Source organism: Neovison vison, chromosome 6 (assembly GCF_020171115.1).
Source record: "Neovison vison isolate M4711 chromosome 6, ASM_NN_V1, whole genome shotgun sequence".
NCBI classification, from domain to species: Eukaryota; Metazoa; Chordata; class Mammalia; order Carnivora; family Mustelidae; genus Neogale; species Neogale vison.
In genome coordinates this window covers 220,759,807-220,881,702 of record NC_058096.1, presented here as the reverse complement: position 1 = coordinate 220,881,702, position 121,896 = coordinate 220,759,807, and the positions used below count along the sequence as shown (strand labels likewise).

At 58.3% G+C, this 121,896-nt stretch overlaps 1 protein-coding gene across 5 annotated transcripts; it reads right to left on the bottom strand.

Moving 5' to 3' along the window:
* Positions 1–1,122: 1,122 nt before the first annotated feature.
* PTPRS (protein tyrosine phosphatase receptor type S) lies at positions 1,123–95,855 on the bottom strand. Of its 5 annotated transcripts, XM_044254476.1 has the most exons (35): positions 95,746–95,855; positions 59,176–59,375; positions 53,599–53,744; positions 52,902–53,043; positions 47,496–47,684; positions 41,610–41,720; positions 39,718–39,729; positions 30,326–30,595; positions 28,853–29,434; positions 27,835–27,968; positions 27,357–27,501; positions 22,643–22,948; positions 21,149–21,342; positions 18,681–18,798; positions 16,616–17,221; positions 16,065–16,162; positions 15,226–15,479; positions 14,506–14,599; positions 14,187–14,402; positions 13,532–13,689; positions 13,095–13,106; positions 12,717–12,829; positions 11,071–11,118; positions 9,993–10,090; positions 9,785–9,908; positions 9,058–9,233; positions 8,859–8,978; positions 7,050–7,204; positions 6,690–6,975; positions 6,343–6,521; positions 5,498–5,624; positions 5,146–5,271; positions 3,292–3,446; positions 2,989–3,124; positions 1,123–2,445 (listed from the first exon to the last, which is right to left on the bottom strand). In XM_044254476.1, the coding sequence occupies exons 2-35, from the start codon at positions 59,264–59,266 to the stop codon at positions 2,377–2,379; spliced, it is 5,790 nt and encodes a 1,929-aa protein (XP_044110411.1). In that variant the 5' UTR covers positions 59,267–59,375; positions 95,746–95,855; the 3' UTR covers positions 1,123–2,376. The 5 variants fall into 5 exon arrangements, with proteins under 5 accessions (XP_044110411.1, XP_044110413.1, XP_044110414.1 ...); XM_044254478.1 differs by lacking the exons at positions 39,718–39,729; positions 95,746–95,855 and adding an exon at positions 66,266–66,338; XM_044254479.1 differs by lacking the exons at positions 11,071–11,118; positions 39,718–39,729; positions 95,746–95,855 and adding an exon at positions 66,266–66,337.
* Between the last annotated feature and the right edge of the window lie 26,041 nt (positions 95,856–121,896).

The following is a 121,896-nucleotide window of genomic DNA, read 5'->3' as shown; positions in this document are numbered from 1 at the left end:
ACTTTTAACTTTCTTTTCTATTTAGATCGATTCTGTTCTTTTCCAGTTATGGGCATTGAAAGCGGCTTCATTTATTTCTTAAGCTCCCTTCATTTTTCAGAATTCCTTGTTGCCCGCGTGTCCGAGGCGGCACGTGTTCCTCTGGGGAGCCCTTTGCGTCGCCCCGATTTCACGGAGTGCGGTACTCACGGAACCAGCTGCTCAGTTTCAAACGCTTTGCGCTTTCTACGCTGATTCCTTCTCTCCACTTACGCCTTATTTAGAAATGCGCTTCCCAGGTGGGGCTAACTTTGTCACGGCATCACCGACTCCTTGGAGCCAAGGTCTGGTTCCCTGACCTGTTTGTTTCTTGGGATCTGTGGGGATCTCCACTGCTGATCTGCATAAATGTTCCGTGCGTGTTCGAGGATCACGGGGACCGGAGACTGACGACCGGATCAATCTGTTTCAAGAAGCTTATTCATGGCACTGGCCTTAGTGACACCTTTTATATATTCTTTCTAACCGCTGATCTGATGGTTTCTCCAATGGCGCGACCTCCCCTTCCCACGCCGAGTCCCCGCCCTCACAAAGACGTCCCTGTCTTGTCCCCGGAGCTTCTCTGTGACCTCTGGATCCACTCACCGGGTGACCGCCAGCGTGGGAAGACTAGGGGCTCCAACCCCAGGCTCCCCTCCAGGGACCCCACTCCGTCACTGACCCCCAGCCAAGGAGGAGACTGACCAGGGCCCGACTCCCAGCCCTGCTTCAGACCCACTGTGTGACTGTGGGTTGGCGCCTGTCCCTCTCTGAGCTCATTTCCTTATCTGTAAATCAGGCTGATGACTCCCCCAGTGGACCTCAGAGAGCCTAGCCATGGTCACGATGATCACTGAGGACATGAAGCGGCCGCGGAGGACCAGAGCCTGGGTGCTGGGCTCCAGACCCACGATGGCCCCTCAGGCCCTGTGTGATCTCGGCCAAGCAGCGCTACCTCTCGGGGCCGCCTTCCTTACCAGACCGTTCACGCAACAGGATGAGGACACATGAGGCCTGCAGGCACCCGACCGCCCCAGGGATGGGACGGGACGGGACAGGACAGGACGGCCGGGGGCATGACAAACACTCCACTACCGGCCGGGGTCAGACGATCTTCCTTTAATACAAAGTCGATATATCTACATACGCAGAGGTGGGAAAACCACCCAGCTGCTTCCGTTTGAATAAACAGTGTTGAAAGCAACGGCAGATCCGCTCTTGTACAAAGAGAAAAACTCATTTGCTCAGGGGTGGGGGTGGGGAATCCCATCCTGCTTCTGCCCCATAGTCCCCGGGGGGAAAGGGTCCCCGATCCAGGCAGAACATGGCCTCTCTCTCCCGGAAGAAGCGGGACCCCCCCCCCCATTTTGTTCAGTCCTCCTCCTCAGGGGCAGTAGACGGGGGAGGGGGCTCAGGCGGCAGGGGTGGGGGTCCCTGCCCTCTCCTCCGTGGCAGCACCCACCCCGGTGGGTTTCTGAACCTGACGATGGTGGACCAGAGCCCCCTATTCCCCCCACCCCCCCCATCAGACCGGTCTTTGATATGTTTCAGAATTAAAAAAGAAAAAAAGAAGAAAAATGCAAAAAAAAAAAAGAAAAAAAGAAAAAAAAGGAAGAAACCAGGAGCACAAGGGCCCCCTGTCCTTGAGCGAGGCACACCTTCCGGAGGGCAGCGGCCGTGGGAGGAGGAAGCCAGGTGCCCCGGGGGTGGGTCTTGGGGGGGTCCCCCTCCCCCGCACCTACGAATGGGGTCATCACACAGAAACGTTCTCTACGGTGAAAAAATAGACTAGTCTGTGAATGGAACAGGAATAAGCAAAGTTCTTTTTAAATCTGTTGACTGGCGAGTCTTTTTTTTTCCTTTTTCTGTTTGTTTCTTCTTTAAAAAAAAAAAAAATGAAAAAAATACACTATTTAAAAAAAGAAATGTCACTGGATACGGTTACACAGAGTCTGAAAAGAAAGATGAATTTTGCACCCCCCGGCCCGGCGGCGCCCCCAAGCTGCAGGGCAGGAGGGCTCCCCCCGCAGACCGGGGCTCCGGCGCACGGCCCCGCCCGCCTCTGGGTCCGGGGAGAGCCCCTGCTTGCTCCCTGCCCCCCACCCCCCCAGGAATCTCTCGTTCGGAATCGGAAGGAAATGAGGAATGTGCCAAGTATCGGAAGGCGGCGGCCGGTGCCGGGGGGGGGCTGCTGGGCACCGCGCGGGGGGCTGGGGCGCCGCGGCGCTCCTGGACCGCGCAGACACGTGGCCGCTGCCTCCTCCCGCCCTGGCCGCCGGGGGTCCAGGCCTCGGGGGCCCACCCGTCGGGGGCGGAGGCATCCGGGCCGTTGGAGTCTGGCCGGCGGCAGCCATGGCTTTAGGTTGCATAGTGGTCGAAGCTCCCGAGGTACTCCAGCGCCGCCTGGTAACAGAACTGGTACTCGTCCTGCGGGGTGGGGGGGACGGTGGGCTCGGTCAGGGCCCCCAGCTGTCCTGCGGCCCCCCCGCCCTTGGGGCTCCCATTGCTCCCTCGGGAGCCAGCCTCCTGCAGGGTAGTGCCCCACGGGGCTGGGCTCTGACCCTAGAAGGGCCTCCCTCTACCTGCCTGGAGCCCCTCCCCCTGCAGCAGGGTGCTCAGGGCTGGGGGTCTGACCCTGGCTTTGCCTCCCCAGTGCCGGCAAGGGCCATGGGGCTTCCAGACCTCCGGCCCGTCTCGGGGTCCCAGCTGAGCCCTGAACCTGCTGTGACTTTGGAACCGGGACGGACGCTTCTCTGCCCACTCTGGGGGCTGCTTCTCGGGTCTGGATTTCAGTCTACTCTTGTGTCAAAAGGCCAGATTCCTCCCCTGCGGGGCCCCTGCGGCTGTCGAGGAACTTGTGCCCACAACAACCCAGAGTGAAGGCTGACTGTGCGCACCCATCTCGCGGAAGAGGACACCGAGGCAGGGGGGAGGGGCGCTGGCCGCAGGGGCCCCGCCCGCGGCGCTCACCTCCGTCTGCACCATGGCCGGCCTCTGGGTCCGCAGCATCTTCACGGTCTGGAAGATGTCCACGACGCCCTCGTACCGCATGCGTTCCAGCACGATGCTGAGCGTGATGAACACGCCCGTCCTGCCCACGCCGGCACTGGTCGGGGCAAGCACAGCCGTTCAGGGCCGGGTGCCCCGCGGGCCCGCACGCTGCTGCCCGATTCACGGGGCCCGGAGAGAGCCCCAACCCGCAAGCCTGGGCGAGGCTCGAGGCGGTGCCTGCTGGGCCTCAGTTTCCCTGGCGGGGTGCGCGGGACGGCTCACCTGCAGTGGACGGAGATGGGACCGTCCTGGCCGAACTGTTCCTTGGTCTTGTGCACTTGGCCGATGAAGTCAATGAAGCCCTCCCCCGACTTTGGCACGCCCTGCTCCGGCCAGTCCGTGAACTGGAACTGCCGGACCGTCCGGGACTGGCCGTCCTGGAATGAGGTCAGCGACGGTCGTGGCTGGCTTCCCGCCGGGCGGGCCTCCCGTGCCCTCTGCAGCCAACGCCACCCTCACCCCGTCCCGCCGCCTGCGCTGGGGGCTCGCTGTCCGACAGCATCTAAGGATGCCGATGCCGACGCCGCGCTCCTCGCCCTCCGCCGACCCCCGCATGTGGTGACGATGTCCTCTCGGATGGCACCGCCCGCCAATCCACAGCTCCGGTGCCATCCGCCCGGCCAAAGTGGCATCCAAGGCCACCGTTGGCTGCCGCCCCGTGGTGCACCCGACACCTGCCTCCCCCAGTCCCGGCCGCCGCCTCCGGGCTCCACGCGGCATCTCCGCCCTTCGCCACCCAGCACGGCGCCACTGTCCGCCCAACACTCCGTCTGTCTGTCCCTTAAAAAGCACCACCCGGCACGATCACCCCACCTCTCACGACCCACGGCTGCTAACTCCTCATCCGTGGCCGCCACCCCCCCTTCCCTGCCCTTTCTCTGCCCGCCCCTCCCCCCAACCCTCCAGCAGGGCCAGCCAACACCGTCCCTCTCCGCTGGCCTCCAGCCACGGTGACCCAGTGGCCCTTTTCCCGCAGGTCACCATCCGCGGGCGCCGTCTTCCGCGGACCTCGTCCGCCTCTCCCTCGCCCTCTGCGCTCCCGATCACGTGCTCTCCCCCAAAGGGTGCCATCCAGCGAGACCCCGACCCTGACGGCCTCCGTTCCCACCTTCCCCGGTCTTGTACCGTCAGTGGCAGAGGTAGCGTTGGTCAGCGAGCGTTCGTTCTTCGCGACCCAACGTCGTTTTCCACGGATTTCCTCCACCCCCGCGGGCCAAAGGCTTGCCCTTCTCCCAGCTTCTCTCCCTACCCGGTGGCTGAGAACAGCTCCCCCTCGGCCCACTGGGGGGACCCCTTTCCGGGACCTGCGCTCACTCTCCAACCCGCCTGCCTCCCACCCAACCCCGTCCGAGCTTGCCTCCGTCCGCCACGTCCCCCGGCAGCACCCACGGGTTCTCCAGTCCCACGTCCCACCGATCCCACCGCACCGGCTCGCACCACCCAAGTGCCATGGGCCGACCACACCGGTCGCTCCCTGGGCTTTACCACCCACTGGCAAGGTCGGGACCGACCTGCACCATCATCCCAACCCCCTCTCCCACCGCGGAGGAATCCTCCGTCTCCCCACAGGGCTCCCTGCCTCTGCCAGTCTCTACGGGCTGCCGGCAACCCCCGCTTCCCCACAGACTCCTTACCCACAAACAGCACCGACCCGCTGCTCTCCCCCGCCCCGCGCGGTGCTGAGACCCAGGTCGTGACCCTCTTCCGGTCTGGGGCTCCCCGGCCCACCGCCCTGCACCGTGTCACGTCTCTCCCACCCCGCTTGGAGCGCTGCCACGCCGTGGTCCACGGGGAACAGCCCGCTCTTGCCCTCCTACACCATCCCCTTGGGCCTTGCTCCCTGGTGAGCGGCGCTGCGCATGCTCCCAGGGGGACACTGTGGGGTCGGCACCGCAACTCGGCGCTCTCCCCTACCTGTTTGGTGCTGGGAGCGATCGGTCTTCTCAGTAGCCCAACCCCCAGGGCCTGGTTCTACCCCCGGGCCTTTGCTTCTACCCTCAACTAGGGAAGCCCCCTCCAGACCTGCGCAGCAAGACGGGATTCCAGCGTCTGCCAGCTATCCCTCCCCACACTCACCCGGGCATCCGTGACCTTGAACTCCCGCAGGATATACTGAGGCATGTTGTATTCAGCCATCGGGTCCACTACGAAGTACTGATAGCGGGCGGAGCGCTCGGCTGGCCAGTACTGGTGACATTTTTCCTGTGGAGGGGACGGCAGCTGTGGTCAGCCCGGCCGGAGGCCTGCCCCCAGTCCGTGGTCACCCCCCTCCCCACTCCGGTCCGTGGCTCACCCCCGGCCCCCGCCCCGCCCGCGGCTCACCCGGCCCCGCCCGCGGCTCACCCGGCCCCGCCCGCGGCTCACCCCCGCCCCGCCCGCGGCTCACCCGGCCCCGCCCGCGGCTCACCCCGCCCTGCCCGCGGCTCACCCGGCCCATCTCCCGCAGCTTGGTCAGCATCACCACGATGGTGGAGTTGTTCTCCCAGAGCATGCGCCAGAAGTCTTCCGTGGTTTCTGCCAGCGGCCCCTGCGTCGCGATGTAGGCCTTCTGCTGCCTGCAGTGTGGGGCGTGTGAGACCAGGGCCAGCGGTGAGGTGCAGGCCCAGGCCGGGGCCCGGCCCGATGCCCATGCCAGCGGGTCCCACCTGCCACGCCCCTGCCTCCCGAGGAGCTGTCGGCCAGCGCCCCACCCCCCACCCCACCTCACCAAGCCTCCCCATAACCCTGTTTTGCACCTGGGAAGCCCTCAGCCTCAGGGTAAGTTCTAGTGCCTCACAGAGGCAGCAGGACGCCTGCTAACTTCTCCTGCCTCCCCTTCCACCCCCTGGAGGACCAGCCAACTCCTTCCAGGAGTCTGAATGTGCAGGATTTCGGTCACCCTGCAGCCTCCGTGCCAGCAGGACCTTCTCCAACACCGTCCCTTAGCCAGGAATTCTCAACCTTGGCACCGACATTCAGGATCATTCTCTGGGACGGGCACTGTGGGGTGCTGAGTAGCACCCCGGCCTGCCCCCCCGCACCCCTCCTGTTATGACTAACAAAATGTCACCAGACACAGCCCCATTTCCCTTGGGCGGCAGAACTGCCCAGACCGAGAACCACTGCTGTACAAAGGACAGACGGAACCACATCACAGACAGCGGCCATCCCTTAAATACACAGCTCCAGGCTCCGTCCTCCTCAGCCACGACCCCCGGAGGCCAGCGGGGTGTCCAGCTCCGTCTCCCACGTGAGGCTGGAGACCCCTGGGCGGAGGGGGCAGAGCGCAGGTACCTGTAGCCGTCGATGAAGCTGGCGTTGATGTAGTCGGAGCCCTCCACCCCGCGGATGGGCTGCAGACAGACCCGCGTGCTCTCGTAGGGCATGATGTTCACCAGGCGGTTCTTGAACTTGTTACAAGGCAGATTGGCACTGATGAAGCGGGACGTGTGGGCTTTGGAGTTGGCCAGGCGCTGTGGGGACGGCGGAGGGCGGGGTCACCAGCAGCACCGGATGGCCCTCTGGCGGGCGCTGGGGCTGCGTGTTTTCCCAGCAGAAGCGCTAGGGTGGAGTGTGGGGCGGGGACGAGACCGCCCCGCCCCCGCCGAGGCCCCGCCCCCGCCCCGCGCCGCCCCTCCCACCTTGAACTCGAGCTCCATGCCCGTGACGTGCTCGCCGGGCTCCACCTGCGCCAGCTTCTGGATGTAGGCGTAGAGGCTGCGGGCCGGCACCTCCGTGTTGCCGCAGCCCACGGCCTCCAGCAGGGCCTCGTGGATGAAGCTGTACTGGTCCTCCGTCTGCACCATGTAGTTGCGCTGCGAGCGCATGAGCGTCACGTGGCCGTACACGTCCACCGTCTTCTCGGGCTTGATCCGCTCCAGCATGGCGTCGATGACGATGAAGCAGCCGGTGCGGCCCACGCCGGCACTGCGGAGACGGGCACGGCGGTCAGGGCCCCCGCGGGAGGCCCCGGGGCGGGCGCGGGGGGCGGCCAGCGGTACCTGCAGTGCACGACCACGGGGCCCGCGTCCGGCGGGTTACAGGTCTTCACCCTCCGCAGGAAAGCCAGGAACGGCGTCGGGTACTCGGGCACCCCGTGGTCGGGCCATGCCGTGAACTGGAACTGGCGGACCTCCCGTTTCTCGCTGGAGCCGTTCTGGGGGGCCACAGGGACACCGCGGTCACAGCAGCCCTCCGTGCGCGGACAGAGGACGCCAAATTCACACCCGGGGGGCCCAGATGCCTCATGTACTGGTGGGGGGGGAGGACCCCACCGATGTGTCCCAGCATAGCCAACATCATGCCGGACTTTCTCCCCAAATCTGCCCCTATCAGCTGGGGGTGGCTCCATCGCACCCGGTGTTCTGGCCAGAACCCAGGAGTCCCCCTTGACTCACTGGCCCTCCCACATCCAACTGGCTAGGCCTGAGTCTGTCCCAAACCCGCCTGCTTCTCACGCACTCCGTGGCGCCCTTCCTGGTCCAGTGCCCTCTGCCCTGGACCCCCTCCTCCAGCTCTTGCCCCAACAGTCCGCCCTCCCCCACAGTGGCCACCAGAGGGCGCCAGTGAGCACCTGAAGTCACGTTTGCCCCACCCCCGCAACAGAGCTCCCATCCACCTGAGAACCCCACCCTGAGTTTACCCATCTACCGGAGGGTTAAAGCCCAAGTCCTCAGAGACCCTCCCCTCCTCCTCTCTGCCCCTCACGCATTCTGCTACAACCATAACACAGGCTTCCTCATTGTTTCTCCATCATGCCAGGCATGGTCCTGTCCCAGGACCTTTGTACAGGCTGAGCCTCTGCCAGGAATATTCTTTCCCCGGATCTCATGGCTCCTTTCCTCATCATCTCCAGGTCCCCTGACATAGACTTTTCTCCCCCCTTTCTACATATAAGATTTGTCTTTTTTTTCTTTTTATCAGAGAGAGAGGGGGAGAGAGCGAGCACAGGCAGACAGAATGGCAGGCAGAGGCAGAGGGAGAAGCAGGCTCCCTGCTGAGCAAGGAGCCTGATGTGGGACTTGATCCCAGGACGCTGGGATCATGACCTGAGCTGAAGGCAGCTGCTTAACCAACTGAGCCACCCAGGCGTCCCTATAAGATTTGTCATTTTACATGTTACTGTCAATGCCTTGTCAACCAGACTAAGCTCTAAAAGGGCAAGACATTTTGTCTGTCTTGGTCTTTGCTGTGTGCCCAAATCAGGGCCTGACGCACAGTGAGTGCTTACTGTTGACAGAGGACCTGGCTGGAGTCTGGGGAACATTGTGGTGTCAGCTGTCCTCTCTGCCCCATAATAACAAAGAAAAAATGTCCTCCAGACAGCAAACAGCCTCACAGTTGAGAACCAGTGAAGTAGAAGACACATGGAACCATGTAACTGACAGGAGCCATCAGTTAAATACATGTCTAAAGTTCCCTCTGCCCCAGGCCTGACTGCCCAGGCTAGGAGGGACTCTCTAGCTTTGTCTCCTACCCACCATGGGCCTTGGCTCGGTGAGGCCAGAGGGCAAGCAGGGAGGGAGGGCCTGGGGACGTAACTGATGGCAAGGGGACGACAGGCTCACTGCCATGTTGGGTTCTGCTGGTTTTGTCCTCCTACTGTGGCTTGGCACAGCAAGTCCCTCCTCTGAGTCTCTCACCTTCCCCATCTACGCTACAGGCTTCGAAAGAATGTGGTCAGCCTGGGTCCACACGCTTGCTTTTCTCTGTCTGATGGGAGCTTCCGGGACAGAAGCCGGAGCCTTCTGACTATCTCTTCCCCACCTCCATCACCCCCTCCCAGGCACCAGGCCTAGCCTGGGCCCTACCTTGTGCAAAGAGAATGTCCGGACACAGAACGTGGCCAGCTCGATGGTGTCCAGCAGCGTGACCTGGATGAAACCGTAGGTCTCTGTGCCCCTGTTGGGCCAGTACTGATCGCACTTGATCTGCAGAAGGCGAGAGAATGGAGGTGAGCGCGGGCTAGCGCTGGCCGGGGGCACTGGGGCTGCAGGGTCCGGGCCCCACCCGTGATTTCTCCTCTAGCCGTGTCATCATGACGATAGTAGCTGAACGCTGTTCCCACACCATACGCCAGAAGTCGCCGAAGGTCTCCGGCAGCGGTCCCTGCGTGGCGATGTACGCATTCTGCCGTCGGTAGCCGTCTACATAGTTGGCGTTGATGTAATCGCTGCCCACGATGCCTACGGCCGGGGCAGAAGCCAGAGATCAGAGGGGGATCCTGCAGTCTCCTACATGGATTCTGTATGGCCTACCACCTCCTGGGGGCCCTCCTGGACTGCCCCAAGGTGTCCCCCAAGGAACCGTGGAGCCCGAATGTGGAGGTTTCTCCACCTCCACACTACTGTCCTGGGGGCCAGACTGTTCTCTGGGGGGGGCTGTCCCGCGCACGGCACGGTCTGAGCCGCCTCTCAGACCTTTAGATGCCACTAGCTTCCTCTCCCCCGGAACGTGAACACAGAAATGTCCTCGGACCTTCCAAATGTTCCCTGGGCACTGAGAACCGCTGATGCAGAGGGACAGATGGAAACAGCTTACAGACAGCAGCCATCAGTTAACCACATTCCAAAAACTCCCCGGAGCTTCTGGCTGGAGTTGGACCAGGCCTGCGGCCAGCATCAGGCCTCAGTTTCCCTACTCTGTGCCCGCGCTCGTCCACGTGGCCACGTGGAGGCCCGGTGTCCGCGTGCTCTCCCTGACACGGGCAAGGGCGGGAGGGGGCCAGGGCTGCTACCTTCGATGGGCTGGAGGATGACGCGGGAATGGTCGTACGCGATGACGTTGGCGTAACGGTTCTTGGGCTTGTTCACTTCCAGGTTGGAATGCTCCCACGTGAACTGCTGGCCGGGGTCGATGGACTGCAGGGGGAGGTGAGGGGGGGAGGCGTCGGGGTGCGGCACTGGGGGGCCGGGTGGGGGCGGGAGGCGGGGGCGCCGGCTTACCTCGTACTCCTGGGAGAGTTTGAGGCTGTCGTTGGCCTTGAGGCGCTCCGTGTGCTCGGCCATGTCTGCGATGGGGATCGGGGGGTGGCTGAGCATGCCTGGGAGGGGGAAAAGCAGACCCCGCGGTGCGGGCCGGTCACTCGGCGGCCGGCCTCAGGGTCGGGGGGCGGGGACACTCTACAGTGTGAGTCTGTGATGGACGCGCTGTGGTTAGAGCGAGTGGTGGGGGTGGGGAGGGTTCAGGACGGCCCACGCTGGGGCCGGGAGCCCAGGCCTGCGGGGCTGTCTGCCTGCGGCTGGGGCGTTCAAGGAGCAGCTCCCAGCTGAGCCCGACAACCCAGCTGCAGATGCAGGGGAAGGGTCGCCCCAGAAGATTCCAAGCTCCTTGTGCCTCGTGGCAAGAACCAGGCAAGTGACAGAGAAATGGAGAAGCAGACGCAGCTGGCTGGGCCTCTGGAAACCTCACTCCCCAGGGCACGGGCTGGAGATGGACACCCCTGTCTGCCTCTCTGGGATCAGAGTGACCGTGAGGTCTGCTGCCAGGGAGCGCTAAGGCACTGGGGAGGGGAGACGGTGTGCACTGGGCGGGGGGTCCCCATCTCTCTGTGTGCCTGCATGGGGCAGGTGCAGGGAGCCCCTGACCTCTGAGGGCTCCTTTCCCCGTCTGATGCATGGGATGGTAGGGGGATGGGCTTGGCTCTTTCTCCCCAGTGTCTGGGTCTGCAAAACTGGCCTCCGCTCCTGGGGTCTGGCGGGCTGAGCTACGTGCCGGCCCAGAGGTACAACCCAGCCAGGCCGGCTGGTAAACACCAGAATCCCCAGCCCCCCCCGGGTGCTCCCCAAAAGCCCTTTGCTGAGGAGTAAAGCTGGGGTCCTGCCGCACACCCCCACCTACACGCAGTCACGACCAGCGACCTAAGGGCCCAACAGACCAGACCCCCGACTCCCTGGAGAAGCCAGTGCGGGACAGGTGGACAGAGATCAGGAGGCGGGATGGAGAACCAAAGATGGAAACAAACGGGGAGCGTGGGGATGGGGCGCGAAAGGAAGCCGAGAACAGAGAGACACAGGAACTAACTTTCAAAGTGAAACCCCGGATCCCTGAGGGGGCTGCTGAGGCCCGAATCTGCAGAAACAGCAAACAATAAATAAATGAAAACACACGGGGGCCCCCGCCTCCCCCATCCCCCGCTGGATGCACGCACAATGGCCGGGCGACAGACGCAAAGGGCAGAGCGACTTCAACAGGGGACACACGCTGCCCGGCGCCGCCCCCCTCCCCGGCACCCAGGACCTGCGGGAGCTGCTGCGAGTCCCTCCGACCAGACTGCAGCCAGTCCTGGTTCTCAGCAGGCACTTCGGAAAGATCCCAAAGCTCTCGGCCTTTTGTCAACATGTCTGCCCCCAACCCCCCTGACCAACCTGGCCTTGGGTGCCCTGCTGGGGTCAGCTGAGGAGATTTCAGATAAGGTGCAGGATGGTGAGGGTGAAACTTGGGGGCGGGGGAAGGGCCTATGGGCCCATGCCATGAGCTTTAAGAAGGACAGCAACTATCAGTTAAATATGGGTGTTAAAAATCCTCACTTGGATGGAAATAGAACTGACATGACCTAGTCCAGAGACAGAAGAGAAAAAGGAGTACATGAGGGGTGCCACATGGGACCTTTTGTGATCCTTTATGGCAGACTGCAGCCATCAGTTACACTTGATCTTAGGCGGAAGGCAGAGAAGCGACAGTAGCCATCAGTTATATGTATATAAGTGATCAAAATCCTCATTTGAATAACAACAGAACTGATGTGAGACAGTTTAGCAGCAGAAAAGAGAAAAGAGTATATTAAGAACAGCACGTGAGGTCATGCATGAGCCCTTAAGGAGGGCAGACTGCAGCCATCAGTAACACAAATGTTTAAAATCTCTGGTTTGAACCAGTTATGAGACAGGAAATAGACAGGAAGCTCAGAGACAAGAAGTAGAGACTGGGTGCAGGGGGAGGGACAGGTGTAACCATGCTGTGACCTCATAAGGAGAACAGCAGCCATCAGTTAAATGGAAATCTCCTTATTTGGTTAGAAGCAGTTGGCATGAGCCCTTTAAGAGGAAAAGGATGAGAATGTGTGTGGATCACAGTACAGAGGATGACCAAGGACAAGACCCTGGTTCCTTCAGTTCTCCCTCCAGGCATGGCAGGTGACCTGAGCAGACCCGTGTGACTCCACAGGGAACTGTGGAGAGCCAGGAGAGCATGAGCATCTGTGGGCGACAGACGTGCAGGGCACACGGGAGGCACAATCTCTGTACCTCGCCAGGGGGACATCCCACAGGAGCGTGGGCAGAGGCCAAGGAAAAACCCAAACGCCCACCCGAGTGTCCCTAAGACCAGAATTGGGAGCCAGAAGCAAAGCTCTTTCCGTCAGAAGAAAGGACGGTTCTTGAGCCCATTTAGTTTTTGAGGGGTCCTTTCTGCTCCCAGAAACAACCCCAACCACCAGTGGAATGCAGCTTTGCAAAAGCCACACTTGGTCATAACCGGACCCCGTCCCTGAAACCCCCAAGCCCGGATCCACTCAGGATTTGGGAACCAGGCATTTCGCTGCACGAAACCGCTCGGCCGGGGGCCGAGGGGGCTCCACGGAAGGGGCTCCGCCGAGGGGCCCACTCCCTCGTCTGTCACGCTACCTCCCCCCGGCAGTATGCATCCTGGCACCGAGCCTATGCACGTACCTGGCGTCTGGAAGTTAATGCGTCTCATTTCCACAGGGTCCTTGGGGTGGTGGGGGGCCAGGTCGGCGTTGTTCAGGAGGCATTTGGTGCGGGGCTCTGAGTCCTTGCGTTTACTTTGTGGGAGCAAGCAGAAGACTCCCTGAACACCGGCACATGCCCCCAAACGCACACGAATTCGTGGGAACGTCCGGTACCAGGAGCGCGCGACCCGGCCAGCAGGCAGGGGGCCACGAACATGCACAGCTGGGGTCCCCAGGACGGCACGTGCACGCGCCTGCAGCCTGCTGGCACCCCCTTGCCCCACGGGCACAGCACCACCCGGATCCCCCTCCTTGGTCTCTCGCCCAAGGCCTCCCAAGGACGGGGCTCGGTCCTTACCTGTCGGGTTTGCTGCTCCCGAAAGCAGACACGGATTGGAAGGAGGGAAAAGAAGACAGGTGAGGGCTACCAAGCACCTGTTCTGTGACAGTGGGCGGCTTTCCTAACCCCCCAGAGCCTTGGGCTCCTCTGAACACAGGGCACATCCTTCCTGCTTGGGGCCCCACCATGACAAGGGACATCTCTGCCTTCCCTTTCTAAGGCGAGACATGTCCCGCGAGGCCTGGCAGGAATCAAGTCACTGGCCTGGGTCTGAACCCAGGCTGTGTGACTTTCATCCAGTGCCTTAACCTCTCTGAGCCAGGGTTTTCTAGCCGTACGGCGGAGGACCTCTGTGATCACCCTGTGTGACTGGCCTTCCCCGGACCTTCCAGATTCTCCTTCCTCTTCCAGGGAGCCCTCCCTCCTGTCCAGTGGGGCAGCGCAAAAGGGCTCACTTCTTGTAGAGCAGGATGGCAATGACGATGCAGATGATGAAGACCACGGCTAGCACGGGCCCGATCACCCAGATGAGCCCCTCCTCGCCGTCCACGATGGGCTGCGGGTCCGGGTTATCCAGCTGGAAGGGATCTGAGAAGGGGCTGGCCGCAAACGTCTGTGGGACCAGGGCGGGAGGGGCCTCCATCAGGGTCTGTCTTACTCGGTGGTCAGAGTGGTCTTCTTCCAACAAACCTACGTCCCTCCCCGACTCCAAACCCTCCTCCGATGGTTCCTAAGAACCCTGAGCCCTGGCCTGGCCCTTTGCCAATCTCTGCTCTCCCCATCGCCTCCCTCGGCCTCAGCCACTCCCAAGTCCCTTTCATTGCTTTCGCCCCTCCAGACCTCCTTCCAGACCTCCCTCCAACGTGTGCAAATCCTGACGTCTTGTCTTGGTGGAACTCCTACACAGCCACCAAAGGCCTAGGTCCCAAGTCCCTTCCTCTAAAAAGCCTTCCCCTTGGAGTACCCCCACCTCAAGTCCTTCCCTCCGCCCAGCCCTGGCTATGGGAAGCTGGAAGGGCCTGTGGTCGGGGCCCTGGGGGCTGAGGCCACGTCGGGGCCTGTGCACTCGGAGGCCGGGGCTGGAGTGGGCGGACACCGTCTGCGACTCACAGGCTCGCTCTTCTGCAGCACTGCAAGCACAAAGAGGACGTATCGGTGGCCGGGCTCCAAGCCCCTGTTGTCGAAGCCACCGTACTGCTTCTGGTCCCCGGGGTGGAAGGTGGGTGGCAACATCGAGAAACGAGCGGCAATGTAGGGGCGGGGCGCCTCCAGCTGGCGCGAGTGCCTCAGGCTGCGCCTCTGCAGCCGCGAGATGTCCTGGATGAGCTGTGGGAACAGGGGCGTGGGGTGCTCAGAGGCCGGCCGGCAGCAACAGGGCTTCCAGAGGTCAGGACAGGCCTGGGCCTGGCAGGTCCGGGCCCCACCTCACCTCCTCCAGATCCATGTCTTCTGGGCTCCCCAGAGGGGTCAGGAACTGGCCACCACGAGACTTGCGCAGCGGCACCATCACAATGAAGTAGTTCCTGTAAGGAGACGAAGGGTCGGGGGCCAAGTCCGATGAATGCCTTCTGGAGGTGGGGGGCCGGGGTGGGGGGAGCCCCTGTGCACTGAATCTTCCCTTCTGCTTCTATGCCCCTAGAACCCCAGCCACACAGGACTATAGTTCCTGATTCAAGCCTCCAGGTTTTTGAGTATGTGGTTCCTTCTGCTTCAGGGAGCCTACCCCAATTCTAGCTCTTGAACTCCTACACATCCTTCAAAGCCCCAGCTTCCATACCCACATCTCCTCATAATCCTTAATTCTTCTCTGCTCCTCAGGGAGAGTCCTCGTCTCTCCACTGGAGACTCTCAACCCTGGTGCCTCTAACACACCATGGGTCTGAAAGTGTCTGCTTCGCAGTTTTGTCTCCCTAGCAGTCTGGGAAACCAGAAGCCGAAGGTCAGGCACAAAGGACTATCAGGAATGATGGAGGAGAAGACATAGGCCACACGTAGCGACAGTGCTCATGAAATGCCTCTGGGCAACCACACAGGCTGGGCTGACACGACCCACGTCTTACAGGCGAGGGCAGATGGCTCGGCCCAGTCACAAAGCTGGCTAATGAGGGGGTGAGGAATCCTTGGGGGTAGTGGGCAGTTGTGATCATACTGGACAGGCACGGGGCTCTGGCCGTCGGGCAGGTACACCATGATGAAGCCGTCGGAGTCGGGCTTGGGGGCCACGCTGGGCTTGGCACTGAGCAGGTTAAAGGCGGTCCAGGCCGTGACGGTCTGCTGAAGGCCACCCAGGCTGCTGCCGCGGTTGGTCAACACAAAGTTGTAGAAGGTGTTGGGCTTGAGGTGCGTGATGAGCTTTTTGGTGGTGCGGCCGTCCACGTCCAGTGTGAGCCCATTGTACTGGATCTGTGGGCCAGGGCTGGCTCAGCGGGGGGATCTGTGCTGAGCCCCCCGGCCCTGACTGAGCCTTGATCCCAGGCTCTGCCTCAACCCCGCTGAACTGTGATCCCCAAAGGAGCCCCAGCCCCGGCTCTAAGCCCAGTGTTGACTAAAACGTAATTCCAGAATAAGCCTCAACCCTAGGCTAACTCGTGACCCTAAGCAGATCCTCAATCCTGGCTGAGTCCCAACTCTGACTGAGCCCTCATCACAGACTGAGTCCCAACCCGGACTGAGCTCTGACCTCAGACTGAGCCTGGATCCTAGGCTATGTCGCCTGCAAGGCGGATCCTCAATCCCAGTAGAGCCCGCCCCCGACTGCCAACCAACCTCGACTGAGTCCCAATCCTCATTCAGCCCTGATCGCAGACTGAGCCCTGACCCAAACGGAGCCTCAATCCCAGGTTAAGTCTCGACCACAGACGGAGCCTCAGTCTCAGCTGAGCCCTGATCCCACTCAGCCCCAGTCCAGCTGAGTCCCAACCCTGGCCAAGCCCCAGCCCTTAACCTGGCCCGCCCGCTCCAGGGGCTGGGGGCGCGGGCGGTCTGCACCTTGTAGGGTGTGGGCGAGTTGTAGTTGTCGGGAAACTCCCAGCTGAGCAGAACGGACGTCTTCATGATCATCTTCACCTTGAAGTTCTTGGGTGAGACTGTGCCGGGCAGCGGCCGAGCGGGAGAGAGCAGAAGAGAGGCCCCGTGAGGGCCGGCGGGAGGGCGGGGCGGGCCGGTGGGGTGGGGGTGGGGCGGCCCAGGCGCTCCCTGTCATCCGCTGTGCCTGTGCCCACGGCCTTACTGCCTGGCCCTGCCTGGCCCTGTCCCAAGTCCCTGCCGGGGAGGGGGGAGACGGCGCTGCTGCAGAGAGAAGACGGAGCAGGAGGGGGAGAGGGAGGGTGCGGGGGGGGGGGGTCGGTGGGGGCGGCGGTGCCACCTAGGCACGTCCCACCTTTGCCAACGCCGGAGCCTCGGGGTCCGGACTCGCCTCGAGTGTCCACAAGGAAGCAGAAAAGTGATCACTTACCTGGGTGGGGGAGAGGGAGGGGGCTGGGGTGGGGGTGGGCACGAGGCCCGGTCCGGCTCTGGTGCGGGGATCGCCGCGCGCCTACCTTGGTCCCGCAGGAACGTCCGGTAGCGGACGGGGGGGCTGTAGGGGCCGGGGCCCTGGCGCGTGTGGGCCCGCACTTGGAGGTCATACGCCGTGTCGGGCTTGAGGCCCCGCAGCGTGAGCACGTTCTCGGCGCCCGGCTCGGCCGCGGCCGGCAGCTCAGTCTCTTGGGCGGGGCCCAAGGCTCCGGCCTCCCGCACGGCCACCGTGTACTTGACTATGGCCCCGTTGCGCTCGGCGGGCACGGGTGGCAGCCAGCGGAGCAAGACAGTGCCCGTGGAGGCGTTCCCAGCTGCCTCGAGGATCTGTGGGTGGCCGCGGGGAGTGTCCTCGGGGATGCTCAGGACCTCGGCCGCCTCCTCGCCCAGGCCTCCTCGGCTCCGGGCCGCCAGCCGAAACACATACGTGGCCCCCTTATGCACACCCAACGCCGTATAGTGGTCCTCAGTGGGTGGGAACTCCAGCGTGGCCAGGGGCGAGTCCTCACGGCCGAACTGCAGGCGGTAGCCCAGCACCTGGTCCTCGGCGGTGCCGGCTGGGGGCTCCCAGTGTGCCAGCAGGCTGCCCTCAGGGGTCTGCTGCACCGACAGGGTGGGGCGGCCCAGCACTGCAGGGAGGGGTAGACAGGGGGCATGTCAGGGCCATGTGGCCTGTCAGAGTCAGGAAGTCTAGAAGTCATGAAGCAAGGGGCAGGGCTGCAAGTTTTAGTATATGTGCTGCCGAAGCGAGCACAGGGCTGCAAGTTTTAAGAGGGGTCTCAGGGAGGCCCCACTGTTCCAGGCAAGGGAACAGCCTATGCAAAGGCCCTGCGGTGGCACTGAGCTGGGTGAGTGGAAAGAACAGTGAGGCGGCCGGGGACTCAGAGCCCAACAAAGGAAAACGTCTCCAGATGCCAGAGCAGGCCCGCAGAGGTTTACCTCTTCTCGTTCAAAAGTCACTCAGCTCCTGCCTCAATGATGTGCCCCTGCCTCCTGCCAGCATATGATTAAATACTCATGGGACACAGGAACGTTTCAAAACCTTGCCCTTGCCCCATGGTTCTCACGGTCTCGGTAGTAATCAATGTGTCAAGGTTCTTGTAAGTCTGGCAGGAGAGAAGGTCTACAAATAAAACCAGTCTTCTCCTCCTGCAGGACTTATCAGGACCTTTCAGAGCTGTGCTCTGAGCAGTCACAGAACATGCAGTGGGTCTGCTTGACAAACACAGCTGTAATGCAAGATCCCTGAGAGAAGAAGAACAATCAGGGGAGGCTTCTTGAAGGAGGTAATGCGTATGCTGGATACCGAAGGATAGAGACTAGGCAGATAGAGGGAACAGCATGGACACCAGCGGCGGCATGGGGATGGGCTGGCCAGGAATGCTGGGCTCTTTGGGCTGAGGGAGGGGCCCTGGCAAAGGGGTGGGTGCAGGATGTGAGGTGGAGGGCCCGGAGCCTAGCATTCCTGAAACACAACAAACTGTTGCCTGTGCCACACCTTGGCCTGGGCTGTGCCATCTGCCCACAACCTCCTCCCCTTACATTTTCACAGCAACCTTGCCTCCTCCTCAATGTTGGCTGGAGTAAAAAAAAATAGTCCCTTGGGACTGATGGTCGGGGGCCTGGTGGGGCCAGAAAGGGAAACTGAGGCAGGGCCGCTAAGAGAAGAGGTTTCACGGTGCAGTGTGGGCGAAGGGCACACGACCTCCGAACAACCTACCCAGGGTGATCAGAGTTGTGACGAGGGAAGGTGGGGGAGAGGGGGGTGCCGGGGCTGCCCAGAGGGAGCACTGGACCGAGACTGTGGGCAGGTGGCAGGCCAGGGAAGGGTATCCAGGCAGAAGGAACAGCCCTGGTGAAGCCGGGATGGGACACGGGCCTGGCTGTGGTTTCCACCTGGCTGCAGCGAAGCAGGCGGGGAAGCCAGTGAGGAGGAGAAGGCGGGGCTGGCCGGCCTCCTGAGTTGCCCCCGAGTCTCTGCTCTCGCCGGCCCCGCTGCCCAGTGCTCTCTCCCTGCGTGAGCTCAAGAACTCCATGGGGTGCTCTGGGGGCAACAGGGCCATGGTGGGGGCTGGGGGGCTCTCTCACCTGCTCCCTTGGTCACGACCACCTTGGGTTTGCTGCGAGCACCGTCGCCTTTCATGGTGTAGGCGGCTACGGTGATGGAGTAGGCGGTCTCAGGCTGCAGGTTTGTGATGACCATCTCCTGCGGGCAGGGATGGCGGTCAGCCGCGCCACCGGGCTGGAGACCGGCCCTGCCCACCCCCCTCCCTGGGCTGGGGTCAAGCAAGGCGGATGTGGGGCCTAGTCTGCGGGTAGAGGCGTGCATCCGAGCTCATGCACAGACCCCAACACACAGCACGTCCATGCGAAGATGGGCACATGCAGCCCGATACCCCAACATCTTCCACGGGGCCACCTTTGCCCCCAGGCTGTCCTTCCTGCACCGGCCACAAGAGGGCACCACAGTCACGACCTGCCCTCCTAGGCCCACAGACCTCCAGGGCTCCCACCTCCTATAGGGGTTAAAGCCCAAATCCTTCACCGCCTGTCCCTGCCTCCTCCCACTCCCCCCTGCTCCCTCTGCTCCAGCCACTGGGCGACCTCACTGCTCCGGGATGCCAGGCTTGCGCCCACCCTAGGGCCTTTGCCTGGGCTGTGCCCGCTGCCTCCACGACACCCACTCGTGCGCTGGAGATGCACCATCAGGCCATGAGAGCCAAGTGTTAAATTCTCAGGAATTTTGTAAGCCCGAATTAAACACAGCCATTATCTGAAAGTAACTTACGTACCCGTACTGATTAGAACAAAGGTAGTGAATACTCAAAACCCACCCTCTCCTCCTGGTCTTACTACATTTCGCTACGATCAAGGCCCTCGGGGTGATTCTGTCTCGTGTCTGCAGCAGGAAGCTACAGGTGATAAGCTACAGATCGGGACTGCCCACCCCCCAAGCTCAGAGAGCGCCATCAGTAAATCTTTGCAGCCCCTCTAGACCCTGCCCCAACCGGAGCCGTCACTAGACACGGACAGTTGACCTTGGACAACGTGGGGATAGGGGTGCTGACCCCCGTGCAGTATAAAATCTGCTCGGCACTTCTGACTGCCCCCCCCCCAATTCAACTACTATTAGCTTCCTGTTGTGCAGAAGCCTTACGGATAAACGTAACTGACAAAACATCATTTGCGCGTTATACGTATCAGATACCGTATTCTTACGCTAAAGCAGCTAAAGGAGAAAGAGGAGGTCACAAGGAAGCACAGTACTGTGTTTCTCAAAAACAAACTGGCCGATAAGTGGACCTCCGCAGCTCAAACCCGTTGTGTCCAAGGGCCAAGTGTATTTGTGTCTTGTTGCAGTGAGCCTTCCTCTCCCACACTGGACTGGGACCCCCAGGAGGGCAGGCTCAGGTCTGTCCTGGTCACCGCTCGGGAAATTGTGGCTTGTCCTGCAAACGTTCGAGCTGCCGCCTGACCTTGCACACATACCCGTGTCGGCCCTCACAGTCACACGTGTGTCCACGTCCCCACGCATGCACACCCACAAACACGGTCCAGCATGCCTGGGCGTAGGGGGCGGGTGGCCCCAGTTCGGGTGCATGTGGAGGGGGATGGGGATGGACGAAGAGAGGGTCTCCCGCCCCTGGGCCTCACATTCATCCCTCCCAGGGTCTTGGTGGATGGGAGGGGCTGCGGTGGAGGCCTTGGAGGGAACTCACCCCTCGGCCTGGGGGCAGGGAAGAGGCAAAGCCTCTGGGTGTGGGTGCGGGGTCTGGTGTCAATTTAACATGAGACCTGGGGCTTTCAGAAGACTGTGTCCTGAGGGCCTCTCCCCTCCCCACCGAGCTGGGGCCCACTGACCCTCTCACCACCCAAGGGCCACAAAGAAGCAGATGCTTTGGCCAGAGAGAGAAACTCTGAGGTCAGAGAAGGCTGAGCCAGGTGACAAGAGTCTGGCTGGGTTGGAAACTGGCCCCCACTTTGGATCTGCCAGCCCTAGGTCCAGCAGGGGAGGCGGTGGGGTGCAGGGGTGAGTCAGGGCTGCAGAAAAAGCTTAAGCAAAGGTGTGGCGGTGAAAACCAAGGCTGGGCGCTGCGCAGGAGGGGCACCGTGTGAGTCCGGTGGGTCTAGGGGCCATCCAGGTAAGAGGGCTAACGTATACCCCCTGAGTCCAGGACCCCAGTAGGGCTCCTAGGGCCATCTGCCTGATTGAAAATTGAGGCTACACACTCCACATTACCAGTAGGCATCTGGGGCCCAGGGGAGAAGATCCTCTTACAAAAGACGTGCAGGGGGAGTGTGGGGGGTGGTGGGGTGTCACATCACTGCACGGCCCGCGGGAGAACACTGCAATGGCCGGGCAGGGGTGCTACTTACATATTCGGCTGTGTCGTCCGTCTCCCACTGAGCGTGGGAGGAGGCGGCAGGGGAGAGAGGAGGAGGTGAGCAGGTGGCCAAAGAGAGAGAAGCAGGGAGAAGGCAGGAGCGCAGGGTCTGGGGGCCGCCCCGCCCACCCAGGCCCCGCCCACCGAGCCCCGCCCCAGAGCCCCGCCCACCTGGGCGTCAGCCAGCATGATGTCCTTGATGCGCGGTGGCCCGCGGGCCTCGGCGCCCTCCATGCGTACGTAGTGGACCTGGTAGCCGCGGATCTGGCCGTGCTGCCGGCCGGGCGCGGGCGAGCGCCACAGCACGCGGATGGCCGTGGCGTTGAGCGCCTCCGCCTCCACCTTCCGCGGCGGCGCGCTGGGCACTGGCAGGGGCAGGGGAGGGGCGGGCAGGGCCGTTACTGGGGCGCCTGGCCCTGCCCCGGGGGCAGCACCGCTGCCGGATGCCAGGGTGCCAAGTGGCTGCTGGTTAACTTGGTCTGAGCGCTCACCACCAGCTGGGAGGGCATCCCTCCTTCACGGCTCCCACAGCCCGGAGGTGGGGTGGGGAGGGGGCCTGATGGTGTGCCCCACTTACAGATGGGCCACTGAGGTCCCCCAGAGCCTAAGACATCTGCCCAGGGCCACATGACACGAGTGAGCCCTGCACGCCCCGTTCCTCGGTCGTTACCCACCTGCCTCCATCCTAACAGCATCCCTTCCGGGCAGGGGTTCTTACTCCAATTTTATAGATGGGGAGACTGGGGCTCGTAAGTCGGGCCCTTGACCGCAGGGTTAGTAAGAAGCCAAGCCCGGGTCGGAACCCAGGCTGTCCAGCTGCAGGCTCCCATGCACCCCAGTACGCAGCCAGCCCCAAGGATCACGGCCCTTCCTATCCAGCCACACCCCGTGGTGCGGCAGAAACAACCAACCTGTCCAGCTCTTCCCTGCTCTTCCCACCTAACGCACGGCTGCCGACCGGACCTTTCCGGCCATGGCTCGGAAGCCCGGCCGGGTTCCCAACGCCAAGGACCTGCAGCTTTATTGGAGAAGCTGCCTGCTTGCCCTTCTCCCCACGCCTCAGCTTCTACCAGTGGACCCCAGGCCAGAACCTCCTCTCACTTGCAGTCAAAACGTTCTGGCTGGAAAAACAGCCACGGCACTCGCGAGCCTCACACCGCAGAAAACCGGCCATTGCTAGAAATCAGGCTCTGTGCCCCAGAAACTGTTAACCATCCGCACCCCTAGAAGCTGTTCACCAGCCTACCTACTTGCCAGATAGGACGGCTCGGACCGAGGACGCTCCGGATCCCGGCTTATCCCAGGAGTCTAAAAGCTAGGTTTCTGGGGTTACGGACGCTAAGTCTGTCGCAAGTGCTGCTGGCTGTTCCCCACACTGTTTCTGTAACTTTCCACCATCGGACCAAAAAAACAATACAGGTCTGTCCGCTTAACCGCTCAGGCACAAGGCTCGGGAGAAAATACCCCCCGGAGGGTCCAGAACGGAGCCTTCCAGGATCAAGGAGCCCAGATTCCGTGGGGAGGCTGCTTGCTTCGGGTCTCGCCCTCAAGACTGTGCCTTCTACCTTTGGACCACCAGCCAGCCCCGTTCTGCAGAGCCCGAAGGTGCCGAGGTGCGGGACGGGCTGGGGCCTGCGGGGGTCCCCGGCCGGGCCCGGTGCTTACCGTCCTCGTCGGTGCGGATGACCACGGGCGAGCTCTCGGGCCCTGGTCCCACCTCTGTGTGAGCGACAGTCGTGATGCGGTACTCGGTCCACTTGTCCAGCGCCTCCAGCAGGATCTGAGTGGTGGTCGGGGGGATGCCGTTCACCTCCTTGGGTTGTGGATCCTCGGAGCCCAGCGGTCGGTAGTGGACGCTATAGCTCACCAGGGCCCCGTTGTGCGTTTCCGGCGGCGGTGGGCGCCAACTTACCAAAATGGCCGTGGAGCGTGTGCTGACACATTTAACGTCTTGAGGGGGGGCTGACGGTTCTATTGGAGGGGGGGAGAACGTGGGGGCGGGGAGGGGAGGCGGGATGGGCGGGGAGGGGGCGGGGAAACAAAAGATGGGAAAGAGAAAATAAAACAGAAGATGATAACAAACAAAACAGAACCAAACCAAAGAGAAGTCGAACCCAAAAGAAGCGGGTGTCAACCAAAGGTGAGATGGACAGGTGGGGATGGGGGCCGGGAGGGCTGGCCAAGAACACGGGCTCAGCGCCGGGGGCTGCACCTGCCCGGCACGCAGGGGGTCCTGGGGAACAGCGGGAACATCCCCCTTCAGGAGAGCTATCGTGGGCTCGGCAAGGTGCCGGGGGCATCCCGGACTAACAGTAGAAGCATCCGTTTGCTGAACCCTTACTACGTGCCAAGCACCACGCCAGGTAATTACATGAAAAGCCCCATCTATCAGGCACCTACTGTGTGCTAGGCATGGCACTGAGCTTTATAGGATAACAGTAAATGCATTTATTTGCTGAACACCTACTGTGTGCCAGGGGAGTAGGGCTGCCAGGGTAAAAGCAGCAAAAGTCCCATTTACTGGGCACGTACTGTGTGCCAGACACAGTGTCAGAGCTTTACAGGTTGACAGCAAAAGCATCTGTGTACTGAACACCTGTTCTCTCAGGGGTCCTGAGGCTACCCCGTGGCTTACTTCGGCTAGGACCACCCTCTCAGGCTCACCTGGGAGAAAAAACAATGTCCATGTCTTGAGCACCTACTGTGTGCCAAGGTCTTTACAGATCATTGTTCTTCCAGCACCACACCATGGCCATTGCAGATTAATGGCCAAGTCTTATTTATTGAGGACCTACTATGGGCTGGGCATCGCTAGCCCTTCGAAGATAAAAACACCAGTTGCCATTTACACAGAACCTTTCCACACTAGGCACTTTATCAGCTAACAGCAGTAGTCCCCACGGAATGAGGACCTACTATGTGCCAGGCCTTACTGAAAAAAGCCCCTACCTACCAAACACCTACCATGTGCTAGGCCCTGTGCTAAGGGCCTTGTAGCACATTAATAGTCCTCGCTTCTTAAGCACCTACTGTGTGCCGAGGACTGTGCTAAGGGCCTTCTATGTAAACGGTAACAGTTTTCACTTCTGGGGCACCTACTATTTGCACACGCAGGGCCAAAGGCTTTGTACCTGAAACCACGCTAGGCCCCCTCAGACGGACGACGGCTCTTATCTGAGCACCTACTATGTGCCTAAAGCCAGGCCAACCTCCTTCAAGAAAGCACCACCTACAGAGCACTTACTGTATACCAGCTGTTCTGTCAAGGGCTTCGCAGAACAGCCGCAGCCCCCGTGTTCCGGGCACCAGGGAAGCTTGTTATAAACAACTGATGGCTTCCGTTCATCGCGTGCCAATTACGTGCTCAGCACCATGCCAATCCGTGCTTAGAATTAAAAGAGCATTTATGAAGCACCTACTGTGTGCCAGGCAGTGTGCTAAGGGCTTTGTTAAATAGCAGCGGTAGTTCACACACATTAAGCACCTACTGTGCGTGTTCGGGGCTTTATGAAAATAACATTAAGCCCCCATCTGCTCTGCACCTACTAGGAGACTGTATTAAGGCCATTCACCCCGTGCACACCCCATAACCTAGCTCTTTACACTCAGCATGTGTCCCCTCATGGTACGTCATTTAATTCTTAAGATGCATAAATGGCCCGAACTAGCACCCCTCCAGCCTCACTCCACGTGACCCGCGGGGAAATCAATTTCAAAGCCCAGCTGCCTGGTCTTCTATGATCACCGCTTGTAGACCTACTGGGTGCCAAACCCCACCTACCCTGGGTGCTTTTCGCACATCACCTCCCACTTCGCAGAGGAAGAAAACGGAGGCCAGAAACAGCAAAGCTGCCTTGCCAAGGGCATGCGGCTAGAGCCAGGATTTGAACCCAGGCTCAGCTGTTGTCCAGGGGCCGTCTTGATTTGAGAATGGGGACTGAGACCTCAGCCTCGGTCCAGCTGAGAACGGCTGGAGCCATGTGACTTCAACTGCCCGTGGCTCTGGAATTTTTCTTGCCTACAGGGAGGCCCGGGGAGGCCACTGGCTTTGCTTCAAGGCAAGCCATACAGAACACATGTGGCCTGTGTCACACATAATGCCTATGTCGATGCACACAGAACCCCGACTACCATGGAAGCCCATTTGTTCAGTGAGCACATGTCTAGAGAGTACTTGTACGTGCATACTGCCTGCCAGGGCCACCAGAGGAGAAACAGAGGGTCCTATCCTATCAAAGAGATCAGACTACCAGACACCTCAGAGGCCTCTCCAATGGCTTACTTCAACTAGAATGACCCTCCGGCTTCACTTAAAGTGAAATGCCGACATCCCCTCCTCTGATACCAGGCAAGCGGGGCCCTCTCTCCCATTTCTTGACCAGCCACCCCAACCAAAAGTGCCTGGGGCAATCAGGCAGGAGTGGGAAAACCAACCAAAGAATGTGCCGGAAGGAATGGATTCGCTGAGAAAGGGGGAGGAAAAATAAAATCAAAACCATAATAAAATAGGAAACAACGGTGATGGTGATGATGATGAGAAAAACCATAATAAAAGAAAGAAAGACGCCTTCCAGAAAACTCCCAGTCTGGTTACCTACCTTCCACTCTTCAACTGCTAACTTAAAAGACTTTCTTACGAGGGAGGGAATGGCTGAGTGTTGAGCTATAAGGCCAGACCGAGCTCTGGGTGGGTCTCTGGACGCAAGCGGGCCCAAGCCCTGCTCCGGCCCCCAGCGTGGGCACGCTGCAGTTCCAGACTGGCGCCGACGAGGCGGGAAGGTGAGACGGTGTGGGGAGACCCACGGCTGAGTGGTCTGGCCTCCACCTACCCTTGAGTTCAGCCTAAGAAGCCCGCCGTCCCCAGGGGGATACGCCTGGCCCTGAGTCTTGCTGCCAGTTCTCTCGGGCCCCACCCGTCCTGGGATGAGAAGTGGGGAGTACCTTCTCCCCCACTCCCTGTCCTGGGCCGCCCCGGAGGTTCACGTGGCTGGGCCAAAGCCGCTTTCTTGGCGACCGTGGAGGCCGCCTCCTTCACAATCCGGCCCAACCTGCGTGACATCTTGGGGAGGTGGGGGAGGATGACAGACCCATGGACAGGCACTGGGGGCACACCGTGCCAGCTTCCCCACTTCTGGGCAGGCGTGGCTCTTGGCCATGGTGTAGAAAGCTTGCGGGGGACGGGCGGGGGGGGGGTGTCCCGATTTGGGCTCTGGAGTCCGTGTGGCCTAGAGCTACTAGGGCACAGGCTGGTGGGTGGGGGGCACGCAGGGTGAGCCGTTTTTGTGAACCTGCTTGAGACCAGCGTGTACTCACCTTCGCGGCATTCGTGCCCATCTCTCTCACGTGGCCGCCCGAGCCACAGGACACCCTCACTGATCGCCTCACGCACAAACACGCCCAGACGCCGGGGAGCTGCAGAGCGCTCCGCTTGGCACGGGGGAGTAGGGAGGAGGGAAGGGGGCTGGGGGTGGCAGGGGTGCTGTGTCTCCGAGGCCCCTGATCCCAGCGGCTCAGACCCCCAGGCCCAAGCTGCCGTCACTCGCGACTGACCCGTGCCCCACCGTGTGCACACACCCGGGGGGGATGTGAAGGTCTGAACACCAAGGCTGCTTCCGGAACAAGGCCTGCGCTGTGACTGACTGAGAAGGGGGAGGGGAGGGGGAGAGGGCCGCGGCAGTGGAGGCCACACTGGGCTAGGCTGAGCGCAGAAGAGGGGCAGAGGGAGGAGGGGAGGCAGGGAGACAGCGGGATCAGCCTGCCTCGGCCATGAGCTCAGAGGAGGCCAGCAGGGCGGCGTCAGGGGCTACCATGCGGCCCGGAGCCAGCTGCCCGCTGCAGTGTTCTGGCCAAAAGGTGACTCATCTGTGACAGGGAGGCAGGGTGGGCACAGCAAAGAGCTCCAGGGACTCGAGAGCCTGTCCTGGGACCTGCACCCCCTCCCCTCCTGTCCCTGCGCCTGGCAATGGCGGACCACGGGGCAGAGCCACCTGGGGAGGCCGCGGGTCTCTGTACACCCATGAGGTCTGGGAATGACCGCCTGTGAGCCGGGACAGCCCCGAGGAGCCCTCCCGAGGCCTAGGAGTGGGCACAGCGTGGCTGTTCCGTGAGTCCCAGATACAGGGCAGTGGGGGGGTGGGGGCGGGGAGGAGAGAGAAGGTGCCGTCCACACCTGGCCCCGACGTAGGGGGCGCACCTCGGTCCCCCCAGGGCTCTACGCCCTGGGAGCCGGGGTGGGGGGAGGCGGGGCCTGCGGGAACCCCCAGCGCAGCGTGGGCGGGCACGTCGGAGGCCGGGCGCCCCCCACCCGCGGCGGCGCGGCCAGGGTCAGCGTGCGCCGGGGCCCCCCCGCAGGGAAGGGCGGGGTCGGCGAGACACCTACTGGACTGCAGTGTGCGCTGCCGCACCACCGAGGTGAAGGCGCCCAGGCCCTGCACAGAGCGGGCCGCCAGGCGGAAGGCGTACTCCGTGTTGGGCTTGAGGTCGTCCACCACGAAGGCCGTGGCCGGGTCGAAGGTCCTCCCCACCTGGGGGCGGGGCAGGCAGAGGCAGAGACAGACCCACAGACAGAGACACAGTGATGGTGAAAGAGACACCACAAGAGCAGAAGAGACAAACGGAGACACGGAGACAGAGACAGCGAGACAAACGGAGACACGGAGACAGAGACAGCGAGGGAAAGGGCCAGAGACACGCGAGGGATGGAGAGATGCGCAGTCCGCCGCAGGCCGGGCAGGGGGAAGAGAGACATCCGGGCACCGAGTCAGCAAGTCCAGAGGGCTCGCCGTCCCGCCCCCTCCCGCCCCACCTCCCCACCCACACCCCTGTACGGCGTTCTCCCCCTGCGCCCAGCCCCCTACCTCTCTGCCGTGGTCGCCCTCCCGGAACAGGAGCTCGTACTTAATGATGCTCTCCTGCCGCGGGGGGCTCCACGAGAGCCCGATGCTCGTCTCCGACTTGGCCTCGGCCCTGAAGTTCATGGGCTGGCCTGGCACTGTGGGGGAGGGGAGAGGAGGAGAAATGGGGAATCGCCGGGGAGAGGTCCCCTCCTGGGGCGCCCAACGTGCCAGGGGTCCCCAGAGCCCCAGGAAGCTCAGCAACTGCCGTGAAGGCGAGGCTGCTCGTTCCCGAATGTTCTCCACTGTGCTTCTCTTTGCCCCGGGGACCCACCGCAACTCCCCCATGCTCTCTGCTTCCCCCAAACTGAACGACAGAGAGACTGCAGGGGTGATGTCTCAAAACACGGAGTCCCCGTCCTGCGTGTCCTCTAGCAGCACAATTCTGACCCTTTCGCCCTTTACTTTGAGCAGCTGCTGTGCCTTCTCGGCTTTGAGGTTCTGAAGCCTGAGCCGGACCAGAAAAGAAGGGAAACCCACAGAGAGCTGGGGCCCCACGCACCTAAATACCCAACCCCCCAACCCTGCCTCTCAAACTGATCGGCCAGGAGGCCAGCCCACCGCCTTTGGACGGACACCGTTTCCCTTTATAATTTCGCAGCAGGTGGCATCCGTCTCTCGGATGGGAACAGAGAGCAGGGGCTCTGAACCTCAGACACAGCCGCCAGGACCCGTCTGCACGTCCCACCGTAGCCCTGTGGCCTTGCCAAAACCAGTTTCCCAAGAGAAGACAGAAATGGGAGACTTCTGGGACAACTTCCTCCGTCCGAAACGCTAGCACGAAAGTATTTCAAAGCATCCATGCAGGATGAAAAACCCACCTTGGGGCTTGTAGGCAAGATGAGCCCGCTGGAGGCTCGGAGGTACCTGACTGCACACCCCACCCCACCTCGCCTCGCCCCCGCCCCGCCCCTGCCGCCTCCTCTCTGTTTCCACCACTGGATTCCTGCTGTCCGCCCCTCTCACGGGCGGGGCACCTCACCTCCCTGCTGTGTCTTGACCTGGATGGGGTCCGAGAGGGGCCCGTCGCCCACAGAGGTAAAGGCCAGCACGCGCACGGTGTACGTCTCGTCCTCCAGCAGGCTGCCCACGGTGGTCAGCAGGCTGTCGTCCACGTTGTGCTTCTGCCAGTTGCCGACGGGGTGCTCGGGCTCCATGGTGTAGTAGATGCGATAACCCCGGATCAGGCCATTGGGCTCCACGGGCTCTTCCCACTGGATGATCATGGTGGTGGCGCTGAGCATGCGGGCCTGCACGTTCCGGGGGGCGCTCGCTGGGGCCTGTTCGCCCGTGCGGGTGACCACCGACTCACTGGGGGGCCCCTGGCCGATGGAGTTGACAGCGGACACCCAGATCTCGTACTCCGAGTTGGGGCTCAGGCCACCGATGCTGTAACGCGTCGTGGTGATGTCCTCCTTGATCTGGTAGGGCCCGTCTTGGCTCTTGGATTTATATTCGATGACGTAGTAGGACACCGGGTCTGGGTTGCCGGAATCCCATGTGATGGTGATGCTGGTGGCTGTGTTCTCGGTCACCACGGGAGTCCCTGGGGCCTTGGGGAGAGCTGCGGGTGGGAGGCACGGTCACACGTCAGGGACGCGGGCTGCAGACCCGGAAGGCCGGATGACTTTTAGCCAAACAACCGACCTCGCTGCACCTCGACTTCCTCGGCAGTGACCACAGGCCTCATGACCCGCCCATCCCATCACCCATAGTGGGGTTCGGTGAACTCTGGCCCGAGGACAGGGCTTGGCAAACTCTACCACAAAGGGCCCCACAGTAACTATTTTCAGCTTTGGAGACCAGGGAGTCTTTTGTTGAGACTATTCAGCTCTGCCCCTGTGGCCCGAAAGCTGCCATAGACAAGACACAGGTGAATGGGTATGACTGTGTGCCAATAAAACTTTATTTATAAAAACAAGTGAAGGGCCAGATGCAGTCTGCAGGCTATCTGTTTGCTGCCCCTGTTCTAAAGCTAGAAGAATATTTGGGGCACCTTCCTCTGAATTTCACCATGAACCCGAGACGCCAGGAGAACCTACAGTCCTCCAGCCCAGCCCCACCTCTCTGAGTCAGCACAGTCCATTTCCTTCCCTTAGAAGCATTCTCCATCTTCTCTGGCTCGTTCCTACTCAACTCTAGATCTTTCTCTGACCAACTTTCCTGGGAGATGAGACCTTTACTCTAGGGGTCTGAACAGTGCCACGGGATCCCCATCACAAACCCAGGGAAGCTCCATCACAGCTGCCTGGCTACGTGGCCGTCTCCCACGCTGGACTCTACGCTCGGCAGAACAAGACCGTGCCTCGCTCCAAAGGGCCGGGCCCAGAATAACACCCAACCAACAAATATCTGTTCAGGAGACAACTGTCCCCTCCACAGCCACAAATGACCACGAATGGGAACTCCAAGAGCTTTTCCACTTGTTCTGCCCAACCCCACGGGCCCCACTTACATTTCACTGTGATCTGAGCCACGGCCTCAATGACGCCCAGGCTGGACATGGCCACGCACGTGTAGTTGGCGGAGTCCTTGACGTCTGTGAGCTCCAGCACATTCCGACCCACGGGCATGTCGTCCTCGGGCGTCAGGTCTTCGGCCCCCTGCATCCACTTGACGTACGGCATGGGTGAGCCCACGGCCACGCAGGTGATGTTCACGTTGCCACCTGGCATGATCTCGTGGCTCATGGGCAAGATGGAGAATCGTGGAGCCACGCGACGGACTGGGGGTGGGCGGCGGCGGGTAGGGGGGAGGGGTGGGGGGGGGGGGGAGACGGGATGCAGAGGGGACAAAGAAAGAAAAGCAGGAAGGAAGAAAGAAAGAAAGAAAGGAAGGAAAGAAAGAAAAAAAAGGAAAAAAAAAAGTGGAAAACAATTTAAATATAAACAGGGCTGTTTCCTTCCCCCCAGCTGAAATTTTTTTTCTTCCAAATGAAAAGGAAACAAAAAAACCAAATTAAAAAATCAAATTCCAACACAAAGAAACCAAAACTTCAAAGGAAGGTACTTCACAAACAATATATAGAGAGATATATCGATATATAATAAAAAGAGACATGAAGCATTATTTCATAGCAACAGGGTTTCAGAGACCAGAGTGGCTGGTCACAGCACAGTTACGAACACAAAAATTTATCAGCTGTTTCTCATCTTTGCTGACAGACGTGGCCTCGGGGAGCAGCCCCTCCGCCCGCTCTCCCAAGTGGGGAGCTTCGGAAGATTCTGGCTGCCAGTGTCTGGGGTGGGGGGCGCTGGGGGCGGGTGCTCTGGGGAAGCTGGACGGGGAGCGTCCCGGAATCCGACGGCGCCAGGAGGCAGAAGGGGGCCGGGACCTCAGCCCCCCAACCTTGTCCCCTCCGGGGACTCAGGGGGCCCTGCCCACTTCCCAGGGGCCCTCGAGGAAAAGATGAGAAACTCTAATGAAATTTTTGTGGTTTTTGGGTTTAGAAACCCTTCTAAAAGCTTCTGTCGGATCTGACAAGTTTCCATTGATAGATGCAGCTCTCAGAAACACAAACAGCATGCAAGAGAGGTTGGTTGAGAGAAAGAGAGCGAGGCAGAAGGAGGGAGAGGGGGAGAGAGAGAGAGGGAGAGAGAGAGTGGGGGAATGCAAGGGAAGAGGCCTGGGTTTCAGGAGCCTTCAGTGCACCCTCGTGGGAGCCAGAGAAGAGAGAGAGAAGCCACAGGAGAGACAGAACAGGAAGACAGGCCCAGAGAGAGGAGGGGGCAGAGACAGAGAAGGAGGGAGGAGGGGGCCCACTTCAATGCTGCATATTAATTCTAGCGGATGTGACCCAATGTGACACATCACATTGTCACATCACAGCCCTGGCATAATCATAAATAGGATATCAATTAATAATAACAATAATAATAATAATAATAATAATAAAACGAGGGAATGAGCTTGAACGTTGAGAAAACAGGGACATGTTCTGTGCGTTTCTCAGCGGGGAAGCGGGTGCAGCCTTCTGTCCCAATCTCGCAGACCGTGAAGGCGGCAGGAGGCATTTCGGGGGCTCCCTTTTCGGAAGCTGGACGGGTTTCGGGGTCGGGGGGAGGGGCGGACGCTAACGGCACCTGAACTCCCACAAGGCACAGCTGCCCACTGACGTTTAACTGCAGCAGGAGGGAATTGGGGGGACCTAGTAGATCCTTTGAGCCCGAAAGAGGGTGTCCCTGGCTAAAACCTTGGGGGCCACGAGAAGTCACGTGGGTGGGTCCCCAGCTTTGGGTGGGTCGGGGAGTCTTGTCTCGAACTACAGAGATGAGACTGGAGATTGAACAAGGCTCAAGAGGGCCACAAAATGGGTTGTGGCACCCTGACCTGCCTCGGATTCCGCACGCTATGGGTTGGGGGGGCGTGGCTGTCGGGGGTCTGGCTTGCCTTACAGAGGGGGGGCTCCAGGGGACAAAGGGAAGCAGCCTGGCTCCTGAGCTGGAAATCCCAACCCCTGCTCCCTGAATTCGGATGGCTGGAGGCAAAGAGGAGGGGGGCAGCACCGTGGGGGTGGGGGGCAGGGCAAAGCAGCGGCAGCCCTTCGGAAAAGGAAGCCCCACGAAAAGTCCAGTGTCACGTTGGAGACGGGGATGGAGGAAGTGGAAGGTATTGCTGAAGGGGAGGAGTGGGGGTGCGGGGTGGGGGAGACAGAGGGGCCATGCAAACAGACTGGGGGTGAGGGGCGGGGCAGGGCCCCGGGATGGGGGGCGGCTTTCTGGCAGGGCTGGGTGGAGGGTGGGGGGAGTTGGGGGAGAATGGGGTCTGGCCAGCCAGCGGACACGGTCCAGGCCAGCCGCCGGCATCCACAGCGAGGCATGAGTGGGATGCCCGACGCTGCGTTGTCATGGAAACAGAACACGATGGGGGATGAGCGTGGGGGAGCTAATTAATCAAGGACAGAAAACGGCATCGACGTCCAAAACAAAACCAGGAGAAACAAATGAAAAAACAAAGTGGAAAAAAAGAGGAAAAATCCGAAAAAAAAAAAAAAAAAAACCCCAACCAAACAAAAATCCCCTCTGTAATTAAACACCCAAAAGCAAAAAAGGGGAAAAAAACAAAAAACAAAACAAAAACGAAAAAAACAAAACAAAACAAGAAGACATGGAATGTGTGGGGCTGAAAATCGGGGTCTGAAAGGGAGGAGGGCTGTGACTTCCCCAGGGAGGTGCCCCCCCGCCCGCGGCAGAACACAGGGTCCAGCCTCCTTGCCCAGCACTCCAGAACCCAGGCTGCGGGTTCGAGGTGGCCACGGAGGTGAGATCCTCAAAGAAGAACCTTCGGGACAAACCAGCCCAGCCCTCGTCTCAGACAAGCTGAGCACACAGCAAGGCAATTCTTCCCAACCTCAGAGTCTCACAGAAAACCTCTCCAGGCAGAGGTGGGCAAGCTGATGTAGTTGAATAAGCCCGATAGGCCTTGGGGAGGTCCTTTGGGTGCCTCGATTTCTTCATCTGTGAAATGGAGCTAACTGGAGACATGCTCAGAAGGCCATTAAGTCGACCGAGGAAAAGCCCAGCACATAGAAGGTACTCAGCCTGGGCATGGGGTCAGCAGAATTTCCTTCTGGCCTTCCAGGGTTGGGCAGAGGGGGAAGATCAGCTAGATTCTCTACCTTAAGGGAGTCTGGGATGAATTCGTTAAAAAGGAAGCAGAATTTCTGTAGACTCCCCATGTCCCTTTATCCCTTCCAACGTGGTATGGCAGGTATCTCTAGTGCCCATTTTGTGGATGAGGCAGGGGAGGCTCAGAGAAGTGATAGAGCCGGCTGGCAGACACCAAGAAACTGGTGGGGCCAGAGCTCAAAGCCAGGACTGCCCGGTCCCTGAGTCTTCTCTCGCCATGGCAAGTAGCAAGAATTACAGCCAAGTGTCTCTTCTTGGCACCTGGCTCTTGCAAATTCATGTGTCTTTACCTTCTGGGGACAGCAAAGAGTGCAAAAGTACCCCATCATCTATATATAACTATCAACTGAATAATAACCAGGGACCACCAGTTGAATACTATCCAGCAGTCATTACAACAAATGTCCAGAAGCCATTAGTAAGATACTCAGACAGAAAGGGATTATTGGAATATCAAAAAGAGTAAGTGCTAGCTTTAGGATTTGAAGGTTAACGATGAGCCAAATTTATCCCCGTGTAATAAGGCTCAACATCTTGGCCCACAGATCCCAGTCACATCTGAACTCATCTTAAAAATATCTGGAATATACCTCTAGCTTTTTTCAGAAGCAGGGACAAGCATCTATCTTGAACACATAAAAGACCTGGGGTATAGGATTGCTAATTCTAAGTCTACTAAATGTGGAAGGGCATTTATCAACAACGGTTATTTTAGTGCTCACAATCCTGAACATGGCCAGCAGCCACCAGTTAAATGGATCTGTCAATAGGATGTAAAAGCTGACAAACTCTGCCTATGGCTTTCTCATTCACCTTGTCTGCTTTGAAGGGTGGACTGTAGGAGGAGGGCTGGTTTGCCACAAGTTTGGGGGGGATCACGTCCATCGGCACTAGGTGGCTCAGAACCCCCTCGGGGGTTGCATTAAGCCTCCAGGCAACCTTCCAGGCAGCAAGGGCGGGTGGCTGACCGCTGTGTTCTGCCCAGTTTGGTGCTGACACCCACCCACGACATCTTTCCACCCCTGGCTGCAAGCTTGAGGTGCGGGTTAGAAAGTAAGGTGGGCACAGAGCCCACAGGACGGAGTGGCCCCACGGGACCCCCGCCCCCAATTACCGACCTGAATGGAGGGTCCAGGCAGGTTATAAGGGGACCACACCAGCCTTGGTCCTCAGCACGCTCCAGCTGGCTCTCGTTTCCAGCTCTTCTCGTCACCGAGTAGCCGGGGGTCCCAGCGGGGAGGACCCGCATGGGTGAGGGGGTCAGGAGGGTGGGCGGTGGGGGGGTGGCAGGTTGGGGGGGGTGGGTCGCTTCAAACCCCGATTCACATGGAAAAACAACTCAAAAACCGTCAAAGCAACCGGGAGACGACCCCTCCCCCAGGCAGGAAGAGGCAGAAACTCAAAAACCAAAGGGGGTGGGGTTCGGGGGAGAAAGGTTGGGGAGGGGTGAGGGAAAACTCAAAAGTGAGGTGGTCTGGTGGAAGCACTAGGTAGGGAACTCGACAGTGTCAGACATCTCAACGATCGGCAAGCCGCAGCTCCAAGGGAGGGAGGGGGAGCTCTGCCTGGCATTTTGGGGTGAGGGGAGTTGCGGGTACCCCTCCAAACCCCAAAATGAGGATGCGGGTTGGGGGGGAGAGATGCCAAGAAGTTCCGCAGCCCCCACAGGCTCACCGAAGCTTAGATTACACCGGTCCTGGGAAGGGAGGGGGTCCAGGCCTGATTCCAAAGCCCGGTTCTCAGCCCCTCCGTTGAACCCCAGCCTGTGGCCCGGGGGGGCGGGGCTGGGGGGCGAGTACAGCCCCGTGGCCTGCCTTGGGCATCTTCCTGCTCCTGCCCCCTTTCCACCATCCTGCCCCCTCCCTCCCACCGCCAGCTCCCTCCGCCATCAAGATAGCGTGCAAGGCCTGGAGGGACCTGGCTGGAGCCGGGCCCACGGGCTGACCAGCAGCCTCGGCAAGCTGTTAGCATTTTTAGCTGGACGTTTTGCTGCCACTGTCGACACTGATTTTATTTTCCTTTTTTTGGTACCCTCTCCCTTGCCCCACTTTTTGGGGGGGGAGGGTTCTAGCAGAAAATGGGATTGACATCTTGCCAATTGAATGACTTCCTCACCCCCCCTCCCCTTCACTGCGGCCGCCAGAGACGTGGGGCTTTCCAAATGACAAGGTGTAATCTAATGTTCCCCTCACTGCCCCCCAGAACACAGGAAAGAGCAACGCAAAGGGTGTGAGGCAGGCAGCAGGCAAGAGGGTCTAGAGCTCAGTGTTCCTGCAGAACGCCCCTCCCTGCCGCCCCTCCCTGGAGCCCCCTCTCCCCTTGGGATGACGGTGGGATGAGAAGGGCTGGGTCCTATCAGGGTCCTGTCGGGGGTCTTGGGGATGGGCAGGGGCAGGTGCGGCCAGGCGTGGTCAGCGGGAACTGGGGAGCTCACCAACATATCCCAGTGCAAGTCTTTCTGGAGCTACGGGAGGCGGGGGGGGGGCAGGGGCGTGGCTGGAAGTCAGGAAAACACCTAGAGGTCCTACCCACCAGTCTGACATGGCTCGGGGGCCAGAGGTTTAATTTTCAAAACCACCTGTCCTGGGGTGCCTGGGTGGCTCAGTTGTTAAGCGTCTGCCTTCGGCTCAGGTCATGATCCCAAGGTCCCGGGATCGAGCCCCGACATTGGGCTCCCTGCTCAGCGGGGAGCCTGTTTCTCCCTGTCTCTCTGCCTGCTGCTCTGCCTACTTGTACTCTCTCTCTCTCTCTCTGTGTGTGTAAAATAAATAAATAAGTAAATAAAATCTTAAAAAAAGGGACGGGTCACAGAGAGAGCTCCGGGGACTACCCGGAAATTGGGGCAGGATAAACCCACTGGGCATTCAGTCTGGTTCCTGGGCTCAGAAGTCAAGACCTGTCACTGAAATGTCCCAGCCCCAGCTGACCTCCTCCCAAATCCTAAAGGTATCCTGAGTCCCTGGAAGGCGGGAGAACTCGCTGCGAGTTCTCCCGGCCGGCCCTCACGCCGTCAGGCTCACCAGTTCACTGGGTCCCGCGCGCCATGGTTCAACGACGCTACGTCGCTAGACCAAGGGGTTAAGACACCACCTTTGGCCACTAAAGTGAGACCCTAAAGCTTTACAATGTTGAAGGGACAAACAAGAAAATTAACAGCCAGGGAGAATGAAAGTGCACCCCCTTCCCACCTTGTCAAAAGCCTGAGCTGCACCTACCCCAGGGGAGTTCTGGAAGTGGAATGAAAAACTGGGCTCGGTTTGGACATCGTGGTGGGCCTTTGCATCACAGAGATCCGTTTCCAGAGGGGAAGGGCCCGGTCTGAACATCCCGCCCCTGGAACCAGGCAGCAGGATCAGCAGAAGTGAAGCTGGGTGACGGGGAGTCAGAGTTCAGCTTGGGGCAGGGACTCCCGGCAGCGGGGAGTCAGAGTTCAGCTTGGGGCAGGGACTCCCGGCAGCCCCCCGCTTGTGGCTCAGGCTGCCCTAGCAACTATGCAAACGCTTGTAGCTTTCAGGGCGGAACAGGGCAGGTGGCCCCCCTCTTCCGGCAGGGCTGGTGCTTCTTAGCAAGGTAGCTCAGCACCTGACCTGGGCCTGTTTTTTGTTTGTTTGTTTGTTTGTTTTGCCTCTCGGACTCTCTGGCCACCGAACTCTCTGGCAGAGTAATAGGGGAATAGGGGGCTCTTGGACGGCCACTGATCTCATAGAAATTGGGTTGGAACCAGGAGAAAAGGAAGTCACAGGATGGGTTCAGAAAAAAGCACCAGCAAAAAATGAGATCTGAGCACATGAATTCGCTTCGGCCCTACAATTCTTTTCAGAGCGGTTTGCCGTAGCTGACTTACTCCAACAGCGGATCTGCCAGGTACAGCATGGGCCAGATGAAGTCCCCAAAGGAGGGAAGGGACTGCTTGACCTCTTCCCTTCTCTGCTCTCCAGTAATCCCACCAGCGATGTGTTAGGCGCCGTGTACTACACAGGGCACTTGAGCATTAATTAGCTCAACAGAATCCTCCCAACTCCCCTATGAGCTAGTGCAGGGATGACCCTTCTTGAGCAGATGAGAAAATGGGACCCCGAGGTATCTGGTGTCTAGCCCAAGGTCACACGGTCCAGGGAGGGGCAGAGGTGGGGTCTGAATCCAGGCAGGCCAGAGCCCAAGACCCTCGGTAAGCTCTCAGCTCTAATTCTCTGGGACCAAGCTTTGCTGGAGGAGCTCAGAGACCCTCTCCTCTATTTTTTGGAGCTCTTCTGTGGGCTGACCTGGCAGCTCTCATCCTGGGTTCAAAAGGAGACAGGAGAAGTCAATCTCTTCTTACTGCATCTAAGTCCTCTTGCCCTGGACTTCCCAGTAAGTGGGAGATTAGGGAAGGAAGGTAAGCGACAAGAGGGTCCCGGGAAACGGTGGCCCCAGTAGCCCGGCCTCGTCTCTCAACTCTCACCTATGTTGGTTAGTCAGCTGAGGGGTCAGGAGCTAGAAATTTAATTTTTTTTTCTTTTTTTAATTTGGGGTTGGAGTGGTTCTTCTTGAGGGCTTGCCTTTCTTCAGGGAGGGAGAAGATGGGAGTCAGCATCTCCGAATCTCCAAAGGTTTGCAGGACAGAGATGCTCTGGTAGGGGTGGGGAAGGGAGGGTGGAGACAGAGAGAGACAGAGACAGAGAGAGGGAGAGAAAGAGAGAGTGAAAGCGAGGGAGAGGCAGGCAGTTGGAGAGCTGGGGAGGCAGAGAGAGAAGGGGGAGAGGCTAGGTCCAAAGTTCCCCTGGGTTTTCTCCAGAATTCCACAGTTCTGATGCTCGGGTACTCAGAAAGTGACCGTGCTGTGTTGCTGGACAAGACTCCCGTGACTGGGGCCAAAGCCCGTGAGGAAGTGGAGGGAGCGGCCAACGTCGCCTGCGAGGCGAAGGCATAGCACTGACGGCGGGATAACAGCCTGTGCCTTTCTCCTGAAGTCGGTCATGCTACATTTCCTGACAGGCAGTTCTGGATTTGTGCCCACGCCAGCTGTCATCTTGAGTGCGGCCGATGAGCCAAGCATGCATTGTTACGAGAGGATGACCCAATGTCAGGCAGCCACTTCCCACGTCTGGACTGCCGCTCTGGTGAACAGGGACTCGAAACGCTGGTTGCCCACTTAGCTGCGCTTCAAATGCCTGCTTTCTGGGTCATTTGGGAGAGAGGGAGGCCGTCTCAAGCCGAGGCGGAAAGGCGGGAACATGCCTGCTTAAGCCCCCTTCCAACATGGCTACCCTGGGAGGCTGAGGTGTCAGCTCTGGGGCCAAGGGGCCTGGCCAGCGAGGCCAGGCAAATGGGGCTGCTCTCCCCACACACCCCACCATCTGTCTACGTCACCTCCCTTGTGCCCTTGAGCCCGGGCGGTCACTTTCTGCCCCAGCATCCCAGCTGTGGGACCCCTACCGCCCTCCTGGATGGTAGCTGGGACAGGAACACTGGCTTTTAAGTCACAATGCGTTTGGAGAACAACCACAGAACAGCTCAGCCCAAGGAACTGAAACCAAATAGCACGTAAACACGAGACAGAACCAAAGACGAAACGCTCTGGGGGAGAAGGTGACCAGGGTGAACGGGGATGGGAGGGGGAAAAAAAAACGAACTGATCGGTTTTTTCCCCCCCAAAAAAACAAAACAAAACAAAAATCCAAAAAGAATCATAATAATAATTAAATGAAAGAAAGAAAGAAATACGAAGGAAACCAAAGGAGAAAAACGGAACAGGAGACGAGAAAACACTCCAACAGAAGGCGCTGGGAATTCACCAAACCAAACCGACAAGAGTGGCATGCAGAGAAATTGTTACATTCTCCCGGCATGCATCAGGCCCAAGTTACCATGACGACGAGGAGTGCAAAAAACTTAGCAACAACATTACCAACGGATGCATAGAGGCGACCACAATGCAAGCATCGCATGTGTGCGGCCGGCCCTAGGCCGGGCTGGGCGCGGCTGAAATTTTCGTGTCTTTCTGGGTTTTTGCTCTCGCTTGGCGGTTTTTTTGTTTTGTTTTGTTTTTGTTCGCTTCGTGCTTACTACTCGTATTCCGTCATTTATTGACTTGTTAGCTCTCTGGCTCTCATTTTCCGTGTGCGTGTCTGTGTGTGTGTGCGCGCGTGTGCGTGTCTGTGTGCGTGTCGTGTGAGTGCGTGTCACTTTCGGAATGTAAAAATGTGGGTAAAGAAAGTAAAAAAGAAAAAAACACACCAACCTTCTCGAAGCTCTGAGGGATGTAAAGGGGGTTTGATGCAGAACACAATGACATGGGGAGAAGAGAAAAAATAGGGGAGATACAGAGAGTAAAAAGAGGACTTCCCAAGGCTAAAAGCTGCAATAGTTTGTTGTTTTTTCTTTAAACCAAAAAAAAAAATTAAAATTAAAAAATAAAAAAGAACAGCAATGACCTTTTTTTCTTTTCTTGACATATTACATTTGTCTTCCACGATTTTTTTTTTTTTTTTTCAATTCATTTCTGGAGCGTCTGAGACCCAGGCAAAGATTGGGAGGCTGGACCCCCAAAAGATCAGGGGCTCATGCTGGGGGACCCCACCTCCAGGGGAATGAGGACATGGGAGGGTCCCCCTCCCTCGGTGCACCCTCGCTAGAGGCCTCCCCCCACCCCATGCCTGCTGTCCACGCTCTCTCCTCGAACCCTGCCAGACTTACACACCCCCATCCCAGGTGTTTGCAGAGAAATAAGCAGGTTAGACGAAGACCAGTCAGCGGGAGCCGTGGACGCGCTAAAACTCACCAGCGGTGCCACAGCAGTGGGTCGGTGTCTGCCCCCTGCCCACCCCTGCGCCCACGTCCCCATCCCTCCCCCCATGAGGCCTCCTCCTCAGAGACAGATGTCAAACCCAAGGTGCAGAACCAAGGAGCTGCTTTGGGGGGGCCTGGTGGGGCTATGCTCGGTGGGGACCAAGCGGGGAGAGTCTGTAGTGGGGGATGGGGAGGAGCTTCCCGCCTCCCAGCTGGAGGATGGCGGGGGCTTGGTGCCTCGTGTGGGGGAAACTGAGGCCCGGAGAAGTGTGGGTGCGGTCAAGGACACAGGGCCCATCAGGGCCATCCCGGGGCTCGAAGGGGGGGCCCTGTTCCTGGCAGCAGAAGCTGTTTCTACCACGGATCTGATCAGAAACAGCCACGGGGAGGCGGGAGAGGGAGGAAAGCAAAGGGAGGAGGAGGAGGCAGGTTACAATTTCTGGAAGACCTGAAGAGAACCAACACAGGGATAAGAGGGGTTGACCCAGGCCTCTGGGGACAAGGGGAGGCTCCCCCCGCCTCCGGCGCCTCTGAAGGGACACCAAGGGACTGAGAAGGAAGTCCGTGTAGACGCTCCCCAGGGCCGCCTTGGGGGATGGGGGTGGGGCGCTGGGACCAGGACCCGGTCTCCCGGGCATGACGAGAGCGACCAGCCTTGCTGGCGTGCCGTGCCGGCCGCGGCCTGCCGGGGTGCCGAGCCCCAGGCCCGCATGCCTGCCGTGGCCCCGGCCTCGCTCGGGCCGACACGAGTCCTTTCCTGAGGGCGACCAGGAGACAAAGAGCACCGGGCTCTGGGACAGCCGAAGGTGCAGGGGCCGGCGGGGGGCGGCCTCAGAGACCCCCCCCCAGCTCCCGGATCGAGGGCGCTGGGAGGGGGTGAAGCGGGGAGCTACGAGAGGCCACGGAGTCTGGAGAAGCGAAGCAAGCACACAGCAAAGGGGGGGGCACGGCACGACACACCACAGAAGCCGACTCGGATGGGCGGGCGGGGGCGGGGTGGGGCGGAGGCCTGCAGGCTCCCCCAGCCCTGTGGGCCCCAGACTGACCCCCTTGGCCCTGCCCCGTTCCCTCCTGCCTCCCCGCCAAGTCCTACAGCCCCTGGGGTGTCCGTCCCAGGCACCGGGGTGGTGGGGGTAAGCAGCCCCCATTGTAGAGGTCAAGAAACTGAGGCCCAGAGACGGACGCCGCCTCACCCAAGGTCCTGCTGGGACCAGGGGGTGGGGGGGGGCCCTCCTGCTCGGGTCTGCAGGGAACAGGGGAGCCCGGAGGCTGTGAGCCCAAGGAGGGAGGGGGGAACGGGACAGGACGGGTCCCTGCCTTCGACCTGGATACGGCGTTCCCTACCTCGCACGTAGAGGTTGGCGGGGGAGGAGTAGCGCACGCCCGCGCTGTTGGTCGCCACGCACTCGTATTTGCCTTGGTCCGTCTCCTCGCTGCTCTCGATCTGCAGGGCCCCTGGGGGGAGAGGGGAGAAAGCCCGGCCAGTCAGGGAGGGCCTGGGCCTGGGCCGGGCAGGCTGCCCCGGAGCCCCGCGCCCCCTGTCTCTTGTTCGGTCTGGGCCAGAGAGAGGCAGATGAAAGAGAAGAGTCCGCCTGGAGCTCCCGGCCGGGCTGCGGGTCCCCTGGCTCGTCTCCCCACCTCCCCGCTCTCCAGGCCTCGCCCTGCACCAGCCTAAACGCACTAAACGCACTGCGGCGTCCCGCCAAGCCGTCCGTGCTCACTGGGAAACCAGGCGGAGCTCCCGGCTGGTGTTTTAGAAATGACCGCCGGGTTTGACTGCGGAGCTGGAGAGGCCCGTGTGCCCTCCAGGCAGAGGGGACTGAGTTGGCCTTCGTAAGCCTCAGCAGGCATCCTCGAGACCCTGGGGCCTCGGGGCGGCCCCAAGAGATGTGCGAGTTCAGGAAGCTGGTGGTTGTCCCCCTGGTTTCAGCCGGTGCCCACGTGTAAATGAACACGGTCTGGGCTCCTCCAGTGTGTGTGGAATGACAGATCTCAAAGCCGGCAGCGCCCGTAAAGAGAGACGAGGTTGCCTTTCTTTAAGACTAACTGAAACGTCAGGACTGGGCGCCCTCTCACGTTAGCTAAGATGAAGGATGTTGAGATGACACACATCAGGTGTGTTTGAAATAAAAAACTTGGATTAAAGCCTCCGGCCTCTGAAACGGATTGAAGAGGAACTTAAATTTCCCCCTGGATTCCCCCAATGTCATCTAAGCAAGTCCGAATTCCCCCACCTGCTCTAGAACCACGGGCCTGGATTCAGGATCCTGGTGCTGAGGAGTAATCAAACGGACTTCCTCGAGAGTGTTTGCAACTACGGTCCTACACCCAGGGCCATGGCACTCCCGGGTTAATGGGGGAAACTCTGCGCGTGTTTGAAATCAGCGATCTGAATGAAAACCTCGAATACCCACAAGCCAGGATCAAAGAATCCGTTGGTCGTGAGCAAATAAAACTTTAAAGAAGAGGCCAACTGCCTCAAGGATCCTTAAAGTCAAGGGCCCCAATCAAAGGTCTTAATGCCTCTGAGTATATGAAATTAGGGCTGATTTCCCCCTCTCTGTTTGAAACCACAGGCCCAGATCAAATAGGTTCCTTCCCACGGACATAGAAAAAGGAACGAACCTTCTCCAGACTGTGTGAAGGCACGGGCCTTGAGCAAACATCGCAGTGCCCATGAGTAAATGAGAAGGAGGCTAGCATTTCCCCAGGGATTTCGGAGACCACACGTCGGGAACAAATACTCATTTTCACAAGTAAATGAAGCGTACTGAACCTCCTTAAGGATGTTTAAAATCACAGACCTCAGAAAAGACTTGAACACCCACGAGTAAGTAAAAAATGAGGCAAATGCTTCCACAAGTATGTTTGAAATCAAAGGCCTGGGTCACGGTTCTCATTTTCATAACCAAATAAAACGGAATCTGAATCCCAGGTATCAGAGTTCCCGGCACCAGGAGTCCGAAAATCCAGTCCAGGCTCCCAAGAAGTCCCCCTTCCCAGCTGTTCGTGGCTGTCCCACGGCAATGACGTGGACCCACAAACGAGGATCCTGGATCAGTTTCTTCGGGGACTATGGAGGCAGGCTCTTCCCCCATTTCACATACTTCTTCCTTTCCCCCAACCTCAAGGCTCGGAGGAGCAGCAGGCAGCCATTACTGTGATGGCCCAGAGAGGGCCGGGAGCCTGCTCTAGGTCACACAGCATTCCATGGCAAAGCCAGGACTAGACACGGACTCTTTCCTAGGGCTCCCACCCAGGCCTACGCCAGTCTATTTTTCAGCACAGGTGGGGCTGGCCTTTGAGACTGCCTGTCTCTGCTCCATCGGGCTGGACCCTCAGATCTGAAGCATGGGAAGACTCAGGCTGGAGAGAAACAAGGCTGTGCACAGAGCAGCAATCAACATCTGGCCCCCAGAGCTCTGGGGGCACATGGGACGTATAGCCCCTCCCCTGAGGCCAGGTGGCCTGCAGGGCAGCCATGGTCACACTCGGCCCCTCGGCCACACACAGCGACAGAGACACAGAACTAGACAGACACTGGGCAGGGTGGCAAGGGGGAAATACGTGGAAGGGGCCTGGGTGCAGCCCCCCATGGAGCCTGGGGGGACCGGGGGGCGGCGAGAGAGAGCGTGAGTGGGCAGGAGGGTGAGGAGAGAGCCTCTTACCTCGGATCGGAGTGCTTTCTGTAAGGGAAGCAGAGAGAGTCAGGTGAATTTCAGAAGGCAGTCCTGGGGGGCCGGGGGGCCCCAGGGAGGCCAGGCTGGGCCACAAGCCAGGCCCGTCCACTCTGCCCCCAGGGGTGGGGGCCTGAGCCAGCCCTGAGGGCTTGTCAGTCAGGAAGACTTCCCACAGGAGGCGGCAGTCTCCTGGGGAAGGAGGGACTGAGTCCAGAAGGCCGTCTAGGCTGGTCTTAGGGCTGTCCCTACGGCCCAGGGAGGTCGATGGCCTGGTCTGGCCCAGCTGGCTGCCTTCCTTCTGGGCTGAGAGAAGGAGGTCACGGACCTCCCTTTTTTCTTTCCTTCTTGGAAGGGACAGGGAGCGAGGAAGGTCTTGGGAGTCTTGTTAGAGACAGGGGGAGAGGGGTTAGTGCCCTAGGGCTGGGCATTAATAAAGCAGCGGGAAGGCGTTACAGACAGGCCAAGTAAGAGGGGCAGGGGAGAGCAGCGAGAGGGGGGCGAGGGCGGAGGGAGGACCCTCCCGTCTCCTGAACCTCCAAAAGGAAAAGAGGAAAGGGCAGTCTGCAGGTTAACCTGGGCACTGGGGCAGGGGACACCTCCAGACACACAAAGAAGGCGGTCCTGGCTTGGAGATCATACGCCCAGCTCATCGTCCTGGGAGAGATCCGGCCCCTCTCTCTCTGCTGATGGACAGCGGAGAACCCCGCCCAGAACAAGTGGAGCCCAGGGACCCAGAGGCCAGGGCGGAGCGAGAGAGAACACAGCTCCTTCCGCCTGGTGCAGGCAAACTGACGGGCAAACGGGTGCCCGGAGGGGCCAGCAAACTGTCACACTGTGAGTCAGAGGCAGGGGTGGGCTGTGAGCCCAGCTCTCCAGCCTCCCATACTTCTGTATTACCTCTTCGGGAATCCGCAACCCAACAACCCAACGAGACCCCTTTCTCCTCTTTACTTGGGAGGAAATGGGAATTTGCCTAAGGCGGCAAAGACTAGGTGGGGCAGGAATCCAGAGGCCACAGAACAGGACCTCCCAAGATGGCCAAACAGCCCAAGGCCACCATACTGAGGAGAGGATATACCTCTGGGGTATTAAAGGTGGTTCTGCTGCTTAACCTGCGGAAGAGAAGGAACTTTCATGGGACTAGAGCAGTCACTCTCACTCTAGTAAGAATTAGCCCAGCAGTCAGTTTCAGGGCATTCAGGCTGGATGTTGACAAAAGAGGAAGTGTCCCATGCCAGCCCAGCTGGGAAGTCCTCTCTCCCCCTCAGACCCAGCTCCCAAACTTCTGTAAGTTCCCCATTTTCCAGCAGTGTCAAGGCTGGGGGATTGTTAGGTGCAAAACTTCACTAGCCCTAGGATTCCACTCATTTTTCCTTAGTCCCCATTCTGGGGTCTGACTGGCCTCTTGTGGCCTTGTGTTTTTTCCTCTTTTCCCTTTGGTCTCTTCTCTCTGCAGCCCCCTGATGCCTAACGGGGGAGGGCTGGGTGGCTGGTGGGGGAGGGGGTCGTTAGTAAACATGCCACGTGGAGTGGGTCACCGTTACTGTCACAGTGGCTGTTAGTCTGGGGGGAGGGGGCGGGGGAGGAAGGGAACAAAGAGGGGAACGTTAGTTGTTGACGTGGTGAACAAATGAGACTTACCAAAGGTTTCTGAACGTTTACAACAGAGGGACAAGAAAAGAGAACAGGATCGTTAATGGGCGTTGTGCAAAAGCCTGTATCCTCACCGGGACGGGGGCAGGGAGAGGAGGGGAGAGTAATCATCAAATGTTTTATGATCAATAAAGCAGCGGACGTTTGTTGAGCACCTAGTCTGTGCCAGGCATCCGGTCACCAGCCCCAGCGAAGAGGCGCATTTCATGGCCACGAGACCCAGAGAATGAGACCTGCTCTAGGACACAGCGGATGCTGGCTCAGGTGCTGGGCCCCGGGTCCGCTCTCTTCTCTCTACTGGGGGCCGTGAGGGCAGAAGCCAGCAGCGAAACAACCGGATCCTCAGGCTGCCATCAGCCCGCAGCTGAACGCCTCAAGCTGCAAGTATCCTCAGACACATGGGAGGGGGGAGGGCTGTCTACCCCTGCCCCCCTGCACCCAGGGCAAGGCCCAGGTCTCTCCAGGGAAGAAATCCTACGCTTAACGTCTCCCCCTTCTCAGAGCTTGGGGAGAAGCAGAAAGCAGAGGATGGGCAGATGGACCCTCGGCTGATGCTGATAGGACCTGGCAATAAACGGGGGTGTGAAGAACCACCAGGAGGCCTTCAGGCAGGGCTGGCTCCAGGGCAAGGGGCTGTCCTCAGAGGAAGGGTGGGGAGGAGAAAGCAGAGTGGTATACCCCAACATGTGTAATCGCAGTGGACGGAAACACCCAGGAGGGCATGCGGGCATGTCCCTATCACGTGTCTGCACACGTGGGGACTGGGGCATGGCTGGGAGGGACAGTAACGTGGGTGCGTGTGCAGGAGGGAGAAGGCGAACCCACAGGCAGGGGGCAGGGCCTGCATGGGCCTCCCGCGGGAAGGTCTGGGAGCCCAGACACAGACACGTGGATTCGTCACGAGGTAGTGTGACAACTGACACACTCAGCACTGCCCCCCCCCCCACAGACGGACGGACGGACAGACTCACAGAAGGGGCATGCGGGCATCACACTGAGACACAACCACGAAAGCACCCATCCCAAAAGTGACCAAGGCCTCGTGCTCTTCCGACCCGACCGGGTCCTGGACACACAAGCTGGACTGCCTCCCTGTGCCCGACAGTCCCAGACACACGCTCGCCCCCCAGCTCTCGATGGCTCCCCGCTACCTTACCTAAGGCCTCCCGCCGCCTCTGGAGATTCTCACTGCATCAGCACTGGAAATTCTCTCTTGCCTTTGCCTTAGACATCTCTCCTCTCCCCTGGCCTGTCAGGGCCCCACCATATCCTCACTGGACAGGCCCACGGCTCAGGAGAGAAGACACTCTCCCTCCGCCACCCTCCATGCCTCCCCACTATCTTGCCTGTCTGTGTCCCATCACATACCCAGTGGTTAGGCTCCCTCGCCACTCTCCACGGCCCCCCTCACCTCTGCCTGTCCGGACCACACCGTGTCCCCACTGCTGGGGCTTTCCATCACTTGGAACATCTGCGCCTCCTTAGGACTGTGCTGCTTGGGGACTGAAGACACTCTGCCCCTGTGGTGTCTGTAGCTCCCTATCACTGTGCACACTGGGGTCCGTTATCACCCCACTCGGGCACGGACACACTCCCCTTCTACCATCTGCTGTAGCTCCCCATTACCCCTGCCTGTCCATGCTCCATTATATCCCTGCTGGCTCCGCTCTGAAAACAATCTCCCCACCCTAATCCCCTCCCCATGGCTAAGCTTCTCCTCTGCGCTTCTCCTCTGCCTTTCGGTCCTCTGCCTTTCGGTCTCTCGGTCTCTCGTTAGCCCCGGTCTCTCGTTAGCCCCCAGGACTTGGGCGCTGGAGACGCTGCCCTCCCCCCGCCGCCCTCCCCCGCCCTCCCCCTGCTACCCCAAGGCCGCACCCTCCCAGCCCCCTGCGCTCACCTGATCGCAGCTGCTTTATGCGCCCGTTGCTGGCACTGGGGTCCACAGGCAGGAAGTCCTTGAACCAGGTGATCTCGGGGTCGGGGTTGCCGCTGGCGGCACAGAGCATGGTAGCTGTGCGCGTCCGCTCCACCACCTTCAGCTGGGGGCCCATGTCGATGTTGGGGAATCCAGGGGGCAGCTGGTCCTCTGAGGGTGGAGACGGGGGAAGAACAGGGCAGGGGGCCGGTTGCCACGTGGCCGACACTGCCGGGGGGGCAGGGGACCCAAGTTCAGCCCCTGCCTCGATGGGGCAGCTTCTGTGGCCCAGTGCCACGTGGGGGATGGGTCCCATGGGAGGGAGTGCCAGGGGCAATGGGGGAGGCGGGCAGGGGACAGAGTGCACAGGGCCAGACTGCAGCTTCTGGCTCGGGGCCACTCTGCCACCTAGGGGATGACTGGAGAGGTCTGGGGTGCGGGGGATTCTGAAGGTCACACTTGGGGTGGGGCCCTAGGATGTCACTCAACACCCCATAATGTCCAGGACACCCCCCTACCCAAGAGTGATCCAGCCCGTGTCAGCAGTGACACAGGAAAGACTTTCCCAGCGGGGAAGATGGGTCCTTTAGAGCACCCAGAGCTCGTTTTAAAAACGTAAACTCGGGGGGCGCCTGGGTGGCTCAGTGGGTGAAGCCGCTGCCTTCGGCTCAGGTCATGATCTCAGGGTCCTGGGATCGAGTCCCGCATCGGGCTCTCTGCTCAGCAGGGAGCCTGCTTCCCTCTCTCTCTCTCTCTCTCTGCCTGCCTCTCCATCTACTTGTGATTTCTCTCTGTCAAATAAATAAATAAAATCTTTAAAAAAAAAAACATAAACTCGGGCGCCGGGGAGGGGGGGCAGGGCCGAGTCAGTGAAGAGTCCACCTCCTCTTTTCGGCTCAAGTCATGATCTCAGGGCCATGGGATCAAGCCCCTTGTGGGGTGTCTGCTTGAGACTCTCGCTCTCCCGCTCCCTCTGCCCCTCACCCCATTTTTAAAAAACAAGAAGTAAATACAGACGTCCGTAAGCAGAAGCCCACTACGCTTGTGCCATACGCCCTTCCAGTGCGGTCCTCACCTCCGGGGGGACCCAGATCCTGGCCCACACTGCCCCACCAGCCTCGGCGGCCCCTTTCCGAGCCACCTTCACACTCTCTCTGTCCAGCCACACACACCTCACTGCTCCTCAGAGAGGTCAAGCTCCTTCCTGCATCCCCCTCGGCCTCTGCACCCAGGTGCCCTCAGGCTGGCATATAGCGGAGCCACACACCTCCTGGACTCCAGCATATCTGAGGCCAACTCTATCCTGTTGTGCCTGTGTCGCCCCCACACCCCCACGGCCCAATGCCGGGCCTGGCATACAGTAGGCGCTCAATAAATGCATGAAAACCTCAGTTCCAGTTGCTGTTAACCCACCAGAGTCCCCACGCCTCCAGGCCTCAGTGCCCCCAGGGTCTGGCCAGGGTCTGGCTTCCCTCCATGGTAAAGGTGATGGGAGAGCCACCAGAAGGAGAAAATGCCCCTTATGTCTGGTGCCCGGCAGGAACGTGGTCACTGGCGTGCCTGAGAACCTCACCAGACTCCATGACCTAATTGAGCTGGCGTCACGCCAGGGAAGGGAAGCAGCTCAGGGGGCCACCTGCTCCCCCACCCCCACTCTCCCCCTCCAGCACCTGACTCTGGGTGCCTTTTGCTCTGATCCAGAACACCCCCAGGTCCACTGTGGCCCTGCCATCCGCAATGGACAAAGGATTCCCCAGGGCCAGGGACGAGGCTCCTTGGTGCAAATTTAAACACGCACTCTCTCCATCACAGGCCAAAAGGAGTCCCCCCTCCCCCAGCAAATTCACACTGAAGCCTGAACCCCAGGACCTCACGGACTTTAAAGGGGGTGATTAAATTACAATGAGGCCACTGGGGTGGGTCCTAATCCAATCTGACGGGTGTCCTTGCAAGGAGGGGAGACCGGGACACAGACATGCCAAGGGACCAGCACATGACGACAGGGGGAGAAGACAGCTGCCTGCATGCCTAGGAGAGAGGCCCCAGGAGGGACTGGCCCGGCCAACACCCCAGTCTCAGACTTCCAGCCCCCCAGGACCAGGAGAGAATATGTCATTTAAGCTGCCAGATGGCTGCACTCGGTTACAGCAGCCCTGGCCAACCCATGTGATTCCCACCCTGATCCTGATGGCCAAGTGACAGCAAAACTGATCACGGGTGCGGGCTGGTGAAACTGAAGGTGAACACGCAGGAACGCGGGGGGTACAAAGCCTATGAGGCGGGGTGCCCCGTGGCCACCCTCCGGAGACCCCTGACCCTCAGCTCCGCATCTACCGTTTCCACGCGCCGTGCCCTAGAGGAGGAATGTGGAGTGGCTCGGAGCAGCATGGGCTGGTGCTAGCTTAACCAGCTATCCGCGGGGCCACATTATCTACACGCTGGGCCACCCACGGGAACCAAAACAAAGTCCAGACACACTGCTACGTGGACAGGTTGAGAGTGAAAGACAGTATAGATGAAGGGGCAAAAACCACTGTCCCGAGGCCAAACCCGGCCCTTGGCTTGTTTTTGTCAATAAAGTTTTACTGGCACACGGCCACGTCCCTGTGTCCACGTCATCCGCAGCAGCTTTCCGGCTACAACGGCAGAGCTGAGAAGCTGGGACAGAGACTCGGCTGCAGAGTCAAACATATTTCCTCCCTGGTGTTTTACAGAAAAAGCTGGCTGTCTTCTGGACCAGACGACGCTTATCCGCGTGCAGGAAAACGACACACAGAGGTCCAGAAGGAGCAGAGGGCTTGGTGGGTGGTGGGTGCTCTGGGGCACGGGACTGGGGGACTGACGAAGAGGTGGGTAAGAGACCACCATGAGAGAGAGATGGGAACTCCGGACACACCACTGGGGGAGGGGTACTTGGAGGGCAAAGTCCGGGTCCCAAGTCCTGAGCACTTTGTACCAAACACTCTACAGGCAAGTTGTCATGCCCTCCTCCAAGATGGGGCCTGTTTCACAGAGGGGGAAACTGAGGCTCAGTTTCAGCAGCTCTAGCTCATACAGCCAGACACAGACAGGCTGTGATTCATACCCAGGCCTGGCTAAACCCAGAGGAAGCTGGGCCGGACCAGCTTGGGCAGCTCCCACCCTCAATCTGGGGACTGGACCTACTCAAGTCTGAGGAGGAAGGGCTGGACCCTGTCCCACGTGGGTCAGGCCCTGATTGTCCTTCCTGGGCCTGAGGCCTGAAGTCCACAGGTGGCTCTGATTGGCTACCCATGACGTCACTGGAGGTTAAGGCCAAAACAACCCGGCCTGGCTTCTCGGCGCTCCAGGCCTGCCCGAGCGCGCCTGCTCACCCCAGAAGGCGGCCACGCCCACGCGAGTTCACACGTGAGCACTTCCCCTGTGTGCCTGCGGCCCCGGGGCCCCACCACTGCGCGCGTGGGTGGCAGCCAGCGGTGGGGGGGGGGGCGCTGGGTACCGAGAGCTCCTAATTAAACAAAAATGTTCATCGCGTACCACATTGTGCCCGATTCCTCGGAGTTTAATTAAAACAACAGCAAGGGAGGCGTGAGCAGGGTCCACAATCAGAGGGCGGGGGAGGGAGGCAGAGCTGGGCCCAGAGCTGGGCCAACGGTAGGGAGAGCCCTGGGACTCCGGGCCGCGGGAGGACAGGCGCTCCGGGGTCAAAGGCCCCGCGGGCTGGGCATCCAGCCCAAGCACCACGTCCTCCAGGCGGCCGGAGAACAGAGCAAAGCCAAGGAGGCCTTGATGGGGCCGGGGGGTGGGGGGGTGGGGAGGGTGGGGGGGGTTGCAGGGAGCACAGACGGCTCTTTCCCAGAGTCCCAGCCACTGGGCGGTTAATAGATTCACAGCATGTCCTTTTAACTCTCTGAGCGCTCACAATGGAGGCTGGCACGGGGGAGCGGGAGGCAGGCTGTTCCGTCTGTGCCCGGGAAAGGTCAGGGCAACCCTATCTGCTGGGAAGAGGCGAGGCGGGGCGGGCCAGGCCCGGGGCGAGCAAGCTCCCTGCCCCTCTCCTCCCCGCAGCCGGACAGGCTCCAAGACCCACGCGGAGGAAACTATGGGGCCTCTTGTTAAGCAGCCTGGATGTGCAGAGCGCTCGGAGGGAGGGACCCCGCACAGGCTGCACCCCAGGTCCAAGACCAAGTGCCCGGGGTGGGGGGGGCCAAGGTTCCGCCCACCCAGGCTGTGTTGCCCTGGAGAGGCTTTAGCATGCCAGCCCGGGCGCCCCAGAAGGGCTGGTGGCAGCCGCCCCCATAAACTTGGAGTATGGACAGTGACGCTTGGGGAGCTGGAGTCAGCCAAGAGCTGGGTCCCTGCGGGAGGGCAGGGTGGGGGGGCACAGCCTCTCCCGCGCATGCGCCACCTCCCTGGACCACGTGGCGCCCCCTCGCGGTGAGCCTCATTATTCCCCACCCCAGAGGTGAGGGAGGTGAGGGAGGTGAGGGAGGTGAGGGGCTGCAGTTCCCAGGGGCTTAACTTGCCCAGGGTCCCAGAGCTAGAGAGGCTCACACCCCCTTGTCACAGAGCAGGCTGGAGGGAGCAGCGGGGGGGGGGGGGGCTGTGGCGAGGCTGTCTGAAGGGTGCAGTTTGACAAGGAGAACGCAATTTCCTAATGTCCCCCACCCGCAGGGTTAGCCAGCAGCCCAGCAGTGTTCCCGAAGGATCTGGGTGAATGCAAGCGAGGTGGTGGGCAGCTGTTTGTGCCTGTCCAACATCTATTCCTCCTTTGTCCCTTTGGCAGACCCGCCCCTTGCTGATCCTGTCTGTGTGGGCTGGCACACCCCTGACTCCAGGAAGGACTCTGCCAACGGGAGTATTTGTTCCTTGGGCCACAGTAACTGGCTCGCGGATGGCTATCTAACCCAGCTTCGGCAAGGAGTCATCGTCCTAGGCCACCTGGTCCTATCTTTGGGGTAGGGGCTTGGGTGCCTGGAGCTACTGGGGTCATCCCACTGAGGATAGTCACTTATGGAAGAAAACACACCCAGAGGCAGCGAGACGGTGAGACCTAAGAACACTGCGTGAGTTCCTGGATCTAGCCTAACCTGAAGCTGCTGCCTCCACGGGCAGTCTCATTACAGAGATCAATGCATTTTCTTTCTTATGTGAACCGGTTTGAGGTGGATCATCTCTTGGAATCAGAGCAGCATGATTAAGATGATAAATGGGAATGACACTAGTCCCTTAACACCGCTCTTTCCTGTAAAAGCTCAACAAATCCCCACTGGCAGGCTCTGGGCCACACTGGGCGTAACAGGCTGGGGAAGCAAGATCAAGGTTCCCCAAGGAGAAAATCCAACATTTTCAATGATTCAAAAGCCCAGGGCCTGGTTCCTCCCCCACCCATCGGAAGGAGCCCAGTACCTCGGAGGACAGTGAGCTTGGCGTGGACCGTGACCTCCCCGACGGAGTTCTGGGCCACGCACTCGTACACATTCTCATCCCGGGGTGTCCGTAGTGGCTGGATCCTCAGCACGGCCCCCGCGCTCTGGTCGAACTCGATTGTCTGTCATGGGCAGGGGAGAGGGAACAAGGGGAGGCTGAGGTCTCCGGGGAGGCGGGCAGAGGAGCTGGGGGCTGGACCGTCCCTGCGGACAAGCGTCCCATGCAAACCGGAACCCGGGCCCGGGTCGACGCAAGCAGAAGGGCCTGTGTGTACGTGGGTGTGTGAGGAGCACAGGCCGGTATGTGTGGCAGGCGGGGTGAGGCATGTCGGCTGTGGAAGCGTGTGCGTCTGATTGTGTGTGTGTTACAGGGTGGTGCGTGAGACTCCGTGTGCAAGATGGGAAAGAGAGAGTGTAGCCTTGCTCAAGGCCACACAGTACACGGCCGGCAAAGGAAGCCAGCCTGGCCGGGCCCTCACTAAGCAGGCAGACGGGGCCTGGCCAGGAAGCGGGGAGAGCGGCCGGAGGCCACAGAGGGTGGCTGCCGGGCCTGGCTGCCCGTGTTACATCTGGGAGATGTGTCTGGGACACCCGTGTCTGAGCATGGCTGAGCCGCTGGGGCCCCGTCTTGGGAGAGGGTGCCGGCCCCAGACTGTGTCTCCTCAGCCCCGACTCACCTCAAAGCGCTGCGAATTGACCTTCTTGCCTTTCTTGTTCCAGGTCACCCGTGGCTTGGGGTCGCCCGTGGCCTGACACACAAAGGAGGCCACACCCCCTGACACACCAATCTGGTCCTTGGGTTCTTTGATGAACCTGGGGGGCTCTGGAGACAGAGTAGGAGGAGGAAAGGTCTGGTGGGCCCAGGCATGAGCCCAGGAGCCCATGGGGCCATGCAAACCCGCCCTCCCTCCTCATGCCCACCCCAGAGACCACAGCCACACACGCTCACATTTACTTCCAACCTCACGTGGGCCACAGAGGATGGTGGGAGGGGAGCCCTTCCCCAAGACTCTGGGGTCCTCAGATTTAGCACCTGGAAGTCCTGTGTGGGGTGCCCAGCCAACCCTGGAGAATCCCTGGCCTGAAAAAGACTTGCAAGGAGATAAGCCCCTGGTGGGGCACGTGGGGAAACTGAGGCATCAAACAGGGAAGCAAGGGATGACCAAGGGATCTGAGGACACCGCTGGCATTGGAACCCAGGGCTCCAGCCTCTCAATCCGTGGGAGGCGTCCAGACACCGGCCAGCACTAGAAGCAGGAGCTCAGAAAGGCTGATCCTGTTTCCGAGGCATAAGATGCTAACAACCAGAAGAGCAAGTGTTTGCTGAGTGCCTAGTGTATGCAGCGGTGCAGTTCAGTAACACCTAACTTTGAGGACGATGAGCAAAGCCTTGGCTTGGACACACACAGCCACCACCGGCCCAGCAGGGATTTGAACCCGTCTGGCTCCGTAGGCCACATTCCTGGCCCCTCCAGGAGATCTGATGTATGAACTCTCTCCCGGCAAGTCTCCAGTGGGGCCTGCGGGGTCTTTAACCCCCAGCAGCCTCGACGCCGGGCGTGGACAGGCCACTGCATCCTGTGAAAGTACCTCCCCTCGCATTCTCGGTTCTGACTCTGCACGGTAACCGCGGGAGGGCCCAAGGCGATCCTGGCTTGCCCCTTGCTGTTGGGATTGCTACAGCGGAGCGCAGGAAGGGAATTCAGCGACTCTTGAGGTTTTTTGAGCGACAGATTCAAGGGCTGCGGCGGGTTGGCGAGGCCCTCCGGGAAGCCACCTCGCTATCCAACAAAAGGGGACGGACTACGTGTCCTCGGGGCCACCCCGAAGTGGGACGCTGGGCAGCACCAAGGGACAAGGGGGCTTTCCTAACTCCTAGGGCAGAACAGCAAGATCTCAACAGCGAGGGGCTGAGAATGTAGCGGATGTTACTCTTTGCACTAAAAGAAAACTCAAGAGGGTGGGCAGAAAACCTGGGGGGGGGGGGCGGGAGTGTGCGCGCACGCATGCGCACTCATGAAGGCTGCCCCAGGAGAGAAACCAGGTGGCTAGACACCGGGAGGGGGAGAGAGGCTTCCTGCTTGGTACCTTTTTGAGATTTACAGCTGTTTAAAGATAAACGGAAATTATTTCTTCAAATCATTCTTTGAACAAAACGGGGTGCCCATCCCGGCGGCCTGGGCGGCCTCCCCTCCCTTCCTTGAGGCTGTGCTCCCAATGATGCGACCGCGCGCGGCTTTACCCGCAATCCCTGTCTTCTAAAATCCACAGGCCCTGCGCGCAGGCATGTGCGGCCTCAGACAGCTCCTCGGGACCCCTGCGAAGCCGTGGTGGTTAACCACGCGCGGACTCCAGGTGGAGAAGCTTGCGTGAGGCCACCCTGCCCAGGGGGGCAGCGCCCGCATTTGGACCTGGGTCTTTCTGTCCACAGGCGCGAGTCTGGGGTTCCCATCGCCTCCAGGGCTCGAGCCTGATCGGGATGTTTTGCCGAGCTCCGCGCTCTGCCTGCCCTGGTGGCTCCTCCTCCAAGCCTCAGGAATGGCGACTGGGGCCCTGCGTGTCCCCAGCTGAAGTCACAGAGGAAAGTCACTGTGGCCGGGTCAGGAATCTTACTTGGGGGAAATTCTCTCTTGGGAGCCCCTGGAAGGAAGGGCAGAAGTGAGCTCCGGGAGGCATCCAGCTGCTGCCTGTTTAAGACTCCGAGCTGGGACACACCCCCAGCAGCGGGAGGGGGGGGGCAAGAGCAGGGAGCCCCTGCTCTTCTTTCTCCGCAGGAGTCCCTCCTTCCTTCATCTGGCAGCTTCTACCTCAGCTAGGCCAGCACCTCCCCCAGGGAGCCTTCTCAGATTACCGCAGGCTGGGTCAGGAGCTCCTCCGCCCCCCACCTCTGCCTGGATATCCCCCATCACAGCCTTGGTCGTGGTGTGCCAAAATCGCTTGTTATATCGGGTGGGCATGGGGTGGGCATGGGGTCTCCGGGACGCCACTGATCCGGTGGTCACCTCTCTGGTGACCCGTGACGGCCACTGAACTCCGGACCCCATGTAACAGCCCACTCGCTCCCCCACTCAGCCCATCTCCAGGCGGCTCTGGGGTCACAGAGAGACTAGAAGAGCCCTGTCCGCTCACTGCACCCCGATTAGAAAACTTCCTACAGACGCTTGGATTCTCTCCGTTGGATGAACCCTCCCCTCCTCTTTTTGGCAAAGGGGCCCCGACACAAGACAGATGCCCTGGGGTACGGCAGCCACGGTGGGGTCCTGGGCCAGGTGGCACTCAGCGCTGGTTTTGTACCCGGCACACAGAGAAGCAAAACTGGGGGTCAGGGAGGATGAGGGACGTACGCAGGGTCACTCAGTTCGTGGTGGACAGGGGCTGGGATTATTCCACCGGGGGTCTAAACCAGGGCCCTACCCCAGCAAGGGCACGTTTGATAAATAGGGTTGTGGGTCCTCATCCCTGGGAGCATATCCCAGGTGTCCCCCTGGCTTCGCTCAGAGCGGTGACACCCCCGCACAGAGGCTGGGAGAGAGCCTGAACTCTGTTTTCCACTCTGGACTCTAGAGAGGAAAATCCAAGGCCGGCGCGGGAGACCCACCCACCCGCCTGTCCCCTCCAACCCTGCCTGGGCCAGCCCCACAGCATCCTGGGAAGGCCCCATGGGATCTGAGGCCCTTTCTAGAGCAGCAGTCGCTCCTCTTGGCGCTGGCTGCTGGTTTCGGCTGCCCACATGGGCTCTCTGTGGCCTGACGGCCCCCACCCTCCGTGGCTCCCCAGGGGCCTGGGCCATTCCCTGAAGCTGGCTGCGCAAATCACGGTGGGTCCCAGAGGACGGAGCTCCTGTGACACAGACCCGCCCCTGGAGGCAAGATGCCTCGGCCTTGGAGACGCGGACCTGGGCTTGAGTGTAGGGCAGTACAGGACACCTGAAGTAACACAGTAACAATGCCTGGGCTGAGGGGACACCCACCGGGCCTGCTTCCGATGCACAGCAGGTGCTAATATCCTGGGTCACCTCCCTCTCACTGCTTGCCTGAACCAGCGTCTTCACCTCGCCCTGCTCCTCCAGCTCAGGCCCCCAAGCCCCTGGCAGTACCACCAACAACCCACAACTGAAAATGCTCCTCACAGTGACCACCAGAGGGCGCCGGTGAGCAGGTAACTCTGTTCTATCCTCCTCTGCCTACTGCCCCACTAGGGCTCCCACCTCTGGGGAACAGAAGCCCAAGCCTCCTCTGAAGCCCCCTGAGGCCCTGCAAGACCTGCTCTGGCCCCTCCCTACCCCTTCCTCCTCCCTCTCTCCCCCTCATCCTCTCTGCTCCAGCCACATGGGCCCCCTAGCTGTTCTTCCAACACCCTGGGTCCTGCCCCAGGCCCTTTGCACATACTGCTCTCTCTGCTTGGGAGTTTCCCCCACACATGCATAGGGTGCACTTCTCAGCTCCTTTAGGTCTCTGCTCAGAGGCCGCCTCACTGAGACCTTCCTTCATGTTCTCCCGCCAGTGGCTAAACCAGTGCCTGGCACACAGTAGGTGCTTATTAAAGACACACTGAATGAATGAGACCACAGGTCGCATGGTCACACAACAGAGCCAGGATTTAAACCCAGGCCAGGGCAGTCTCCAAATCCCGCAGCCTCCCTCAACCACAGTGGGCTTCTGGCTCTGGCAGCCTCAGTTTCTCCAAGGCCAGTAATTATCCCTGGAGCAAGCATCAAAGGAGTAAACTTATTATTTATTCAACCAGTGTAAGTTAAACCAGTGATTTTCACCCAGGGCGGTGGAGGCGGGGATGGGTAGTGAGACATTGCCTACAGACGTCTGTGGTCATGGCTGTCAGGACTGGGGATGTTCCTGGCATGGAATGGGGGGGTCAGGAATGCTGCTTGACGCCCCCCCACACAGTGCCTGGGATGCCTTGCCCCCGGGAACAACCTGACCCTGCCTTAAATGAAGGAACAAAATGCTAAAATGCTTGTGGTCTTCGACTTGCTGTTCCCACTGTGGGGAACAGAGCCCAGGAACGCACAGGCCCTACAAAGTGACCAGACAGATCCCAGCCCAGCCGTGGCTTGTAGCTACTTCCTGGCGGTCATGAAACCTCGCCATGGTTCAATTTCCCCATCTGTACAATGGGAACGATGAGAACCGTATTTATCCCATCAGGCTGATCTGAATGTGTCAGGCATCCACTAAAAAAACAACATGAGAACAGGAAAAGGCACATATCGCTGAGGCAAGTGTGCGAGTCTCTGGTGTTCTTGTCCAGTGGTCGAAATTATTGGGCTCGTGGGAGCATGGGATTGTGGGCCTACTACGTGCCAGGCCGTATTCTCATGTGTCTTTGCCACGGGAATGCTGAGGTGTGGATCTGTTATGAGTCTCATTCAGTCAAGGTGGAAATGGCAGCTGAGAAGAGGTTGAGTCACTAGCCCAAGGTCACACAGCAGGTTGAAGGCAGAGCCAGGATTCAAACCCAGACTAACTACAGATGCCACTTTCTTTCCTGCTGGCCTGACCTTGTGTGTCCCCATGGGCCTGAGTGATACCACCTCTAGGCCCCCGTGGTAAGTTCGTTCTTGATGTCGGGACCAGGATGAGGGAAAGGACCCTCATCCTTTCCATGCTGCATCCAGAAACAAAGCCTTGCCCACCCCAAACTACACTAAGCCCTTTCTTCACCTCCAGGCATTTCTGTGGGCTACCACCTTCTCCGGTAATGCCCTTTCCGCCAGCAAACTCCTACACAGCCACAAAGCCCCAGCTCCAATGCCCTCTTTCCCAAGAAGCCTCTCCTGGCTCCACCTGGGAAGGTTTGGTTGCCTGTAAGTATCTGCCACCCGGGGGGCCTGGTGTTTCTATGTGGGGCAAGGGAAGGTGAACCCTGTGGCTTCAAGTAAGTCCCTCTGAGCCTCAGTTTCTCTCACTGCAAAATGGGGGAGGGAATGGAACCATCCGGCTGGAGGGAGGTGAAAGAGGTCAAGTCTGTACTTGGCAATGCCCGTGGTACAAAGCTAACGCTGGGGAAATGGCCATCATCGTCATTACCATTACTGCTTTTAATACCATCATGATTATTGGCCTCTGAGCCTCCCAGGACCGGCGCCCAGCAGGCACTTCGCTCAGCCTCCTTCATGGGGCACACAGGCGCTGTGTGGCCACACTTGGGGCCCTGGGGAGGAGGTGGGACACAGGCACTCACACGCCCAGACACGGACTCGGATGCCCACACGTCCCGCACCACCAGACTCTTACCTTCCGCTGCGCAGCCTCCGACCAGCAGGACCACGAGGAGGCCCACGGGACCAACCACAGATGCCACGCCGGGGCCCCAGGCAGGCGCCATGCTTGGTAGCCACCTGCAGCCTCCGGCCTCCGCCCTAGAGGGGGACGGCCACCCCCCCGGCCCTCACAAAGAGGCCTCGAGCCAAGCCGAGCGTCAGACGGGGCAGCGTCTGCAGAGACAACGGAGGCACAGTGAGAGGGGAAGGAAGAGAAGCAATCCAGGGAGCCTTCATGGAGGCAGCAGCGGGAGGATCGGAGAGGGACGGAGGAGAGGGACGGGATGGGGGAAAGGGTTGCAGGACAATGAGGGGGGTTCGCAGGGCGATGACGGGGCAGAAGGAAAGGGCTGAGCCTGGGCTGAAGGTCTGTGTCCCCCACATCCCTGAAATGAGTCCCACCCTCCCTGGGACAGTGCTAGGAGCCTGGGCCTTCGGGAGGGGATTCGGCTACAAGGGTGCGACCCTCAGGAATGGGCGCAGTGACTTGTGAAAGAGACGCCTCGGGGCTCCCTTACCCCCTCTGCCTCATGAACACAGGGCGACAAGAGGGCCGGCCGGGAAGCAGGGAGCAGCCCTCACCAGACCCCAGCTCTTCGGGCACCGTGATCTTGGACTTCCGCCTCCAGCCCCGAGAGACAGCCACGTCTGCTCTCGGGAAGCCACCCCTATGGTATTTCGGTCAGCAGCCCCAGTGGACGGAGACAGCCCCCAGCCACCCGCTGACGGCTGACTGCAGGTAAGCCTCCGCTCTGAGGGAGCCGGGACCTCAGACCCCCACCGAGCGCCCAACCAAGACTGGGCACCAGCTCCGGGGTCCTGAGTACCTGCTGCCACCCTCCCGGGCTGGGCCTCTGGAAGGACAAGGCTCCAGCGACTGCTGCCGGCTGTCTCTGCACCCCACCTCGGCCCCTGCTCAGCCCACGGACGGATCTGCCCCCGACACACCTGTCAGGCCCTGCCCCCTGCCCTGTTCTAAAGCCTCTGTGGCTCCCGCTGCCCCCAGAGGAAGCCACTCCTGCTGATCTCACTTCCTCCTCTCCTGGAGGGGTAGCTGGGCAGCCTGAGCTCAGTCCTGCCGGCTGGCCTCTGCCCCTGCGGGGCCTTCTGCAGGGACTGCTGTGCCCCCACCACCTGTGATGGCTCTGAGTTGTCACTTCCTCCGGTAGCGCTCCCGCCCCCCACCCCCGCGCCCCAGTCCACATCCCACAGCCTCAGTCATGAGTAAGGCCATCATCCTCCCCACTTTAGCCCAGTTTGCAAATTACATGCGAATGTTAATCACTCTGCGTCTGTTTCTCCCACCAGATTCTAAACTCTTCTGGGATAGAAGACTCCCTCCTCACCGGGGCCAAAGCCCCTCCCCGGTCTCCACTGTGGCCAGAGCCGGGCAGAGACGCGGCCTCCACAGCCCCGGTCAGCCCCACACCCATCCCAGGCCGTGCCCCGGGCGGGCCCCGGCCACGACCACAGGGACGGGGGCCATATAATGATGGGGCGGCCCCTGTGATTCTGGCTCCCAAAATACCCAGCTGCGGTCACCTCGCCCAGCCCCAGAGAGGCCCCAGGAGGAGGCTGGGCTGCTGGCGGCCTGGTCATGGCTCAGGGATGGGGGTGGGGAAGCCGGGATGGGAGAGGGAGGGTTGCAGCAGGGGCGGGACTCAACCTGCACATAGTCAGACCACAAGCACAGGCCGATCAGAGAACATGTGGGTCCATGCAGAGGCCACGGGTAAACAGCATGACCAGACACGTGCACAGGGTCACGGTCGGGCAGACGACACACACATACGGTTGGGCTACAGGCAAACAGAACCACGGAGGCCAATCAGAGGTCTGTGGTGCGCAGACGCGAAACCAGGACTCGAGGACCTCAGACTCAGATGTGTGCATGCAGCCAGGCCACGGGGACCGTGGTCGTGGAGGCAGCACGGAGCCAGGCCACGGAAATGGACCGTGCAGGCTGCACGCCTGGCTTGCTTGAGCCAGACTGTAAACACAGGGGCTCAAGCCAGACCCCTTGTCTAAGGACAACAGCCCACAAGTTGCAATCCTGGACACACTTAGACGTAACCAGCTGGGAACCAGGCAGGTTGAAAAGAGAAGCCTAGGGCACAGCCCCTTCACCCCATCAGCCGTGCCCCAAGAGGAAGGTGGAGGCCCCAGATGGGGAAAAGAGCCCACAGGCCGCTGGCGCCAGGGTGACCATGGCAGCTGGCCCCACCCACGGACACACGTCTTGGGGGGGCACATCAGAGCAGTGGGCTTTGGCCCAGACCACTTGGGTCAGCCGGGCCGGCCCTCAGAGGGCCTCTTGGGAAACTGAGGCCACAAAGGAAGCCCGCAGCCCAGGGGAGCTCACACTCAGGACCGCTAGGCCCCCCATGGACCCCCAAGAGGGGGACCTCCTGCTCGACTTCATTGTCCTCCCACAGAATGCGGGCCTGGGAAGGGGCCACCTGCACAGAGGTGACCTCCTGCTCCAACCACAGCCCCCCCGCTCCCCACACCCCAAGAGAGCCGGGGCAGCCGCCTTCAGAACAGAGCGGCCCTGAATTACCCTGGGGCTCAGAGCCCCCGCCTCGCAGGGCCCACGCCTTCTGGATGTCTGGGCAGGACGGGGCTGATCCGGGCGTGGGCTTCTCCAAATCTGCCACGCCAGCCTGCCGCAGGAGGGGGGCCCTGCGCTGGGGGCTGCCGGGGTCTGGACCATCCCACGGGAATGGGGGCAAGAGGTTGGGGCAGACTGGCGGAGGAGAGGGCCGTGCACCGCACGGAAGAGAAAACGTGCCGAGGTCTCTCAGGACCCTGTCCTCCCCAAGGAACTGGCCATGCTGGCGGCAGTGCCCCCCCCACCCCATCCTCCTGTCCCTCCCTCTCCCTGGAGGACTCTGGGTGGAGTCTCCCACCCAGGGCCAGGGCAAGTGGTCTCAGCTCTGCCCGGATCCGTCCCATTTCCCGCCCCTTCTTCCACCTCCACCTGGGTGCAGCCCTGCCGTTGCCCATCGGGACCAACGCACCATCGCCTGCAGTCGCCCCCACGATCTGTCCTCCCCCTGAAGGCAGAAGGTGCCTGAGTCAGGTCCCGCCCTCCTCTGCCCACAGCCCTCCAGGGCTCCCACCTCCCTGGGGTAAAAGCCCAAGTCCTCCCCTGACCCCCTAGACCCTGCACGATCTTCCCCATTCCCTCCCTGCCTTTCCCTCCCTCCCTCTGCTCCAGCCACACAACCCTCACTCTTCCTGCCCCAGGGCCTTTGCACGTGCTATGCCCGCTGCCCAGATTTGATATTATTTAGCTGGGAACGAAAGGGTGAATGGGAACAGGAAGGGTGTCCCCACACAAGGAGCAGCATGAAGAAAGGCAAGAAGCAGAACCCAGAGACCCTAGAAGAGAGATCAGGGCAGAGAGGTCAATATGGGCTGGACCCACAGGGCGTCAAGGAGCCCCTGGCAGCTCTGGGCTGGGAGGGACATGCCTGGGTTGGCCCTGGCCAAGCCCCCTCCCTGCCCCCACTTGCAGCAAAGCAGCCTGGGCCACCACCCCTGCCACTGCCAAGAAAAGGAAACTGAGGCAGGTGCCTTTGGGCCACATGATGCCTCAATCCCTGAGTTCCTAGATGATGGTGTGGCCGCTAACAAGGGAGCAGTCAGTCCCCTGTGGGAGTCGCAGAGAATAACCTGGATGGCAAATGAGTCTGGGCTTCAGGGAGGGTGGAAAATGGCCTGTGGGCCTGGAACTGAGGGCCAGGGAGGGACCCCTGGCCACTGGTGACCCAGCTTCCTCCGGGGCCGGTGCAGAACTATCCGTCTGGTCTTGGCAGCCGGCCGGAGGCAGGTGCTCCCTTTCACAGACCACAACACTGAGGCTCACAGAAGAGCCCCAGGCCCCAACTAGGCGGGACCCCGGGCCCAGAGCCCACATTTCATCCCATAACCGTGTCCTTCCCCAGCCTCTGTGTGACCTCAGCAAACCGGACGATCCTTTCTGAGCCCAATACAGACTGCTGGGCAGCCTCTGGGGGCTCGGAGCCTTGATAACAGGGGGTGGAAAGATACCCATGCTTGCTGGTCGCCAGGGCGTGGGTCACGAGATCCTGGAGCCAGCCTTGTGTACCCACGCGGAGCAGGGAGCATAAAGGGGCAATTATGACCCAGGACGGGGAGGCAAATAGGCTCTGTGTCACCCGCCCGAGATGCTGTCTCCTGAGGCTCGAGGACACCCCAGTGCCTCTCCCTGCCCGCACCTCAGAGTCTGTCCTATCCTGGAGGGGGGGTACCCAAGGGTTCCTGTGCCCAACCCAATCCTCAGCGGGCTTGCACGGCCCCAGGCCAGGGAAGGTACAACGGGTGACCCTGGCAGTGGGGCATAGGGGGGAGCACCCCCAACCCCGAACCTGCATGACCTCCACCCCACCCCCCCGCGCCACTCCCTCCCTTCCCGGCCTACAGACTGGTCTGCTGCCTGGAATGGCTTTTCCGAGGCAGACCCTCAAGGGTAGGACCCGGGCTTCCAGCCTTCCTGGATCACTGTGTCCCCAAAGTGTCCAGGAGGGTCTACCTCCAGCTCTGTGGTCACTGGTGGGCTCCAAGTGGCTCCAGCCAAGCCCCTCTCCCTCTCAAGGCCTCAGTGTCCCCTCCCCCACCCCCCAAACAGGAAAAGGGCTCAGGGTGGGGCCGGGCGGGGTCAGCCCTGCCAACCTTCCGAGAATGGGCTAACACCGGCCAAGGGATCCGCCTCTAATTAACCATAGATTTGGATCGGGTGCTGTCCCCAAGGGTCACTGCAGCCAGGAAGGTGTGGATGAGAAAGGAGCCCGGCCCAGTCCCAGAGGGAGGAAACGGTAATGCCAGCCAGGTGCCCCCGCCACGTGCTAAGCCCTCTTCTATGCTCCCCACGCGTCCTTCCACTAGACAGATGAGGACTTGAGCTCAGAGAGGGGTAACCGCCGGTGAGGGGCAGGCAGCATGGGGAGACGGGGCTGGGCTGAGATTTGAGGCCAGAGACCAGCTCTCAGTCAACCTCCCAGGTGCCTGGACCACCAAGCTTGCCCCTGGCCCTGTGTCCGCCCCACCAGCTCCTTACAGAAGCCCAAGTTGCTAAGATCTGCACCTGCCTGCCCCACTCATTCCCACCAGGGCTCCCAGCTCCTGTGCTCGGCGTTCTGGGCCCTGAAGGATGTGACCCGGGCCCACCTGCTGCCTCTTCCCATAGGTTCTTGTGGTTCCCAAGAAGCACTGGGCTGCTTCTGCCCTCTGGGCCTTTCTTTTTCTTTCTTTCTTTCTTTTTTTTTTTTTAAAGATTTTATTTATTTATTTGACAGAGAGAGATCACAAGCAGGCAGAGAGGCAGGCAGAGAGAGAGGAGGAAGCAGGCTCCCTGCCCAGCAGAAAGCCTGATGCGGGGCTCGATCGATCCCAGGACTCTGGGATCATGACCTGAGCGGAAGGCAGAGGCTATAACCCACTGAGCCACCCAGGCGCCCCTTCCAGGCCTTTCTTAACATGGGTGCGCAGACCAGGTACATCCTTCCCCTGCTGGCCGACCTGTGGCTTCCTCCTCCAACACACGGCAACAGATCTCCCCACCCTAGACTGAATCTTGACCCTTCCTGACTCCATCTCGGGACCCTTCCTTCACCCAGCCCCGACCTGCCACTCTGGGGCTGGGAGTGGCTGCGTGACACTGTCCCTCCTCTGCTCTCAAACATTCCGTAGCTCCCACCAACATTGTTAAAATCCAGATTCCTAACCTCAGCCTTCAGAACTGCTGACCCCACCAGGGTGCAGCCCCAGCGCCCGTGCTGCCCTGTGGGTGCCCCCGCTCACGGCCCTCGGGCTCACAAAGGGGTATGAGAACACGCGATCCCTTCTGCCCAGCTCTCCCTCCTCCTTCCCCACGAAACTTCAGCCTTCACACTCCTCCGCAGGTCTCTGTTGAGCTGTTATCTCTTCCAAGAAGCACCCCCGAGGTCCCAGGCTGCATCAGGGCCCCCCCTCCGTGGCTACCCCCACACCCCGTGTGTCTCCCACCAGAGGCCTGTCATCCTCCAAGATGGTAGCTTCCTCCCCACCCTGGGAACGTGGCAAGGCCCCACGGACCATGCCCAGCCCCACTTGACACTTTACCCACATCATTCTGGGGGTCACATTTATTGCAGAGGGGGAAACTGAGGCCAGAGGGAGACACCAAGGGAGGGGGAGGCCAGCAAGGGCATGACCTCCAGCTGGGACTTACATATGCTCTGAGGGGCTGCTGGAGCCTTTAAAGGGATGGAGATGAGGGTCAGGACCCAGCAGGGGGACTTGGAGGGCTGGGACCCCATGCTGGGAAGTCACAGGAAGACCCTCTGTGTTGTTGCCGAGACTCTGAGAAGGAATCCTGGGAAGCAGGACTCTGAAGGCAGCAACAGGGGGTGCTCAGGTATGGGTCTGGTGGGCAAGGATGGGGGACAGAGGCGTGGAGCTTAAGGACAGGAACAGGAAGTGGAAAGGGGGGGCTGATACACTTGTCCTGACACCCCCACCCCCGTTTATTAAACCTCCAACAAGGTACAGCACTAACCTGGAGTCCACAGACCTGAGGGGTACAAGAACAAATAAAGACGGAAACGTTCTCTGAGTTTGGGGGGAGGGGTGGGTAAGAATAGGAATCCCAACCCCAACCCCGCAGTCGGGGTTCCCAGCCGAAGGATCCGAAGCCCCCTATCAGAGCGCCCCTGGGTTGGCAGAAGGCTGCCCGGAGCCTGGCTCCGCCCCCGGGAGGTGGGGGAGGAGGACGGGCTGGGGGCCAGGCGGGGGAGGGGACCCCGCAGAGCATAACGGTCCGGAGTTTTCCCAAGTTCCAGAGACCGACCTGAATGGGATGCGGGAGGCGGGGGCGCGGACGCCAGGCAGAAGCGGGCTGGAGCTGTCCCTGGAGGGTGGCTGGCCTGGCCCGAGAGGAGCGCGGGTGGGGGAGAACGCAGGGGTCCCCCCCTCCACGGGGGCCTGGAGGGGGGCAAGGAGGGGGACAAAACCCAGGGCACCCCGGGCCTCGGGGCAGAAGGGGATCCGGACGCACTCACCCCGCGGATCTCGGCTTGGAGATCGGGCCCGGGCCCCTCAGGCCGGGCCCGCTGCTGCCCGTCCCTCGGTCCGCCTGGAGCGCGGCGCGCAGCGAGGACTCGGGAGAGGCCAAGGCCCAGCGAGCTCGGCCTGGGGGCGGGGCCGGAGGCGGGGCCTATGGGCGGGGCAGCCAGGGGGCGGGCCGGGGAGGGGGCTCCGAAGCGGGGCGGGGTCCTGGCCGGAAGCGGGGCGGAGGGGGGGCAGACCAGGGGGAGCTCCATGGGGGTACTGGAAGCCCACATGGGGGTCCAGTAGGGGGAGGCCTCCAAGAGGGTGGCTGTGTTCCCCCAATTGCACACACATGAGGGGGTACCCCAAGAGGCGGAGCCCAAGACTCCCCCCTCTTTGTAAGCCTGAACCCAGAGGGAGCCCCCACCCCACTCCCCTTTCTCTTCCATGAGCTGATCGTGGCCATGGCAACGGATGAAGGGGCTGGATGCCGGACACGGAGGCAGAGGGCTCCCCAAACACACCCAAATACAGGAGGTCGGAGAAGGGGCAGCAAGGTTCCCTCCCTGTCCGGGTTGGATGACGGAGGCCGCGCCCCCTACACACAGAGCCCCCGAGGTGGGGGCGGGGTGCAGGCACAAAGAAGCTTCCCTCCCGCTGCGAGTCCCGTAGGGGTCTGGGAGGATGAATGGGAGAAATCAAGGCCGAGGCCCCCACGATAGCCACAACCCTGAGGAGGGGGCGGAGAGCGCACACAGGGCCAGATTGGAAACAGATGGGGCCACCGTGCCAGGTCCCAGACACCCCGGGGGGGTTGGGGGGAAGGCTGGAGAGGAACGCGAGAAGGAGGGGCAGCCCCACGCAGGCAGCCAATCCCGGCCAGCGCTGCGGCCCCGAGCGGGTTTGAAAACTCCGGAGAGGCAGGGAAGGCGGAGGCCCAGCAGGTCCCGGGAGCTCGGGGAAGCGGTCGAGGAGGGCCAGAGACCCTGATGGAGGCCCGGGAGCCGCCGCAGGGGGCCTGGCTTCCCCATCTGCTCCTATCCTGGGGGAAAATGGTTCCGGTTCTCCCGTGAGGGCTTAGGAGGAATCCCACAGCCCATACGGAGTGGGCTCTTATGCACATCACGCGCCAAACGTCCCAGAGCCCCCACCATGAGCCCCCACTTAACAAAGTTAGAAGAGGAAGAAGAGAGAAAAAGCACTTGCTCAAGGTCAGAAAGAACAGAGATTCGAACCAAGGTTTGGGTCCAGAGGCTGAGCCCTTACCCACAATGCTGCGGGAGGCCTGGAGCCCCAAAATAACCAACCACTACAATTTTAAGGCCGGTGCAGGAGAGACAGGCCCCGCCCCGGAGAAGCTCCCTGCCCAGTGGAGTGAAGGGGACGGGCTCCGAGGAGGGACACACGGCCAGCTGGAGGGGCCCAGGCAGGACCTACATGTGCACTCCCCACCCCTCTCCCCTGCGCCCTCGCTTTCCAAGCTCTGTGCCTCAGTTACTCCCGCCACAGAATGGAGCACAGAATCCCACCCCTCTGGTATTGGGGAGGCCTACACTGGAGCCCCCAAAGTACTGGGCACCCAGTAGGTGCTTTGTGAACTGAGACACCTGGCACCCCAGCATGTCGTGGGACACACAGGAGACAGGGCTCATGCAGACCTTGGTTTGAATCTAGGCACTTCCCAGGTGATCTCAAGCAAGAACCTGCCCCTCTCCGGGCCTCGGTTTCCCCATCTGTAACACAAGTTGCACATCAGGCACTCGATGAATCCAGTGTCAGGATGTCCCGGGCTGTGCGACCTGGGGCAAAAGTGCCTGAGGACAAGCCACCCTCCTCCCCAACTGGCCCTGCCCCATCTGGGCCTCTTGCCCATGTCTCCCTGGAGACAACCTCTTGCCTCCAGGCCATGGTGGTGATCAAAGCCGCCCCCCCAACCATGGCCGGGGTGGGGAGACCTGGGGCAGGAGGGAGGCCCGTCTCTTGCCCCTCCCAGCTGAGTGGCCCATTTGCACAGAGTCCTATAAATCCCACATCACCTGGTCACCCCACCTGCTACCTGCCTGGTCACAGGGCCGCCCCTCCCACCAGACTGGGACCTCAGGGGGCAGGGCTGGAACTGGCCCAGTCTGGAGCAGAGCCCACTCTGGGCACCAGGCCTGATAGCACATGGTAAGTTCTCAGCAAACGTTTACATAAATAGCCAGGACCCTCCTCACCCAGGACAGCCCTCTCCAACCTTACTCTCCTCCAAAGGCCACACTGTGGAACATGGCACTCTTGTGACCCAGCAATTTTCACCCACTTTTTTTTTTTAAACATTTGTGAACACCTACTGTGTGCCAGGCCCGGTTGAGGCAGGGGGGACAAAGCAGCAATGAACTGACAAAAGATCCCTGCCCTTACGGAGCCGACACTCCGGCGCAGGCAACAGACAGGAAACAAATGAAACAAAACTCACTGTGGGTCAGTTGCTGGTAAGTGCTACAAAGACGAACCAAATATGTGTGGACATGTTCATTGACGTGGGATGGAGTATTAAAGACAGGGTGTGGGGGGGTGAGGAGGTGACATCTGAGCTGAAACCTGAAAGGGCCAAGAGAATATGAAGCAGGTATGGATGGCTGGGAGGAACACTCCAGGCAGAATGAACAGCCAGTGCAAAGGTCCTGAGGCAGGACTGTGTCTGGGATGATGGAGAAACAGTGAGGAGGCCCGTGTGGCTGGAGCAGAATGAACGAGGGGGATAGAGGGAGGAGGTGGAGAGCAGAGAGAGAGAAGCCAGGGCAGGTGAAGCAGGGCCTTGGGGGTACTGCAGGGGAGGTAGGAACCCTGGAGGGTTGTGGGCAGAAGGCAGACCCTGACCCTGGTGCTCACAAGGCACCCTCTGGTGGCTACTGCAAGGACAGATGGGGTGGGGGGGTGGTGAGGGCAGGAGCTGGGGACCAGAGAGGAGGAGGTGACTGCACTGGCTCAGCCCAGGAAGAAGCAGAAAAACAGGGCAAGGATGACTCCAGAGTTTTTAGCCTGGTCACCTTGAAGGTCGGAGCAGCCAACTCCTAGAATCTTCCCCCACCCTGCACCCTTGAGGGCTAACTCTGGAAGCCCCCCAGTGCTCAGTTGATGTGTCCTCTGTATACACCCAGAAGGCAGCTGCCCTTGGGGAGGAGCGTGGGGCTAGATCACGTCAGCTCCCACAGCTGGGACATTTGGGGGTAATTTTTTTCAAAATAACTTTTTTTCTAATTATAAAATAGGCGCGTGCAGCAGAAAATTAGGGAAAATCAGCATAAAGAAGAAAATAAAAATTGCCCACAATCCACCCCTCGCCTGGAGAGAAACCATCAGCATGTGGTCATTTTCATTCACTCAGTCTAGGAGCACTTATTGAGCACCTACTGTGTGCTGGGTTGAAGGCACAGCGGTGGGCATGACAGAGACAGCTCGCCTACCCTCACGGGGCTCACAGACAAGTGGGGGAGACGGACACCCACAGGGAAACAAACATTGCCAATAACATAATGCCAGGCAGCTATAAAAGACATCGAAAAGAAAATAAGATTCCCTGTAAGGCTCTGAAAGCCTGGAGAGGTCTGCGGGGATCTCTCAGATGGTCTGGATGAAGTAAGCAAATCAGACAGACAAACACCTATGGGAACAGAGCTGCAGGCAGGAGGAACGGCAAGTACAAAGGTTCTGAGGTTGATTGTCCTATGTGAGCAAGTGGGCACTTTTCTTTTTTTCCTTTCTTTTAAGATTATTTATTCATTTATTTGAGAAAGAGGGAGAGGGAAAGCATGAGAGGGGAGAAGGTCAGAGGGAGAAGCAGACTCCCCGTGGAGCTAGGAGCCCAATGCGGGACTCAATCCAGGGACTCCGGATCATGACCTGAGCTGAAGGCAGTCGCTTAACCAACTGAGCCACCCAGGTGCCCAGCACTTTCCTTTTTCAAGTGGGGATCAATATTATGAGGCCTTTTGCCCACCGGGTTTCATCAGTCCCTCTTGGTCTCCATTATAAACGACAGGGAGAGGGAACATCCTCAGATGGTGCTGGGGCGGGGCGGGCTCATCGTTTCCTGCCCATGACCCTGTCAAGAGGTTCTCAAGCCTCTGAAACACGCCCTGATACGGATGCAGATACTGCACCCTGGGCAAGTCTCCCCAGTCCCAGCCCCCGCCCCCCCCAACGCCGTCCCACTTTCCTCACATTTGTTAAATCTGCCAAAATTCCTAAAAGTTTCATTTAGGGGCAATCACCAAGCGCCACATCCTTTGCTTCCAGAGCAAGAGAGAAACTGGTTGGGCAGCTTTCTCCTTTCTCTAAGCCCCAGGACTCCTCTGCCACAGCCCCCCCACCCCAACATTGCCCAACAGCTCCTCCCACCCAGCCTGGCATTCATGACCCGGGGCAACGAGCATGTGCCGACCAGCCAGAAGCCCGCCTCACCCACACTCACATCACGCTCCTGGCGCCGAGTTTGCTGCTGACTAAACCGCAGCCAGAGGGTGCCCGCCCTGGCTCCTCCTCTGCCTTTTTCACCTGCTGGTCCCCCTGGGCCTTGTACTTTCCTTCCCTTCTGGACAAATCCAAGACGTCTTCAGGTGTGGCTGGATCCAGCAAATCTGCTTTCCTATGTCCTTCCCTTATCAGCTGATGACAGCTCCATCCTTCCATGGGCTTCCGCTAGAAGCCTTACGTTAGAAGCCTTGACTGTCCTTCCCTCATACTGCCACTCTGGAAACACTCTCAAGTTCCCCTCCTAAATTTCTTGTGTACTTGTCCACCTTCCTCTGCACCCTTCCCACCCTGCTCCCATTACTGTCCTCCTGGACCAGTGGTGCAGTGACCTATATCCTGATCCCCCAGCTCCCGCCTTCACTCCCCACAACGTTCACCAGAGGGCACTCATGAACACCTGTGTCCTAACTGGGTTCAAAAGCACCCCCTCCAACACTCCAGGCCCAGTCCTACCACAGGGCCTTTGCACATGTTGTCCATGCCATCTGAAACACCTTCCCCAGATTTTCACGGCTGTTTATTTCTCACCATTCAGGTCTCCCACAAACATCACCTCCTCAGAGCCATGCCCTGGCTAATCAGAGCCATGCCCTGGCTCTGGGGGTACCCCTGTCATCCTTGATCACACATTCCTCTATTTTCTCTCTCCTTTTTTGACTTATTTTCATCTGAAAGTATCACTTGTTTACTGTCTGTATCTCCGCTGTCTAACATGGGAACCACTACCCAAATGTGACTTGTTAAACTGAAATGAAATGCAGTTAAAACTCCGAATTCAGTTCCTTGGTCACACTGGCTCACAGCCACGGTACCAAGGTGTGCAAACAGCACACTGGTCTATCACCGCAGGAGGTTCTGCAGGGCTCTGCAGGGGGCCGTAGGGGTGGGGAGACCAGCGCTGGGTCAGTTCTGGTCGCTGCTAGGTCCTGGTGCTGGGCACACAGTAGACGCTCAATAAATGCTTTCTAAATGAGTGACTGAACTAATGAATGGCTGAAGAGGCTCCGTGAGGCCCGGAGGGGCTGGTTGGCAGGGTAGGGCAGAGGTCAGCAGGCACCATCTATAGCCCAAAAAGCCCACACAACTTTGCTTTGAACTTGGGTCTTCTTGGCTCACAAGCCAGGCACCAGCTAAGGGCCGCTGCTCCACCCCAGGGCAGAAACGTGTGGAAGGCGGCCCCAACCGCAGTCAGCCTCCACTCCATGTTGGGGCGCCAGGGTGCTGACTCAGCTAGAAGGCTGCAGAAGGAGTGGGCGCCCCGCCCCCCGCCAGCCCATGCCTCCTGGCTGCCCCCACCCCACCCCCCACCAGGAGCGCCATCTCCCACCTTAAACCCTCTGGGACTACCTCAACGGATCTGGCCGCATCTTCTCTGTGAGATGCTTCCCCACTCACCAGGTCCCCCGTGAGGACGTGCCTGGTGTTTCCCCCCCAAATCCTCCCACCTTGCTCACTTCTGCCACATCCCCAAATTCCTCATTAAATCTTTCATTCAACTGGCTCATGCCTTTCCCTTAAACTAATTTACTTTAGAAACTAACTCTCTAATGCAGGGCTCTAACTGCCAAGCCTTGAAAGTCGCCAGAAAAAAAAAAATGTTACAATGAAAATATGTACCCTGTTCTTCCATTTTCCCTGGATACTGTTGCTAAAGCCAGCAGCCCATCGGTTATAAAGAGACCGGCAGGTGTTGGTGTTAAAGATCACCCCGCACCCAGCTGAGCTTTTCTCCTTGAACTGTTACGAAATGAAAAGGGAGTCAATGCTGGTCTGTGATGCTGGATGCCTCCTCCATAACCGCCACCACTCCCAAAACAGCCTCCCCCTCAGGGTGTGTGCCTGGAGTTCTATGTGGTCCTGAACAAGTCCTTGGCATTCTCTGGGCCTCAGTTTTCCCACCTGTGCAAGGCACACAACCTCCCAGGATTCTCTTCTTGAGAGGGAAGAGTGATAAAAGGCAGCCATGCCAAGATGGGAGTAAAGAGGAAGTTCTGGGCAGCGGGCACAGCATGTGCAAAGGCCCTGAGGTAGAAGGGATTGCACTAAGCTCTAGGGAAAGAGGGGGCTGGTACGGCTGGGAGACAGGGTCTTCGGGGTATGGGGTGGGGCGTGTCATGTGAAGACTGGACACACTAGAGGAGAGAACAATCATCACAGTCCAGTAACAACCATCCTTTACACACACACCTGCACTTATAGAGGACCTCCTCTATACCCGGCTCCAGGCAGAGCACTAGGGAGGGGCCACAGGGGGACCCAGGCAGCCCCCGCCCAAACTCAGGGAGTTCACCTGTGGAGGAGGCAGGCTTCAGGGAGGAGATGGCACCTGGACGTGCTGGCAGGAGGAGGAGGAGGAGGAGGAGGAGGAGAAGATGGCAAGGAAGAGGAGAAACCAGGAGAGGAAGCGTAAGCAGTACTGAATGGAACAGAAGAGGCGAGGTGGGAAGAGAAACTCTGGGTCGAGTCCCAGCCCACAGGTGAGAAGCTGGAAGGACCAGGCACCTGGGAATGGGGAGGCAGGGCTGGCTCTCTGCTGGGGGACTTCAAGGGCTCGCACAACCTTTCTGGGCAGCTCCTGAAGTTCTCACCCGCTGGGTTACCAGGAGAAGGGGGCATCTTCGGACAGGGGTTGGATTTGGACCGAAACCCATCTCCCCAAGACCTACAAATGCTCGGTAAGCACTTAGTACATGCGAAGCCCTCAGGGCTGAGTCAGGCACAGAGTAGATACCCGATGAGCTCCCTGCCCACTACTCCTGGCTTCTGCTAGGGGCCGAGCATACACAGCTCCTTGAATTCCCTCAAAGACTGGTTTTATTATTCTCCCACTTTTCAGTTGGGGAAACTGAGGCACAGGAGTGGGGCCCAAATTCTCACTGCCAGCGACCAGAAGAGCTGGGACTTGAACCCGGTCTGGTTCTCAACTTCTGCCACCACCCATCCGGGTGTCAGGTTCCCCTCCCCAGCCCTTGCTCTCCTGCCCCAGCTAGAAGTCACACAGTGCTGGGATCCACAGCACGTCTAGCGGGGCCCATCTGTGACTAAGCCGCCACCACATGGGCAGGGGCTGGCTGCCACTTGGAGGCATAAGGACAGACCACTGTATTAGTATTAGTATTATTAGTTATTAATTATTCCCCAGCCGCTGCCTCTGGCAAGCAGTGCTCATGGGGAGCGGTGACGGCGGGGACCCGGGCCTGTGGAAGGACGGCAGCCTGGACTCAGCAAGTGTCTAGGGAGGTCTCACCGCTTGGCCTTTGCATTCTCTGACCACCCACCGGGAATGCTCTTGCCCAGAAACCTCCCTGGCTTCCTCCCTCCCCACCTCTGTTCAAACAAGGACTTCCCAGACCCCTTATTGAAAATCCTGCCCCACGCTGGCGCTCCCCCATTCCCTTTCCCTGAATTTTTTTTTCCTAGAGCATCACAACACCCCCTGACATCTGATGTGGGTTTTTGTATTTTTTTCCCCCTTTCTGTGCTTTGTTTATTCCTTTCATGTCCCCAACTGGAGTGCCAGCTCCAAGAGGGCAGGAAATTTGTTTTTTCAAAATTCTTCCTGCCTGGAACAGAGAGCAGCTGGCATACCGTAGACACATTTGTGGAAGGGAGGAAGGGAGAGTCCCTCTTCTCTGCCCCTAGAAGCCACCCCTTGTTTTGTGCCAGTCTCGGCCACAAAGTCACAGACCAGAGGTAACTCTCGAATGGGGTCAAACTCTACTATCCTGTCTGGGTCACGGTCCCAGTAGACGCCTCTTCCACAGGACACTGTTATCTACCAAGCCCACACATCCCCAGACTTTTTTTTCTCCACCTGCTGCATCACCTTCCCTCACAAGGCTGCGTCCCATTATCCCCATCCCCTGGTGATGGACACTTAGGTTGGCTCAGTGGTGAATCCATGCCAATGACTCCCAAGCCCTCAGGGGTGCATGTCTCTTTCTCGATGCTGAGGGGGACATTGAGAATCGGGATGAGGTTGTGCCTGCCCTCTGGGCCTGCCAACGTGGCCTCCAGGAATTGATCTGATATTTACAACCCCTTGTCACGATCACTCATCAGTAGGGATCAGTTAACTATTTAACAGTTCAAGGACCCGAAGAGTGATACACAAGTTCCGTATCTCTCAGTCTTAGGACATTAGTACAGCAGCTGTGAAAAGGAACGGGGAAGCCAGATGTACAATTATGAAATTACTTCGAAGATGCTATATTTTTAAGTGGTGGGGTGGGGGGAGGGCAGAGAAAACACACACACCCAAGGTACAGAACCGCGTGTAAAACATGCTCCCATTTGGTTAGACAAAGGGATCTGAATCTCCGCGCCCACAAAAGGCTCCCAGATCTCCGGATAACGGCACTGTCCATAACGGTAGCCATCAGCTGCCTGTGACTGCTCACATTTAAATGGAATAAAACATAAAATTCCTGTCCTCCGTTACACAAGCCACATTTTATCTGCTCACATTTCAATAGCCACAGGGCTTAGTGGCTCTTTCATTAGAAAATGCAGGCAGGGAACATTGCTATCATCGCACAAGGTCTACTGGACGGTGCCGGGGGCTGAGAGGGGGAGGGGGCACCCTCCGGCCCTGCAGGCTACATGGGGCCCTCTGGCTGTTTGTATAAATAAAGCTTTATTGGCACACAGCCACGCCTACTCATTCACCTGTTGAGTCTGGCTGCCTTCTGGCTACAAAAGCAGGGTTGAGTAGTATCAACAGATCAGACCTCCAGAGCTCAGATGATTTACTATGTGGCCCTTTGCAAAACCTCCACCTACCAACCCCTGTCCTCAAAGGAGGCAGGTGGCTGCTTCCAGAGAAGGAAGCTGAGGAGAACTGAGAGCCTGGGGGTGGGGTACAGAGACTCCCCACTGTGCATTCTTCCCACAAGTTCCTCAATTGTGTCCCCCATGTAGGCGCTATCTGGCCAGAAAAATAAATTAAAAATAAGATGCTTCAAAGCGGTGATGCTTCTGCATTCTCCTGCTGGTGGCAGGAGGACACGTGCCCAGAGGGCACGGTTGCTCTGGTCCCTCTGCTGTTGTCGCTCTGTGTATCACAAAAGCTTTGGACGTCTTTGCCACGTGAATGAGCAAGAGATGGCGAATCTTCAAAATGAGGGTAAGTGCGTGTCCACTCATCAGCTGTGAGCCCCCAGACTCTGAAAGAGTAGCGTTCACTTCAGAACCCCCCTGGACATCCCTGCCATCCAGAGCACCCGTATGCGGCCATGCAAACAGTGGGAGCCCAATAAAGAACTGAGGAAACTACGCCCAGGGCCACAGAGCATCACAAGGCCTGGGTCACTGGGGATGGCGGTGGGCATCGAATGCCGAGTCAAGCTACCCAGAGGCAGTGTTGTCCATGGACCCGTGCCCCACTGACAGCCTTGGGAAAGGGCAAGGGTCCTGCAGCCACAGTGGAGGGGGAGACTGCGGGCTCCAGGCCCAGGAGAAGGATTATATATTCATCAGAACCTTAAACAAAAGCCCCGCAGCCGCCTGTCAGCCAGGCTCTGGCTTTTATGGTAATCGGCGATGAATTACCCACAATGCCCGGCCAAGCGCAAGTGGTTCTTGGCCCAGATCCTAAACTAATTTTTATATGTTCGTGTGTATATAATTTCGCTTGCTCCCTCCCATTCCTCGTCCATCATTAGCAAGAGCGTGGGGGGGAGGGGTGGGGGCAGGGGCAGAGGAAACCCTGGATGGAAAAGGGAGGAGGGTGCTCCCCAAGACCCCTGTCCCGCGCCCGCCTGGCACCGGGCCCCAAGTGCGTGGAGGTGGGAGGTGAGTGCCAAGCTGAAGCCTGGGGGAGCCTGGAAACCACCAAGAACTGAAGCTGGCAGCCCCTGGGGGTGGAAAACACAGAAGGGAAAGGGGAAGGGAAAGGGGCAAGCCAGGAGGGGCGTGGGCTCACCAGTGCGGGTCCTGCCTCTGCCACGTGCTCTGGGCGCCCTCGGGCAAGCACCTCAACTTCTCTGGGCTCAAGCCTCCTGCTCTGCAGTGCAGGCCCCCTTCAGGTCCTCCCCCGACAGGCCTCCAGCACATTTCAAAATGCCCCCCATGCGTAGTGGGCCCCTGTGCTAAGTGCTCTGTGCCAAAAGGTGAAACAGAACATGGCCTTCCCGAGCAGAGAGCCACCACCTCCAGGAGGCCCGCTAGAGCGCCTCCAGGAAGAACTTTGCTGGTGTTCGGTAACATAGGGGTCCCACGCTGGTCCCTAAAACGAGCAATCGCCTTGGCTTTCGCTCAACCCCACCCAGCAGCCACGGCATGGCCAGGTACACGGGTTCTTCTAAAAACCCTTCCAAGAATCCGTCCACCCTTCTACTCTCCTCTCCGTCTGGGTCTGGTCCGGGGCCCGTGGCCGCTCACCCGGACAAACGCCGCCACCCTTCCCCCCACAGCCGCCACCAGAGGGCTCCCGTGGGCTCCTGAGTCAGGGCCAGCCTCTGCCCACAGCCCTCCAGGGGTCCCACCTCCCTCTCCCCAAGCTCGCTCTGCTCCAACCACAGGGACCCCCTTGCTGCTCCTCCAAAGAATCAGGCCTGGTTCGGTCCCAGGGCCTTTGCAAAGGCTGTTCCCCCTACCAGGAATACTTTTCCCCCAGAACTCCACACCGCTCACTCCCTTGTTTCCTGCTGGTTTTACTGAAATGTCACCTTTTCTGAGAGGCCTGCCTTGATCCCACGTTAAAACAACCCCTACGGGGCACCTGGGTGGCTCAGTGGGTTAAGCCGCTGCCTTTGGCTCGGGCCATGATCTCAGGGTCCTGGGATCGAGTCCCGCATTGGGCTCTCTGCTCGGCAAGGAGCCTGCTTCCTCCTCTCTCTCTCTGCCTGCCTCTCTGCCCACTTGTGATCTCTCTCTGTCAAATAAATAAATAAAATCTTAAAAACAAAACAAAACAAACCAAAAAAAACCCCTACGTATCAACTCTGCCCTTCCCTGGCTCCATTTTCCTAAGTTTTTCTTTGCTTTCTTGAAAGCACGGCACCCAGAGAAATGTCCTAATTAAATCCTTTATCCATCACTTGTTTCTTGTCCTTCACGCACTGTAGTCCAACAAGGGCGGGGCTCTGAGCTCCAGCTTCCCCACCACTCTGTGCCCAGCACGTGGAGCAGGGCCCAGCATACAGAAGGTGCTCAATCAATATCCACCGGCAAATGTCCTGGGGAGATCCTATGATCGTTCTCAACACTCAAAAGCTCTTCTTGGGGGCCCAGAAGAAAGTTTCAGATTGGAAGCCAGCCCCTAGGCACCACCGGCTCCATGGGAAAAGCCAAAGAGGGAGGCCCCCCCCATTCCTGTCTCACAAAGCCATTAAGGGGAAGCCTGCGTGCCAGACACCATTCAATGTGCTTCACGCATACGACCTGGCCTCATTCCCTCATTCTCTCGAACTTACAGGGGAGGAAACTGAGTCGCAGAGAGGTCGGGCCCCCTGCTCAAGGTCACAGGCTGGAGGTGGCAGAGGATGGATGACAAAGTCGGCTAGTAGCCAAGCCTAACACCTGGTACACAGTAGGCGCCCAATAAACGCCCTGAAAATGTCCAAGGACAAAGCCAGGAGAGGCAGGGCTGTGCCCAGGTGGAGATGGCGGGAGGTACCGAGCAGTCAGGCGGCCGACTGTGGGGGAGAAGGGGCAAGGGCTTGAGCAATCAGTGCCGACATGGAGGAAATTGGGCACCGGGGAGCGAGGCGGCTGGCTTGGAGAACAATTGGCTGCCAATCTCATTTCCTCCTGTGACAGAGCTGGGCAGGCCTGGCTGGGGCCCACGGCTGGCGCGGAGCCAGGGTCGGCAAGGACCTCCCCACCTGTCACCCATGACGTGTTCATCAAGAGCAAGGAGAACGTCATGACCATCCGGGTGGCTGGCGGGAGGGATGTGAGTTGGCGCTTCTTGGGTGGGGAGGGGAGAGCTGGCCTAAGGTCGGTGGGGTCTCTGGCAAACCTGTTCTCCTTCTCTGCCTGTCCAACCCACCACTCAGCTTGTGTTTAAGGAGAACCATGTGGTGTATGGTCCAAGACCAAGCTCTGCTCCTTGCTTACTTCAGCAAGTCATTTCCCTTCTGTGAACCTGTTTTCCCATCTGGGAAATGGGAATCGTCACCCCCTAGCCTGGGACAACCTTCCCAAGCCAAGGACTTTAGATTCCCAGCAACGTGAGTCTGAACTGTGCCTTAACTTCCTCCTAGCTGTGTAGTCTCAGGCAAGGGGTTTAAGCCACCTGGGTCTGCATTTATCATCGGTTAAAGATGACTTGTTGGAGCCTCTGGATCAAGCCATGCCTGAAGCTGTTCTAACATCAGCCTTCTCGGTTATGAGAGCCAGTCAGTTCATCTGCTTTTTTAATAACGTGCTTGACTTGAGTTTCTCCTCCTTTCAAGCTACAAGACCACTGTGCCCCCAACGATGCAGCCTCATCAGGAATGGGGCAGGAAGCTGAGGATCAGAAACCTTGAAGGTTATTCCTGCACAGCAGAAATTGGGACCTCTGGGAGCCAGGTCTTCCAGAACGCAGTCACCACAAAGTGACACCCGCATGGCATCATCCAGACTGGAGACTGTGGGCAGTGCCTGTTTGCTGAGCACCTATCATGGGAGCTATCGACTGAATGCCTATGACGGGCCCATTACCCTAACATCTACCATGATCTATTCAGCAAGCACCTACTATGGGCTAGGCCCGGTGCAAGGCACAAGGTGAAACTACTTACTTCACCTTAAAGGCTCACGGAGACTTTTCAACTCTGCCTGGAACACTCCTCCCTCCCTTCTACCCAGTTAACCCCTACTCGGCCTCCACGTCTTAGATCTGCCACCACTTCCTCCAGGAAGCCTTCCCTGATCTCCCCTCCCATCATTCGCTCTCAGACCCTCCTGTCCTCTCTTCCCCTCCCCTGTCCCAGCACCCGATCTGGTGATTTCTGTATTCCACTAAGTTTAAGATGCTTCGTTATTTTGCTATCCATGCAGGAAGAACATGGCACCCGCTGAACCAGAAATACCTTTTCTATTTTTTTTTTTAAGATTTTATTTATTTATTTGACAGACAAGTAGGCAGAGAGGCAGGCAGAGAGAGAAGAGGAAGAAGGCTCCCCGCCGAGCAGAGCCCGATGTGGGGCTCGATCCCAGGACCCTGGGATCACAACCCAAGCGGAAGGCAGAGGCTTTAATGCACTGAGCCACCCAGGCGCCTCTGGAAATATCTTTTTAATCACAGAGAAGTAGCTGATGGCAACTGAAAGAGCTTTTCTGTTTTTTCATTCTGAAAAGAATTTCTAAGAGCTTTCTAAACTTCATCAGACATAGACTTCGATGATATTTTTTTCTCCCAAACTAGGTACATAAGTGGTAAGTGTCAGTAAAATAAAAGGTCTGACTTGAAACTCCTCTGTGTCCCAAGTCCAGCTCTTCTGAGTTGTTTTGCTCCCCAGACCTGTCTGGTTGGGGTTTTGCACACAGCACTGGTCTCTGGGCTTCCAAGCCCAGAACCCAGCATCTTGCACGGGCGACCCTCGGAGCAGCCGATGCCCCCTCAGTGCCCTCCTACCCGGCCTTGTGTGGCTCGAACCCTGTGCTTTGTCGCCTGACACCCTGGGGGTTACAGGGGTCAAGCAAGGTAGGAAGAACTGCTCTAAAACCGCCTGGCAGATGGCAGGCACGCACCAGGCATTACTGGTGAGCTTAGTCCGCTTTCACAGGAAACGAGTGATCAGAGAGGTCAGGCAACAACCACAAGGTCACACAGCTCAGTAAGAGGGGAGCGCGGATTCTGCACCCAGATCTATAGCTAACAGAACCCCCAGTTTCCCAAAGGTTCTCACAACTGACAGCCCTGACAAAGTATTTGCCCAAAAGGGGCGGGACAGGGACCCCCCACTCCACCCCCTAACAGCTCAACTGCGAGAACTCAAACTCACACAAGCCTTTAAACGCCTGTGAACAGATCTATAAATTAGGGAAAAGTGATGGCCAGTCAGTGCCTGGGGAAAAGGCTGCACCCCAGCCAGGCCCCAACATTGAGTCAACCCAGCAAACACACAGCTGGGCGACACTGCGGAGGTGCCTTGATGTCTCTGAGCCTCAATGTCCCCACCTGTCAAATGGCTATCGGAGTGCCTCACAGAGCTACCGTAAAGATGAAACCTACAAAGTCTGCCTTCAAACTCTATCCCAAATCTGTCTATGCCTCCCTACACCTCTGTCTCTACCTGGTTCAGCCCCAGGATCTCCCTGGGCCAAGTCAACCACCACCCCTCCCAGTCCGGCCTCCCACAGCAGCCACCAAAGGGCGCCTTGAGCACCTGAGTCAGATGGTCTCTCCCTCCTCAGCCCACAGCCCCCCAGGACTAGAGCCTCAATGGGGTAAGAGCCCAAGTCTTACGCGGGGTCCCCAAGGCCCTCCTTTCCTCCCTCTCTCCCCAGAGCTCACGTGCTCCAGCCACAAGGGCCCTCTTGCTGCTCCTCCAATAAACGAGGACTGGTCCTGCCCCAGGGCCTTTGCATGGACTGTACCCTCTGCCCAGACCATTCTTCCTCCACGCAGCCACTCAGTTCCCTCCCTCACCCCTATCGGGGCTTTCTCAAACTGTCACCTCCTCAGTGAAGCTGTCCCTACAATCCCACTTAAATGCCAACCCTCCCCCCTCCACTCCCCAACCCCCTTCTCTCCTTGCTTTCTCTTATCACCCTCTAGTGTGACAATTATTTTATTTTGCTTCTTGTGTCTCCCCATCAGACCCTGAGTCCCACAAAGGCACGCAGTTCTTCCCATGCCAGGTCGGGAGAGAAAGCGCCACCCAGGAGGGGTCCAGGACACCAGCCCAGAGGACAGAGGGCAGAAACACAAGGGAGGCAGTCGCTACAGCTGGGCCAGCAGCGGAAGCTTCCACGCCTCCTCCCAGGGGGCCCTTCCTGTCCCCATCTCTGAGCCATCGCTGGACGCTGCCCCCCTGCCCTTTCCTGAGCCGCCAGTCCCGGTCTGTGCCATCCGGCAGCCCGACACCTGCTGAGCGAATGCAGGAAGCAGAGGCGGCCCCCGCACTGCCCATGGCCTGGGCCATGCACGTCCCTCCGGGCCATATAATCCCGGCCCCGGTGGGCGGGGGGGGGGGACCCAGGGGTGGAGCCAGGGCCTCAAAGCCAGCACACAAACAGATGGACTAGAGCAGCGTCCCTCTCCCAACCCCCAGCCGGAGCCAGCACATGGCAAGGGCCTGATGTTTAGTGGGTAAAGGCTGTACCACCCTCCCCTGCCCCGGGCCTTCACCCTCACAGAGCCATCGGGGGCTCCATAGGGCCCTGGGAGGATACGGTCATCAGTTTCCCCACTTTACAGAGCAGGACACTGAGGCTGGGAGAGGCCAAGTCACAGCAAGTGTGAAACAGCTGGGCCTTGAACCCAGGCCATCTGGTCCCAGAGTCTGGTTCTCAACCACAGGCTCCGTGGTCTCCGTCGGTGACAAGAATAAACATGGCAGGTGAGCGTCTGTGACGTCTCCAGGGCGTCTGCCGGGTACTGAGCCAGGAGGGGAAACCGTGGAGGCGGCTCCTCTCCCGGCGGCCTCCTGGCAGACATGCTGGTGAAATGGGCCCATTTTCCAGATAAGGAAAACCAAGTCCCTGGGGGAAGGAAGTGGTTTCCTGAGGGTTGCCGGAAGTGGCAGGCCCAGAGCCGGCACTAAATTCACTACATCCTGCCCTCAGAGGGATGGCTGAGGTCCTCCCAGAGGGACTGAATGGTGGAGTGAGGTTGGCTCACATCTTGAGAAAACCCAGGGGGCCAGGCCCCGGGGAGAAACCCGCGGGTGTTTCATGTGCAGATGGATAAACAGAGGCTCAGAGAAATCCGGCCATCTGTCTAAGCCCCGAGACGTCCCCATGTCACAGATAGGTAAACTGAGGCTCAGACACCCTATGTCACAGATAGGTAAACTGAGGCTCAGACAAGTTCTACCCTCTTTTTTTTTTTTTAATGATTTTATTTATTTAACAGAGAGAGCGATCACAAGTAGGTAGGGGCAGGCAGAGAGAGAGAGGGGGAAACAGTTCCCCGCTGAGCAGAGAGCCAGATGTGGGACTCGACCCCAGGACCCTGAGATCACGACCTGAGCCGAAGGCAGAGGCTTTAACCCACTGAGCCACCCGGGCGCCCCAAATTCCACCCTTCTGACCAAACCCCAGATATGTCCCTTTTCCAAAGAAAGTAAACTGAGGCTCAGAGAGAAGTTCTACCACTTGCCTGAGGTCACACAGCCAGCAAGAGGTGGTGCTGGGACTCCAAGCCGGGGCTCTCCGGCCACACTGGGAACGGCAGTCCACACAGGGCCGCCGGGGCCGGCCGGCGTCAGTCTGCGGGGGAAGCCCCCAGCTGCCCAAACCAGACACCCCCAGGAGCCGAGGCTCAAGGGAGCATCCCCGGTGACTCGCAGCACAAACCCCGAAAGGGCGGGGACTGGGGATGGGAAAGCGACCTGAGGATGCCTGGGCTTCTTCAGGCATAAAATGGGGGGAAAAACACCTAACACCAGCTATATTTTTAAAAATCCCACAGCAATAAGGAGGCCGGCCCGTCAGCACAGCGTCACGACCGTGGGCAGGCAGAGGCCCGGGAACGCGGGGACGCGGCTATTTTAAAGGGGCTATTTCTGGAGGCGAGGTGAGAACACGGGGGCGAGAGGAAGGACCAGGAGCAGCCGCTGGGACAGACTTGCCGGCGAAATGACCGACTCTGGGGGGTGGGGATGAAAGGGGAGAGAGCCGGGGAGCCACCAGCCAGCTGGAGAACCTTGGGGTGTCGCGGAGCCTCATGTCTCCTGCTGGGAACAGAGACCTGTTTAGGCAAAACACGGGCACCGAGCCCTACTGGGCACGCACAGGTGCTTGGTGCTGCTGTGGGCACAGCAGAGGAGGCCGGCCAAAAACGCCTCCCTGGGGAGTCCCAGGCAGAGCGGGAGGCCTAGGATAAGTAAAGATGCCTACAACATGAAGCTGGGGACAGGTGCTTCACCTAAAATCAGAGCAGGGACAGGGACAGATGGGGAGTGGGGGAGAGGCGAATTCTGCCAAGTGATCATTTTACTGATTATTTTGCAAATAGTGATTTTGCAAATCTGAGTAATAGGGAGGTCAGGAAAGCCTCCCCACCCAATGAGCAGAGACCAGAAGGACAGGGTATGTCAGGAGGCACGCGTACTACCGTTGTTAGGACCAAGTCGGGTTTCAGGTACCAAAAAACTCACAGGAGAGGCGTCACTTCTCTCATCACGTAAAGGAAACTCCCAGGTTGGTCTTTCAGGGCTATTTGGCCCACCTCACAGTCTTTGGGACCCAGGGGCCTTCATCTTTTTGTTCCCCCATTCTTAGCCAGGATACCTGCCTCGTGGTCCAAAAGAGCTGCCTGAGTGCCTACTATCACCTCCATATTCCAGCTTCAAAGGCATTTCCAGGAAATTCTGTCATCTACCCCACTGGACAGAACTGGATCGTGGAACTCAGATGGCAGCAAGACGTACCTTAGGTTTCAAACCAGTGCATCCGAGAGGTTTTGGCCTGGGTAGACAAGAGGGAGGTCACGGGAGCCAGTGCCCTGTGTCCACAAGCAGCACGGTTTTGGCTCATCCCGGAGTCTGCCTCCCCAAAGACTCCAAGGGCAGAAACAGTGGCCAGAGCCTGCGTTCCATGGCTCCCCAGAAGCAGGACCCCACCCGTGGCCTGCGCTCCCCAAGCGCCAGGGCCCGAGGCGCCCGGCCTCCCCCACCCCTGCCTCGTGCCTGCCTGGTGAGGCCGCCTGTCCAATCCATCTCCTTCTCCTCAGTAAACAACTGTCAGGGAAAATAAATAGTTTTTAATAGGCTCATTAATTGAATTCAGGGAGAAATAACCTTCTCCCCGGGCCGCTGGGAAAGAAAACTCAGATGCCATGGGCAAGTCCAAGCACCTTGGTTGGAAGGTGGGATGGAACCCAGCGCGGCCAGGAGACCCCCCCCCACCAACGCCTCCCAGCATGCGGGGACGCCGATGCCACCAGCAAGGGGGCCGCCCCGTCCTCCGTTCCCTCCAGCCTTCGGAAGGCTGGAAGTCTCCGGTGGTGCTAAGGCAGCTTTCATGCCTCGACACCCCCTGGCCTCAGTTTAAGCCTCTGGCGGCAGCACGATAATTTAGTGTTTAATGTCAGGTTGCGTGTGTGTGCGTGTGTGTGTGTTTTACTCTCATCCTACTTATTTTTAAGGTTCCACCTACTTACGTCAAGGACATACCAGGTCCCCCATTCATGAGAGTAAGACCAAGTTCTCTCTTTGAAGTTTAAAAGAGATCGGTTGAAAAGAAAACCATCATCAGGGGGACTGGGCAGCTGGGGCTAAAGGTACACATCACAGTGGGTGGCTGGAATTCAGGGGGTGCCGGGCGGAGCACTGGAGGCCTCGATGCAGCCCCACAGGATGACCGAAACACAGGCCTACAAGGTCGGCACTGATCCCCCCGCCCCTGCCAAAGACTCCGGCCACGCTGGCGTGATGGGTTTGCCCCGAGGCGGCTCAGGGGGGCCTGGGACAACGTCCTGCCCACATCAATCACGTCTGCCCAGGGCTCGACCCCGGCTCCCGCCAGCCTGCTCTTGGCACCAGAGCGGGGAGGCTCCAGGCCTGACTGGACACCCTTGGGAGAAGCCAGACATGGGCCCAACCACCTTCCAGCAGCCCCAAAGCCTTCGTCCTCCAAGTTCTGTATGTAACTGACGCCCCCAACTTCCTCCCAGAAGGGGTTAATCACCATGGACTATTCGGTGATGTTTAGCCAAGTATGGGGGGAGGGGGGCTTCGACACACCAGCACTTGCCAAGCACATTCAGTAGGGACCCTTTCGACCGCCCAAGAAACCGCTCACACCCATTTCACAGAGAAGGAGACAGAGCCTCCGGCAGGTGAGTCCACAGACCCAGGGACACACGGCTCACGAGGCCAAACCGAGACCTGACTGTGGGTTCCAAAACTCCAAATATGAGCCTCAAAAGAAAGCCCGGCCTGCTCCTGGTGGCTCCTCAGCAACGTCTCTACGCATCTGGCCAGAAACACAGGTACCAAATGAACATCAGGGCCCGCTGAACCCGAAAGCCCCCAGCCCAGCTGTTATTCAGTTTTGGGGGTCCCTGGCCTTTGGACTTCTTTTCTCCCCAAGAGACAGGAAACCTCACAGACTATTTCAGGGTCCCCTGCCCTCCGGACACCCATGCTCAGGACCCCTGGCTCTCAACACCCTCTCGTCACTGCTTCTGTGCTGGACATCTCAGACACGCAGAGACTCAGAGAAGGCAAGCAAGTGGCCGAGGTCACACAGCATCTCCATGAGGGAGCTGCTCTCCTGGCCTCTCTGCCCAGGGAGTTGCAGACACAGGGCTCTCCCCGTCGGGACCCGCCCGATCTGGACGGCGAGACACGCCAATGCTCGTGGGGGACAGCGGAGGCTCCCAGAAGCCAGGCAGGCCTGTCCGGGGAAAGCCCGGTAGAACTCGCATTCTGGGAAGGGGCAGCGGACGGGGCAGACAACAGCAACTGAGAAAAGTGTAAAACAATCCTGCTGGGGACACGGGCCAACTAGCCGGCCTGGCCAGAAGCGGAGCTCCCATCAGAGGGGACGGCAAGGATGGAGGCCTGGAGGAGGGGGCGAGGAGGTCCCCGTGGCTGGTGCAGAATGAGTGATGGGGACAGAAGCAGGAGGGGGTACAGGAGCCTGGAGGGGCTTGGCTGGCAAGAAGAGGGTCTGGGGTGCCACCCAGAGAAGTGAAGCAACTTTCCTCAAGTCACACAGCTCCTGAGAGGCCAGAACGGATCAGGAACCCAGACCGGCCAGCAGCAATGTCCCTTTCTCTGCCCCGGATCCTCAGTTTCCGTATCTGCAAGATGGGGGCAGCGGCTGGCACTGTGGGAGCTATTCTTAGGGTGAGCGGAGGAAAGGGGACTAGAGGGCCAGGCGTGAGGCTGGGCGCCGTGATGGGGGACTTAATGCCTGTTTGGGCAATGTCCCCTCTGGGGCAGCCATCTGGGAAATTAGAGGTTGGGGGTCCTCCCCTCCCTCCAATTCCTCATGAGGATGACCCGTGGGAGGGCACAGTCATTCAGCCCCTACGTGTGCAACCTAGCTGCCCGGGGTTGGGGGGAGGGGGCGGCGGTAATCAACATACACCAGTGAAAACTCATGACACATCAGGTGGGATGTGTCCCCATTTTACGGATGAGAAAACCAAGGCTCTCAGTGGAGGGAGAATAACAGGGTCGCCTCACACGGCTGGGGGTTGGGGGGCCTGTGCCAGGATTCCCACTTCGGGTGCTCAGGCCTCCTAAGCCCTTCCCCGTGAGGACAGAGTCCAGGCTCGCAGGGCCAGGAGGAACAGCAGGAAAAAGGTCTACACCGCAGGCAGTCCTTCCACACTCCAGACCCAGCACCGAGTTAGCAGCCCCAACCGGCCACGCTTTCCAGAGGCCGCACATCAGGGGCAATTACCTACTTCAATCAATTGGGCAGCGGGGGCCGGGACAGGTGTGTGACGGGGACCCATCCGTTCTCCCAGCGTCCGCGTCCTGCACTGCCGAGTAGAGCGCGGGAGGCTCACGGTCACGGGCAAGCCGACAGCCATCCTGCCGCGTTTCTCCTGCCGCCACAGGTCTGGAGAGTGCGTCGTGGTTTCTAACCCTCAGCACTACTGACATTTGGAGCTGGATCGTTTTGGGGGGGCATCCCGGGCGCCCATCCCTGACCCACCCACCCGATGCCAGGAGCACCCCCAGTCCTGATGACCGCAGACGTCCCCGAACATGGTCCCGTGTCCTGGGGAGAGCCCGACTGCCCCTGGTTACAGACCGCTGGGACAAACTCTACGGATAAGGTCCGGCCCGAGACCCCAGAGCTGTGTTCTGGAGAAGACGACAGGGCCTGAGGGACGGGTCCTGCAGCCAGAAGATAATTCCTAGCCCTGCCCCTCGGGACCAGCAGGCTCCCTTCTGTGCCGCATTTCATCTAAGTCAAGTTTATCATTATGACCAGTATTAATATAATCAGAGCCAGCGTTTATCGAGTGTGGACGCTGGCCCGGGCTGTCCTCAGCCCTCCCCATGAGTTAGCTCGCCCGGGCCCTCTGAGTAACTCATCCGGGGCAGTGACTCTCAAACCCGTGGGACAGCCCGGGAAACTGAGGCTCAGGGAGGGGCCCAGGAGGGGCCGAGGTCACACCTGGCAAAGGCAGGTGTTTTCAGGAAAAGAATGCTCCCAGAACGTAAAATGGGGCAGTTTTGTGTAAAATCGGGGTTTTCTGCTTTTGCTCAGATGGGGGCTGTGGAGCCATTGGGGGCTGGCCGGCAGGATGGGTGGTGGGGGCCCAGTCGGGGCACATCACCCACTGGCATTATCAGCCCAGCCTGGATGGGCACTGGGGTTGGAGAAGGACATTCTGCCACATCCTCCTGCCTCAGTTTCCTGCCCTGGGCCGGCGGGACTGGCAGTCGGGCGTAGCTGTGTGGTCTGGGGCTGGTTCCTCTCCCTCTCTGGGCCTTGGCCTGATGGCTGTTCCAAGTGATGTTTCCCCATCTCCCTACAGGGGTCTCTGTTTGCAACAATATTCACACCCAAGCTCGGGGCAGCGGGCTGAGGGGGCTGAGGGGGCTGAGGGGGTCTTCCAGCAAACTCTGGCCACATGATAAACCTTAAAGGAACAGCTCAGTGTCAGGGCCCCTGTGGTCAGCCCGCCTCACCCTGCCCCCAGAGGTCCCTCCCAGCTTTGCACTGCTGTCCCCAGTGCCTGCATGTCTCAACACCAAGGTCAGCCCCTCAGAAAGTCCCCCGTGTCCCCGCCCCCACCACAGAACAGCGGCCGGTGTCCTGTCGGGTCCGCATTTCCCGCATTTCCGGTCTCAGCAGAACCCCACTGACCGTAGACGACCCTACTTGTTTATTTATGTACTCACTGCCTCTCCCAATAACCTGCAGGGTCCAAGGAACATGGGACCGAGCCTGCCTTGTTTACCGCTGTATCCCCAGAATTTAATTCCAATTTGTTTTTATTGAAAACAAAAAACAAAAAGGAAAAAGAACATACATAGAGCTTTCCACCAGGCAGATATGACTCCTAGAGCCGTCGCAATACCCTTATCCAGAGCGGAGCAGTGCCGAAGCCCCCAGGTTCTGGATGAGGAAACCGAGGCAAGGGTCGGTTACAGAACTAGCCCGAGAGCTCACAGCCAGTGAGCCGCAGAGCTGGATACGATTCGAACCCAGAGTCCGGCTTCCATGGTCTCTGGGGGCCGGTCGTCCACAGACACTGACTGACTGAAGGAATGAATTGGTGAATGAATGAATGAATGGATGGCCCCGCCCCAAGCTTGCACACGGACCCCTTTCCGGGGCGCCTCTCTGCGGGACGGCCGTCAAAGCGGAGACCTCCCCCTGGGGAGGGGGGGGACGCTGGCTCAGACCCACCCGGGGCCTTGGAAGCCGGGGAGCCACCCCCCGGGGGTCTCGAGGGTGCCCGAGTCTCGCGCAGCAGCTGCCTGCCCTCCCCGTCCGCCTCGCCGGGCCTCCCGTGGCTCCGATCCTGCCGCAGAAGTGGGGCGGCCTTGATTAGGCAGCCAGTGACGGGGAACGCCCCAGTTTGCAGCGGCTGAGTCATCCTGACATCCCTCCCAGGCTGGACCCCACTGGGGGGCTGCTGGGGAGCCCCTGCTGGGCGGGTCCAGACAATGTGTCAGCGCGGCGCTCTCCCCCCAACAATGCCGTCCGAGGGGTACCACAATTCTCCATTCTGTAGACGAGAAAATCGGAAGGCAGAGTTGAGCCCCTCGCCCCCATCACACAGCCGGAGTGGGGATGCGGGCCCCAGGCAGCCCCGTCCAGCGTCCACGCTCTCCCCCTCCGAGGAAGGCAGCTGGGAACCCCACCGTCCGCGCAGGGGCCCTCAGGAACCCCAGCGGGTGGACCAGCATCCAAACGACTTCTCGGACAACTGGACAGAGAGCCAGGCCCGTCCCCAGGAGTTAAGACCTCAGGTCTACCATCCACTGCCCCCCGGGGAGGGAGACTTCCTTGCTCTGTCACCTATCTGTGTGCCCTCGTGCCCGAGAAGACCTTTCCCGGGCCTCAGTCTCCCCATCTGCAAAATGGGGCTCCACGCATGACCGCCACATGGACGGCGGGGGGCAGGGCGTGAACGCGAGGGGAATGCTCTCTGCACAGGGCCTGGCACGGGCGCCAAGTCCAAATAAGGCGGAGTGGCTCTTCCATCTCCCCCCCCCCGACACCCCCTCATTTGCAGATCACGGGATTAATTATAAACGGCATTAAATTATACACACACAGACGCGTAGACCTCGCTTCCCCAGAACCCCTGAATTTCCACCCCCGCAACAGCATGACAATAGAGCAACTTCCCAGCCCCTGTGCACCCGGCCTGCCTGCCTCCCTCCGTCCCGGGTTCCCTGGCCTCTAAGCCTCTGGGGCTGCGGCTGGCGGGCCACGTGGGGTCTGGGTGTCTGGGTGTCACAGGGCGCGGGCTGCCAACAGCAGTCGCATCCGACACCCGAGGGAGGTCCTTCACCAGAAGCATCTCCAGTCCTGATCTCGGAGACGAAGAAACAGAGAGGCCAGCCAACCCGAGAGTTTGCACAGCTCTGGCAGAGTAGGGGCGCAGAAGTCAGGACCAGAGGCATGAAAACCTCGTTTCGCAGGCAAGGAGGCTCCCACACACAAGGGTAAAGGGCAGAGGTGAGGCCCCCCCCAGGGAGGGAGACAGAAAGGAGAAAACCTAGAGGTGGGGGGGGAGGGGAGCTGGGATTTGCAGTTCTCGCAGGAGGACAGGACCCTCCTGACCTTCCTAAAAAGGGCTAAGAGCAAAGATTTTAAAAACCAAATATAAAACTCAAAAGCTGCAGACACCTCCTAGGGAGTTCGCGACAATTCTGCCCCTTCAAAAAAAAAAAAAAAGAAAGAAAGAAAGAAAGAAAAAGGAAAAAAAAACTGCGATCAAGCCCCAGTTAAAGCATTTTCACGGGCGGAGGTCACTGCAATCCAGAACCCCAAGCTCAGAGAAGCCCACCTCCACCCCCGCCCCTGGGTGGGGGGAATCCGCGGGAGTGATCAGAGAAACACAAAGGCCAGGCAAGACCCCGGGTGTATTTTCAGGTACAGAATCCCTCTGGCCTCCGCAGGACGGAGGACACCTGGCTCCCAGGGACAGAAGAGGGGGATTCCTGGGAGCTCAGAAGAACACCCCCTACCCCCCAACATCCGGCCTGGCCAGGCCCGCAGGAGGGGCAGGGGCCCCGCCATCTCCCCTCGGAGGAGGGCAGGGAAAGGAAGACAAAAATGAGGCAGTGCGAGAGAAAAGTCGGGGCCCTGTCCATGAGTCACTCCCGCCCGCTCGTTAATTTTCGCCTTTGCAGAAGTGTAAGCCGATTGATTTTTCATTTTCCCCACGCACAAGCCCCCCCCACGCTTCTGAAATATCAGCCAGAGACAAGACAGAAATGGTACGTCGGGGTTTTTTTTTTTTTTTTTTCCTGAGTGTCTTTTCTTTCTTTAAAGAAAAAAAAACCCCACATAGTACACCCCATATCTGGAGCTTCTAGAAGGCTAGGAGGGTGACCCCCCTGGCCGGCAGGCTTGAGAGACCCTGGTGCCAGGACCTCCCGTGCATCTCGGAGCTAGGATGGGCCAGTCTCTGGGCTGTCCCTCCTCCCTGGAACAGGGTGACAAGCCCGGGAACCTCCATGCCCTGCCATTCCCTTCTAGCTCTCCTCCACCCTGCAGGCCAAGCCCCAGCTTTCTGGTTCCAGACCACCGCCAGGTGAGGGGACAAAATGTTAAGAACATCTGAAAAGCCCTTGACCCCTCCTTCCCCCACCCCACCCCAGTACAGGCCACAGTGTGACTCTGTCCACGGACCCATGGCAGGTTTCCCGTGGGATCAGCCTGTGGATCCCACCCAGGCACGGCAGTTACGCCCTGGTCTCATCCCCTCCTGTCCCCACCAGAGGCTGAGCCACCCTGCCCAGCAGGCAGCTGGGGTCTCTCCAAATACCCCACCCAGGCATCTTTTGCTGTGGGGAAGGACAGAGCAAGGGCAACGTGTGCCCGCTTTGCTGGAGAGGGAGAGGGGCGGCTTCCTTCTCGCCAATTCTGGGAAACGGGATTGGCCCCCCCTCACCATGAGAGGGGATGCCAGGAGGCTGTGTTGGGAAGATGGGGCCCCAGGCACCTCAGCACCCCTGCCTGGGCCCCCTGCCTCCCTCCAGAAGCACAAGACCTCTGGAGGGGGACCACAGCCCGCAACTCGCCCACGGAGCCCACGACACCTCAAGAACCTTCCGCTGGCACCGAATGACTTCACAAATGGAACTAATGCAGTCGGCGCGAGGGGGGGTGGGGGGACCGCTCTCAGTTGAAAACATTAAGCTTTGTCAATTATCCCCCAAACCCGCTGGGTTTATAAATATCCACCTTTATTTTTAGGGTTTTCCTCCTGATCCCCAACTCTCTACACGCCCCCCTCTCTCCCCCCTACGCACGGCGGCTGTACTAAAGTCACGGGCGGCAGGTGAACACTGCGGGGCACCTGGGTGGAAAAGTCACACTGTGCCTTGGAGCGTCAGAAACACCGCCCATCCCTCGTCCCTCCCAGGCCACCTCGCTGACCATCGTTTGGGCCATTCGGCTGCTGGAGCAATCGGCAGAGCCACAGGTCTCCCGGCACCCCGCTCCAGGATGCAGCAGTCCAAGGGGAGCGCTGCACTCCAACCCCTGTGACGCGCTTCTCGGTGCTGACCCGGAAGGCAGGAGGGGAAACTGAGTCACGCCCCGGAAAGTTGAGAAGCGGAAGCCAATCCATCTCCATCTCCATCACCGGCCCCGGGTCCGGGGAGCCCCAGGCAGAGCCCCAAGCTCTGTGTGACCCAAAGAAGAAGCAAGGAGGTGAATGGTGGTGGTTCCAGAACCGTCCACGGAGATGCCGCAACTATGTCCCTCACGTCCGGGGAGCTCCTCCCCTGCCCCATACCGGCTCCTCTCACTGTCGTCCACAGCTACATTCCAGTGTTGGGAGAAAAATGTCTCAAGTCTCCAAGGGTGGCCCAGGGACATGTGGAGACACCCGGAATCCCGGGGGAAGCAGACAGAGAAGGGGCTCGGACTCCCGCTGGAGGGGACAGAAACAGAAGTACCGGTCCCCGGGCGAGGACCTATGCGGACCGCAGGCAGGTGCCTGGCTCTTGGTACCCCTCTCCCTGCACCCAGCATCTGCCCACCTTAGGGGCCTGGAAGGGATCCTGGGGGGAGGATGGATCCCCCGGGGAGCCCAGCGACCACCCTGGGCAGCATCCTCCAAGCCCATACCGGGCCATACCAGAATGCCCCATCCCATCTCCTGCAGGGGGTGGGCAGTGGACCAGGCCATTGCCTCTCCCCTCAGGACAGCCACTGGCAAGTAGGCACCAGCCCCCGACACCCCCCGGGGGGCCGATGTCATCGGCTGTGGCGCGGGAACAGGAAAGCGCATGAGCTCACCAGGCAGGCCGGGTCTCCCGCGACGTTTTGTTTGCCTGAGCCCAATTATACCAAGTCTCAGGGCGATTGAGTATGGCGGGTGGCAACCCCCAGGGGGCTGTGGGGGGCCCAGGCCCCAAGCAGAAGTGCACCGTCATGGTGAAGGTGCCCCCAGGCCCAGGGGATGGGGCAGGACAAAGCTTTCTGGAGAAGAATGGAGACACACGCAGACCGCAGGCAGCAAGAAGGGCTGCGCCGAGGGCATTGTCGGGGGCAGGGGGCTGCTGCCGGAGACTCAGGTCCAAGTCGGTGGGCTCTGGGATGTGGGGGTGGGAAGCAGCCGCCCCAGCCCCAGCTGTCTGCCTTCCGCAGCCAAAGTATCAGCTGGCAGAGGAAGAAGAGAGCTGAGGGACAGAAGGCGGGCAAGATTGGCAGGAGGAGGGGGGCACAAAGGAAGGGACCCTGGGAGGGGGAGGGGAGCTATGCAAATGGCAGAATCCACCGAATCCCTCGGCCATTAATAAAAGCTCCAGCAGCAGCAGCGGGAGTAGAGGCGCGGACTGGCTCTCTCTTCTCACGGGAGGCGGGAGGCAGCTCTGAGGGGGAAGCGGGGTGCCCCAAACAAAAGGAGCCCTTGCCCCCCGCACCCCAGGAACAGTACTGATGGGGGGACATGGAGGGAAAGCTAGGATCCCAGCAGCCAAAGTCTGGGTGGAGGCCACTGGGGGCTCAGAGCAAGTGGGTCCCTGTCCCTGGGACTCCAGGGGACCCTCCAGCTTTGTCCGAGCTTCTTGGAGTGCTAATACACAACCTGGACACCCAGACACCATCCCCCTCTCTTTGCTAGCTCTGTCGGCCAGGCTGGTTTTTCGGGGGTTGGGCCAGTGACAGAAGGGCCCCACGCTCAGAACAGGGACTCCCCCAGACTGAGATGGGGGAACAGGGGAATCCCAGTGGAGTCTTAGAAAGGGGAGGGGAGGTGTCCCCCAGTTGGAGGCGCTGGGGAGGTTTCTTAATTTGGGAGATGAGGTCCCTAGGGGGTTACTAAATTTGAGGAAGGGACATTCTCAAAAGCTGCCCATTTACAAGGCTACCGGAGGAGAATTTCAGATGGGGGAAGGGTCACTAAGGAGGAGGTTCTAGATGAGGGTGGGTGGGTAGTGCGGACCGAAGCTGAAAAAAAAAATCCCAGTTTGCAGAAGGGCTCCCTGATTTGAGAATTCTGGAGAAAAGCAGCTGAAGGGGAGTTCTCCGATTTAGGAGGTTTCGCGGAGGGAAGTGTCCAGGACTTGAGGGGGTGTTAAGGGGGATCCTAAATTTGGGAGAAATTTCCATAAGAGCAGTGAACTTGGCCGCAACCCGGCCGAAACCCAAGCGCCCAGGGCTCCGGCTCCCTAACTCCGGGGGGCTCTCCTCAGGGCACGCCCCCCCCCAGCGCCCCCTTCACCGGGTTCCGACGGCTCCGCCCCCCCTGGATGACGTCACCTCCCCTCCCCCCCCCGCCCCTAAGGGGGCTCCCGGGGCGCGCAAAACCCCGGGGGCTGCTGGCTCAAGGGGCGGCTTCCCCTCTCCCGGGATCCCCAAGGGGCCCCCAGCGCCGAGGAGAGGTCGGGTGCCCGGTGCGCGCGCCCGTCCGTCTATCCGCCGGAGTCCCTGGGGCTGGGGGTTGAGCCTCGCCCCGCCTGGGGGGCTGGGAGGGGGCGCCAGGACCGCAGAAGGGTGGGGCAAGGCCAGGGTGCCGGAGCTGCGGCCCCTTTCCCCAGGGATAGACGAGGCCGGGAGGGCGCTAGGGCGAGATAACGTTGAGCCGGAGGTCTCGGGGGGAAGACAACTGGAGAGCTAAGGCGGCTGGCAGAGCAGCCGCCCTGGGCGCACCGGCCGGTCTGCCCTCGCTCCCACCTGGAGCCACCCGTCCCGGGCTGGTCTCCACTCCCGGGCGCCCGCGAGCCCCCCTCCCCCAGCACAGCGCCCCCTGCCTCCAGGACCCGCCCGGGGAGCCTGGCCGGGAGCCGCCGGGGCCAGCAGCCCCTCCGCACACACGCGCGTCCCCCCTCCGCGCCTCTGCCCCGCCCGCAGCCCCGGGTGGTGCAGCCGGCGGCGCTGGGCAGCTTCCAACGCCGCGCTCCGGGCGATTCCAGCCCAGCCCCCTCCCCCCCGCCGCGGCGAAGCCCCCCCCAGCCCCGCCCGCAGAGCCCTCCCCACAGCCCCTGCCCGCCCCGGCCCAGCCCCTCGGGGGCATTGTTCGGACGCCGCTAGCCAGGCGCCGCGGCTGGGCGTGCAGCCGGCTGCAGCCGGGCACCCTCCGAGCACAATGGCCGTGCAGGCTTTCCCGGCACAAAGCCGGCGCGCTGCCCACTCCGCTGCCTCCGAGACCCCCACTGGAGCGCCTGCAATTTTATTTTAATCGAATTCACGGTTCCCCCCCGCCCTTTACCTGGAGGCTGGCTGGGCTGGGCTCCCCCGGCTCTGCCCCGCTTCACATCCTGGCTGTTGCATGGGATTCGAGCGGAGCCCGAGCGCCAGCGGCTCGCGGCGTGCGCGCGCCGGCCGGGCTGCCGGGCGGGCGGCGCGAGGACACTCACTGCGGCTCGCGCTCCCCTCGCGCCGGATCGCGCGCCCCCCCAGCCGGTGACGTCATCCCTTCCGCCAGCGCCGCCGCCGCCGCCGCCGCCGGCCGGGGGCGGGGCCGGGGCGGGGCCGGCCCGCGCGCGTCAATGCGCAGCCGCGCGGCAGCCACGCCCCCCGGCCAATGAGACGGCGCCGGTTGGTCAGGTGGCCCCGGGGCGTTTAAAGGGCCGCGAGAGCACGTGGGGCGCGGGGTTCTGGGCTACGCGGGACGCGTGGGCGGTGGCGTCAGCGCGAGGGACTCCTCCGGCCACGCTTGCGGGACCCAGGACGCTCGGCGCCTAGGGCGTGGTGCTTGCCGGGCTCTGCATTCGGTCCTGCTCCCGCTCCCCCGGCGCCCTTCGAATGCGTCCACGTTCGCACCCACTGCTGGCCCGTGGGTGCCCACGCCGCACCCGGCCGGCTCGTGACGGTGCCGCCGCCCGCCCCTCCTCACCCGGGGCCCTCGGCCCTGCCCGTCCTTCGCCTGGAATAATGCTCCCCCGGGATCTTTCCCTTGTCCCTAAGATTCCTGCTCCAGCCCCAGCTTCTGGGGAAAGCGCTCCCGGCCCCCGCCGCCAGCCGCCCTCCAACCCGTCGTGCGGTTTTTACCCGGGTCCCCCCAGCTGTGTGACTCCCGAGGGCCCGGGGTCCCTGTGTGGGGAGCGAACGGATGATGGAGCATTTCCTTCCGAGCGAGCACTCTGCAGACGTCCCACCTCATTGCTGTTCCCCGCTGGCTGGAGTCACCCCAGGAACCCCAGCCCAGGCGCTGACGCGCGGGGCAGGACCCTGAGCCTCAGTTTTCCCACCTGCAAAAGGGGCTTGCCCCTTGGGGGCTCAGTGTCCTGTCTGTGAAAGGGAGCAAGATAAAGAGTGTAAGGGTGACCTGTTGAGGATACGCTAGCCTGTCGTTGGTGCTTGAAAACGGGATGAGAAGAGAAGAAATAGAAATGAAGGGGAGGATTGCCATAGGAGGTCGGAGGGCTCAAAGACCCCGCAAGACCACACACTTCCAGATGAGTTCTGAACACGCTGGAGGTGTTTTATTTCTCCAAGGTATGTTTGGAGAGGGCCTTGTGCCCACAAAAGGACACAAGTTTAGAATTTGGGGTTTTTCCTCCAAAATCGTTGATTCATTCATTCCAGGCCAAAGATGCAGATATAAACAAAAGGCATTAACCCCGGGAACAAAATGAGAAGGCGGAAGTCATAAATAGGAGAAGAGAGAGGAGAGAATGAATAATTAAACAAGGAACCTAAATTAAGCTCGGAGTTTCCCAGCGGCCAGTGCAGCGGCCAGGTTGGAGGAGCCTGTTTGGTTCTCCTTCCTAGCTGCATGACCCTGACCTAACCACTGACAGTCTGGCCTTCGTTGTCTCATCCATGCAATGAAGACCCAACCCCATCTTGGTGATGGTTTCTCATACACAGTGAGTACTCCAGCCATGTGTGCCTGATGAAGGCGGAACGAACTGTCAGCTGTCCGTTACTGTAGATAAACAGGACTCTTGGTGCCAAAATCAGGATTGTCTGCACAGAACCCTGCCTCAAACCCCTGCAAGACAGGTCCAAAACATCTCCCCAGCAACGTTGCCCCATGCCAACAATTTCACCATGATGATACAACTCCTCCAATTAAACGCTGTGCACATGTATGCCCACCCTCTCTCTCTCTCTCTCTCTCTCTTTCTCTGTAGATTTACTTCAAGTGCCAGAGAGAAAAGGGGGCAGATGGGAACACCCCATTTGCTGACCACCTGCTCTTCACTGGGCTTCATGTGGGGCTCCTTTGGGGGTCCACGAATTTAGTATATCAGGTAAACACAGGCGCTCTGGATTCAGAGAAACATAGCTTCGAATCCTGGCTGTGGCATTTTGACAAAATTCAGCATCTCTGCGTGATAAAAAACACTCAAGGCATATAAGGCACTTCCTCAGCCTGACAAAGCGTCTCTTAGCTAACATCATGACTTAATGGCAAAGGCGGGATCTCTTCCCCCCAAGATCAAGAACAAGGCGAGGATGCCTGCTCTCACCAGTCCCACCAAGCGTGTTACTGGAGGTGAGAACCTGGCGATTAAGCAAGAAACTGAAATCAGACGCACCCGGATTAGAAAGGAAGGAGTAAAACTAGCTCTATAGCACGTTGTATTTAGAAAATCTTAAGGAATCCACTAAGAAAGTATTAAAACTGGTAAACCCATTCCTTGGGGCTGCAGGACATCGGATCAATACACGAAAATCCATCGTACTTCCTACGCATTAGCAATGAACAAACAAAACGTAGTTAAGAAACCAATTCCGTTTACAACTGATCAAAAAGAATAAAATACGTAAGAATACATTTACCAAAAGAGATGCAAAACTTATACTCTAAAAACAATGAAGGGCTGCTGAAAGAAATTAAAGGGGACCTAAATAAATGAAAGACAGCTCATTTGTGGATGGGACTTAATATTGTGAAAATGGCAATATACCTCAAATTGAACTCGGATCTCATCCCTATCAAAATCCCAGCTGGCTTCTTTGCAGAAATTGACAAGGTGACCCTAAAATTCATATGAGGAATTCAAAGGACCCAGAATAACCAAAACAATCTTGAAAAAGAACAAAAGTGGGGGCTCACAGGTCCAAGTCTCCCAATGGTATTATAAAGCAACAGTCACTGGGGGCTCCTGGGTGGTTCAATCAGTTGGGCATCTGAGTCCATCTTGGCTTAGGTCCTAATCTCAGGGCCATGAGTCCAAGGCCCATGTTGGACTCCACAGTGAGCATGAAGCCTACTTAACAAACAGAAAACAAATCTACAGTCCTCAAGACATTATGATCCCAGCATAAGAATAGACAAGCAGGTCAATGAAATAGAATTGAGAGCTCAGAATAAACATGTAGGGTCAACTGATTTTCTTTTTCTTTGTTTTTTAGAGATTTATTTATTTCCTTGAGAGGGAGTGATGGGGGAAAGGCAGAGACAGAGGGAGAGGGAATCCCAAGCAGAGTCCCCGCTGAGCTGGGAGACTGACCCTGAGATAATGACAAGAGCCAAACTCAAGAATCAGTCATTTAACCACTGAACCACCCAAGTGCCCCAGGGCCAGTTGATTTTCAATGAGGCTGTCAACTCAGTGAGGGACAGAATGGTCTTTTCAGCAAGTGGTCCTGGGAAAGCGGAATATCTACACACAGAAGAATGAATTTTGACCCCTACCTCACACCATATATAAAAATACACTCAGCATGGATCATAGACCTATTTTAGTATATGTGCTGCCGAAGCGAGCACTGGATCATAGACTTAAATATTAGAGCTAAAACTCTTGGGTGAAAACATAGGCATAGATCTTTATGATCTTTGTTGGACAATGAGTTCTTTCGGAGTTTCTTTTGCGGTGATGAAAATATTCTAAAATTAGATTGTGAGTGGTCGGTGATGATGATGGTTTGTTAATATACTGAAAATGATCGAATTAATCCACTTCAAATGGGTGAATGATTTGATGGGTAAATTCTATCTTTATGAAACTGTCATAAAAATTCTTGGCTGTGCCACTTTTGTGTCATATGACCCTGAACAAACGACACGTATCTCCCTTTTTAGCCTCCGTTTCTTGGCCTTAAAATTAGGTATAATTGAAGTGATCTTGCTTGGTCTTTTTGCGAGGGTCCCCAGAGCTGTGACACAGGATTATTTTGGGAAGTGTAAAGAAATAATTGAATCTAAATATCCTAGAGGAGAGAACAGGCAGAATTAACCAGGTACAACCACATGGTGGAGTAGTATACAGCTGTGAAAAGGGGTTGAGCGCATAGACCCATGGGGAAGACTCTCCAGGATAATTTGTTAGTGAAAGATGCAAGTGGAGAGTTTCAATAATCATGTTCTACCTTTTATCGAAGTTGTCAGCTTATTTTTTATTATTTTAATGGGAGCAAATGCATATATTTACATGTTAATAAACCCAGGTCAGTACCACTATCTGCACTGAACAAGGGGTAGAATTGATGGGTCCTTCAAGCAATTCTTTCTTAAAATGGCATCTCTCTGTCTTTGTGGTGACACAGTTGTGGATCTCCGTGATGGTCATGGTCGCGTGAAGCTGACCATGCGATGAAATGGTAAAGAATGACACACACGCACACATGCAGACGGCCACCTTCTCCTCCCTGGACCACTCATACCACTTTCCTCCGTGCCTGTCCTTCTCCGTGTCCGGATTCCCACTTTCCATGAGAACATCATATTGGATTCGGGCTCACGTGCACGACTGCATTTTAATTTAATGATTTCCTGAAAAGAAATGACTTCCCAATAAGATCACATTCTGAAGCCCCAGGGGTGAGGGGTGGAGGGGGTTAGGACTCCAGTGTATTTCTTTCGGGGGGGGGGGACAATTCAACCTGTAACGGAAACTCGCCCAGAAAGTGACCCAGCTGAAACTCATCCAGCACTTTGCTACTCCTGGATAATTAAGGGGGTTGGCATCCCCAAGTCACACTACTTGGAGACACCAGATCCTGGACCATAAATCACCAGCACCTACGCCATGAGATCCAGGGTTTGGGGCTTTGGGGGAGGCTGGGGTACACCCTACCTGCTGGGCACATGGAGAGACCGAGGGGCTTTAGAGTACCACCTCCCTGGGGACCCAAAGACAGTCTTCGAAACTGGCCTCAGTCCCGTCCTACCAGCTACAGGAGCAGACGGGCGTCCTGTCTCTCCTGCTCTTGGGGACAGAGTCCTGGATTTTCCAAGGGGTTGGGTGTGGTGGGCAGCTGCCCAAGTGTTGCCACCAGGGTCCAAGGGACACACCTGGACTTGCCATCTAGGCGCCAAGCCAGGGGCCTCCCCCCCACTTCTATCACAGGTCCCATGCTTGGCACCTGAACCTCAGGGTGATGTAGGTGAGTCACACGGAGCGTGGAAAACCACACGGAATCACCGACTGCCAGAGCTAATCCCTTGTATTTTCTTTCCAGGAGGAAGTCTTAGACCAGTGCTAGGTGGGTCCTGAATGCTTACCAGCTAATGTTTGCTCAATACTTTTCTCAAGAAGGAGAGCACCGTCCGGGGAGTCTCTCTGCGGGAGAACACAGGAGGCTGCTCCAATCTGATAATTTCTTTTTTTTTTTTTTCCAATCTGATAATTTCTTTTCTTTCTTTTTTTTTTTTTAAAGATATTTATTTATTTATTTGACAGACAGAGATCACAAGCAGGCAGAGAGAGAGGGAGAAGCAGACTTCCCACGATGCAGAGAACCTGATGCAAGTCTCGATCCCAGGACCCTGAGATCCTGACCTGAGCTGAAGGCAGAGGCTTTAACTCACTGAGCCACCCAGGCCCGCCCCCCCCCCCATCTGATAATTTCTACCTGAACGTTTGTTAATTTCACGGCTGGGCCCCTCATTGTTTGTCTGTAAAGTGTAGCCTGACTCCTTTAACTTGTTATTTTTACTTGCCTTGGTGTATCCCTTCCCTAGGGAGAGGTTTGACCTCATAGTTTCTTTTTAAGAAAGAAGTTTACTTATGGGGAAGCAGGTGGATTTAAAGAAAATACTAAGTGGGCGCCTGGGTGGCTCAGTGGGTTAAGCCGCTGCCTTCAGCTCAGGTCATGATCCCAGGGTCCTGGGATCGAGCCCCGCATCAGGCTCTCTGCTCAGCAGGGAGCCTGCTTCCTCCTCTCTCTCTGCCTGCCTCTCCGCCTGCTTGTGATCTGTCAAATGAATAAATAAAAATCTTTAAAAAAAATAAAGAAAATACTAAGTAACCAGTGGTCAAGCACTACCCAGAGACTGCTTTTTTTTTTTTTTAAGATTTTATTTATTTATTTGACAGAGAGAGAGATCATAAGCAGGCAGAGAGGCAGGCAGAGAGAGAGGGAAACGGGCTCCCTGTCAAGCAGAGAGCCAGACGCGGGGCTCAATCCCAGGACCCCGAGATCATGACCTGAGCCGAAGGCAGAGGCCCAACCCACTGAGCCACCCAGGCGCCCGGAGACTGCTGTTTGAGGAGCGCTGAAGTCCAAATACAGCTTAAATTATCTTATGGAAACTTGGTGATGCCCAGGCAGGATGGACCTTCCTGAGACCCATTCTACAGATAAGGAAACTGAGGCTTCAGGAGGTGACATCATGGGCTCAGGGATACGATTGGAACAAAGACCACCCTGACTGCAGAAACCATAACCTTTTCTTCCCTGATGGTCCTGTCTCTGGACATTTTCCCGCCTATACCTGCTGCCAGGTTAGTCCTCCTGACCCTTCCAGCCGTAGCCCTTGGTATTACTTATGACTTACTTATGGACGTCACTGTGAAAGCTGGTTGGGGGATTGGGGGGCTCATCTATCCATCCCACAGAGCCAAGCACACCATGGGGGTAGCTTAACACCTGCCTGAGTGTGTGGGACCTCCTCTTTGTGTGAAAGGGTTAACTCACTTCATTTGCATACCATGCCCAGGTGCATCTTGGGAATAGACGGCAGCCCGGCTGCAGTGGGATAGGGGCTAGCCTTGGGGCACCCGGACAGATAGATGAAGGGGAAAGGATTTTTTCTGACCAGAGAGACAAGGCTCTGAGCTGGGGCATGTGGCAAGATGAGCCACAGATCACCCTTACTACTGGGGGGTCGGTCAGGGTGACATCCCTTTCATCCCCCAAGAAGCCAATCAAAGAGTGCTTAAAAGTCTATTTCTCCCCCAGAAGACTATGAAGTTATCCTCAATCTGCAGTTTGGGTACAAGCACTGTCCTTCCAGAAGCTGGGTGGCAGGGGACTCAGCCCATCCTGTGTAGACAGGTGGATGATCCATACTGTACCTGTCACTGGGTTAGTTTAATACCTGCCACTAGGTTGGTTTAATCATGTGCATTTTAGGGCAGTGCCTGGCACACAGTAGGCATTTGTACTGTTGTCTCCCACCTCCAAAGGAAACCTTCTTTGGGGAGAAGGGATGTGGCTTGGCCAGGACACACAATGGATAGGGGATGTCTCGGTGGGGGGTGGGGGCTGGGGGCTGGGGGCTGGGGGCTGGGGGCTGGGTGTCCCTCCCCCTGCCACCCTCTCAAGTTCCCACCCGACCATGCGGCTGCGAGTGGGATCGTCCTGGCAGCGGAGATGTCGCGCAAGATAAAATGGGAAGTGCTAAATAAATCCGCTCGCCTGGCGTCCCAGTTCCCCGGGCGGCTCCTCTCCTGGTGCCTGGCACTCTGGGGCCCTTGAGGGGGGCGCTTTTCCTGTGCCCGAGAGACTCGGGGCTGAGGCATTTCAGATGCTGCACAGGGGCCCCCAGCCTATGGCCACTATCCTCATCCCCCAATATGGTCATGACTTCCTTAGAACAGGAAAGAACTGAAATATTGGGACCTTCCTGAGCTGGGAGCAGGTGGCCCAGGGAAAGGGGAAGGTCATGACAATAGAAACTTTCATCTGATGAGCACCTGGCTGGGGGACTGATGACTTCTGCCCCCTTTTACAGCACAGCAAACCGAGACTCAAAGCGGAGAGGAGGCCCTGACACTCACATGGCTTGGGAGGGTCTGGGCTGGGCTTTGGGCCCCAGGTCTGACTTCGCTCCTTCCTTGATTCATCCATGCTTCTGACAGATACTTACTGGGCACCTACTGCATGCCAGGCCCTGGGGACACAACAGGGAACAAAACAGGCAACAATTTCTGGCTGACTTGTTAATAGAGACAGATATGAAATCAGACACATAAATCTATGGTGGGAAGTGCTAGGGCAGAAAATGAAGCAGGAAAGGGGAAGGGCTGGGGGTGTGCTTTTAAATAGGGCGGTTAGGAAAGGCCTCGCTACGATGTGTGAACAAAAGGCCTGAAGTGGATGGAGAACATCCCAGGTGGTGGGCGCAGCGTGCAAAGGTCCTGGGGCAGGGCAGGGTCTAGCATGTTGGAGGAGAAGGCCCCTGTCTGTAGCCAAGTGAGAGAAGGGAAGAGGAGGAGGAGGGGAGGGCAGGGAGGGAACAGGGAGAGTCCCACAGGACCTTGTGGGGTTTTACTTCATACTTTCACCCCAGAGAGGAGGGAGCCCGGGAGAGCACAGGGCCAGGGAGGGCGGCTTCTGATTCAGGTGCTCCCAGGCGCCCTCTGGCTGCTGAGGGGAGGATGACGGGGCGGAGGAGGGAGCGTGGGAGCTGATCCAGATGGAGGAGGACAGAGGTCCAGGGGCTAGGAGACAAGGTTGAGGTGTGTGAGCCCCCCACTCCAGGCAGGACCCCATGAGCCCCATGACTCCGTGAAGGGGCACCCAGTGCACACTGGGCATTGGAGCAGGGGTCCCCAGAGGGCTGAGCTGGAGACACAGATGTCATCACTCCTAGTGACCTGACAGACGCTGCCGGGTGCTCCCAGTGTGTGCCAGGCCCCGCCACGGCCCCAGTGACAACCACAGCCCCACTGATGCTGAGTTAGAGACCTCACCAGAAATTACCTCTCCTGAGGACACTCTCTGTTCCAGACACTGTTCCTGGTGCTTCCAGAAGACTCTCTGCTGCCTTGGGAGGTCCGGACTGCTATGACCCCCTTTTGCAGGTGATGCACAGACAGGTCGAGGACCAGCCCAGGCCCGCACAGCAGAGCCAGAATTGGAAACTGAGTCTTGGTGACACTGAGTAGAGCTAAGCCGAGGTTGCTTGTTGGGGCCCATCTGCCTTCCCACCAAGGTTCCCAGATGGTGAAGGGGACCTAGGAGGACTGTGGATTTCCCAGAGCAGAAATCCCTCTCTGACACAGGCTGACCTTGCACACCTCCAGGGATGGAACCCTCACTCCCCATCTGGGAGAGCCACCTTTGTTTGGGGCATGGCTAAGAGCTATTTTCCTTTAATCTGGCTGGTCTACATATTCTCCCCACCCCTGGTCCTGCTGCCTGGAGGGTGCTCAGAAAGTCTCCCTCCTTCCCCAATTCCTCTTTCCCTCTCCCCTCCTCCCTCCTCTTCCTTTCTCTCCTCCTCTAGGCAGCCTTCCAGGTCTTTTTCCAAGGAGCAGGATTGGAGACCGGATAAATCCCAGGGTTTGGAGTCACACACCTGCCACTTGGCAGCTCTGTGGCCCCGGGCAATCCATGTCATCTCTCTGAGCCTCAATTTCCCCATCTATTAAAAAGAGGAAATATTCCCTGTCCTGGTTGCCCCTGGGACCTCTGCACCCAGCTTGCACAACAGATGCTCAGTCCGTGTTTGTCAAATGTTTTCCCTTTCAAGTGTTGGTCCATTGATTATTTCTCGTATACATCACACCTGACCCTTCTCAAGAGCATCCCAGGGCTCCACGGGGTGACTCTCCATTCCCCAGACCCACGGGGCCCAGCCGACCTCTCTGCTCTGCCTTCTCCTTCTCCACCGTGAGCTCCTTCCTGGCTCACAACCTTTGCACATGCTGTTCCCTCTGCTAGGAATGCTCTTCCCAGGCACTCGGTCCCCCCACCCTTTATCCGGTAGCTAAGAAGTCAGATGCCGCCCTCCTCCCTGCCTCCGGCCTCCTGCAGCGGTCTGTGTTTAAATCATTAACTGTGATAGTTAATTGTGTAATTAACTGAGTAACATCTGTCTTCGCACACATTCTGTGTGCCACGAGGGCAGGGTTTTTTATCTGCTTGTTCTCACTTGTATCCCCGGCACCTTGGACTGCACCTGACACAAATTAAGTGCTCAGTAAACGCTCACGAATGGAAAAATGAATGACACGTGTTGTATACCCAATTCCTCCCGCTTCTTCCCAATGCGCCAGTTTATTGGAGTTTTCTGAATTAAATACACTCCTCCTCATGAGGTTCTAAGCAGAGAACGTGGCACAATCACCTCCCTACTTTTACACGCTATACTCCTGTTAATACAATCAAATTGTTTTCACTCTCCACCCCGCACCCCCCTTTTCCTGCCTTTCTCATTCAGCAGAGGAAAATGTTAAAATGTGTTGAGGTAGTCAGAAGTGTTTTAAGCCTTCAGACAATTCAGACTTGAGAATCAAGTGATGGCGGAAGAGCTAAAAAAAATACATTCTCGTTTATTAGGAGGAGAAAGAAAATGCCATTTCAATGAGACCGAGGCTCAGTTAATGCCAGAATATAAAGATAGACACTTCCTGTCCTCCACACGCAAACTTCACCCGCAGCTGTGGGTGCCAGGCCCTGGAGGGAGGCTGGGACAGGGCAACCACAAAGAGAATGTAATTGCTCCGGAGTTAAAGCCCTACGTATTCGTGTTCGCGGAGCCGTGCCAAGACTGAATGAAGGTCACAGAGGATGTGAGACGCTGTGGGGAGGGAATCGTCCTTGGGAGGAAGAGAGGAAGGGCAGGGCCACACCCCTCAGGAGAAGGGATTCTTGTGTCCTGTTGCCAGTTGTGCGTGGGGTCTTGTGTCTGTGTGGTCTTGTGCGGTTGTTTATCCTCCTGGGGAGGGAGGTTTCTAGTGAAAACTGAAGTACTTACCGTGTGAGCCTGGGCACATTGCATTCCCTCCCTGTGCCTCCGTTTCCCCACCTGCCACCTGTGGCTAATACTTAATATTAAAATTTTAACATTAGCTACAATTACTCACCGTTATCATTTGCTCTACTTACTGTTTATTATGTAAAGATTTTATTTATTTATTTGACAGAGAGAGAGATCACAAGCAGGCAGAGAGGCAGAGAGAGAGGGCGAAAGCAGGCTCCCGACTGAGCAGAGAGCCTGATGGGGAGCTCCATCCCAGGACCCTGGGACCACGACCCGAGCCGAAGGCAGAGGCTTTAACCCACTGAGCCACCCAGGCGCCCCTACTTACTGTTTTATTGCTGCTTTTATAATACCTTTTCTGGGGTGTCTGCCCAGCGCATGGGCTTTTCCTAAGAATTGCCGGTGACCCTTGCCCCACTAACACAATGCCCCCGGCCTTGAGCACAGTGTGACCCTACCCTCCTGTCTTAACAGATGGGACCAGGGCCACAGGTTGAGCCAACCAGATTATTTGTTCTGGGGGTTTAGAGAGAGGACCCCAAAGTGCCAAATGCACATTCCACAGCCCGCAGACCACACCCTGCCTGTAGGAGGGACAAGCAAATGGAAGAACAAAGACGATAATTGCAGATCACAACAATTGTTCCAAAGAAACAAAAGCATGGTAACACAAGGAGTGGAAGGCGTTGGGGAGACGTTAGCCTGGTGTGGTGGGAGGCAGAAGATCTCCCTGAATAGCTAAGAGACGCCTTGGTGGGCAGAGCAAAGAGCAAGGGCAAAGGTAGGGCCAGGAGTTTGGATTTCATCCTTGGGGTAACAAAAAGAAACCAAAGGGCTTTTTCACAGGGAAAGGAGTACATTTGTGACTTAAAAATGTCATTCTGGAAGATGGAGGAGCAGAGTTTCCTGAAAAGAGAAGTCAGCCTGTGTTTACCCCACAACTCCAACTGCACACCTGCTCATTGATGGGAAGTGGCTGCTTGGGGGCTGTGTTGAGAAAGATTCTGAGCCTGTGTCCCAGTTCTGGCTTGAAAAGAGATGCTGCAATCCATTAGTGATGCCTGGATCCTGTGTCCTGGGAAAGAGTTCTGTTGTTGATTAGTGATGCCTGGCATGAACAGCAGAATAGACTGTCTGGGTCTGTATGTTACATGTGTGCCATTCCAGAGTGAAGGGGTGCTCCCGCCTATAGAAAATCCTTTACATCCGTCCAGCAATGACAACAGGACAGATCCTGGACTCGACAGATCAGGGTTCAAATCTTGGCTGGACTGCTTCTTCCTTGTGTTGACTTTAGTTAAGTTGCTGCCTGCCACAGAGCTTCATTCCCTCCTCTACAAAGAAGGAACAGAAACCTTGCCCTTGAGGAGTTCTTCCGTGGACGGTGTGACGTGGTATGGGTCACCTGCCCGGCGTGCAACAGGGCTCGGCCGTGGTGGATGTCGGCCTCCCCGGACCCCCCTTGCTGCACCCCAGGGTCTGAGACCAAATTGGTTTTATCTCCAGACCCAGCTCCAGGGTTGGTTCCAACTCTGCCCTCCAGACCTGGCAGATCCCCTCCGCTGCATCTTGCACCTGGGTTCTGTCCCCAGAACTGCCAGAGCCTTGGCATCCACCATCTACCATCATGCCCCCACCTGGAGGTGATGTAGATGGAACAAAGTGGACACAGGGACAGATGGGCCTTGGACTCTACTGAGTGTGTGTGTGTGTGTGTGTGTGTGTGTGCGCGCGCGCGCGTGCGTTGCGGGGATGTCTCACACCTGGCCTTCACTCGCTTCCCCCTACCTGAGCCTGCCAAGGAGGGTGCTCCTTGTCAACCCGAGTGGGGACTGTCCCTCTGCCCAACCGCCCACCTGCTCTTGGCCTGCGGTGCCATCATCAATGTTTATGTCTGCAGGTGGCCGGACCCCTTCGCCTCCTCTGTTATTTGGCATGGACTGCAGGGATCTTGGAGGACTGTGACGAGGGGACCCTTCAAAAGCATCTTGTTGGTGTCTGACCCAGGGGCGACTTTGGAAAGCAATGTGTGTGGAGGATGGCACAGAGATGAAGCAGTCTGGGGACCAGAAGGCAGAGGTGGCCTCTCCCAGCTTCCCCAGGTCCTGCCCGGCCCTTCGACTCCCAAGCTTACCTCCCACGTCGACACCCTATCCTCCATTCAGCAGCCACAGGGAAAATTGCAAAGCACAAAGCCTCTTCTGTCCCTAGGCTGCCTGGTTCCATCTGTGGCCACTCTTGTCCCCAGGCTAAATCCAGGATTTCACGCTGCCTAAGGGGCACCCTGGTCCCTCAGCCCTCCTCTTCCTCCTCCTTCCACTGCCCCACCCTGTCTGGCCCTCTTTCTGCCCTGAGCTCCAGACACCCACTTCATGTGCTCACATGGGGCATCTTGGATCTCCCCACCAGACCTTTGCATATGCTGTTCCTTCTGCTCCAATGCTCTTCCTTCCCCCTCCCACCTGGCCGACACTTCAACCTTCAGGTCTCAGTCCTGATGTCGCCTCTCCAAGGAAGCCCTGCTGGTCCCATCCCCCCTCCCTCGGGTGAGTCCAATGCCCTTGCCCCGGGCTCCTGCCACTGCCTTGTGGCTGCCATCTAAGCTCTCACTGCCCGTTGTGCTCCCCGCTCACGTGCGTCTCTGCAGTGACATTCCTGTCACACTAAGGAATTGCTTTCCTGGGGGTCCCCATGATTCAGATGCAGTCCTGGGGCTGAGGGAAGCTGCTAGGATGCAGGTCTGCCTGCCAGGCTCGGGTTCAAATCCTGACTGGGCCAGCCGCATGCCACTTGACTTTGGATCTGAGGTTCCAGCTCTCTCGGATTGTTTCCTCGTCTGTAGATGGGGGCTACAGGCAAGGCTTGTTCAGCGAATGACTGCAGAGTGAATGGGCGAATGAATGAATGAACAAATGTCAACCTGTTTTACACATGGAAGCCAGAGTTTCTTTAAAACTTGGCTCAGGGTGTGCCTGGGTGGCTCAGTGGGTTAAAGCCTCTGCCTTCGGCTCAGGTCATAATCTCAGGGTCCTGGGATCGAGCCCTGTGTCGGGCTCTCTGCTCGGTGGGGAGCCTGCTTCCTTCTCTCTCTCTCTCTGCCTCTCTGCCTACTTGTGATCTCTGTCAAACAAATAAATAAAATATTAAAAAAAAAAACTTGGCTCAGTTGATTAAGTCGCTACTGAACCAAACTTTTTCAAAGGTCTCTGGTGCTCTCAATCAAATCTGCATTCCTCCCTGCCCGCCCACACGGCCCTGCACGACCTGCCTTGTCCCTTTCCTGATCTCACCTCCTACCTCTCTCCCCTTGCCCACTGTTCCAGCTACCCAGGCCTCCTCACTGCTTCTGCAACATACCAGGCATGGTCGTGCCCCAGGACCTTTGCATGTGCTGTGTCAGGCTGACACAGTTTCCCAAAGTCTTGGCTGAGGTCCCAGCTTTCCCTTTATCACTGAGCCCTAAGCCTAAATGTCACCTCCCCTAGAAGACTTCCCTGATCACCCGGAGAACATGTCCGATTGTTCTCTGTCCCTTTTCATTTCCTTCTTAGCTCCAAACGCCCATTTGGTAAAAATCCCTGCATTTGCCATGGATTATTTACCTCTTCAATCTCCATCTCTCCTGCTAGAGCTGGGTCACCTGCCCTCCTTTGAACCTCAGTTTGTTGATTGGTCAAGATGAGGAGGGTATGAGCCACCAGACGCTGCACCCACAATTGGCCCCCTTGTTTTGTGCTGTGTCCCAGAACCTAGAACAGCGTCTGTCCCACAGTAGCCGCCCAGTACACGAAAGGATAAATGAACAAGCAGACCAACTGGGCGGCCCAGCTTCATCCTGCTGGGCTCCTCTGGCCCCCTCTCTGAGCTCTGGCTCCCTGGGGCTGAGCGAGGGGGCACAGGGGAAAGGCTGTGGCATCTGTGCCCCCCGTGTGTGTCCTTGCTCCTGCCTGTGAGCAGAGGTAGGTGGATCCCTGCATGCACACAAGCCTTGCCCACCCATCCGAGGGCACACGTGGGAGCAGATGGGACTGGTCCCTCCAGTGTGCCGGTGTCTGGGCTGCCCCCACCCCAGCACTACATGCAGTCAGCCAGAGGACAGACCCTCTGGACCTGGGTGGAAAAGTGAGGCTCATCCGAGCCTCCCAGGAGGATGAGCATTAATTAAGCACTTACTGTATACTGAGCCCTGTTTGAAGCCCTTTATTCTTGTCTCCACATTTAATTCTCCCACCGTCCTATAGGGCGGGAAGTGTTATGAACCCCACGTGCCAGGTGGGGAAACCAAGGAGTTAAAAGGGGAACGTCTCGCCCGAGGCGCAGAACTGGGAAGGATGTGTACAGCGGTGTTGTCTGCCGCAGCAGAACGAATACGTGAACAACCTAAATGTCCCTCCCCAGGGACTGGTTCCAACAGTCCACTTTAATACCCCCAAAGAACTGCAAACAGGTCTTCCAACAAAGACTTGTACACGCATATTCCTGCCAGCGGGACCCACAGTAGCTAAAAGATGGAAGCAACCCAAGGTCCACTGAGAGATGAACGGGTACACACGGCGGAGTCCGTCCACACGCTGGAGCACTAGTCATCCTTCAAAAGGATGACTGACACCTGCCACGATGCATCTGGGCCACCAGAATATTATGGTAAGTAAAGTAAGGCTGACCCAGAAGCAGTCATCCAGCAAGACCCAGAGGAATCCTGTCCACACAGATGGAGAGAAGACGGTGGGAGCCGGGGCTGGGGCAGAGGGTGGGGAGTCCCTGCTTCATGGGGACAGAATCTCTGTTTGGGGAGATGGAGAGTTCTGGAGACGGACGGTGGGGGCAACTGCAGGATGGGGTGAGTGTGCTTCACGCCGCGGAGCTGTGCGCTTAGAGACGGTTAAGATGGTGAATTATATGCTATGTGTATTTTACCACAATGAAAGAAAAAACCCTGGTTTAGTCTCCCAAAGGAGGGGCAGGTGGCTGTAGAAAAAAGGGGAGTCCGTGGACCAATGAGACATTCTCTCCAAGGCGTATCACTGAATGATAGCAAGGAAAGTGCAGGACAGCATGTGAGTACACACACACGTGCTTGAGGAAAGCAGGTCGGGAAGGGAAACGCACAGGTGCTTGTGTGAGCACCTTATCTGGTCCTTGGAACGAACATAGGCCTCTGTAGCGGTGGCTTCCTCTGGGGACAGGTGCCGAGTGACTGGGGCCAGCGTGGGGAGGAGGATTTCTTTTTTGCCCTGTTTATAGTCTGAAAGGCAGAAAAACATGATAGTAAAAAGCCCAGCTCTGCCTCTGACCAGCTGTGTGACTTTGGGTAAGTCACTTAAACTCTCTGTGTCTCAGTATTCTCACCTACAAACCAGGAATGGTGAGGCCCACCCCAAAGGGCTGTTCAGATGAGGATATTATGAATTAACACCGGTTGGGTGCTGAAAATAGGGTTTGGCATAAGGTGGGGGCCACCTAAGCATTGCTCTTGACTCGTGTATCCTGTTCCATCCTGACCAATCCAAACAAAGAAATCTCTAAGATGAAATTTTCTTCAAGACTGAATGAATGGTGCGTGGAGAGTGCTTCATGCCTGGCAGCTAGCCCATAGCTGGCATCTTCAATCCCCGAGCTGGTGAGCTCACCTCTTCTCCTCCCGGCTCCCACCCTCGCCCTCCAGGGACCCAGGCTTAGAGCAAGTGACGCAACCTGGGGAAAGCAAGTCCCTCTGGCCACAGGAACTCCTGCCGCACCTTGCCTGCATAGGGGATGAGGAAAGGGAGGGCCCTCCTGGCATTTGGTCCTCACGGGAGGGTTCAGGGTGGGAATCGGCTCCTATTTGCCTTAATTAGAATCTTGAAGGAGCTGGTTGCCATGACTTCAGGAGGAAGTCGTGGTCTCAGGTGGAGCCTGGCCCTGGGGTGCCCCAGGAGGAACCCCATTCCCCCTTCCACCAGCGGCCTGGCCTGGCCACTCAGCCCCCGCACTCAGCCTGATCTGGGTTCCCATCTAGACTTTCTTCTCGCCACGGGCCCCTTTCCTCTTCTGTGAATTAGGACTAATAAAACCATCTCCCTTCTAGGGCTGTTGGGAGTTACTGTGGCTGTGATTAATCATTCACTGGGAGACAGTGGTTTTAAATACAACCTCACTTGTGATCCCCAAACTATTTCCATGTGCAGAAAAACGTGTGAGGAACACACACTTACCAAGTCAGTACTGGTCCCCTCTAGCAGCTGCAATATAGATAGTAAGTCTTATTAATGTTTTATAATAATTGTTATAAATTTAAATAACACTTGTAACTTACTAATTAAATAATAATACTTTGATAATAATATTTATTAAGCAACTACTAAGTGCTCCATGCCTTAGGTGCAGAACTCATTTAGTCTTGAGGTGGGGGTGGTGGTGACCCCATTGTACAGACAAGGAAACTGAGGCCCAGAGAGGGGACGCGTCTGAAGGTCGCACAGCATGATGGGGGCAGAGCTGGGATAAGATGCCTCTGCGAGGTGTTCCGCTTCCCCCACCTGTCCAATCCTGCCCGCTTTCCAAAGGACGAGAGCCACAGAAATAAGACACAGTTCAGATGAGGAAATGTTTGGTGCAGGTGGCAAGGGCCCTTCTGATCACGGAGAAGAGCGCCGAGCAGAGTTTGGAGCACAAGAGGAGGTTGGCTTTGCCGACCTTGCTCCAGGGCCAGAAAAGCCCCCCCTGAAGGGATTTTTTTTTTGGCTGATGTGAATGTCTTGGGCCCAAGACTTGAACCCCGGAACCGATCCTTCACAGGAGGGCTCCGTTGGACAGAGCTCTGCCCACCCCTGAGCATGGCCCATGGCCAAGGAGCAGGAAGGTGCAGCTTGGTCCATTCAACAAACTCGGGTTGATCATGGTGAGCAAGGCTAATAGGGAAGGGAACCATGGAGGCGAACCTTAGCATCCCTCTGAGGATCTCAGGAGAATAACCAGGGGGGCGGGGAGGGTGGGAGCCGAACAGGACAGGCCTGGAGGAGAAGCAGAGCATAGGACCCGGCATGTGCAGACACTGAAGGGAGGGGTGAATGGGCGGATGGATGTGTAGATGGATCAGTGTGGGGGTGGCAGAGGTGGTTGGGTGGATGGGTGAGTGGGTGGGGAGAATGGCAGTTCGGTAGACGGGTGGATGGACAGGTAGCTCTCTTACCTGGAACGGCAACAGCCAATGGTATCCCCCGGCTGTGCCTTACCGAGCATAGTCCGTGCTGAGCACATGAGCTCTCCACATCCGCAGGCTGATGCTTTCACTCCAGAGTTGGGGGCATCTAGGGATCAGAGAGTTAGAGGCTTTCCCTAAAATCTCTGGGGTGAGCCCTTCCTGCTGCTGTCCTGAGACTGCCCTCCTCAAGGTGACCCTCAGCATCCAAATCCGGCAGCCACGCCTCAGCCCCTGTCCTGCTCTCACCCGGCCGGTCCCTCCTCCTGGGAACGCTGTCCTCACGGGGCCCCTGGAGGCTACACCTCTCCTGGCTCCCCCCTGTCCTCTCTGTGGGACCCCGCCAATCTCTCTGCCAGCTTTCCCCCCTTTTCTGCTCAGTTTCCAAACACAGGACAGCCCTTGGGCATCTTCTTTTCCTCCCCGCCCCCCCCCCCGTCCTATCCCCGTGGATTCAAATAGCTTCTTCTATCAGGGACCACTAGATTTATGTCTTCAGAGGGCATCTCTCCCCTGAACTCCAGACTCTAATGTCCAAGTGGCCCCTTGGCATTTCTGTCGGGGTGTCCAATAACAAACCCAGACCAGACCTCAAGTCTCACCCCGCCCCCACCAGCCCGCCCCTCCCCCATCCTCCCTACCCTGGCTGATGGCAACTGCACCCTTCCAGGCGCCCAGGGCAGACACCTTGGCATCGCCCTCGGCTCTCCTCCTTTCCCTACACCCCACGACCAGTTCCGTAAAAAATTCCATTGACTCTGCCTTCACAGTCTATCCAGAAGGTGCCCCTCCTCCTCCCTCGTCTACATCATCTGGTGCAGTTCCAGCACCTCAGCCTGGACCCACGCGGTCCCATCCATCCTAGTCCCGGACTAGTCCCCCTCCCCGCATCGGCCACCAGAGGGCGCCTGTGAGCCCCTCAGTCAGGTCCTGCCCTCCTCTGCCAGTAGCCCTCCCGGATTCCCATCTCCCTGGGGGAAAATCCCAAATCCTCCTTGCAGTCCCCAAGGTCCTGCAGGACCTTCCCTGTGCCTTCCCTACCCTCCCCTCCTCCCCATCTCCCCCTCCATCTCTCTGCTCCAGACACATGGACCTCTTCACTGTTCCTCCAACAAACCAGGCACAGTGCTGCCCCAGGTCCTTTGCACCGGCTGTGCCCTCTGCCCTCCTCCCCCGTCCCACCTCCTTTGGTCTCTATTCAAATGCCATCTTCTCTCTAGGGCCTCCCCTGACCACCCTGTTTAAGATGTACTCTGTTATAAATCTCAGCGTTGAGCCCTTCCCCGCAAATCTTAATCCTCCTTTGCTGCTAGAATTTCCCCCTTAGCCCTCACCACCATCTGACCCGCTGTCTGTTTTACTTGTTTACTTTTTAGCGTACAACGTCAGCTCTTGAAAACGGAGATTTTCATTCTGTTCTGTTTACCATTTCCTCCCAGCACCTAGGACAGCGTCTGACACACAGTTAATATTTGTTGAATAATTAAATACTTAAGGGAAGTCCCAACGCATTGAATAAGCATCCACTATTACCAGACCCTGCAATATGTGTCCAGGAAAAGAGAAAACACAATTGGAGACAAGAGGGTAAGCCCATGACCAGTGCAGGCCAGACTTTCCTGACCTCAGCCCCCAGATGTGGCGGCAGGAGGGAATTCCTGCCCTCCCCGCTTCCCGAGAGGGCTGAGGAGTGAGACAAACCTCCCTTTCCATGGACTTGGACCTCCATCCTTGGCCTCTGAAGCCCCCCTTGCACCCCCCAGGTTTCTGACTTTGAGGAAATTTCTCTTTTGAGAATATTCACGGAAGACTTTTCACCCTGGGCCAGCAGCACGTGAGCCTGGGAAAAACACGTAAAGGTCAATGTCTATAATTGAATTTTCCCTGAGATAAAAATAGCATCTTTGTAATCGTTTAAATGGTTCTGAGGGAAGGAGGGAGAGAGAGAACGAGAGAGAGCTACATGTGCTGAAAATTTACAGGCTCTGGTCTCAGCCAACCAGAGTGCCAACTACCCCTGGCTGAGTGACCTTGGGCATGTCACGGGTCCAAGCTTCCTGGGCCAGTCTCTCCCCATGCAAACTGGGGTGTGTGTGTGTGTGTGTGTGTGTGTGTGTGTGTGTGATTGTCCTAACAAGTAGCTCAACTGAAATGGTAACTACGTGCGAAATTGGAGACGGGGCTCATTCAGCTCAGGGTTTCTGGCTGGAGACCGGGGCTTGCTTTGCTCCGGGTCACAGGCTTGACCTGAATGAATGGGCACCACAGGAAGGACCCTGTGGATGGCACCAGGAGGGTGAGGGGAGTCTGTGCCTGCTGCCCCATCCCTCAGTTTCCCCTCCCTACACTAAGGAATGGGACTCTATTTTTTCTCTGCCCTCCTAGCGAAAACATTCCACACTTGGGTGAATCTGGGCTCCCTATTCTGTTGCCTCTTCCCAGATCCCCCCGTCCCATCCTGCGTGGGTCCCAGGGGAGGGAGTGAGGCAGAAGGGGAGCAGCCACACACCCCTGAGATAAAATTTCTCCCTATTAATTTTGGATGCAGGAAGAGTTATTGACATCCACCCTCGCCTCTCCGGGATGGGGACCGTGAGTAAGAGAACCTCCCTCCCGGCCAGGTGGGCCCCGGTCCTCTCACCTGGAGCCCCTCCCTCTGCTCCCCCCTCCAGATCGCAGTTTCTCTGCTTGGGCATATCACTCCCCTAAACCAAGACTCAGTTTCCCCCTCTGTCCAATGGGCTTCCTGGGCTCTTGGACGACCACCAGGACCATGTATGGGAGTGTTCAGTCCTGGACTTGGCACAGAGTCAGTCCCCAGACAATGGGGCTCTTCCTGAATTTGTTCACCTTCTTCTAGACCCTGCACTCATGATGCTTTGCGTGAGCTGTGTCTCCTACCTGCTCGCCCTCTCTTTCTTATCCCCCTTTGGATGAATCCTTTCCCCGCTGGGACGCGTTTCCCTGCTCTGTTGAAATGCATATGTGCAAATAGCACTGACCTTCCAATGACGTGAGAGTTCAAAGAGGGAATGCATATGAGCCACAGTGTCTGGTACACAGTAGGTGCTCAATAAATGCTCCACCAACAATATTATCATGAGACTCTCTTCTTACTTCCCTGTGTCCCTTTAGGCAAGACATCTCCCCCTGCTCGGTCTCTGTTTCGCCAACTGTAATGGGGAGGGGTAGTTGGATGGCCCTGGAGGGACTCGGGTGACATCTTGACTTCCCACCAAGCCCTGTGTGCCAGGCTGCTCTAGGCACAAGGGGACACCACGGTGACCAAGACAGACCAAAACCCTTGCCCTCATTCTGGCAATTCGTCAAATTCCATTTGTAGTGAGGACAAACACGAAGCAGGTGCAGAGAGAACCATTGGGCATTGGAAGAAGACGGGGAAGGAAACATGTGAAAAAGGAGTGGGACCTAAGGCCAGCAGGGGGCAGTGGGGGGAGGGCTCACAGGCAGGGTAGGGATGTCCGCAAGGAATAGGGAATAGGAGCCAGAAGCATACACCCCAAACCCAGCATCCGCTATGGGAATTTCAGCCCAATAAAAGTAAAACCAGTGACCGCGGGCAAGAGGAGCCCAGGCAGCCAGCGATGATTTTGAGGTGGATGCCTCGTCAGGATCGCAGACAACGAGCTTTCAGAGATGGAGACCCTGCATAAATATTGTCCGAACCCAGCATTTCCAAGTGAAAACAGGACTTCCGAGCACAAAAGCAAGTAGGGTGACCTCATTCTGTGGGTCACCCACACGAAGGACCTAATCGTGAGGTATTTTGCATCAAGAACGCGGCCCGTCCCACTTTGCTAAAAGGAACTATGCCCCATTCTCCCATTTTTTGTTTGTTTGTTTGTTTTTGGGTGTGAAAATTCACTTGACACCAAGAGGTGTATATAAAAATTTCCAATAAAGGGGGCGCCTGGGTGGCTCAATGGGTTAAGCCTCTGCCTTCGGCTCAGGTCATGATCCCAGGGTCCTGGGATCAAGCCCCACATCGGGCTCTCTGCTCAGCAGGGAGCCTGCTTCCTCCTCTCTCTCTGCCTGCCTCTCTGCCTGATCTCTTTCTCTGTCAAATAAATAAATAAAATTTAAAAAAAATTTTCCAATAAAGTAGTTTTCAATTAATGAAGGAGAAGGAGGAGGAGAAGACAGCACGTTATTATAATCACGTCTGCCTCTAAGAAATCATTACAGGACACTTTCCCCCCAGAAATATCTGCAGAGGGGGACACGGAGGAAGCCGCAAGGTGTTATTTCCTCTGGTCCATAATAGCAACACGTCAAACACAATGTAAATGCTTAATAGAGGATCAATTTCAAAACCAGTATGTGACTCTTCAATAAATTGCAACGTGTCTCATCACACTGAAAACAGACCTAAGGGGAGCTCGCCGAGATGCTGGTAACTCTGGGGGAGAGATGACAGCCGAGTTCTGGCCCTTCGCTCTAGTTCGTGGCGCTCTTCCTAAATTTTCTGCTGCAAGTGGCATTCCATCTGTGGTCAGAACATGGATAGATGACATCGGTAAAGCCTTGCTCTTAACAAACAGAAGAAAGAGGGGAAAAGGGAAACCCGAGGAAAGTCGGGGACAAGTTGGGGGCATGGTCCTAACTCTGTTGTTACTAACTGCAGCACAACTGGGAAGTGACCTTGGTTTTCTCACCTGTATAATGGGCCTGCATGGGTTTCCGCTAAGGATCTGCCAAGCCGTGTAGGGCACGACACACCCGATCTCTTCGCTACAGACCACCCCAGCCTCCTCCGGCCTCCTGGCGCCCCCCGCCGTCTCGGTGCCTGGCAGACCAAGAGAGTTTTTAAAAAGAAGTCACGGATACGGCTGCCTGGGTGGCTCAGGTGGTTAAAGCGTCTGCCTTCAGCTTGGGTCACGATCCCAGGGTCCTGAGATCGAGCCGTGCGTCAGGCTCCCTGATCAGCGGATGTGTTTCCATTCTATGAAGCGGATACTGTGGCATCAGCTCCACTTGGCAAACGAGGAAACTGAGGCACAGGGATGCTAAGCCCCTGTCTGAGCCTTTCTGGGTCTGGGTCCCCATGTTACCCAGTTACGGAGGAGCCCATCCGGATTTGAACTCCTGATGGTGCCAGCACTCAAGGTCCAACCATTATACCATCCGGCTTGTCCCCGTCCCTCCCTGACCTCCTCTCTTCCTCTCTCCCCCTTGCTCACTCTGTTCCAGCCACACGGGCCTCTTCCCTCTTCTTCTAACATGACAGGCATGGTCCTGCCCCAGGGCCTTTGCATTGGCGATTTGTTCCGCCTAGAGTGCTTCCTCCTCCAGAGACCCTCTGGGGTCTCTCTCATCCTGCTGCCTTTTTCTTCACTGCTCTTTCCAAGCCACTATTACTTTTCCCACACTGATTATCGCCCGTGTCCCCATCAGACTTTTACCAACTCGACAGTAATTTCCTCTGTTTTACTCACTGCTGCAAACTGCAAAGCCTAGAACAGGACTTTGCACACAGCAGGCGCTCCGTAAAAGCTTGTAGCATGGATAAGTGAAAGAATGAATGAATCCTGGGAGAGAGGAGGCTGTTGGTCTCCCCCCATTCAGAGGCGGGACATAGCCCATCCCAGATCCCGGGCGGTCAGGAATAAAGTTGGGCCTGAAGCCCCACTGGCCAGTCTCATTTCTTCCTCCTCCCTCCTGCTCCCCTCTGAGGGTGTCTGAGGGAGCTGCTGAGCTGCCCAACTCTTCCCCCCCAACAAGCAGTCCCCCAAGGCTGCTCAAGAAGTGCGTGTCCTGATGCCAGTAGAACACACAGTGATCGCTGGCCCCGGCAGCTCAGAGCCCCCAGCAGACACGCACCCACTCTAGCCCCACCCCCCAACCTACCCTCTCATCCCCAGGCTGAGCTGGCCTTGCTGGCGGGCAGTGCTGGGGCCATTGTGCGTGTCTGTGGGTGGCGGCGGCCACGGGGCTGAGCACCTCCATTCTACCAAGAGAAGGGCGGGGGTGGAGGGGTCGGGGGATGTCGTTGTGGTCAAGGAAATGGGAAATCGAACCAGAACAAGATCTTGCTTTGCACTGACCAGATTGGCAGAAAATTGGGAGGCAAGGTGGATAAAATCAAGGATTGATGAGGGGGAGGAAGGGGAGGGGGGAACGACTCACAGCTGGTGCCCAGCCCGGCCACATCCGGTTAAACCGCAGCGTAGTGGTCCTGCCCTCGATCGCACACCCCGAGAAGCAGCTACACGTGCGTGCGCACAGGTGTGCCTGGGGGGTCGTTGGGGACATGGTAATTAAACCTGGGGATGTGTGTCTGCAGCCATTAAGAAAGAAATCTGAGGAGGTCTCTGAGACCTCCGTGTGAGTAGGACATTGTCTTTCCTAGTAACTGTAGCTTAGTAGGGCTGACGAGCTGTCGGATGCCATGTGTGGTCTGTTCTATGGATTATCTCATCAGACGGTCCCATTTTACAGATGTGGAGGTGGAGACACAGAGAGGTTAAGTCGCAGGCCCAAGGTCACACAGCCAGCACATGACAGACTTGGGAATTAAACAGGGCCACTCTGGTGTTCGCAACTGTGTTCTTACCTTCTCTGCCCCTTGTGTTCACTTAGTCATTCAATAAACATGCGATGGCCACTATGTACCAGCTCTGCTGTAGATGCCGGAGAACCCAGCAAGGAACAGAAGAGAGGATATTTCCCTGCCTTCCTGGAGCTCTTGGGAGCTGGAGAAAGAAAATATCCAAGTTAGGAAATGAACAAAAATGGTCATTTCAGACACTGGTAAGTAGTGGTAGGCAGAATTGAAGCAGGTGATGCAGGAAAAAGGGACGGGGTCAGGGGATGCAACTTTAGTCGGGATGGTCAGGGAGGGCCCCGCAGGGAGGAGGGGACATCTGAGCTAAGATCTGAGTAACGAGAAGGAGACAGGCCTGGGGACATGTGGAGGAAGGGGGTTCTAAGCCGGAGGAATAGCCTGTGCAAAGGTCCTGGGGCAGGACTGTGCCTGGCGTGTTGGAGGAACAGTGAGGAGGCCTGTGTGGCTGAAGCAGATTGGGTGGGGTGGGGGGGAAGAGAGGAAGGAAAGGGGAGGGGACCGGGCAGATCAGGCAGGGCCTTGGGGGCCATAGTGGAGGACATGGGCTTTTCTCCTTAGGGAGGTGGGCGCCCTGGAGGGCTGTGGGCAGAGGAGGGCAGGACCTGACTAGGGCGCCCATTGTGGGAAGGACAGACTGGTGGGGGGAGGGCAGCAAGGGTGGGAGCTAGGCAGCCACATTAGAGGCAAATGGGGCCGTCTTGGTGGGCAATGTTAGCACAGGACCCAGGAGCGGGAAGAAGTTACAAGCATTCCAGGCTCACCCCTCACTGCTCTGAGCGGCTTATCCTCAGGGCAGGGGCACTCCCTCCCTCTCTTTCCCAGCATACGGGCTGGAGAACCACCATCAGCAGCAGCAGCTGCCAAACCCTCCAAGCCTGTGGGGCCTTGGGAGGCCCAGAGATGTCCAGCTTGCTCCCCAGGTCACACGGCAAATGCACAGCCAGACCTCGGGGCCCCCTGCGCCACCTCCCTGCTAGTTTCTCTGTGCTCTGCCTCCTCTTCTGGGGACAGAGATTAGGAGCTGTTTACTGATATTATTTGTATTGATTTTTTAACAAGTATTCAGCCAAAAAAAAAAAAAAAAAGTCACTTGGCCCAGCTGTTCCCATGATGTCTAAATGGGCCCTTTATGAGGTCCTGGGCGTGTGGGCGACAGGGTGTGAAGAGCCTGTGGTTTGATCTTTTAGATTTTTATTTAAGGCTGTCACGTAGCGTTACCCACTCCTGCGTTGTCCAGAGTTTCCCTGGTCTTGGCACCCAAGCCCCGTGTCCTGGGGACATCGCCGGGTGGTCGAGCGTCTTATCTTCAGGGGAAAACCGCAGGAGGTGCACGCACCCGGTGGGCAGGTGGGACGGGAGTCCTCACTCGGGAAGCGGGGAGACGGCAGTTCCCAGCTCGGAAGGTTATGTGAGGGGTAACCGCGACCATGAACGGCCTGGTGTCGTTGGCAGTCTGCAACGAGGTGTCGCACGGAGGCGTCATCGGACCTCACATTTCGATCTGAGCTTCCCAAGGGCAAAGAGGGAAAAAAAAGTCCTTGTGTATAGCAAGCCCTCAGTAAATGCTGGCTTTCACAGCATGGGCGAAGGACCAGGGGCCTCTGATAAAAAGGCACCTGTTTGGGGGAGAGGGACCTTCAAGCTCCTTCCAAACTGTATTAAAGCAAAGAAGATCTCAGATATTCCCACCCAGGATGGAGGAAGGAAGCTCCCAGCAAGCCCCGGGCGGGTCTTCTGGATGTCGCATGCAGTTCTCTACTGT

Coding starts and splice junctions, on each gene's coding strand:
- PTPRS (XM_044254476.1), bottom strand. CDS start 59,266: ATGGCGCCTGCCTGGGGCCCCGGCGTGGCATCTGTGGTTGGTCCCGTG. Junction 29,435..30,325: donor GGCTCAGATCACAGTGAAAT/GTAAGTGGGGCC, acceptor TCCCACCCGCAG/CTCTCCCCAAGGCCCCAGGG. Junction 16,163..16,615: donor GACGTTCCTGCGGGACCAAG/GTAGGCGCGCGG, acceptor TGCCCGGCACAG/TCTCACCCAAGAACTTCAAG.